The following is a 144,179-nucleotide window of genomic DNA, read 5'->3' as shown; positions in this document are numbered from 1 at the left end:
AAAACAAACATATGCAAATTTAATCATCTTTTCTTAGTAAACTTTGGATAATTTAAAAGCAACGGAAAACACTTCAGAAAGCCCAGTGTTAGAGTAACAATACCTCTCCAAGACCAAAATATATTAATATCATCAACAACAAGAAAATGTGAACAGCCTTTATAGTTTGGCATGCATTCTTTATAAAGAAAACCATAAAACATTTATTTCTTTTAAAAGTGACCCTCAGATTGTAATGTCTGTCCTGATAGTGCAATAATTCTGAAATTAACAAGCATAATTTTAAAACAGCCAAATCACAATAAAATCTCAAACATCTAATCCCTCAAACCACAACTATCAGTCGCCCAAAATTTGCACGCATTGATCATTTTTACCAAAACCTATCATTAGCAATGATGACCACTATGAACAATCAAGTAATACCTATTTCTAGGAAATCAGACTCTGACTGCAATACAAATACAGTCAAACAAACAAATCCCATCATTCCATCTGTTCTATCATAACTGCTTAGAAGTCATTAAGGCTCTGAAGGTACTTTTCCAACTAGAACACTTCATCAGATATAAAAGTCAACCTGACTGTCCATCAAAATCTGCAGTTTAAGTTACCACAATAACACATATCTCAGTATACTATCATGACATCACTTGCCTTGTAAGCGTTTACTCTTAAGATTGCCCTGGGGTTTGACAAATCAGATACAGAACCAATTAAAAGCAAAACACAAAAACATTCCAATTTAATTCTTCGAAAGTAAGGAGAGCCCCAATAAAGACCAAAATAAAGCTGGTGAAAGGGGAACTTTAAAAAAAATTGCAACCCGGGTCAACCAAAATTCTAAAAATACCATCCCGAACTCAGTACACGGACAGACCAAGTGTTAATTATAATGGGCAGGCAAAAGTTCCCTTGTCAACGACAGGAGGGCAGGGAAGGCCTGCCTTTGTACCAATGCAGAGCTGGAAAGACACATAACTGAAGAAAAATTAATTATTGAACAAATGCTTGCGAGCTAAATTGCCAAACTGCAAAACACCGAGTTATTTTCTGGGTTGGCTTTCGGCAGGGGGAAAAAATGACTTTTTTAATTTAAATTATTCCAGTAGGATCAAAAAGGGGTAAGGGCCCGGCTAGAAAAAGAAAGGGAAAGTTTGGGGGCAGCGTCTAAGGCGGGTGGTGGCGGTTCCACAGCCCGGATCCCCGAGGGGAGACAGGGGCGAGAACGGCATAGCGGCCGCGGGCTGGAAGCGAGGAGCACAGCTGCCGGCCCCGATCCCGGAGGGAGAGTAAGAAGGAAGAGGAGGTGGTGGTGGCCGGGAGGAATGGAAGCTTCGGCGCTGGTCAGTTGTGACCGAAACTCTGCCGGCTCCGGCAGGGGAGGAGACAGAGGGGGTGGGGTCTCGGTCCTCCCTCTACAGGAGGTCGGGGTGAGGGTGGGCCGCGAAGCGCTGGGGGCCGCGTGCGGCCGGCCCAACACCTACCTGCGGGTCCCGGGCAGCAGCCCCAGAGCGAGGCCTAGTGCATCGCCGCCGCCTCCAACCCTCCACGTCGCGCCGAGGCTGCTGCTCCGCGGCCGCCGCCGCCCGGAACCCGGCTGGGCCCGAGCCCGGCTTCCCGCCCCCGCCCCGCGCCGGCTGGCTAGTCGGCTGGCGGAGCACAGGGCCGCCCTCTCGAGCCCAGCTCCGCTCGGGGGTGAGAGGCGGCAGCGGCAGCTCCCTCACGTCTCTCCCGGGTGTCCTGTCAGCCAGCAGTTTCCCCCGGGTCCGCAGCGCCGCCTCCGCCGCTCCTGCCACCGCCTCTCCCACATCCCCGGCCTCCAGAGGAGCCGCCGCCGCCGCCGCCGCGCCGCGACCACTACTCTAGCGCTTCTGCTCCCTGCTCCACTGGTTCCCCTCACTCCGCCCGCCTGCCTCGGCCCGGCTAGGTCCGGGGAGACAGTGTCCGAGGCCGCAGTGAGGCCGCCGCAGCCCCCAGCCCACAATCCACCGCGCGGCTCCGCCGGGGCGGGAGGCCGCGGCCCGGACCGGGGGTAGCTCTCGCCGCCTCAGGAGAAGGCCGGGGCCGGCGCTGGCGCCGCCGGCGTTCCCCCGGAGCGGGGAATACCCCGCGCGGCTGCTCGGCGCCTCCTCTAATCTATTCTAATAGTCCTCCAGGCAAAGAGAGAAACCCACGCTGAACTCGACTTTTCCCCACGACCCTTCCCCCACCCCGATGTGCTCTCGGCGGCAGCCAGGTGCCGTCTGCCGCCTTCTGAGGGACGGTCCGCGAACCCTCAGGGTGGCCTTCGCCCACCCCCCAGACCAACTGACTCCAAGCATCTCTCAACCACCCAGCGCCTATTAAGAAGATACTTCCACAACATTCCACCTCTCCTTTCACCCCCTTCAAAGTGAAGGCTGCTCAGAATTTCCCAGTTAAGCGTCCTTTTAAAGGTTTAAGGTGACCCCTCCCCAACAATCCACTGGACTCTGGAAACTGCATTGTCTCTCTCTCGAGGCCTTCCCTCACCAAGTTCTTCTAAGTTTTCCCCTAGTTCCAGGCCTTCCTTCCAGGCACCTATCAAACTTCTCTGGCACTGAAATCAGTTATTCCTGCTATTTGACTGAGATGCTTGAAGTGTGTGTATATTATTAATACCTCCTCCCTGTGATTCTCAACGGTAATCCAATTTAGCCGGGTTTCAGAGGGCTGGTGATCTTAATCCAATAACATACAATCCACAAGAAAGGGGATGTCTTAGGATATTTTTTAAAAGAGAGGAAAGGGCCATTTGAGTGCTTACGTCTTAATTTTAGGAAGATTTCTTTCAATTTTGAAATTATTTCTTTGCCTAAAAATATCAAAGTTTCAGGCATTTATAAGACACTTAAATCAAAAGTGAAAATATAAGTCTTACCTTTGGGGATTGAAAAAAATGATTCAAATTTCACTTCTAAGAAGTCACTTTGAAAACTGCAAACATAACTCTTTGTGAAATAATAATTTACACACTAAGGAGCTAAAGTTGGGGGGAAGGGAAGGACAAAAGAGAAGGAAGCAACAAAAATAGCTGAGAGGAAATTCTTACAGTATGTTTTTCAAATTCAATCCTCTACAGTTTTGTAATAAGGAGAATGAGAATATCAGTCTCCAATATGAACTAAATTTAACTTTAAAATAAGAAATCCTCCTAAATCCCCAATCTCATATAAAACCAGATGAGTTTACATTATGAACATATCAAGGAAAGACTCACCAAATTTCATCAAAGGCCAGAAAGGAGAATAATTCACTTTAAATCTGGAATCAGTTCACAGATTATACTAAGAAATATAGCAGGTTCCTATATTTTGGAACATCAGGAAATCAACAATAGTTCAAAAGCTGCCTTAAACCTGGCAGTTTGGCCTTTTAAAAAATATTTGCATTTATATTATACCCCACCTTGTTTCAAAAAGATTCCAAGTTGCTGTAGTTGGCACTTGGGTTAGACAATAGCCACGAAGTATCTCCCAGACACTAGAAGAAGACAGACTGGTTTGCTTTCCTCATCCACCTGTAGATAACATACCATAGGAAGAAAATACACACTGAGTATTGCACTTAGTTCTTTCAGGGATCCAGCATGATTTTATTTTTACTTTTCCACAGAACAGTTCATAATCATGAATCTAAATGTAAAAGTAAATGGTAATGATCAGGTTTGCCAAAAATAAAACAAAACAAAAAACTGTTAACTGGACAAGTAATTTAGAAGTAGATAAATTTCAAATTAATTAATATGTTCACTTGTTATCCCTTGAATCATTTCAGTATTAAAAAGAAAAGCCAATGGTGGTGTGATGAATTGGGCGATTGGGATTGACATGTATACACTGATGTGTATAAAATTGATAACTAATAAGAACCTGCTGTATAAAAAATAAAGTTAAAAAAAATGATGGAATACTGAAAACTTGTATATTACTCCCAACAATTACTGAGTGTATTATTATCACGTGAAATATTATAACATTTCTAGTGTTAGAAGATGTTTGCATCTTCTAAATCAGCTGCTTGATTACTTTGGAAACAATTATTTAACTCTGTTAGATTGCCCTGTTACATTTCTCTTTGACACTGATATTCCACATTTTCATTTGATTACCATAATAGCAACTACCATTTACTAATAATTTACTGTGCTCCAAGATAGGGAAAACCAAGGTAGCATGGTGTATTAGTTTTCTATTGCTATGTACAAATTATCAAAACTTAGTAGTTTAAAATAACACATATTTATGATGTTATAATTTTGTGAGTCAGGAGTCTTGGCACAGTTTAGCTTGGTCTTCTGCTCAGGATCTCATAAGGCTGCAATCAATACATCAGTTATGCTGTGTTCTCATTTGGAGGCTTGACTGGGGAAGAATTTGCTTCCAGAGTCATTCATGTTGTTAGCAGAATTCCCTTTCTTGTGATTGTAGGACTGAGAACCCTAGCTTCTTGCTGTCTGGGGGCTGCCCTCAGCTCCTAGAGGCCTCCTGCAGTTCCTTGCCATATAGGTTTTCTCACTATGGCTGCTTATTTCATCAAACCAGCAAGGCGTGTCTCTAAACTCTCTAAAGTGAGTCATCTAGCAATACAGAATGATATTCTATCTTCACCATGTTCTATGGTTTAGAAGCAAGTCACAAATTTTACTCACACTTAAGAAGAAGGAATTACACAAAGTTTTGAATACCCGGAAGTGGGAATCATGGGGGCTACCCTAGAGAGTCTGTCTACCACCTGCAATGATTAATTCCACAGGCTTTGGAATTCAGCTAATTTTGGGTTTTTCAACCTGCTTTGACACTAACTCTGTGATTTTGATCCCAATTTCTAATCCTTTGTTTCTTCATCTGTCAAATAGGAGTAATATCCCCTTCACAGTTTATTTTTCTCCAATGTAAAGTGAGGGTAATGATAAATTTGTTGTAAGGATTAAATGAGCATTTTAGCACAGTAACTGATAACATGGGAGGCTCAATAAACACTTGTTAGTTTTCTTCCTTTTCCCTCCTCTCTTTTTTTGTTTTGTTTTGTTTTGTTTTGTTTGCAGTACGCAGGCCTCTCACTGTTGTGGCCTCTCCCGTTGTGGAGCACAGGCTCCAGACGCACAGTCTCAGCAGCCGTGGCTCACGGGCCCAGCCGCTCCGAGGCATGTGGGATCTTCCCGGACCGGGGCACGAACCCGTGTCCCCTGCATCGGCAGGCAGACTCTCAACCACTGCGCCACCAGGGAAGCCCCCTCCTCTCTTTTTTATTTTGATCTTGGTCTCCTAGAAGTCCCCACTGTCATTTCTACTTTCAATGGCTACTTTGGTAGCCTGTGTGCAGAGTACGCATATGTGTGTACCTGTGTTTAGGGCCATGCAAACCCAACTCTACTATCAATACCTTTAAAAATAGGACTGTATTGCAAATGTTATCTCTAACTTCAACTAGGAAAATTAAAAACTGATAAACCCATAACATTAGAAGGATAATTATTAAACATAGAGGCTTTGAGAGTTTAGAGAAGTTTGTTGGGATTGACATTTTTTTCCTCCCTCAGAATCATGTTTAATATGCATATGGTACAAAAGACATGTTATTGCATAGTAGTCTTCATGGACTCTGGGTTTGCATCCTAGACCTGCCACTTTCTAGCTGAGTAACCTCAGGCATGTTCAGCTCTCTAAAGCTCAGTTCCTTGTAGGAATAATGATAGCACCCACTTCACAGACCTTCTATAAGGATTACATTTAAAGTATACTTAAATAGCATCACTTACTGCCTAGCTCATAGTCAGTACTTTAAAATGTTAGATATCATACTCATTATTATAATCTTTACTATCTCATTATTATTAGGAAAGCTGTGTTAATGAAAAGTACAGAACAGGAAGCAGCAAGACATGGCTATGAATGAGGTGGGTGAAGTGAGGCATGAGAAGTCACAAAATCTCAAAAGTTCTCGTAAACCAAAGGGCTGCAAGTAAGATAAATGGTCAGAAGTATGAAAATTTGCAAGTCAGAAGTTGGACAAGTAGGAACTAGGGGCCAAGGTAAAATTGTGAATTCTCAACCAAACTGTGAGTAATGCAACCTAAGACATCAGCAAGAGAAGGTCACATAGGGCTTCCCTGGTGGCGCAGTGGTTGAGAGTCCACCTGCCGATGCAGGGGACACGGGTTTGTGCCCCGGTCCGGGGGGATCCCGCATGCTGCGGAGCGGCTGGGCCCGTGCATCCGGAGCCCGTGCTCCACAGCGGGAGAGGCCACGACAGTGAGAGGTCCACGTAACGCAAAAAAAAAAAAAAAAAAAAAAAAAAAAAAGAGAAGGTCACATAAAACAGGTAATTCCTACCTCAGACATGAAGTCTTTTATATAGTTCCTCCTGGAGCAGGAGTCAACCATATGGCATATCTAGTTGCATTTGGAACAGGAAACACAGAGTCCTGTTACTATTGGAAAATAGTGAATAAATTGTTGAATAGATTAGGAGAGTATAGCAATCAGAAATATGGGCATATCCTGACAAATGTAAAATTATTTTCAAATTGGACCATTTCCCTAGAGAAGTAGTTATACCATTTAATCGGTCCGATTATCATATTTTTTCTTATGTCGCTTTTTACAGTATTGGTTCCTTTATCTATGAAGGCTTTGTCTAACAAACTAAGTTATAAGTATTTCCAGGACAGGATTTTCTGTTGTTGCTGCTATTGTACTTTTTAAAATGTCCTACAGAATCTGGAACAATGTACTACATAGTAGACTTTCAATAAATGCTTGTTGAATTAAAAAATAAATATGAATTACTCCCACTTAGTAAATGGTATTTGGTATAATGAATAGTAATAATTCATGAAATTAATGGATGACCTTGAAATCATACTTGACTCTTTCATATTCCACATCTACCATGTCAGAAAATCCTATTAGTTCTACCTATTAGTTCTAGATATACCTTCAAAGTATATCTTGACTAAACACTTCTCACCACTCACATTGCATCCACCCTGGTCCAAGCCATCTTGCCTACAGAGCTGCTAACTACAGCTGCTGGGCTATACACTGCTCATTATGGGAAGCACCATTCTCAGACACTGCAGGGTGAATGATGCTTCTTGGAGTTGTATAGTGCAATGATCCTACTTGCCTGGATTACTGCAAAAGTCTCCTAGCCTTTGTCCCCCACCAGCTTATTCTCAACCCAATAATCAGCTTGATCTTGATGAAACTTAAGTCAGGTCATGTCATGTCATTCCTCTGCTTAGAACACTCCAGTGGCTCTATCTCATTCACAGTAGAAGATAAAGTCCTGGCAAGGCCCTAGTTGATCTCATCCCACTCTTACCTCTCTATCTTTATCTCTTCCTAGTCCCCCCATTTCTCACTGCTGTAGTCATATTGGGCTCCTCACTGTTCCTAAATCCAGGCATGCTCCTGCCTCAGAGTATTTGCACTTGCTCTTCCCTCTGCCTGGAATGCTTTTCCCCCACATATCCTAATGGCTAATTCCTTCACCTTCTTCAGGTCTTTATTCAGATCTTACCTTCTCAGTGAGACATTCCATGACACCCATATTTCTCATTGTAACACCATGTCCTATGTGTTTTTCCACTTTATTTTTCTCCTTAGACTTTATTATCACCTAAGCCCCCATATGTTTTACTTATTATCTGTCTTTCCCCCACAGGAATGTAAGCTTCATGAGGACAGAGAGTTTTGTCTGTTTTGTTTACCACTTTACCCAGCCAGTACCTGGAACAATGCCTGGTGTGAGCTGAGAGCTCCGTAAATACTTGTTGAATAATGAATGAAAGATAAAGACAAACTAGTGCTTATAAACATAAACCACTTTCTTCCACACATTAAGCAGAATGAGTAACCAATTAGTCTAATGTTTTTTCAAGACTTGCCACTGATATGTTATAGGGCTCAAGATTTTTGTTAAGTCACTATTAATTTATTAGATAATGATAGTCTTGGCTTATTTTACAATTGGAGTATTTTAAGTAATAACTATATGGAATTATTTTTTAAGTACGCTATTCTATAATGAAAAGACAATGGTTAAACATCTATTAGAAAAAAAATTTAATTTAAAACTTCTCTAGGTTAAGGAGAAATTTCATTTAAACTTTTCTAGGAAAATTATGGGCAATTTAGAAACCATATATTTTCAGAGAAACAGAAGCCGTGGGTGGCCTCTCAGGGATTTTCCTCAAGAACCACCCTCTACATCAACTGGGTACGTGACTCAACACCAACCATCACACAGAAAGAACCCCCTAAGCAGCAGGAATACAAATTCTTATACCGCTATGTAATATTTTTAAATAGAGAAAAAAATAAAACAGGAAATATTTTAGAAGCAAAACAGAGACAAAAACAACAAACAGTGGTATCATGAAAACAGGACAATTTCACAACATAATCCAGAGTAAAAGATTAGTATAACAATGGATTGCAATTATATAATGGACTTTCGTTGGATACCAAAATGCATCAGAAAGGCCATTTAATTCTCATGCCACTGTCTGGTCATTTTGATTCCGATTCTACCAGGAAGTAAAATATCTGTGTTTTCTTGCCCTATTCTCTTTACTTCTGTGAATTCCTGAGCATTAATAAAAACAAGTTCTCAGTCAGAATTTGATTTCAATCTAGAAGTCTTATTTCTGAAAATCTAGCCTTGATTTAAAACAGTATTTTCCCCTTCCATACTATTATTTATTAACTTTTAAGGATCTATATAAATAAAAATAATGAAAAACTCAAAAGAAAGAAAACATCTTTGAAATCAAAGACTTTTGGAACGGAAGAGGTTTTTCACTTGCACATGAGGAAATGGAGGTCCAAAGGGCTGAGACAGATAACATTTTAGCAGTGGCAGCCGATTTCTAATCAGAAGCCAGGTTTAAGGGCTTCCAGTCCCATGCCGTTTGTCCCACACTATATTGTGGGAATGCCACACCAAGAAATTACTGAAAAAGAGAAGAATTATGTTAAGTGGAATTACTTATTATTTGAATCCAAAAAATGTCAGATTCTCCTTCTTCTCCAAAGAAAAGTTAAGGCTTTCTCGAAAAGTATGGAATTTGAAGGTTCTCAATACTTATAAGAAAAAGACATCTTGTAGGGAAGATTTTGCTTGGAAATAAGTCTTTAATAACTTAGTAAATAATCAATTAGATTAATTTATTATTTCAGGTATTCTTTACCAGTTCACAAATCCAAGAGACAGTTCCTATACTTGGTTGCAAGAATGCAGTATTTTAGAAAATGTATAGCTTATTTTTGTGTGTTCCTCCTTTATAAATATGCAAAAGCCTATTTCCATTCTTCTAAGTTTACCCTAACTTTATTTTACAGCTCAATATGCCCAGCAAAAGAAATGATAAAGAAAGCATACAGGACACATTTACAAAATGTAAATATTTTTGTGTCTAATACACAAAAATTGAAGGTCAGACTAGTGACAGTTTTTTTTCCACAGATCCCTACAACAAGCGTATATCAAACCAGTGAGCAAACAAAAAGCCTGTATAAATGGCTTTGTCTTTATGATTAAACTGGCTCACTGATGCGTGCCAGGGAGTGCTGCTTTGATTCCAGGTGGTCAGCATATCCCTCTAGTTAATGGCATCCAGAGGGAAATGGCTCTCCTCTCTGGCTGTCTGATTCTTTACTGCCTGCCTGAGCTGCCTGCCTTTTGCCCCAGTATGTTAGAGGCTACCTCAGTTACTCACTACTTGTCCCCAGAATGAGGTTAATTTTTTGTCAAAATCATGACTCCTCTTAATGGTGGAAGAAATATTCTGATTCTAAATCTCTTATTAGAATGAAGAGGTAGGGAAAATGTTCCTACACCAACACTCCCTAACCCCCTACCGTCATCCTCATTCTCCAGTAGACATCCAAACATCCGTTCACACTCAGTGGATATTTATCAAAGATGTTTCTGGGTCCTAGATGCTAGCAGTAAGCAAGATTGATTCAGTTCATGCTCTCATAGCACTCACAATCTGGGGGTGGTTTGGAGAGGGAGTACAGAAAAGAGACATTCAACAAATATTATAGAAAATGTTCAACAGTTGGGATACATGTCATGGAAAAGTAAAAGAAGCTATGAGAGCTTGTAAAGGTGAGTGTAACTTAATGTAGGTGAACAGGGAATCCTTGCCCATGGAAGCAGCATTTAAACTGAGAAATGAATAGGAATTGGCCAGGGAAGGGGAATAGTGGTGGTGAAGAGTCCCAGGCAGTGGAAAGAGCCAGCAGAAAGAAACTCTGAGACATGAAGGAGCTAGGTAAGCAGAGGGAAGAGAGAAAAGGCTGAAGAAGGCCTAAGCCAGACCATTCAGGGAGTACAGGTCATGGTAGAGTTTGGACTTTATTATAAGTTTTTAGAGGGCTCTGGGGAAAGAGATGACACAAGCATGTTTTTAAAGGATCAGTTTGACCACTCTGTGGAGAATGAGTTAGTGGAGATAACCAAGAAAATGTATGGCACTAGCAGCTAGAAAGGTATCTCTTATGGACTGAATGTTTGTGCCCCCCATACCCAAATTCATATGTTGAAGCCTTCATCCCCAAGGTGATGGTATTTGGAGGTGGGAACTTTGGGTGGTAATTAGGTTTGAATGAGGTCATGAGGGTGACGCCCCTATGGTGGGATTAGTGTCCTTATTAGAAGAGGAAGAGTGAGAGATATCACTGTCACAGTGAGACACGGTGAGAAGGTGGCTCTCTGCAAGCCAGGAAGAGGGCTCTCACCAGGAACTGAATCTGCCAGCACCTTGATCTTGGACTTCTTGGATCTTGGATCTCATAACTGCTAGAAATATTTGTCTGTTGTTTAAGTGACACAGTCTACAGTATTTTGTTATAGCAGCCGGAGCTAACTAACACAGTGTCTGAGTGGTCCAGGTGCTGGGCTAAGGTGGTAGTGGTAAAGACAAAGAGCAGTAGACAGATTGAGAAGTATCCTTGGAGACAGAATTGACAGTACTTGGTGACTGGTTGGACAAAGGGGCTAAGAAATAGGTAGATGTAAAGGATGATTCCTAGGTTGATGATTCCTAGGTTCCTGACAAGAGCAACTAGGAGGATGGTGGGACTATTTAATGAGGTAGGAAACACTGGAGGAGGAAAAGATTTGGCACCATAAGTTCAGTAATAGACATGTCCAATTTTGGATGTCTATGTACTAGCTATCTGGAAATACTAAGGAGGCAGTCAGATATATGGGTCTGGAACTAAGAGAGACCTGAATGAAGATATAAATTCAGAAGTTGTCAACATGCATTTAATAATTGAAAGGATGGATGTGTATGAGATTCCTGAGAGAGTACAGAGAGATAAGAAGAGAAGAGGAGGGAAAGTAAGGGAAGAGAAAAGAAGGGAAGAGGGCCTACGACTGACCACAGATACATACAACAAGCATACATCAACATATATCAAATCAATGAACAAAAAAACATTTATATAAATGGCTTTGTCTTTATGATTAAACTGGCTCGCTTATGTGTGTTAGTGAGTACTGCTTTGATTCCAGGTGGTTTAGCATATCCCTCTGGTTAATGGACTAGGTCCTAAGAGGAGGAAAAGCAACCAGGGGAGACTAGAAAGAGGAACCAGAGAAATAATAGAAAAGCCAGGAGACCATGGGGTCACAGAAGACAAGGAAGCAATTTTTTTGGAAGAAGATGGGAGTGGTCAACTATGGCAAATAAGATGTGTTGTCCATTAGATTCAGCAGCCTGAAGGTCACAACTGATCCTACCAAGAAAAGTTTGGTAGTTGGTAGAATTAGAAGCAGATTATCATGAGCTGAGGACCGTTATATGAAAAGAACAAAGAATGAGTAAACTGTTTCTAAAAGCTTAGTTATAAAAAAAAAAAAAAAGTGGAGTAGGGGGAGGGACCAATGGAGTGGTAGGTGAATGTAAGGGAGGATTTTCTTAATATGGTACATATTTGAACATGTTTGAATTCCCAGAAGTTCTCTTCAAAAAAAAAAAAAAACAAAAAGTAACTCCATTGGGCATAATAATTAATTTTCTCCCAAATATTTTTCACTCATGTTATTCTGTGGGTCAGGAGATCTAATATCACTTAAAACTTTTGATTGAACTTGACAAAAAAAATCTGGCTTAAGCTAAAAATTGGGGGGGGGGGAAATTTATCACCTTATGTAATTAAAAAGTCCATGGTTGGGGATGACTTAGGACATGGTGATATTTAGATGCTCAAGCAGGAACCAATTTTCCCCATCTCTCAGCTTTACTGTCATTCATTTATTCATTTGAAAATATTCATTGAAAAGCTACTATGTCTATTTTAAACACTTGAGATACAATGATACAAAAAACAAACCCACTTTCACTACTTCTTTTCAGCATTTAACTGGAGGTTCTAGCCAGTGCAATAAGTTAAGAAAAAGAAGTTTTAACAGTATAACAAATAACAGTATTATTTATGGGAATAAATAAAATTGTTATTATATTTATGTAATATAACTGTGTATTTAGGAAATCTCAGTGAATCTACAGATATATTACTTGAATTAATTAGCCAGTAAGGTTGCTGGATACAAGGTGTGGGAGGTAGAATTCTAAGTTGTCCCTCAAGATTCTGGTCCCCTGGTGTACATACCCTATGACATTCCCTCCCCTAAAGTGTGGGTGGACCTGTGAATGAGATTTCACTCACATGATTAGTTTATTGTGTATGGCAAAGGTGAAGAAATTTTGAAGATGTAATTAAGACCAGTTGAACTTGGGGTAATCAAAAGGGAGATCATCATAGTGGCCCTACCTAATCAGGTGAGCCCTTTTAAAAGAGCTTAGAGGTCAAAGATGTCAGAAATCAGATATATTTGAAACAAGAGAAATGGTATCCTGCAGGCCTTGAAGAAACAGAATGTCATACTCCAGAGAGGACTACATGACAGGAAACTGCAGTGTCCTCTAGGAACTAAGAGTGGCTGCTAAATGACAGCCAGCATAAAAGAGGAACCTCAGTCCTACAACTGCAAGGAACTGAATTGCAGCAATAATCAGTGAGCTTGGAAGAGGACTCTCAGCCTGAGGTGAGATCATAGGCATGGCTGACACCTTGATTTCAGCCTAGTGAGACTTTGAGCAGATGACCTAGCTAACTCATATCCAGACTACTGACTCATGAAAACAGTGACAGAATAACTTTATTTTTTAAGATGCTAGGTTTGTGATCATTTGTTATGCAACTATGGAAAACCAATATAGAAGGTCAACATGCAAAATTCAATTATTTTTCTATATAACAGCAACAAACAGAAAAAAAAATTAAATTGTTACCATTTATAATTGCACAGAAGTATCAAATACCTAGGAATAAATCTAATTAAAGAATGCAAGACTTATCTACACAGAAAACTATAGAACTTATGGAGGGAAACTGAAGATAACCTAAATAAATGGAAATATGTGCATTGTTCATGGATTCGAATTTCAATGTTGTAAATATGTCAATCTCTCTAAATTAATTTATAGATTCAATGCAATCCCAATGAAAATCCTAACAGATTTATTTGTGGAAAATAGCAACCTGACTCTAAAATGTATATGGAAATGCTAAAAGCCAAGAATAGCCAAAACACTCTTAAGAAGAAGAGTAAGATAGGAGGACATACTCTACCAGTTACCAAGGTTTACTATAAAACCACAATGTAATATGGCATGGTATTAAGGTAGCAACTAAAGATAAAAAATTCTTAAACCTCTTACAAATCAAAAAATAAAAGACAAGTAACTCAGTAGAAAAATGGGCCAGGCAGTTGAACAGGCACGTCATGGAAAAGGATATCCAAATGGCCACATGAAAAGGTATTTAAACTCATTAGTCACGAGGAAAATGTAATATGATATACTATACTACACATCCACACTTAAAAGACTGAAAATACCAAATGTGGCCGAGGATGTGCAGGAACAGGTACATAACAGGGTGAATTCGTGTGATCACTTTGTTCTTTTAATTAAAAAAAATTTTTTATGGTACGATCATTTTGGAATGTAATTTGGCAACATCTTCTAAAGTTGAACATATGTACACTCATGTACACTCTATGACCCAGCAATTCTATTCTTAGGAATATATCTGATAAAAATGCGTGTATATGTTCATCAAAGGCATTTATAATAATGTTGAGTAACAGAAGCCAGACACACAAGAATGAATACTATACTTCTATTTACACAAAGTTGGAAAACTCAAAACTATGGTGTTAATAGTCAAGAGGAGAGAGCAGGTAGTGACTGGGAGGAGTATGAGGCGGGTAATGTTCTATTTCTTGATCTGGGTGGTAGTTAAATATGTGTATTCACTTTGTAATAATTTTTTACTCAAATTAGTTTTGTGTGTTTTCTTCTGTATGTGAATGATGTATCAATAAAAAGTTAAAAGAGTGCCAAGCTTCCTCCCCTCATGGACTTTATATTCTCCTGTGAGGATCCCTACGCTCCTCTGTGTTGGTGGCTTCGATGTCAGGCTTCAAGTGGTGGGAAGAAGTAGGAAGATAGCTCCCAGCAGCTCCTCATCTACAACTTCCCACATTCAAACCAGAAGCCAAGGTAGGCTTCTCTGCTGAGTCTTACAGGCTCAGCAAAAGTTCCAGGTTGCCCCTCTCTGGCCCTGATTGAGGGATGCTCTGATCCCAGTCACTGAGGCCAGTGTGAGGTTCTTAACTGGGAAGCCTGAATCACAGTCAACCTGAAACCAGAATGAAATAGGGTCAACTTCACCAGAACACATAAAATAAGAATGAGGAAAGATGTGGTTCTCCAAAAAAAGAAAAATGAAACAAAACAAAAAACAAAACTGGGGCCGCATTTCAGAAAAGGAAATAAATGTGGGCTGAAAACCCAGGAAGCGTGTACCACGGGTCTCCTGCAAGTGAAAAACCAGATTTGCCAATTCATATTAGGTCAACTTCCCTTTAATCTCTTTCATTTACCACACATGTTTCAGGGATTTGTTTTGCTTACTTCTTCCACTACTAACATGATTGCAAATAGACTCTTTTCTTCCCTTTCATTAGCTGAGAAGTAGGGTACTCCCTGTTTCTATGGCTTTGAGACAAGCTGAAAACAATCAACCAAACAAAAATTAACAACAAAAATCCGTTTAGAGTTTTAAATATCTGTGTCTGCTAGAGACTACAATGGTTAATAAAAATAATCAGACCTTGGAAAATAAGTTCTATTTCCGCTCACCTTCAGAGGCTCCTTTCAGGTGCCTCAGGGGATACCTTCTCTGGTAAGCTTTCTTTACCATCTCCTTCCCTGATCTGAGTTACTCAGCTCCTCTGACTGCTTGCTTACACTGTACTGTAATTTCCTGTTTTCTTATCTGTCTTACCCATTGCCTCATATGTTCCTTGAGGACAGGCTTTGGCCTATATCGCTGTATCACCAGTACAAAGCTCACTGTCTGGGACATACACGACGGAGGGTCAATAAATATTTTCTGAATGAATGAGTGCTTCATATCCCACTTGCATCTAATTCTGGTAACAGCCTGTGAGATAGAGATTATTAGCCTGAGGCTTGGAGGGGTAAGGTAGGTGACTTGCCCCAAATCACACACAGGTAAGTGGAGTCAGGATTTGAGCTTGGATCTATCTGATGCCAAAGTCTGGGCTCTTGGCTACTGTCTTGGTCAAAAATCTTCATTTATTTGGAATAAGGTTCAAACTCTAGCTTGCAAAAGTTGTCCATAATTGGATCCTATCTGCCTTTCTAAGCCTTTCTGTCATTCACCTTCACATATCTTTCCTCACAGCCCCTGAACAGACTTGGGTTTTCCTGCCTCTGTTTTTGCTAGGCTCTGCCAACTCTGCCTACTAATCTTATTCCTTCTTCAAGGATCAGCTCAGATGTCATCTCTTTGATGAAATGTTCCCTTATCATTTAGCCAGAAGTGACATCCTCCTCTTCTCAATTTTCATATCCTTTATTTCCTGAGCCATGGACATGGCATTTATGACACACTAGTGTCCTGTTCAAGCTATTAGCAGACCTCTTAGTTTCCATATTAGACTATTGCTCCATGGCCTGTCCCTCTATGGCCCCTCATACAGTGACTTGCACAAGGTAGACTTTAAAAATGCTGGATGAATTAATGGTGGCAATGGTGACTTTTTGGTATGCCACCCATCTCCCTCCCTGTCTAGGGATTATGACTGTGCAAATCATTGTTAAATCTGCCTCATATCTCATATCCTCCTCATATTCCATAGTCTGTGCTCTCTTGGGACTCAAAGGGATCTTCTGCATTCAGAACCACCAGCTCTTAAGTTGGAAAATTGAAGTATAGAAGGGGTTTTTTAAGCTGTCAACAACGTGGTTTCACAAATAGTTTGGTGACATGGCTTTGTGAATAATATCTTTTTTTTTTTTTTTTTTAGTTTAGAAGGCCTAGTGACTGTGAGAGGAAAAAAAATAAGGGAGTTTATTCTAGGTGTTTCTAGAGCTGAGGTAATTTGGTCTGTTAACAGTAAAACCTGAAGTTAACCAGAACCCAATTAACTAGCAGTAATTGGCACCTCCAATGACACAAACACACACACACACACACACACACACATGCGCGCGCGCAGAAGAGGGAGAGAGAAAGAGAGAGGATTTGCCCTTAGAAGAAACAAATGACAAGAACAACACAATATTATCAGGTGCACTCAAAACAACCACTAGCAGCATGTGCCCTCCTCTCTCAAAACATCGTTTACAGAAGGGAAACAACTCAAACTTCTGAATCATGCAACGTGATAGAAAGATAGAAGGGTTTACCAGAAAATTCATTTAATCAGCACATGTTATTTCCCACAAATTGTGGTTAAGCAGTGTTATATCTTAAGACTATAGTGAGCTGCCTAGGAGTTGTGGGCAAGTGTAATTCCTTAAAAAAAAAAACAACTTTGCAAACTTGTTCAAGAATTATAGCAACTCAGCTAACTAGAAATGTAAGCCATTTTCAAAATGAAACCAGAATCCTCAAGGTACAGCTGGAGCAGAAGATTCTGGAGTGCCTTGTTTTCTGCTAAATTGCAGGCTCCTTCAATGATCAGGTTTCAAGTTTTACTGCAGCAACTGACTCAAAGTGATTACTTAGCTTGCAAAAGAGAAGAGTGTAAAGGAACATGACTGAGGTACTGAAAATTGCAATTAAAGAGGGCACATGAAACTTGATCTGTTCCTCCTTTTAATCTGGTTGAACAATACATGGACAAGAACATTTAAAATAAAGTTTAATATTAATGGAAATACTAAAGAAGCAACTAAGATTTCTGGAGACATTTTTAAAGGCATAGTATTTATAATGGCAAAGGGGGACATGGAGAAAAAGGCTAAAATAAGATATATTTTTAACTGAGTAATCACACATATTAGCATTTGATGACAGTCAACAATGTCAAATTTCAGGTGATTAGAACCCAAGAACTTGGTGGGCTAACCCTGAAGACGCTGCTGGAAGAACACAACAATAGCCATTGTAAGGTTGGAGGCAAATTAGCATGGTGAGCAAAGTGGCCAGTACATCAGATCTTCAGATGATGGTGACGATGAGGAGAACTGGCGTGTTCACAGCTACTTCCCCATTATTTGAAAAAAAAATGTCCCTGAGTTTCTTTTTGTTTTTCTCCATTTCTTGGATTACCTTCCCTGCACCTCTTCCTACCTGCCCCACCCCCAACTCTGCATATCCAAATTCTACCTCTTCTTCGAACAAACTTTTAAAAATGCAGTTTATTCCAGAAAGTGATTTCTGCGCTCACTACTAGGAAAAAGCAAGTCTCTTCTCTTTATCCCTCCTCCACACCTCTTGTGAGGCACTAGTCATTTTCTGCCTTATAATATGGATACGTATAATGGGGCTTGTTTCCCATACTAGACCTTAAGCATAAGATTCATGATTTATCTCTGTATTCTCTACCTTATCACTTCTTTCTTATGTATAGAAAGCAACCAACAAATATTTGTAAATAATTATAAATTTGTGTTTAGTGAATGGAATAGTAGAGATGGAGTTGCACTGATGTAACTTTGTCTTATCCAGATTCTCTTTGACCAATGTCTCATCTTTTCAAAGGCTAAAGATGCAGTTCTTATGACTTCATGGGCTAAGGATTATCAGTATTAAGACAACATATGATACACATGTTTTAGAATCTTTGTGTGAATTAACTTTATAAATTTAATTATATTTTAATGCCAGAGGGGTTTTGCTATTTAGAGAAACCATGTATAGGATCCTTTTGAAATACTTAGCTCCTCCTAAGTATTTTGCTGTAATTTTAATGCATGGAGATAGTTTTTTATTTAAAAAAATATTTATGTACAATAAAAGTCACTTTTTTGATGCCTAGCATTATAAGTTTTGACAAACGCATAGAGTCACATAATTAAGACACAGGACAGTGCCATCACTCAAAAAGTTTCCTGATGCTGTCCCCTTGTTAGTCCATCCCCTCACCACAAACCCTTGACAACCACTGACCTGTTCTCTGTCCCTATAGTTTTGCCTTTTCCAGAATGTCATATAAATTGAATCAGATAATATATAGCCTCTTGAGTCTGGCTTCTCTCGCTTAGCATAATGCATTTGAGATTCATCCATATTGTTGGCATATCAATAATTTATTTCTTTTAATTGCTAAGTTATATTCCATGGTACAGAGGTATTACAGTTGAAGGATATTTGAGTTATTTCCAGGTTTTGGCTGCTATGAATATATCTATTATAAATACTCATATACAAGTCTTTGTGTGAACTATATTCTTTTCTCTTGGGTAAATACCTAGGAGTGGGATTATTTGGTCACATGGTAAATGTGTAACTTCATGAAAACTGCCAAATTGTTTTCCAAAGTTTCTGCAGAATTTTGCATCCCCATCAACAATATATGAGAATTGCTCTACACCCTAACCAGCACTTGGTATTTTAAGTTTTGTTTTTAGAAACCATTCTAATGAGTGTGTAGTGGTATCTCATTGTAGTTTTAATTTGTATTTCCCTAATAACCAAAGATGTTGTGCATCTTTTCATGTACTTACTTGCTATCCATCCTCTTTGGTTAAAATATCTGTTGAAATCTTTTTTTCCATTAAAAAATTGGGTTGTTTATTTCATATGGCTTGCCTTTACTTAAATAATTTTTTAAAATCACATAACTTTGTAGAAAAAGAAGAGAATTAAAATCACCCATGAATCCACAATAGGTGATAACTATTTTTAAATATTGTATATGTACTTCCCATCTATTTTCTTAATGTGGGTTTACCCTAAATTTCCTTGGTTGCACCAGCCTAAATATATAAATGAGGTCAGCAAGTAGTAATAAGTCAAGTATAACTCAAGTCCTTTCTATGCCTTGCTCACAAAATGCTTAAGATAGAAGAATGGAGGATTCTTCAATGGAGAAACTAAATAGCCTTAGAAAAAGATATTTTCACATACTGGCTTTAGGTAATTGGCCAATAAGAAGGCTGTTATACCAACTGATCACCCTAAGAGAAGCCCATCATTTGATCTGTTCCCTTCACCCCAGCAAGTGCTTTCAATTTACTTTTTTAGTTGATATCTGTCACTTAGAAAAAGAACAGAGACCCAAGAGTCACCCGAAAATTAAGAAAAGCCTTGGAACATTACTCAGCCATAAAAAAGAATGAAATAATGCCATTTGCAGCAACATGGATGGACCTAGGGATTATCATACTAAGTAAGTCAGACAGAGAAAGACAAATATTATATGATATCACTTATATGTAGAATCTAAAAAATGATACAAATGAACTTATTTACAAAACAGAAACTGACCCAGACTTAGAAAACAAACTTATGGTTACCAAAGGGAAAGGTGGGGGGAGGTTGGGATTAACATATACACACTACTATACATAAAACAGATAATCAACAAGGACCTACTGTATAGCACAGGGAACTCTACTCAATATTCTGTAATAACCTATACAGGAAAAGAATCTGAAAAAGAATAAAAATATGTATATGTATAACTAAATCACTTTGCTGTACACCTGAAGCTAACACAACATTGTAAATCAACTATACTCCAATATAAAATAAAAATTTAAAAACAAGTCCACAACATCAGAGGTAACAAAGAAAAAAGGAACTCAGAGGAAACAAAGATGATGCAGGATGCAGGAAAAAAAACGAAAAAACAAAAAAACACCTTTTTTAAAAAAAAGTACTTGAGGGAATTCCCTGGTGGTCCACTGGTTAGGACTCCGTGCTTTCACTGCCAAGGACCTGGGTTCAATCCCTGGTCGGGGAACTAAGATCCCATGAGCCATGAAGCACAACCAAAAAAAAAAAAAAAAGTATTTGAAAAGTAAAAATATGATCACTGAAATAAAAAGTCCCAAAGGAGATCAAGAGGAGAATATTGAAGACGAAGAAGACAAGGAGATAGAAAGTAGGGGAAAAATGTAAGAGACTTTAAAAATCAAACAGAAATTCCATTGTTTAGCTAGTTAGAGTTCCAGAGAGCACAGGACAAAAATGAAGGAGAAAAAATTATAAACGAAATCCTAGAAACTTTATCTGATGTAAAGAACATAATCGCCAGGTGAAATACCCAGCCCAATGATTGAAAAAAGGCCTATAACAAGGACATGATGATAAAATATTAGTATACTGAACATAAAGATCATAAGACCTTCTAAAGAGGGGAAAGATGATTGTATCAAAAGGAAGAAGAGGGCTTCCCTGGTGGTGCAGCGGTTGAGAGTCCACCTGCCGATGCAGGGGATGCGGGTTTGTGCCCCCGTCTGGGAGGATCCCACATGCCACAGAGCGGCCGGGCCCGTGAGCCATGGCCACTGAGCCTGCGCGCCGCAATGGGAGAGGCCACAACAGTGAGAGGCCCACGTACCACAGAAAAAAAAAAAAAGAAGAAACAATAACTTCAGCCTTCTCAATAACATCACTCAATTCTAGAAGACAATGGAATATTATCTTCAACATTCTGAAGTGAAATTATGTTGGGCTAAGAATTTTATATCCAACCAATACAGTGTGAGGGTAGAATAAAGACATTTTCAGAGATTCAAGATCTCAAAAATTTATGTCTTATGTATTCTTTCTAGGGAAATTACTATTTCAGAAATATAAGACAATCAACCAAGAAAGATGACAAGGAGCCCAGGAAATAGGAGAGCTAACCCAGAGGATGGTGAGAGAAGTCCTAGAATGCTAGAATGACAACCATGTCCCAAAGCCTAGGGCTCATTCAGTCCTGATTAGATCAAGAAGACAGAGATTTTTTTTTTTTTTTTTTTTTTGAGAATAAAAGTGGAGCTGATAGATTAATGGTTCTGTGTTTGGAGGCTTGGAAAAATAATATTTCTAGCCTTTTGAGCCTTGAAAATCTTTATATATAGTCGTAATTATGTAAGTTCTGACTACTGGCTTAAAACATTTTTGCCTTGTGACATTTTTGCCAAAAAGTCTTGCCATATGACATTTAAAGATTATGATAAATCTATAGTGGGAGGAAGTGGGGAAGGGAAGTGGAGGTGGAGGTGGAGTAAAAGGGCTAAATCCTCAACCACCATAACAGGATGTCAATAGACAATATCTTAAACTGAGAAATTGAGAAATAGCTGAATGAGCAAAGTACTTAAACACAAAGAGGTAAATAATAGATAAAATAGTTAGAAATTGAAAGTGGCAGCCTCTCAAGAGCAGTATGGATAAGAGATGGAGCAGAGGTCCAACTGTATCCCCACATAAGTCTTCTAGCATAATTTATTTTTTTAGAACCATGTGCACATATTACTTTGATGAAAAAAACACAAAAATTAAGTAAAAATATTTGCATACACTCTTCAGACAGAATTGGAGTTGATGTTTCAAAAGGCCTTACACTTTTTAGGTATTTGCTATATACTGTAAAATTGTCTTCTAGAAGTTATCAGTTTTATTGCCACCAGCATGTATAACTAGTATCCATTTCCCTACCTCTTTGCCAATCTATATTATTTTTTTTCAAATCTTTGCCAGTTGGATAGGGGGGAAAAAGTTTCTAACCATTATTTGAAATACATTTTCTTTAATGGGTCCTACTTACAGTTGAGGCTAAGTGGCATTCTGTCAGTTTGCTTCCTGTTAAATTCCTGGATTGCTACTTGATGAAATTGCTAATCTTCTATATGAGTATATGTCTTAACATCCAGACCTAGAGCTAGACAGACTGCAAAAATTGCCTTAACTGTGAAGTAATAGAAAACATATCTCAAACAGAATTATTGATCTGCTTTCCCAAGCAAGTACCTCTTCCTGACTTTCCTACTTCTATTTAAGACCCTAGTAATTTTGGACCCTTTCCTCCATATTTAGTCAGTCATCTAATGAATCAACTTTGACTCTACATAGACTCTTATACTTGTTTCCTTTTTATCCCCTCTTACCACTCAAATGTTGCTTTTGCTTTCAGAAGAATTTTGATAGATATTTCCAAATTTCCCTTCCAAAAGATTTTATATGAACTTATATTTCCACCAATAGTGTAGGAGAACAACTCTGTCCTTGAACTGTCAACACTTGGTACTAAACTTTTTGATCTTTATCAATCTAATAGGTGAAAAATAGATGATACCTCATTGTTATTTTGATTTGTACTTCTTATGTATGTAGCTAAAATGTATAATTTCTGCCTACATCTCAGTAACCAACATTAGGTCACATAGACAGGCTCAGAGGCAGGGGGCTCACAATGCCAGCATTTCACTATACAGCCTTTACAGTGCAAGGCAGGGAGGAAGGGGGCTGGAATGGATGTTGAAGCCATCGTCATTTTTCTCATATATGACTGTTGGGTTTTATGTCCTTCTCTACCCTAAGATTAAAATTTTACTCATTTTTTTATAACTTTTTATTATAAAACCATTGAAATACACAAAAGTAGAGAGAACAGAATAACGAACTTTCTGGTATCTATCACACAGCTTAAAAATTATTAACATTCTATATTTTGTTTCACTTATCCCATGCCTAATTATTTTTCTGAAGTCTTCTAAAATAAAATCTCGGATACTGTATTATTTCACTCATGAATAATTTAGTAAGTTTCCCTAACAGGTAAGGAGTTTTAACTGATGTATAACATATAGACATTAAAATGTATGGCTCAATTAACTTTCATAAAATGAAAACACTCATGTAACTTCATCTCATATCAAGAAAGAGAACATTACCAATACTCCAGAAGCCCCCTTTCTGTCTTCTCCAGGTTATTACTGTAGGGAAGAAAAAAGTTTTCTTTGACCCTCTTAGGGTCCCTGGATGGGTTTGACAATTAAACTGACAGAGACAGGTTAACAGGAGAAGAGCATACAATTTTAAAATAAATTTTACTTGACATGGGAGCCTTCATATGAAAGTGAAGACACAAAGAAACAGAGCTGTGTATTTTACACTAGGTTTGATGAAGAGTGGACAGTGATGGAGGAAGAGGCTAGGTTAAGGAGTATGAGATAATGTAGTATAAACTAGGGGAAATTCACAAGGCCTGTTTGTTAGGATGCTTCTTGGTGTCCCTTTGTCTTCCAAAATTAGGATGCACCTTTACTCCAGCTATAGTGAGGGCACCTCTCACATGAGAGTTTTATGACCTGTTTCAGAGGAGAAGGGTAGGAAGGGGGGTGAGTAGGGGAAGGTGGGAGAGACCTTCTTGCTCTGCTGTTTTTTCAACTCCTTCAGTTTAAAATAGTATTTCATTGTATGAAAATTTCATAGGTTTTTAACCATTCATTATATTAATGGATATTTGGGGTAATTCCAATTTTGGGCTATCGCAAAAAGTGCTGCTATGATCATTCTTGTACAAGTCTTGCTGCACATATGTCTGCATTTCTCTTGTGTATATACCTCGGAGTACCATCACTGGATGTTAGGGTATGCTTATGTTCAGTTTCAGTAGATACTTTCAGTTTTCTAAAATGTTTGTACCAAGTTACAGTCCCACAAGCAGTGTATGAGAATTACAACTGTTCCACGTGGTCATCAACACTTGGCATTGTCAGTCGTTACAAGCTGAGTTCCCTGGGAAGTAGACTCTGAGAAGGAGATGATCAAGCAAGGAGTTTATTGGGATCAACACCTGCAGAAGGGAAAGGGAGTCAGCAGGACTGGACAGAGGGAGGAGTTGGACTGTGATGCAGTTTCAACCAGTGACTCAACTGACCCCACAGAGAATCAAGTTTTGGGGCCATTACAATAGTCCCCGCCCTGCCACCATGGCTGCTCTGTTTATATGTCTATTAGATCAGCATAGGAGCTGATGATAGAGGCTGAGTCAATCAGCCAGCTGAGTCATTTTGTCTCCTGGTGTTTAGTGCCTCTTCTGTGGTAGATGCTCTCGGTGGGTGTTCACATGCAATCTTCATATCCACTTTATCCCCGCTCCTACATGGCCATCCCACCCCAGACTTCTTCCTCCCTGATCTCCCAATCTTTCTTCTTCCAGGCCCTGACCAGCTGGCCAATGCTTTGTCACTGATCATGACTCTATGCATATTCTAACCTCCGGCTGCTTCTCTTTCCACACAAAGTAGATGATGAGTACAGTGAGATAATTGTTTATAAAAGCACCTTGTCAGTGGTTCTCCATGCCCAGGCTATATACCTCAGGCCAATTAAATAAAAATCTCTGGGAGTGGGACTCAGACATCAGTGTTTCTTTAAGGTTTTCCAGGTGGTTCCATTGTTCATCTAAAGTTAAGAACCACTGCTCAGGTGTTCAGCTTTCTGCTAAAACTTGAAAGACAGTGTTGCTCCAACTTTGTTGTGCATTAGAATCAACTTGTAGATGCAGATTCTTAAGCTCCAAACCCACAGAGTCTGATTCAGAGAACTGAGTCAAGGCCCAAATCTTTGGATTTCTTAAGTCACCCGAGAGATGGGTAGATACAACTCAACCAAAGAGGTAACTCTGACAATCTCTGATATAAGTAAACCAAGTTTCTTGCTTACAAGGAACTCAAATCTCATAGAGAGCAATTTATTTTAATTGGTGGCAGGAGGAATTTTAGCAAAAAGTGTTGAAAATCATCTCTACAGGATTTTAGAAATCAGATAATTCATTATCTGCTAGTATGACAAATAAATCTGTACTTGAAAAATAAATGGGTCTGAATTACTGTGAGACACTAAATAAGCTTATATTTCAAGCTCTCCATAATACATTTGACTTTTTTAAAAGCCAGGCTATACTATTGAGAATGTTTTCAAAAGAAGCACCCAACCTAAAATTACAGCGGCTCTTTGCTGTCTTTAGGTTCATGTTCTTAATATTCATGATGGGTTCTCCTTTCTGCTAAAGCCCAGAGACAACTAGCAGCAGCAATTTTCACTGTCAAGAGTACTGCTTCTCCAAGACAGCATCTTCAATAAGTGGTGCTGGGAAAACTGGACAGCTACATGTAGAAGAATGAAATTAGAACACTCCGTAATACCATACAAAAAAATAAATTCAAAATGGATTAAAGACCTAAATGTAAGGCCAGACACTATAAAACTCTTAGAGGAAAACATAGGCAGAACACTCTATGACATAAATCACAGCAAGATCCTTTTTGACCCACCTCCTAGAGAAATGGAAATAAAAACAAAAATAAACAAATGGGACCTAATGAAACTTCAAAGCTTTTGCACAGCAAAGGAAACCATAAACAAGATGAAAAGACAACCCTCAGAATGGGAGAAAATATTTGCAAATGAAGCAACTGACAAAGAATTAATCTCCAAAATTTATGAGCAGCTCAATATCAAGAAAACAAACAACCCAATCCAAATATGGGCAGAAGACCTAAATAGACATTTCTCCAAAGAAGATATACAGATTGCCAACAAACACATGAAAAGATGCTCAACATCACTAATCATTAGAGAAATGCAAATCAAAACTACAATGAGGTATCACCTCACACCGGTCAGAAAGGCCATCATCAAAAATTCTACAAACAATAAATACTGGAGAGGGTGTGGAGAAAAGGGAACCCTCTTGCACGGTTGGTAGAAATGTAAATTGATACAGCCACTATGAAGAACAGTATGGAGGTTCCTTAAAAAACTAAAAATAGAACTACCATATGACCCAGCAATCCCACTACTGGGCATATACCCTGAGAAAACCATAATTCAAAAAGAGACATGCACCACAATGTTCATTGCAGCTCTATTTACAATAGCCGGGACATGGAAGCAACCTAAGTGTCCATCGACAGATGAATGGATAAAGAAGATGTGGCACATATATACAATGGAATATTACTCAGCCATAAAAGAAACAAAATTTAGTTATTTGTAGTGAGGTGGGTGGACCTAGAGTCTGTCATACAGAGTGAAGTAAGTCAGAAAGAGAAAAACAAATACCGTATGCTAACACATATATATGGAATCTAAAAAAAAAAAAAAGTTATGAAGAACCTAGGGGCAGGACAGGAATAAAGACACAGACATAGAGAATGGACTTGAGGACGCGGGGAATGGGAAGGGTAAGCTGGGACAAAGTGAGAGAGTGGCATGGACATATATATACTACCAAATGTAAAATAGATAGCTAGTGGGAAGCAGCCACATAGCACAGGGAGATCAGCTCAGGTGCTTTGTGACCACCTAGAGGGGTGGGATAGGCAGGATGGGAGGGAGACTCAAGAGGGAGGAGATATGAGGATATATGTATATGTATAGCTGATTCAGTTTGTTATAAAGCAGAAACTAACACACCATTGTAAAGCAATTATACCCCAATAAAAATGTTAAAAAAAAAAAAAGAGTACTGCTTCTCCACTTCATGTGCATAAGAATCACCTGGAGCTCTTGTTAAAATGCTGATTTGGTCTGGGCTTCTGCATTTCTAACAAGTGATGCATTACTAACATCTTCTGTATTTCTAACATCCCAGGTGATGCTGATGCAGCTGGTCTGAGAACCACAGTCTGAGTAGCCAAGATCCATGGCCTCTTGTCCTTCCCCTGTAGCTCATACTTCACCTTATAACAAATTCTGTTCCACTTTGCTCCTTTGGGTTAAAGTCAATAAACCCAAACTGCCTAAGATGTTAAAATCTGGGAGGTTAACTGATCCCATTACATGTTCTGCTTTGCAAGTTAGAATGAGGACTTAAAGAATTAAACTATATTAAGCATAGACTTTAAAAACAATTAAAAACGTGACTCACGCTCCATATTGATTCAGACTCTCCATATCCTTTGATTTCAGCAGTATTATTGTCATGTCTTGACCTCTTGTTAATTAACAAGATTTTAAAAGATGGATCAATGAAAATGATGTGCTGATCAACTTATCTGATGACATTGAAACTAAGTAAAAATTCTTTTGGAAATTTACTTAATCTATACCAAGAGACATTAAGTTTGTTTACACCAGCACTGTTTTGATATTTGATATCATATTCTCATTCCTGATAACATATTACAAATAATTTACTTATACAACAAAGATTTGCCGAGCATTTACTACATGCCCCTCCCTGTAATAGAGGTGAATTAACTTAAAAGAAGGAAAAAAGCACTTTCTGCAAAGATATTTATTTCAGTATTAACTAAAACGAAAAACTTGGAAACTAAATCTTCAACAACTGGGGAATAATTATGTACATTTTGATATAACAACTCAAAGTAATAGTTCAAGACATTAAAAATGCTGTGTAGATCACAAAATTGTGTGCAAAAGGAATTTAAAAGAGGATTAAAAAACTGTAGAAGCAAAAAACTGAAATAAAAGCTAGGGAGGTGTATTGTTATAATAGTACCGTAAATAAAATGTTGCCGTAAAAAGCTTATTAAAAAACTACACACACACTCACACACACACACACACACACACTTGTAGCAGCATCAAATACTATAAAGGTTCATTTCTTTGATGCAACTTTTAAAAAGCCTTCTCTTACACCAACAAAAACATTTCTGTCCTTTCCTGTCTCCATAGCCTGCTTCTTCCTGTCTGTAAATGCAGGCAGGAGATGTCGAGGAGGTAATCTAGAGCTCTCCCGATTTGCAGTGAGGAAAATAACGGTTTCCTGAAGAGGTTGGCAAATGTTATGCAGACATTTTACATCCGTATCAGTGTTATCAATGACATGGATTCTACAAAGCTAAACCCAGGCACCAAGGTATTTTTCTTTCAGCTATTTTTGCTTAAAAGTTATTCGTTTGGGGTTCTATTTTTCTCATATTGCAAACTTTATGGATATTGGGTTTTTAGTTGTAAATATCATCTTGTTTATATTTGAGTTTACTCAGTGTTGGAATCCCTATGTAATTCTTTAAGTTTGGTAAGTTCCCAGGTACAAAGGCATAATTTAGGGAGGGGAGTGGGAGGTGTGTGTGTGTGTGTGTGTGTGTGTGTGTGTGTGTGTGTGTGTGTGTGTGTGTGTGTGTGTGTGTGTGTGTTTAGGTAGACTACCACAGCTAGTGGGTGATGAATGGCGTTGGGGTGGGAGTGGGGGAAAGGGAGCTTGGGGATTTTTTTTGCAGAGAGAGTGCAAGGCTCAGGGATGCTGTCCTGCAAACTAACAATTTTTATTCTTCTCTCATCCTTTCACCTACCAAAGACTTGCCAGGGCTGTGAAGAATAGATAAATATACACAGAACTAGAAGGACTGAGTAAGTGATAAGCCTTTTAACAGCAGAGATTTTATGAAGCTTACTATGAGCTAATTTGAAAAACAGTGTTGCTGAATGGTGAAGAAAGGATGCTCTCATATTCAGAGTCAGAGTGATGCCAATTCCTTCTGGGCACCATTCATATGGATAGGTTTGCTTCTTTGCCCTATGTCAAGGAATTAAGAGGAATGCCTCCTGGTTTGCCCTCCTATTTACACTCCTGACACACAGAGGTGAAGGCAGGTGGGGTTTTGCATTATTTTGTACGTGCAAGTGGTTGTTCAGTGACCTTGGAAAATCCCAGTGCTAATGTATTACAGCAGGTGGCAGCCTTTCCCTGGGAGAGAAGGAAGAGCTAGTCTTACCTAAGGCAAAACTGTTTTTGGTTTTATAGCTTTTCTTTGATATAAGTGTAAGGTGATTCATCTAGGGCCTGAAGTTAAGACTGGCTTTATAACAGAGGGAAGAGGTGCAGGAACCCTGGAACCCAGAAAAGGGGATGTGGGCTCACTTCCAGGACCCAGCCGCTTAGTCACTGACTCTGAGTTACTCAGTGGCTGCCCTTGGGGAGCCTGGTCAAGTTCAGACTCCACACCAACAGGTGTGGGTGAAGGCATCAGCCTGAGGCTCAGAAAGGGGCTCTGAGCAAGAGGCCACAGGGAGGTAAAGAGCTGACCTAAAGGCATGGAATCAGAGCAGATCAAGAAGACTCTGCTCTATACAGTGAGGAAGGGCGTTTGATAGCAGAAGTATTCCTTTTTCATTCCAGATCTGTAAAGAAACATCTAAACTGCCAAATGTTTTTTTGAAACGGTTATTAAGTTAGTCTCCTTCAAGTTTGCAAAGTGCTTAGTGGAGAGCCAGACTTGGCTGAGAAGCTTGACGCTGGATATATATCCAGTTCGTTTCTACTTTCTTAATGGTATGATTGTATTTTATCATTTATCAGGAAGGAACTATGTCAACTATATTTCAATTTAAAAAGGTTTTATGTCAAATGATGTTATTCAAAACAGTGTGAATAAGGAGACATTTACTAAAGTACTTACAAATGGATCTGCTTTGTGACTAAAGGTAATTACTGTGATGAGATGGGGTAGGAACATTCAGATATCAAGAAACTAGCTGTGACTATTTAAATTAATTAAAATTAAAGCAAAAATTCAATTCCTCAGCTGCACTAGCCACATTTCAAGAGCTCAATAGCCATCTCTGGCTAATGGCTACCATATTGGATAGCACAGATTATTGACCAATTCCATGGTCATAGAAAGTCCAACTAGTCAGCACTGGACTAGAGGAAAAAACTGGGGAGTGCCGCCAAGTGAAAAGGCATGCGGTTAAGAACAAGCCCTCCTTGTAATACTAAGTATTGTAATCATAATACCTCAGTGCAGTAGGAGTTTCAAATAGAGTATTTCATATAATTCTGAAGGCAATCCACGACCATAACAACACTGCAGCCTACATTTATGGAAACCTTAATGCTGGCCAGGCACTAAGGGCTCTGTTGTAATAACTCATTGGTCTTTGCCAAAAAAACGGTGACTTCTAACTTATCTGTGGTTACCTGGCTTGTAAGGAACAGCTGGAACTCAAACCCATGTTTTTCTGGGTTGTAATAATTAGAGAGAAGACGTGGGAAATGCCTAGCACACTCTGTATGTGAATAAAATCTGCTTTTAAGCCACTTTCCCCTTAAACTGGGCCAACTCTTTGGATTCTCTGTCACATACTTGTCTTTCTGGCTGAAGAAGGCTTTTATGCCAATTCTGATAGAGTAACAATGATGCCCTGTTTGTCAGGATGTGAGCCATTTCCTCCTCCTCCCCGCCCCCCAAAGCAGAATCGGCTGTCTGCACAAAGTAAGTTGGTTTCTCAGAAGCTCACCTTTGTAGAAATCAAGCCTATTTGGGTGAAAATTTTGAAGTAAGATATTCTTGTTTAAGACAAAAATATTCTTATTTAAGACTGGAAGTATATATGGGAAAATGCTGTTTTCTCTAGGTTGGTACAATTATGAAAAATATTTCCTCTTTTTGCCCTTTTCTCCTTTTTCTTCAAAATGTTTGCTCTATTTTGTAACTTTTCTACATGAATGTGTAATAACATTTAACAAAATCAAATCCAGATACTACATCATGAAACTGGTTAATTGGTTAACAATATTTTAAGCTTTTGATAATATAGCAAATACTTTAATACTAGCCAATAAAAAACTTTAAATTGAATGATAAATAATACTTTAACCAATAGCCGAGGAAGCATGGAATTTAATTATAAGGTTAAAAACATCAATAAACATTGTTTGGGTACTCACTGCCTCTCTGCAGGTGGGGACTCGGGGTTGTTTTATGTCAGTGGCCCCATGGATGCCTGCTTTATGTCATCCCGTTCAAGATGAAGTAGGGACTGGTGCATAAAACAGTCTGTGATTCACGCTGTTACTTTTATCATCAATTAGCACCATATGGTCTTTGAAAACTAATAAACGTGGTGTGAGGAAGAGAAAAGGGATCTTTTCAAACTATGGCATAGATGTCTGTCCTTCCCAGGTGAGGCTCATTATGTAGGAGTGCTGAAACTGCAGGGAAGGCAAAGGGGAAAAAAGAGGTTGAGAACTGGCCCGTACTTGCTATAGTTCTTTTCTCCAATAAAATTCAGACTTTGTGATAGTTTTACTTTGAAAGCATGTCTTTACCCACTTTTAACATACCATTGTAAAGCAATTATACTCCAATAAACATGTTTAAAAAAAAGTGGTGTTCTTTTAAGTGTGTATGCATTTTAATTTTCTTTAATGAAATTTGGTATGCTGCTAAAGGATAGCTTTACACTTTTAGTTAAACCGTCGTGTGAGTCTACTGTGAAATAATAGCCAAATGAAATGGTAGCCAAAAACGTTTTCAAATATCTAAGAATTCTGATTGAATACAGTTTATAGATCATTCACTTTAATGGCCTAATAAAAAATTTTTAAGTATAAAAGATAATTTAGAGGATCAAGTGATAATGTAGCAGCAGAGAATCAAGAATTTACTCCTTATTCTCTCACTTCCCCACCTCTGAGGCTTCCATTTAAAAGCATTACTGCTAACTTTAGAGTGTAATTTAAGTTAGGTGGCTATAGGTTTAAAGCTAAGGAAAAACAAAAGACATGTGAATTCCCAGCAATCATCTGTCTAAGCAGGCAGTTGGAGATAAGAAAGAATGAACTGAAAAAGGGTAACAGATTCATTCCACAGGTGGTGTATGCAGCTGCAAGGACTCGGTGAGCCAAGCGCTTTTCAGAAACACAGAGAAATATTCAGCCTTGTCCGCTCTCATTCCCTGCAAGAGGATAGACCTGGCAGCCTTAAAAAGGAAGAGTCCTGGAATCGGACCAGGCTCTTTTGTGTTTCCTGTTTGATTGAAGGCATTTTGAAAAAAAACAGAATCCTGAGATCAATTCGCTTAAAAAAATCATGTATATAAACATATGAATACCATGCATTTTATACTGCCTGATGGATGCCAAACAATCCACCTCTGCCAACTAAATTGTCTTTGCAGATGTCTTGGAGCTACCTGTTTGTCTCCTCTATTCTGATTTTCATAGTAAGATATTATTTCAAATAATTTTTCTTTTTGCAGCAACAAGGCTAGGGTCACTGATCTGATACCACAGAACGATATGTTCATTCTTGGTTCCACACTGCACTTCTGGTTTCACAAAGAAGGCTGCATTTAGGCTTTGGTTTACAGACTTCAGTTTACAGGTGTATCCTCCACTCTATTTTATTCCCATCCTCTGGCTTTCCACTGTTGTGTGCTTTGCTCAAGTGTGGTTAAATGGATGAGCTACTCACACAGCGCTTCACATGGATTATCTCAAAAGGCAGGCATCACATCTCATTTGTGGAATGAAAAAACTTCAGGAATGACAGGGTTTACATCTTTCCTTTTTTTTTTTTCTTTTGGACTTTAAGTGCAAAGACTTGAGTTAATCACCCTCCTCAGTTCATGATGGTACATGATCATTCATCCATGCAAGGTCTTTTCTTGTTTCATTTTATCATTTTCTTCCTCTACTTTATTATTTTGCCCTTTCATCTCCAGCATCAGCAGCCACTCTGATATATTTAATATGTGCTTGGATATGCACGGACCCCCAAGTTTTTAATATAATATTGTTTTATGAATGTGTTTTAATTCTGTATTGTTCAATGGATCATTTCTGTTTATTGATATTTTTTAATGCAGTGCTGTTTTTAAGTTCTTTCCATGTTCCTTTATGCACATGTAGCTAATTTCTTTGAACTGCTACATAAGGTTCCATAGCGTGTGTCAGATACCTTTAATATGTCCATCCCCCTAGTGACAGGACACCTGGACTGCCTCTAACTCCCTTGTATCGCAGACAACCCTGTGATAAACATCTTTATACACATCTCCTTATGAACCTGTGCAGAGAGGAATTCCCCAGTCATAGGTTCCATGTGTACATGTGAATGTGTGCAAGCACACACACACAGACACACACAAATTAAATACTGCCAGAGTGCTCTCTAGAATACCTGTATCTATTTACCATCCCACCAGCAGCACACGAGGGTCCTTGTTTTCTCTTTGCTGAGAATGCCAAATCATTTTCCAGCTTTCTAATTTTTACAAATCTGTGTGTAGGTGGTATCTTAAAAAGTCTTAATATGCATTTCTGTGTTTACTGGTGACACTGAACTTCTCTTTAACCCTTCTTAGCCATTTGGGTTTCTACTTGTGAGAAATGGCTATTTTTACTCTTTGTCAATGTTTTTTTTTTTCTCAGTCCAGATCTTTTGTATTTTATTTTATTGAAGTATAGTTGATTTACAATGTTGTATTAATTTCTGCTGTATAGCAAAGTGACTCAGTTATTCATATACATATTCTTTTCCATTATGGTTTATCACAGGATATTGAACATAGTTCCCTGTGCTATACATTAGGACCTTGTTGTTTATCTAGTCTATATATAATAGTTCGCATTTACCAATCCCAAACTCCCAATCCTTCCTTCCCCCATCTCCCCTCCCCCTTGGCAACCACAAGTCTGTTCTCTATGTCTGTGAGTCTGTTTCTGTTTCATAGATAGTTCATTTGTCAATGTTTTGACAAAGATTCTTTACTTCACCAAACTTTAGTCAGGCTCCTGAACCTTCTCCTAGGCCCATCTCTTCTCTGCACTTCCTTGTGAAATCCAGCTTTAGCAAGAACCCCGCTAAGTCAGTTTAACCAGAACCCTCCACCCTCGATATCTGATCACCCTTGATATCTGATCAGGTTCCTCATCCTCTACCATCCCTCAGGTGATGTCTGATCACCCAGGTCTATCTTCAGCAAAAATCTTGTTAGTTTGATTTAGCCAGAATGCCGCTTACTGCTGATTTTCCTCTTAATAATTTTCCATTCACTGACCCCTCCACCCCTGCTCACTTACCCATACTCTATTTGGAGTTGAGCCCAGTCTATCTCCCTTACTGTATAATTCCATTGCAGTGGTCCCTATACCACAAAGTAATCTGAACAGGGGAAGTTTAATATAAAGTATATTAACTGAAAGTGGGATTAACTACTAAGGAGTAAACAGAACTCTAAAGAATACAGGAATAGTCTATATGGGGAGCAGTACTTTCTAAGGCAGTGTTACTGAACTTTTTTCATTATTGCTCCCCTAAGGAGGTTTTTTAGACATTTTCCCCCCTTAATGCTCCCCTCCATGAAATTTTAACACTGCAGATATACTGTGTATCTGTTTATGTGCTGTGGCCTTTTTCAGGGCCATAAACCTTTGTAATACTTAAGATTATTTCACACCTCCCCCCCCAAGAACCAGTTTTTACCCCCGCTGAGAACGCTTGCCCTAGGACTAAGGCCGAACACCCAAGGAAGGGACATATTTGGAAGAACCCTTTCTCCCCTCAAGGCTGAGATTCTGATCTCACTGAAGAGGGTGTAGCTGTCATCCATTGGGTGGTAGAGAAACTCACTGAGGTGCTGCAAGTCAGGATGGGGAAGAAATCACCTCGTGGAGTGCCTGTGAGACGTGCTGGGTGGTTGAGTGTGGTCGGGATTCTGGTACCCACTGGCTGCCATGCACTACAGGAGAAGGAAAACCACATCAGAACAAAGAAGAGCAGTACTTTCCTCCTGCAGTGGCCCTCCCGTGGTCTTTACTGACAAGGCATCATGCCAGCTGCAAAGGAGAAATATTTACAGGGTCCAACTCCAGCATCACAAAGCAGGGTAGTAAAGGTGGATTTGAGCTGAGAAGAAATAAACTGGTAACTGGAACATGCATCAAAAGAAATTCTTTTAAATTTAAGGTTCTAATTAAGTTCTGGCTAATCAAAGCTTTACAATGCCAACTCACCACACTGTGATATATACACATCAAAAACATCTAGGAATTTGCAAAAATGCAGAGCATACCATCAGTAAAGCAATTTATTAATGTTATGTGTTGCCATTTACATGTGATGTTTATGTCTTTGGCCCGCTGTCAGTGAGATTTATACTTTGAGTTATTTTCTTGAGAATGAATGTGAGTGTCTGATTTGTCTATATTCTTTCTCTAAACAATTCAGCCACAGACTGTTGACCAGCTGACACCAATCTTGTCTTTTTGATAGTAACATTTCTCAGGGTAATTCAATGAACATTTTGATTTACCAGTAAATCTGTTGTGAGGCTGATAAATCTATCAGTTCATCAGGACCTGATTCTTCTTGGGTGAACAGATGAAATTGAGTTTCTGAATCACAAATCAAAGGTCTAAACCTGTGATGTAGAGCAGAGCAGATGTACAAATCACTGTACCGTGGAAGCCTAGGTTGTCCAGTGAGACTTCCCCACTCACCATATACTGAGCTACCTAAAGGTAATCTGTGCAGCCAAGGGACAGAGCAAAGATAGCTAGTCAATGTCCTTGGCCTTGTTTGAAATTTGCCCCAGTGCTAATTGCTTATGTAAGCCTATAGCTGCATATCATATAGATGTCTCAATTCATACTTCTAGTTTAGATTTGGGCGTGAAATGGCCTCCTAAAACAGGGCATGTGAATCAAGCTCTCTGGAATTTAGTTTCATTACTTGTAATGTGAGAAAGTTGGTAAAGATTACATAAGTGGTATGTTGAATAAGCACAATTCTCTGACCTAATCGAAAAGCAACCTTATATATTTATTTTTGCCCCCACTGTTCCTTTACATATATATAAGGTCAGATTGTGAGGGGGAAGAGAGGTCATCTTTCTCTGCCCTAGGCTGAAAATTGTGGCAGGCCCTTAAATTTTCTGGCCACTCTGGCATCATAGACTTTCAACTTCAGTTATAAACAGTCTTGATACAGAAATTAGATAAGGGTAAGATATTAATCAAAACTCCAAAGCTGATGTTAAGAACACACCTTTTCCTCTCCGCAAGCCCAAGACATCTTCACTCTGAAAGCATGCAGTGGGAAGGCGGAGGGATATTGGATGGCTCTTCCTCAAGCCTTCTTGTCAAGCAAATGGAAATATCATTACACTGTTCCTGAGATCCACTCTCCACCGTTTTCTACCTTCCTCTCTGCCCAGGAGGCTGGCCCTGCATGAATATGTTCTCTTTCTCTTTGGCTTCCAGTTGGCTTTGGCCAATGGGGAGCCCTTGCAGAAGACCAGAGAAGGTCAAGGTATTCATCCCTTGGCTTTTTCCTAGTGAGACTGCCTTTGGTTGGCTTGGGTCAAGGTCACTGCTCCTCTTACTGTGGTCTGCTCCAAATAACACTCCCTTTCCAGATGCTGATAATCACTCCCTTAGGGTCCCAGGGTGTCAACCACTCTGTTTCTTTTAACCCCTAGTTCCCAGACTGTCCCTTGGGTTTACATTACACCCCCAACAACCTCCTTACAAACAGTCTCTTTGAAAAGAAGCTCTTCTCAACTTATCCTAATTTAAGTGTACCATCTGTTTCCTGTTGGGACCCTAACTGGAAAAAATTCATCAAAATTCGTATTGCATAGCAACACTTGAAGTTTAAAAAATCCATTTTCTTAGATTAAGTAACACATCACAATACTCACTCTTAAAATCATTTGCCCCACAATATTATTATCCAAAGTACTTCAACAACTACTGTACTGTACTGGGCCAAGTCTAGGTTCAGAAAAGCCAGAGCTGGGGATTCTAGTCTCTCCCAATTCATCTCTTTCCTTCTTGTTCAGGGCTCTCTTGCTGGTAATCTCTCCCACCGAAAGGAAAAATGGACCTAATTAGTTTCAATATCTTCATGAATTAGTCTAATATATTTCCAGGAAAATATGCATTTTAAAAGAGAACTCCAGGACAAAAAAATGAAGCTCTAATGACAGAAATGTCAGACTCTGCGACACCAGGAATGGGGAAGTATGTTTGACCTCATCTATTCTGAAGAAGATGAGGCCTAATTTTCCTACATCTTTGTTCTAAAACATGTCACACAGGGCTGAGTTTTAAAGTCCCTGCTTCAGTGTTTGTGCAACTGTTCAGGACTTTCCAGGGTATCAGTTATTCAAAAAAAATTTAGCCCAAGTCAAGGAGAGCTTAGCGTTTAGTTTTGAAAGTATAAGAAATACCTAAAGATTGTGGGTAATTGTCTTATAGTGTGCCTGAAAAATCACTAATGTTACCTCTCTTTTTACATCTTGCCTCTGATCAGCCCTGCAGCTTCAGCTATACTTAAATGAAAGAAATCAAGTAAACAACTTTTAGCAATCAGGGAACCTTAAAATTGCAGGTGATCTGTAGCAGGTTAAGCACACAGCAACACACATGCAATCATTCAAATTTTGTACCTGGCAAATGAGGCTAACAATTTATACCTTGATCTGACTTGATTATTTGAAAAAGCTGCTTTTCTGTGGCATAAATATAGATGCTAGTTCTGTCTTGCAGCCAAGTTTCTCACTGGAAAGCCACATTAATCTTATGATTCCCTTACAAAGAAACTAGTAGAAATGATTTCTTCTAAATTGTAAACTAATAAAAAGGTATCCATGAGTGCTTGTCAAGTTTAAAAATATTGTCTTTCTCCTTTTCCCCTCTGCATGAACTTAGTTGGCTTTGGTCCACACATATTTACTGCTTATTATGTGCCAGGCACTGTTTAATGCAAAAATACAGGGCTGAAGAAGGCAAACCAAGTCCCTGTCCAAGGTGGTTGCCCTCCAAGTAAGGAGGAGAGAGGTAACAAACATTTAAACAAACAAATAATACAATTTCAGGAACTAAGGGCTATGAAGAAGACAAAATAGGGTAATATGGTCGATGGTACCTGGGGTGGGATGTGGCCGCGTGGTGACATCTGAGTTGAGATCTGAAGGCTGAGAAGGAGGCAGTAGTGCGACAATCTAGGGAAGAGCTCTGCTAGCAAAGAAACAGTAAGTGCAAAGGACCTGGGGTTGAAATGAGCCTGGTGTATTTGAGAGCAGAAAGGTGGGCAGTGTGGCTCTAGTAGAGTAAGAGGGAAGGCTTGGAAGATGAGGCTGAAGAGGGAGGCGGCGTCAGGTCAGAGTGATAGGAAGCTATTGGAGGATTTAAAGCAGGGAAGCTGGGAAGTGATCGGATCTAATTTATATTTTAAAAAGAAAAGTCTGGCTGCTTTGTGGAGAATAGATTGTAGGAGGTCGGACATAGAAGCGGGAGACCACGGAGGAGACAATGGCAGAAGTCCAATGACAGATGCTGGCAGCCAGGCTGAGGGTTTCAGCAGCAAGGCCACAGCTGGCCCACACAGTGCTTTTGTGACAATTAGAAAAAGTCTCCCATTCCCTTTGGTGGTTCTGAATAGCAGATGGGTGATATATGGAGTGTGAAGAAAAGAGAGGAATCCAGAATGACTCAGGCTTGCACTGCCTAATTGGGTGGGTAACGGTAGAATCAGGTTTCTGTTCACTTTGAGGACCATGAAGTTTTTGCATCAAGTGGGTTTACGCAAGTCACAGCTGAAAACTTAGTAACATTTACCACACTGACACTGGCTTCCCCGCAGCACTGGAAGCCTTATGCTGATGTCATGGAGTTAACATTGTGAGATATTCAACCAGCGTGTTTCCCGGTAAACCCAGTCCCCATGGATCCTCCACCCAATGAGTCAATGACATGCTTTGAGTCACGGGGAGGAAAAAGCCCAGCCAAGAATGGGTAAGTCATCATTTACTTTGAGTTTCAAAATAGGATTGAAAAAAAAATTCATAGCAAGACAATAGTTTGAAATTAACTGCCTTTGATTCGTAAAAGCCAGACTTTGTTGAAAGAAAAAAGAATGTATTTGCATACACAGATGAGGCAGAGCTTGGAGGGCTGCCCCTGAGGAGGTCACAGACAGTGCCAGGAAGAACACAGGATGTGATGTCAGAGCCGTTTTCCCATGACTGGAAAGGAAGATAAACGTTAAAGCAGCAGGCAGGAAGTTGTGAGAGTCAGAGGGTGTGCGCACAGGGCTGCCCCAGATGAGGGGTGGAGGGGCCCTACGGCAGGAGGGATGTGTACCCTGCTTTTCTCTTTGGAACTAGGCCAACTACAGAGAAGCGGAAATGCTAGGGTTGGGCAACGAGGGGCCTTGAGAAGTGCTCCCAGTTCCCGGGCCTGTGCATGGTCTGCAGCAGAGCCCGTGGGAGAATGACGAAGGCTGACAGGATGAACGGGCTGGAGGAGGCCTGGCCTTGGGCCAAGAAGGTACAAGGTGTGCGGCCATTACCACTGAGGGCCGTGGTGGGGACCGTGGCTGTCAGTAGCTGGAATCACTGTAGCCCAAAGGCCAGAGAAAACAATTTCCTCACCATGGCCTCGTGGTCAGGAAGGCCTGGCGGTTGGCAGACTTCCCCTGCACCTCCCCTGTAGCGTGCCTTTCACCTGGGCAATATTTTTGGAGAGGGAACAGGGAGAGAAGAACCCTGCGATGAGGGAGAAACCCCGAAAGACTGAGTGATTTCCCAAGGGAGACTGGTTTAAACCTAAAGGAGATATATTTTATTTGCAAGATCAAGTGTTTTCCACCTACATCAGCAATGGGGGCTTTTTAGCAAGAAGTCGTTATAGACAATAAAGTTACCATATATATTTTTGTAAATCTGATTTATTTAGTGTGTCCATTTCAAGGCTCCTACATTAGGAAGGTCTGTATCTTTACTGAATGAACAGAACTCAGCTTATGTACCTCATCCTATGACGGAGGAGGGGAGGGGTGAGGGAGAGGGCAGGGCTTGATTCTGTCAACACTGGTTGCCTCCAGGGACAGTAGCTCCAGGACAGAGGAGAAAGACTTATTTTTCACTGTATACCTTTTGTAACTTTTGTATTTGTACCATGTGTAAGCATTAACTAGTCAAACAATAAAGTAAAATGGGAAAAAAATAAGTTTCTGAAATGAAAAAAATGCAGATGCACAGAATCTAATATTCGATGCTCGACAGTTAACATTCAATACTTTTCATCTCACCAGGAACCTCTGAGCCATTTCTCCTTCTTGGTGCACCCTGGGTTTATTCCTTTCATTTGTGCTGGTGTTGGTTTTGTAAGCTCTCTTGCCACTCCAGCTTGCCCATGACCCATCTGTGCTTTGTACCCCAAACACAGTACATCCTGTGGGTAGACCGTCCATTATCCAGGGGAAAACAGTCCTACTGACCCAGTCAGTCTTACCTGCCATCCTGGATTGAGGTGTGGAAAGGATTAATGAGGGGTAGATCTGGTTGTTTCCACCTCTTTGGCATCAAGTAGCAGTGGGGAATTAGCGGAAAGGACTTGAGTACTGGAGTCAATCTCACTAGGACTTCCCTCTTTCAGCTACTAGCTTTAGGTCCTTGGGTGAGTCTTGAGTTTCTTCTTCTACACATTAGAGTTAATATAAGCCTCATTGGGTCAACCTAGCACAATGCTAGAACTGTTCTGATTACCCTCAATCCCCAGTCCAAGAGAAGAGAGATTAATTTTGATAAAATCTTACATCCAGCCAAACTCAGCGTGCCTCTTCTCCCTGTTTTCCTTGGTTTCTACCCAAGGCCTAAGCCCCTCCATTCATCTATCACATCCTTTACTCTCATTTACATCCTCCCCTATACTTTTACTCCCGTGACCCAATCTTCCTCTACTTCCTTCTTTTATTAAATGTGTTTTCATTTGCAAGTAACAGGCAGCTCAAGTCTAACTGGTTTGAACATTAAGGGCATTTATTGACTCAAGGGGCTGAAAATTCATCAGTGGCAAGGGCCTTGGGTTGGCGGCAGTTCAGAATTACTATGGTCTCTGTTTCTTTCCATCTCTGCACTCAACCAACCCTCAGCGTTGCTTTATTCTGAGACTGACTCCCCTAGTGTTTTTAGGCTGGATGTCAGCAGCAGTTGGGCCCACATACTTCCTCATTATGTCCAGAGGGACTGAGAGGGAGTGAGTCTATAAGCATCAAACAAAAATCTTAACCTTCCATTAATTGGAATAGCATGAACCAATCATGGTGACTAGGAGATAGCCATGTGCTACTTCACTAAGGTTTAAATTGTCCACCCTTGAGCCAATCAAGGGAGAGGGGATTACCATGATTAATTTAGACCAATGGTCCTCAACTGTGAGCAGTAATACCTCCTTAAGATTATTGAAACATGTTGTTATGACTGGGGTATCACTGGCATTTAGTGGGTGGGAGCTAGGAGCTTCGAATGTCTTGCAATGTACAGGACAGTCCTGTACAATGAAGAATTGGCCTGCCTCAAATGCCAATAGTGCCCCGCCAAGACATACTGGCTGAGACAATCAGGGCACATCACCCTGAAGTTGGGGGTTTACTTTCCTCTGAAATGTGAAAATACATAAACCACACTAGGGTGAAGAGATACCTGAACAAAAATGACCAGATCACTCAGCTCCTTCCTCACCTTTATTGGCTCCCTTCTGTCTACTTAAATCCCTCTTGACAATATCAGTTACTTCCTAGCCCCATTCTGTTGTACCTACCCAGGTAAACCCTATTGTGGCAGTGATTCTTAGTATCTCCCAAGGTCTGGGCTCTAATTTTTAAATTTAAAATGTAACTGGTCACATGACCATCCATAATAAAGACTAAAATTTTCGGCCTCCTTGCAGCTAGATTTGTCAAAGGACCAAGCTATGGTCAATGGATTTAGGTAGAAGTGGCATATGCCCTTCTGCTGGTCCTGCCTTCTTCCTGCTGACCAAAATGCAAACAAAATGGATGGAGCTGGAGTAACCATGTTAGAACATGACATGGAAGCCAAACCCTGATGGCAAAGTAAGGCACTCGAAGGAATTTTGATTCCTGACACACTGGTGCTCTATTCTAGCCTTATTAGTCTACCTGGATTTTTATGTAAGAGGGCAATTGACTTCTTTCATGTTTTTTTTTTCTGTCACTTGCAACCAAACATAACTATGTAACAATATTGGACCAATAACTGCCTCCCCACATCAATACTGGGGGTTCAAATGCTGATGGTCAGTCAAATCACATGACTAAGCGGATCGCTGCCAATATCTGGTATATTCTCCACCCTCACCTGGGTCCTCAGTGCTGCCCAGCAGTGTCTCCAATTCTCTCCAGTAGCCACTTCAAACCTCCTTCATGCTCCTCAAATTTTCATTCTTTCTTCTCCTATTTCCCTCTCTGCTTATTTCAGAGGGAAGATACAAGAAACCATTAGATAAGAACTTCCCCCCTCAGTTGCCCACCTCCAGCATTGCTTATATCCACACCGTTGGTTTTTTCCCCTTTTCTCCAGTTACAATGAAATTAGCCTGTCTCAGGCTAATTCTTCCCATGTGCTACGGATCCAATCTCCTCCATCCTATGCTCTATCCATTATCCTCCTCCCCTCCTCCAAAGGCTCCTTCCTTTCAGCCTTCAAACATCCTTAAGTAGCTCTAATCTGCAAAGCAAACACACAAAAATCTTTCCTTCAACCTTGCATCTCTGTCCAGTTTTCTCCCTTCTCCTCCTCTCCCCTTCTTGCCTCTCCTCTATTCCCTATTTACTCCCTTCCCTCCCTTCTCCCCTTGGCTTCTCCCTCTCCATCTCCTCCCCTCCATAACCAAACTATTTGACTTTTCCAGGTCTCCACTTCTTCATCCTCAAACCTCTGAAGCTTGGCTTCTACTTCTCTCACTCCTTGAAAATGCAGTTGTCAAGGTCACAGACACCTTCCTTGTAGCTAAATCCAATGAATATTGCTCAACCCTTGACTTACTTTGCTCCTCAGTAATTTGACACTGAGACCAGCCCTCTTAATGGGTTCTCTTCTCTTGACTTCCACATCAGCGATCTCTTCTGGTTTTCTTTTTTTTTTCCTCTGACATCTCTCAGTCTTTCCTATGGGTTTCTCTTCTTCCACCCTACCCCTTCATGTTAATGTTCCATCTGGTTGGGTCACAGCTTCCTGGGAGGTCTTACTCATAGGACCTCAGGCTGATACTCTCCAAATCCATATCTCCAAGGTGGATCTTATTTTCGGTTTCAGAATCATACATTCAACTGCCAACAGAACAGCATCATGGATAGTTTATAGTGATCTCAAACTACATTCATCCTCCTCCCCTTCCCTATAAACCTGCTCTTCTGTTATACTATACAGGGAATGAACTACCATCTATCTAGTTGCCCAAGCCAGAGTCATGGCTCCTCTTTCATCTGGTCAGTCATAAAGTCCTGCCAAGTCTTTTAAATACATTAAATGTTTAAGATGCATCTGCCTCTCTCCATTCCCACCGCTACTTCCTGTATGCAGTTCCCCATCATCTCTCACTTGGGCTATTCTGCAACTTTTTGTCTCTCTGCATCCAGTCTTGCATACCTGTTCTTCACAGCAGTCAGAGTGACCTTTCAAAAGTGCAGATCTGATCTCATCATTCCCCGTCTCCCTATGGCTATCAGGATTGAGCTCAAGGACACCTTGGCTTTTCTTACAAAAGCCCTGTCTGATGTGTCTCCCGCCTGTATCTTTTCCTCCCCTTTTTTATACTTTCCACTTAGCTACATTCAGTTTCAGTTCCTCAAATATGCACTGCTCTCTACTGGTGCTGAGCCTCTGCACAAGCTTGTCCCTCGCTAGGAATCCTCTTCCCACTGCCTCCACTGCCACCTTCCCCTGTCCTCTTCCTTCAAGTCAGGCTTCTCTGACCTCCCAAGTCTGGTTCAGTGCCCCTCCTATGTGCTCTTAAACGATCTTTATTTCTGTCATGGCACTTACACATATTGTAATTGCTTACTTACTCGTTCCCTTTGACTAGATTTTCAGCATTGTGAGGGTAGGGACCATGTCTGTTTTATTCTTTGTAGTTTCAGTGCCTCTCACTTACTAGATGCTCAATATATTTTTGTTGACTAAATGAACCCAAAGTAGGTATTCAATACATGCTTCCCTTCCCAGTGGATAAACACGTCTGACTAGTCAGGTAATTAGAAGGTATTCAATGAAACAACCACTCTCAGGGTGAGGGAAACAGAAGAATCCCTCTCCAGATATCTTATTTAATGTTGAAAAAAAAAAACCCACTGAGTTTAATAGAGCACTGTAAATTGTGATGTTCATGTGGAGAAAAAGACCAAATTAATATCAGCCCTTGGAGCTTCCCTGGTGGTGCAGCGGTTGAGAGTCTGCCTGCCGATGCAGGGGACATGGGTTCGTGCCCCAGTCTGGGAAGATCCCACATGCCGCGGAGCGGCTGGGCCCGTGAGGCATGGCCACTGAGCCTGCGCGTCCAGAGCCTGTGCTCCGCAACGGGAGAGGCCACAACAGTGAGAGGCCCGCGAACCGCTAAAAAAAAAAAAAAAAAAAAAAAAAAAATCAGCTCTTGCTTTCCAGTTTAAGTTGTCAACAGGCTTTCTTCTTTGAGGTTTCCCCATGACTCCCACAGAACAAGGAGAGAAAGGTATATCACAACTGTCAGCAAAGATTCTCATTACTTCCCTCTCCACTCAAGAATGAAGTTCCTCTCTCCTATCTTGTGATCTCAAGGTTGCTAGAAAATTAAAAATAACTCTTCATCTTTCATGAAGGATGAAGGGTCCAGTTCTGCTCAAATATTCAATGAATATTTAACTGAAGGCTGACTCTATACAAGACACCCTCTTATTTGTCACACTCTCTTCAAGTTTTATGAAGGATTAAACTTTGTCTCCTGCAAGTATTTTATTCTCTTGCACAGACTTCCCTTCAAGAGGGCAGCCTGTACTCTATTGCCAAAGGCCCTCTAGCTTTTAAGAAGCAGAATGAAATCAGATAAATAGTTTCTGTCCCAGCCATACAGGTCCAAATCACATCACTCATTTAAGACACCAAAAAGAATTTTGCTCTGAGCTACTTTTCTAATCACATTGATCATGATGCATTGCACTACTTACTCTTTCTTATCCATTAATTCCAGTATATATTAGCCTCTGGTACCTGTTTGCTGGTCATAGAATAGTTTTTCTCCATGAGAAAATAATTGGTCCAGAAAGGAGATCAAATTTTGGATCACACAGCAAACCAACTCCACTATCTCCAATTTCATTTAAAGAACTGATCTCTGGAATTTCAGAAAAGCATGGCATTACCTTGTTGGCACCCATCTAAGTTTAGTTTGCTTAGATACAATGCCAGAAAACACAAAGCAAATGCTGGCATTTCAGAAATGCTGTGTTGGCTGGAAATGAACCATGAAAACGGAAGCAAACGGAAGCAAATGAAAGAGGGTCTTAAAGTCAGTGTGTTCTTGCCAATCAGGAAGATGAAGTTGTCACTGCATAAGATTCCATTTTGTTTACTTATACCAAGTTCTCCGAATAAATGAAGACTTCTATCACCTTTCCACATAAAAGAGAAACTTAAAAAAAAAAGCCACAAAACAGATTTTCTGGAAATGTTCTCACTCAACGAGATGTGAGCTTCCCGTTGTGTGTAAATCTTCTCTAGTGAATGCTGGGTCTTATGGTTACAAGTGTACTTACAAATCAGACCAGGGGTATTTGGGAACCCAGAAGGTTAGTTGGTAGCTCAAAGTGTCAGCCATAATGAGCAATGAACATGACAAAAGTTAAATTAATGTAATATTCTCAGGCTAAAAATTTAAACTACTACATGTTATATCAATTCTTTCACTCACGTCTCTCCCATTTTGTAGAATATTTCACTGGTAAGCAGATGTAATTCATAATGAAGGAATGCATCAAAAGGTTAAGATCGACTTTCTATTTGAATTCCCATTACAACCAAGCACATTTGCAGATCAAAAAGATGTTCAAACTGGTGTCACAGGTCAACATATAATTAAATTCCAACAAAGGCTCATAGAGACAAGTTCCTTGGAATTTGATGTTAGGGAATTTGACATGTTGGGTCACTGCTCTGAACTGTCCCCCAAACTATACCCTTTCAGGGATGTTTTGGCTATGAATAGTTTGGAATATCCTTTCCTTTAGCCATTGAATGATTAAAAAGGTCACTGAAGATAGCTTTTTTTTTTTTTTTTTTTTTTTCCGGTACGCGGGCCTCTCACTGTTGTGGCCTCTCCCATTGCGGACAATGGCTCAGGATGCGCAGGCTCAGTGGCCATGGCTCATGGGCACAGCCGCTCCGCGGCATGTGGGATCTTCCCGGACTGGGGCACGAACCCGTGTCCCCTGCATCGGCAGGCAGACTCTCAACCACTGCGCCACCAGGGAAGCCCTGAAGATAGCTTTATAATTCATTTAAAATTCTTTGACTTTGTTGTATATCAAAGAAGCTGCTGAGCTCCCCAACTGAAGAGACCCATAAATTTCTTAGCCTGGGACCATCTGCTCTTACAAGTCTAGTTCCACACATAGGACCAGCACCAAAGTCCTTAGGAACTAAGATGAGGTAGAACGAGTATTAATTAACTGATGTCAAAGGGTTGGATTTTCTTTTCCCATAGGATATCAGGTAACAAGATTCATGACCACAGATAGATATCAGGTAATAAGATTCATGACTACAGATAGAGCCAAGGAGTTAAACATAAAAGTATGTTACAAAATTACAGGAAATACTGGCTTTAGTATAATTAGATCCTCTCCAAAGCGACTGTATAGCTTGATATTTTCTCACTCCCCTCACTCACTTAGGCTCTAGTTTATTTACAGTGAATAACTGCCCATTGTTACTGACTCTGATAAAGGAACATCTGAGGACTGGTATCCGAGGCCAGACTGGATTAAGGCTTGGACTCGTGCCTTGTCTGAAGAATTCCTTGTTTTTGTGAAATTCCACCCAGACATTTTCAATGGCTCTTTTGTATTTAAAAAGGAATTAAAACACTTTGGTAAATAAATATGGCCATATTTGAAGTCAGTAGCAATAATGAAACCATAAAAGCATCTTCAAACAAACTCTTGATTGTTAACTTTCAAACTTTAAAAATCCTATAACACGTACCAAAGCAGTAAACGTTCTTTTAGGGCTTCTCTGCGAAAGGCCACATCCCAATAGTAGTATCTTTGACTTTCATTTCATCACCTCACAAGTATCACGTCATAGTTATATTACGTTACCTCTACAACTAAATACCAACTGTGCATAGTACACCTGACTCAGGGCTTCTTGCCACGGTTGAGTGCTCTGAATAAAATCAATCAAAAATACAACTAACATTTGCATTCATTCAATGTGACTAATATAGAAATTACACTAACAAACTTGTCAGAATTTACACACTCAAGTGAACACTGTTTCTTTCAAAAAGTCATCATGAGGAGCTATACTTATTCCAAAATTGGGAGCAGGTGTTGGGGTGTGGGGAGGGGGGTAAGGAGAGAGGGAGAGAGAGAAACTGATTGAGAGAGAGGCAGTGGTGGTGAAGGGGGAATCCAAGAAATTGCCTGTCTCTGGATGTAATGATTCCTGCCCATAATTTCCACACCTGGACATCAGGATAATTACTATGCTTTCTCTGTTGGGGGCCACAAGTCCTCTAACTTCCCACTCCCAATCCCTGTGCAAACTCAACTTTGGAAGTAACTGCCTTAGGATCCTAACATGTTACCAAGACCCACAGTGGGGAATTCCTCCCATTACCCCTCTCAGCTGTCACCAGAGCCCATCCCTTCTTTGGGAGCTCCTACCACCTACAGGCCTCTGACAGCCTTTCTTGTGGAAGTTCCTTTTCTTGTGTCTGTACACCTAGCCCAATTTAACTCCTCTCTCTCCACCTAAAGATTTGCCCCTCATGATTCAAGATTAAGATAACTTTATGAGCACTTAGGGTTTCGGTTGCTATTATTATTCAATTACATTGTGGACCAAGAAAAATTCTGAGTTGCTTGACAATACAGTAATTTTAACATTTTAATGAGACATTACAATCACCACTTCAAATAACTTATTTTTCCAAAGGTCAACTGAAAAAGAAGCCTACTGAAAGTGAAGGGTATCAGAATGTGTTGCATTCCTGCACAGGTGCGGTATGCAAAACAACTGTGCTAACTTCACAATAAATAGAAAAGTAAAATAAGTGCCCTGTCACTGAGTGAGCGCTCTTGTTGGCTGAATGTTTCACGTACAGGCCAAATGGCTATAAGCGACACTACTGAACAACTCTTGATTTTCTTTCCCTACTCTTATCTTTCATTTCCAAACTAGATAACCTTTTAAGGAAAAGAATTCTGAAACAGACCATCCCCTACATTTGGGAGCCATTGTTTACATGACAATGAGAGTTGATGTTTTAACTCTGCTGACACTTTGAATTTAAAAAGAAAAATGATTAAAGTGCATGTACTTAATCTCTGCTTCAACAAACAAAACATGGGAATTTAACTGAATCTTGGTGACTCAAGTTCATGATAATTTAGACTGTTAGGGGACACAGGGGACCGAGCTTCTAGTGCCGGATTTATCAGTTGGTAGCTACTACCTAACAAGGCCTTGGTTTCTCACCTGTAACTTAATTGCCAAGATCCCTTCTAGTTTATATTCTATATTTTTATTAATAGTTATACAGGAATATGATATAGTAAAACTTTAGGAAATTCTAAGGTGGGTAGATCTTAACTTTCCCTTTCAATCTTGGCTGTTTTCTGTGTCTTCCCCAACCAATAAAAGGCTCAAAACCTTGAATTTCTGGATGACATACTTTTGGGCTATAATTGATATTTCTTCTCTCTTCTCCAGGATAATATTTTTTGTTGTCTTCTGACACCACCCATGGGTTTTCTCCTTGTTGCCCTGTCAACCTTCTAGTAATTGTTACTTTTTGCCATACCTCCACCTTTTCCATTTTTGTCTTTTTGACCAATGAAAACACATTTTCTGATTAAATAAACAGCTTCTGTAACCTTCATTCTTTTGACTGTTTTTGTTAATGCTTCTACTCAGACTGTTTGGATAGCTTAACAGTTCAGAGTTCTAACAGTTTTCTATAATTATATAAGAAATAGTTTTTGAGCATCTACATGTGCCAGGTACCATGACAGCCCTTTATCAACCTGGGAAAGAATTCTTTCAATGTGTTCCATCATTAAAGTGCGGAAGCAGCAGATATGACACCAAAAGCACAGGCAACAAAAACAAAAATACACAAGTGGGACATACTAAGAAGCTTCTACACAGCAAAGGAAACAACAGAATGAAAAATTTTCTCCTATGGAATAGGAGAAAATATTTGCAAACCATGTATATAAGAAACTCTTATAACTCAATAGTAAAATAAACTAATAACCTGATTAAAAAATGGACTAAGCACTTGAATAGCCATTTCTCTAAAGACGACATACAGATGGCCAACAAGTATAGGAAAAAATGCTCAATGCCACTAATCATCAGGGAAATGCAAATCAAAACCACAAAAAGATATCACTTCACACCTGTCAGGTTGCTATTATCAAAAAACAAAAGATGACAAAGTATTGGCGAGGAGTTGGAGAAACTGGAACCTCTGCCCACTGTTGGTGGGAATGTAAAATGGTGCAGCCTCTACGGAAAGCAAAACTACCATATGATCCAGCAATCCCATTTCTGGGTATTTAACCAGAAGAACTGAAATCAGAATCTTGAAGAGATATTAGCACTCCCTGTTCACTGCAGCACTATTCACAAGAGTCAGGAAGTGGAACAAACTGTATGTCTGACAGATAAATGGATAAAGTAAATAAATACACACACACACACACACACACACATAGTCTGGAATACTATTCAGCCTTAAAAAAGAAGTAAATTCTGCAATATGCAACAACATGGATGAACCTTCAGGACATTATGCTAAATGAAATAAGTGAGTCACAGGAAGAAAAATACTGCATGAATCTACTTATATGAAGGAATGGCACTGCTTCCTGAATGTGAATTTCTCTGCTTGCAGGACCAGAAATGATTACAAGTTTCTGTAGCAGTGGATGTGTTGCTACCTTCCAGGCAGCTGCCTGGATCTTGTAACTGATCATGTTCCCCTATTGAATAACCTACTAAACACCTTGGCACTAAATCGATTTGTGACTCACCTTTAGCAAGTTTACAGGCCTTCATTAAATCTACTTGTGTACTCATGCCAATGCTGATTCTATCTTACTTTGTTATAATACCAAATTCTTTTACTTTTGTTCTTCCCAAAATTTTTACTATTGATGTTTAACGTTCTTAATTATAATTTTTATAAGCCACCTTAAATCATTTTTGAAAAATTGTTTAAAATTGATTTTAAAAAAGACTTCAAATTCCATTAAGGGTGGGGGGCGGACAGTAAAATGTAGCGCCTGTGTACACAGGTATGGAGCAAGACTTCCGAGGTTCAAATTTTGACTCCTCTAGTGACGAGCCATGTGGACCTTGGGTAAGTTACTAGACACTGCTGTGTCTGGTTTCTATTGTAAATGGAGACATACAGATATAGAAAACAAACTTATGGTTACCAGAGGGTAAGGTGGGGGAGGGACAAACTGGGATATTGGGATTGACATATACATACTACTACATACAAAACAGATAACTAATAAGTACCTACTGTAGAGCACAGGGAACTCTACTCAATACTTTGTAATGACCTATATGGGGAAAGAAACTAAAAAGAGTGGAGATACATACATACATACATATATATATATATATATACACACACACACACACATATACACACACACATATATACACACACACATATATACACACACACATATATACACACACACATATATATATACATTTAACTGATTCACTTTGCTGTACAGCAGAAACTAACACAGCATTGTAAATCAACTATAGTCCAATAAAAATTAAAAAATAAATAAAATGGAGATAATAGTTCCTCTCTCAAAGGGTTGTTTTGAGTTTTAAATAAAATCAGTAATATACTTAGAATGATACATTTAAAACAGTGCTTGGCACATAGCAAACGCTCAAATGTTAGCTGTGAGGAATTTTTATGCTGTAGTTTAGCATACATAGCTGGGTTTACAATCTAATGTCAGTCTAAACAAACCAGCATTCCCATCATATCATGTAACAGAATGTTTGGACCTGATATTTTACAATGATTACTAGAAGAACTCTTTTGATCTTCTTTACTGCATTTTCTGCTGACAATATTATCAAAGACAGGCATATTTCCTTAAGGGAAGCTGGATATTAAAATCTGGACTTACAAAATAGGTTTAAGAGTTTTGTTTTCCGTTAACATTTAAATATTAAAATTAAAACAAACACAACTGTGCTCTGCCACTGCCAGAAAGGATTTGAAGCAACAAAATATTAAGCTTCAATAAAACTGAGAATTTTTTTTAAAAGCAAGAGCTAAGGAAAAAGGTGTATATGAGCGAGATGGGAGAAAAACTGTATCAGAACAAGTTGGCTAAAGGAAGTTACTGTAGTTGAAAACAGAACTTCATTTCCTCAGAGGGCAGCCAAAGCAAAGGGAGAAACATGAGAAGTATCCTGACTCTCTATTTCAATGAAAGGAAGCTGGCCCTTAATCAGGAGGAATACTTTTTTGTTTCTAAGCTAGCATAGGATACATGGGGAACACTGATGATAATAATTAAGAACTTTGACAGTAGTCAAAGAAAAGAAAAAAGCAGAGACAGTTTTCGGTAAATACCTCATCTAAGAGGAGTCTCAATCTAAGTTCCAGAGTCAGTACACCCTCTTCCACAAACTGTTCTCTACTTCACTAAATGACAATTCGATCCTTCTAGTTAGTTATTCAGGCTAATAACCAAGTCATCCTTGACTCCTCTTCGTTCTTTCACACCCCATATCTGATCTGCTGCAAATATCATCAACTCTGCCTTCAAAGCATACCCAGATTCTGGTTACTTTTCAAACCAGCTCCACTGCCCCCACGCTTTGACCTAAGTCGCCATCATTTTCCTCCAGGATTACTGCAACAGTCTCCTAACTGGTCTCCCTGCTCCACTTCAGCCTATTTGGATCCTATTAAAATCGAAGTCTGAGCACATCATTCCCCTGTTCAAAATCCTCCTAAGGCCCCCCACTCATTCAGAATAAAAGCCAAAAGTCTCAGGAGGCTCTCTGAGATCTAGTTCCACCCCCATGCCCCACTTCTTCTGTCTCTTTACCTCTTTGACCTAACCTGCTCCTCCTCTCGCTTCACATCACATGGCCACACTGGCCTCTTGGCTGTTACAGAAATGTTCCAAGTGTCAGGACCCTTGCAATTGGTGTTCCCTCTGCCTAAATGCTCTTCTCCTAAGTAGCCACTCCCTTCAGATCTTTACTCAAATACCACCTTTCCAGCGGGGCTTTCTGTTGCTCTATTTAATACTGCAAACACTCCGCACACCCACACCCATCACACGTGACGTTCTGTATCTCCTTTTTCTGCTTTATCGGTCCCTCAGAACTGCTCACTATCTTACTATATGTCTTTCCATTTTCATGTTCATTTCCATCTTCCCCACTAGAATGTAACCCCATGAAGGCAGGGTTTTGTTTTGTTTTGTTTCCTGCTACATCACCCAGTGTTAGAACAGGGCTTGTCTGCACAGTGGATATTCAAATATCCGTTGTAAGAATGTGTGGGTAAAATTCTGAGGGCATGGCCTTAGAGTATACTTATATAGGAGTAATTCTGAAAGTGGGAGTGGGAGATAGAGTAATACAGTTCAGTTATGTAGTATTTTGGTGATCTGATTTGCTACATGGTTAATGCTTAGAACACAAAAACCAAAGAATGGATCACAGATCTTTCAGCCAGTGGTCTATAAAGTGGGGTAGCATAAGATGATCGCTTAGGATGAGGGGTCAACATGTTGGAATTATATTTTTTTTTATAAAGTTAAAGAAATAATGGATGGACTTTCACTGGTGCCCTCACTCAGTCTATGTGTCAGAAGGTCACGCATCACACATGGTTCTTGGGGCACTCTTCTGAAGGAAGACTGGAGTGGGAGTACTCATGTTAGATATAATTATATATTTACATGATTATTTATTCCTATCCTGTTTCACACGTACTAGAAGATTTTTATATCATGAAAGTAAGCAAACACAGCTTCGAGAAGGTAACGTGATGAAAGACTCCTCTTTCTAGATATCTACCCTGTCTTGCTTCATGACCCTAACATTTTAGTTGAAGGGAAATTTAATTCACTGTACAAAGTAAGGAACATTTAGATATTAAGATCACTTTGATAAAAGAATTGAGTCATAAAGATTGTCTTTCTTGAGAGTGTATTTAGGAGACCTAAATACAACTTCTTCTCTTTGGCCAGAATACTGACATTCCCTTAATACAACTGAATAAGTAAAAGTATTCTGTTAGGCATTGGCAAAATGACAGAACTAATAATTAAAATGCTTGAACAGAAAAAGTATGACTAAAGATTTAAATTACCTGAGTTTTCAAAACTTAAATTTGATAGAAAGTGAACCAGATTTTTCTTACTTGGTAGGAGGAAATTCAGGCACCTTGGGAAGAACATGAACCTTTTATGATCACTGAGGCACTATTAAATGGTCTAGTACGCAACTTGCTACAGGCCATCTCTCCAGCAGGGCTTGACTTAGAGAAAGGCCTCAATTATTCAACCACTAAAGAAGTTCCTCTATTGATAAGTAAGAGACGCTTTCCCAAGAGAACCAGAGATTTAAAGTGTTACATTAAATGCAAACTCCTCATCTATTTCAAGTGAATATCTTTGGAGTGTGGACTAGATTTGTCCACAAGTTTTCACTTCTGTTTTCCCATTCTCAGTTATGCAAAAATGAACTCACAAAGGCAAATTCAAATATCTATTTTGAAAAGTATTTACTCAGTTTGAATAAATTAATTGCAAATAAAAATCAGCTACAATATATAGCCTGAATAGAAATGACTAGAACAAATACAACACAGGACTTGATTTCCTTGCATTAGTCACAAAGCATGTGACAATCTAGAAAACTTCAAAATCAATTATATTTCTTTGAAAAAGGAGTAACAGCAGTTACTGATACATCACAACTAGTCAACTTATAATACAAAGTTTCCTGACATGCATTTCCTGAGTGAACCCAAATGATTTTTTAAAACAAGGAAATTTTGACAAGTTGAAGTAAAGTAAAATAGTTCATGGCTTCTAAGCAACAGGTTTTGTTTTTTAAAAACCAAAAGAAAATTCAGAACAGCACTGTAATAGGATAAATTAAAGCTGTGCTACCACATACAAAATTTTGCTAGAGTCAATTAAGTATAATACAACTTTTCGAACTAAAGGAAAACAAAAGATTAAAAAAATGATTCTGTCTAATCTAAAAGTGTACTGATTTCTACAAGTGTCACAAAGAGTTTGATGTAGTGCAACTGTCTATACTTTCCTTGTGGTGTGTTAAAAAAAAAGGGGGGGTGTAGGGGAGGGGAGAAGAAATGTTTTCTTGCTTCTGAAAGCAAAGAACTTACTGGAATTAGAGAATAAACTGACCATGCAAGTATGTCCCTCCATTTGGCTGTCACTGGTGCTCATTTGCCAACCAAGCATTTCCTTGAGTCACACTGTGGCAACTGTCCTTTTAGGATTCAAGCCCACAGTTAAGGCTGGTCTGTTAGATTAAAAAAAAAGAGCACTGTTGTCATTCAACCCTTTATATCTCTAAATTTCTTACCTAAATAAGTCCAAATACAGGATAGTTAATTAAGCATTTCTTTTTCTAAAAGCAAATCAAGTCACTCTCCTTTCTTGTTATTTATGCTTTTTCTCATGGGAATGATTTTTTTTCTAGAAACAGTGAACAGATGAACCACAGTTTATATCTAAAAAATAAACTTGCCAAATGTTGCTGATACTAAAAACAGATTAGTTATCATGGGAGAAAAATAGATAATCTAGATTAAATTGCATATTCAAAGGAGCATGTGAAATGTTTCTTAGCATTAAGTTTTTGTTATAGTACTACACTTGGGAGAAACATTAAGGAAAAAAATCTTTCCCGATTATCTTCAATGTGGTTAAAAACAAACACCTCTTACATAATGGTAATTAATATGAATTTTGTTTTACAAAGTATTCTAATTTACCAAATTTCATATTTAGATGGGGGTGGGGAGAGAGGCTCTCTTGTCCTTCTTCTTAACTTTGCAAATCCTTGAGCTATGCTTGCTAAACTACCATTCACACCAAGAGTGTGAGACCATCGTTACCATGCTACCCTACCAAGAACATTCTAAGATATTTTCTATAATAAAGATAAATAGAAAAAAAGTTAATATACATGTTGCTGTATTTTACAATGTTTGCAACAAACTGTAAACTAACATAGTTTGAACCAACAGTACCCTCAGTTATACAAAACAATTTTTCAGCACTGAGGATGGGTGATTCAAAACACTAAAATGAAGGCATCAAATTAGACTATGTCTTTTTCTCCTCAAAATATATTTTCAAAACTCAGAATTCAGAAGTCTGGTACTTTTGGAAATTCCTTTGCTTGAGTTTCCCAGATTTTTGCTCAGAAATTGCTACTATTTATTATAAATGTTTAAAAAAATTCTTCATCTTAATGCAAATGACCAGAGCAGAAAAACTGTGATGTGGACAACAGGTTGGAAAACCCAAATCACTTAGCTTATAAATGTATAATGTAGTCCTGGAGGACAATGGTCTGTTAGTCTAGAGGTCCTTGGAAAATAAGTCTGATGTAGCCTTGTTCACCAGCCAACTGATGTGCACAAAAGGGACAGGCTGCATGAAAAGTATGAGTACCATGAGGAAGCGGGATCTGGGACCAGTAGGCAGTTGTCTTTTCTGAACACACATGCCCACACGGGCTAAACGCATGGGTTGGAGGGCCGGCGTCCACATAAAATCCAGCTTCACATCCAAGCCACAGAGGGACATAGGGACCAACAGACCTACACATAGGACATTCACGATCTTTTCCATCACGTTCTTCTTTGTTTCCCCAGTTATGATAGCCATGCACATGGCCGCAGTTCAGATACACCCATGGTTGCTTTTCATCAACAACATCTTTCCTCTTCATACTAGGAAATGCTAGTGTGTTGAACCCTACAGGGCACTGAGGTCGTGCTGCATTGATTTCCTGTCTTAAAGCTTCTAAATGCTTCACGGTAGGAGTGTGGGAAAGGCCTTCTGCAGTACGCCACAGCAATGTTGCACCACAGAGGTCAATTAATGAGCCATCTTGTAACTGATTGGTTTCAATTTCCACCTAGAGGAAAAAAGAATCAAAAAAACACATTGACCACTGAGTTTTGGATTTTTACCTAAGAGTTTTGGTCTTACGTGCTCCTTACTCAAGAATCAAGATTTCCTCTGGTTGTTTATTTAAGAAACTCAAATGGTCGTCATGAAAAATATGGGTTTGAAAATCAAGGATAAAATATTGAGCAGTAACTTATCTCTTTTCAGCTTTATAGTAAAGACAATTTATGATTAAAACATCTGGCTAATCAGTAAGTTTAATATTTCCAATTTGGTAAATATGTTGGTCAAAGATATATAGATACAAGTAGAAAATACACAGAGTGCTGTTTAAATTGGGAAAGCTTAGGTTTTAAAATATATTAACATAATATAAAAGAAGAATAAATTTTTAGAGTGCTCTAATTGAAACATTAAGATATTATCCTCCTGGTATAGTATTTGGTTGTCAGCACTTGATAGCCATACTTGGTACTCTGTGTCAGCAAAAGATTAAATAGTTTTTGGGAATATGTAATGCACTCAGTCCAACTCACCCTATGAGTTTATTGTTGTTAAAAAAGAAGCTACTTACCATTTTCCCTCTCTGCTGAGCTGATCTGGTTTCACGCAGGCTGAATACATTTCCACACACTGATATTTCTCTCCATATTCCAGGCTTGGAGTCTTCTGTGAACCCATTGCGTGGATGCATAACAAGAACGCCATTGGTGGTCAAGCCATCCATCTGTCCATCTGATGTCTTCCATTTGGCAGCCTTCTCCTAGTAGGAAAAATAGTGATCTTCTGTTTATTTATAACTGAGAAATAGAAGTGGTCATACAATGCAACATTTAGGAAAAAAGCTTTTTACCCCAAGAAAGATGTTTTTTGATGAGTCAAATCCTGCAGCATAAATCCGTGCTGTAAATGGGGGATTCCGTTCACATATAATTCTACAGGCAAATCTTGATATGGTGCTTTGCACTGACTGTGTATCAGAATTACTTTGACTTCCAGGAACTGTGTCAGTTACTACAAAGTCAATGGGACTTTCAGTCGACCGACCAATCTAAGGGAAAAACAAATATCTATAAACCTATTCAAAGGAACACAATGGAAAATCCACTCAAGAAAGGCACAAACAGTAAGGTGAAATCATTAAGCCTCTGAAATTTCTAATGCTCAAACTTATCATACTTAACTCTGGGGCATCTATACCCTTGAAAACCAATCTGTCACATTCCCTCTGATGTAGTAATCACTTAGAGCATAAAATTAAGTAGGAACTTACAACCCAGAATATATGAAACCTCAGGGAATGAAAAGTTTAGGATGGCTGAGATTTCTGGGTGGCTGCAGATTTTAATTTTAACCTCTTTGGACAGAAATATGTCTACCATGTATTACTCTAGTTTCCTTAACAGAATACAATGAACATAAAAGTAAATCTTTTATGATGACTCCAGGACATTATACTATGAATACCTTTATATTGAGCTGAGCTGCCCTGATGTCTTCAGGTGCTCTAAAGGTGTAGAGGAACGCTGATCCTTATGTTAAAGGCTTACAAAGCCGTGCTTTGAGGTCTTATGTATACTTTACAGGATTCTTGTGTCTTTTCTGTCAGGTTGTCAGCTATCATTTCTTGCTGTTGGGCATATTTGTCTCTAGCAGCATACCCCTCCTCTAACCAGTTACTCTAATTCTGCCATGGGTTGAGAAATCAAATAACCAAACTTCAAAGAATAGTATTTCAAAAGGTTCTTAGTGATGGCCTAAGGGATTCTCCAGGGAGCAGGGAAAAGTGCATGGACTTTGTGGCATTTATCTTATATGCCTAGATGTCCTTTTTGTTTTATTCCTCGTTCTTGGTCATGTTTCAGAGAGACAAGGTTCTGTCTCTCTGAAAAGTTCTGCTGGGTGAGGTGTCAGTGAACTAAACATCTTCAAAGGTCTAGCAAGTATAAATTAATTTCATTTTGGAAGATGAATGTTGAAAAGAAAAAAGGAAATCAGTGGAAGAAATGACAGAAGTGACAAATGTCACAGAGTTTTAAAGTAAACATTTAGAAATCAGTTCATTAATGTATTTGTTATAAAGTAGTATCATAAAAATTAAAGAATACCGTTACTAAGAAAAAATATTGACCCTTTACAAAGATGATGACTCTTAAGTCATTCTTTGCATAGTTGAGCTTTAAGAATTCCTTATATCAGCACACTTTTAGATAAAATTCTTCAGTGTTTTTATCCTGCCACGAAGTACAAAGTCTTTATTTAGTTTGGATAGTGTTAGGGGGAAATTTTTTGTTTAAAAAATGTAACATTGGATGTCCCTTTATTTTTAAGAATATGATATCCAAAGAAAATGGTCTCAGACCTTTGGAACTAAAAATATTTCTACTGTTCTAAAAAATTCAGCATTCCATTGAAAGGATGTGGGGGATAGTGACTTTAAAGAAATACTTTGTTACTGACTACAGCAAAGACATCTCCAGGCCTTTTCATATTCATTTAATTCTTTAAAATAAAGAAAAACTGAAATGTCATTGGGACTACAATTATAAGAACAACATTATTAGGTGCTTTATGTCCCATTTGTTTCAAAAAAGCCCAAGGCCTTACAAAACCCAATATTAAGGGAAAAGATATCATGAATTTTGCTTATGTCTTTGGGTTTAGCTTTTCTATCATCTATCAATTTATAAAACCATCAGCACTGGATTGGTACAAAGAATGAGAGAAATAAAAACTGTTATTGCCGATAGCTTTGACCAAATATGTGCTGAGAAGCAAGTTTGACTCCACATATATGATGTGAACAGTTAGAAACTGCCTGTAGTTTCAGTTGCCTAGAGAGGAAGGAGACAAGTAATAGCAAAAAAGAAATCATAAATGTGTACAAAATATCTCTTGGCTCCTTTTTTTAGATAATAATAGCTAATAATTATTATAGCTACTAATATTACCAGTTAAGTTTACCAGGTACCCGGCACAGTTCTGAGGACTTTATAGGTATTAACACATTTAAGCCTCCTAATAGTCACCTGAGGGAAGTTCTATTATCTGCACTTTATAGGAGGAAACTGTGGCAGAGAGTAACTAAGTAATGTTTACCAGGAATTCTGATTTCAGAGCCCATCTTTTAACCATGCTACATGGACTTCTACATATGAGGTTTAGAAATCAATATATGTTTTAATGAAATGCATTCAAATATGACAATCCTTAATCAGACCACAGCACAAGTCACTTACAACAGGTTTTTAACTTAAAAAAAAAAATGTAGATGTTACAATACCTGAAACATATCAGTGTTGCTGTCATGAGTATATTCAACCACCACTGTCTGGGCCCGAGACAAGGTGTATGATATGCTATGCTGGTCCTTGTTGCTTATTGCCTAAGGAAGGAAAGATCAATAGCAAAAATTAGCAGGTAGGTCAATCAAAATAGATAATCTTTTCATAAAAAAAGAAAGGTCATCTATTTATCATGTGTGTACCATATTTTCCCCCTGAAATTTAGGGTAGAGATTAATAATTCTTGCGTAACCTCGGCTGTGACAGTGGTTTCTTAGGTTAAGTGGGATGCGGAAGAATTCAGGCAGACCTCATTTTATTATGCTTCACAGATTTTGTGTATTTTTTTTAACAAACTGAAGGTTTGTGGCAACTCTGCATTGTCAGATGATGGTTAGCATTTTTTAGCAATAAAGTAGTTTTAAATTAAAGTATATACATTATTTTTTTAGACACAATACTATTATTGCACACTTGGTAGAATACAGCATAGTGTAAACATAACTTTTATATGCACTGGGAAACCAAAAAAATTTGTTGTGATTTGCTTTATTGTGGTGGTCTAGAACTGAACCCCAAATATATCTGAGGTATGCCTGTACACTGAAGCAATTATAGAGTAAGAACATAAGTTCACTGTATAAAAACATTATACAATCTGAGTCTCCATTATAAGTATTTTAAATTATAAGGTAATCGAAACCAAATCCCAGGTAGAAACTGAAAGCAGTACTCAGTAGTGCTCTGATAAGGAGAAAATACAAAATCTTGCAAGATAAGAGGAATCTTATTTTTAAAGTAACTCAAAGAGGTTTAAAGTTAACAAATAAGCAGAGATAATTGGTTTTCCTAGCCATTCTGTGACTTTATAGATGACAAATATTTGCCATATGCTGGGCTAGATACAGAAAAATTCACAGAATGATTAAATATACCAAAGGAAATGGATACAATGCTTATGACTGTACTTCTGACTTATGCCAAACTAAAAACATTGCTAAAAAGAACTTTTCAGTTTTGTTTTCAGGCGTTTTCTATGTATATGAGTTGACGATAATAGCAGAGGGGGAAAAACCTGCACAAAGGAAGTGGAAACAGGTTGCATAAAAGAAAAAACAGAAAGACACAGAAGAATGACTATAGGCAGTAAAGAGGCTAAATGAAAAAACTTTCTTAATTAGAACTTTGACATTATAAAATTTTACTTGGTTTTAATCTGTAGCTAATCTGTAATAGATAAAGCCTTAAACCCATAGTTTTAAGATAATTAAGATCATGAAATTTTCAAATATACAAAGAGAATAAACAAACACCTGGGTACTAACTACCCAGCTTTATCATTCTTACTAATGCCATTTCTGCTTCTGACTTTTTAAAAGAAATTAAGCTGCAGATATAATGAAGGCTGCTTACATGTCCTTCCCTACTCCCCTCTCTGTGTGGAGGTACTGAACCTCAAGAGTGCAGTGTAGGTCACTCCCATGCATGTGCTTAACATGTTTTACTACACATTTATGTGTTCATAAACATTACAAAATGGTTTTAAAGGTTTGAAAACCTATAATTATTTTAACTCAGCATTAAGCAGCTGATTTTTCAATGAAAGAATTGCTCAGTATTTTGGAAGTTAATTCTTTTCTTTTCTTTTTTTTTTGCGGTACGCGGGCCTCTCACTGTTGTGGCCTCTCCCGTTGCGGAGCACAGGCTCAGGACGCGCAGGCTCAGCGGCCATGGCTCACGGGGCCAGCCGCTCCGCGGCATGTGGGATCTTCCCGGACTGGGGTACGAACCCACGTCCCCTGCATCGGCAGGCCGACTCTCAACCACTGCGCCACCAGGGAAGCCCTGGAAGTTAATTCTTAATGGCTAAAGGGATTTAAAAACAAAGGTTTTGTGTACTTTGAGATTGTAAGCCCTGGTTTTTTTCTGTTGCTGTTTGCTTGTTTTTTAAACTATCAGATCTACTCTTAGATTAAGAATAAGAACTACATCAAATTCTCACTGGACTGGAAGGCAGGGTTTAACCACTCATCCCAGATGACTGCCAGACTAAACAATTAGTTTTCTTCATGACCTCATTACCACATCCCTCCAAAATTGAAAGAGGAAAATGTCAATTTTTGACCCCTAAGATTCTTGTTGCCTAGTAAAGATGAAAAGGAGCCAACAATGAAACATTAGGAGCATGACAGTAAAAATATGAAGAAAAGTACAGAATAGGAAATTACAGAAGTAAGGATCAGAAAGATTTCTGATAGTGGGTCTCAACCAGAGGTAATATTAGCTGTGTAAGGGGAATTTGGAAATACGTAGGTGCATTTTTTGGCTGTCACAATGATTTGAGGGCTTAAATGGCATTTAGTGGCTGGGGACCAAGAATATTAAATATCCTACAACATGTAGGACAGTCCTGCATAAAGAAGAATTGGCACACCCAAAATGTCAAGAGCACTTCTGTGGGGAAATACTGGAAAGAAGCTCCTCAGATTGGATCAATAAGCCTTTCACTCCACCACCTGCTTATTATTTATCAGCACATCCCTTCTCTGCAAAGGAGCAGAAAGAAACACCTAAAAGAAATTGTCCCTTTTCTACATTCACTGGTTCTTGAACAGTAAAAGAGGAGACTACTCAAGGCATAACATCTCTTGTTTAGACACCACACTGGATATAAAACAAAGCCAAAAATCCAACTGACTTCAGGGACCAGAGCTGTGACCTAGAGCAAGGCACTGTATGCCAATTTCTCTCTCGTTTATTAAACCTACAAAAATGTACCTCAGATGGTGTAATATTAACATACATTCTAGGGCTGCTTAGCTAAAGATATAGATACTTCCAGAAGTCTAAGAACTCTTTGTAATTTTTATTCACTCACCACAGTATCAAATTCAGTCTGTTATAAAATTGGAAGTAGAGGAATTCACAGGAAATGTAAAGATCTGAAAATTCCCCCTTGTTGTCTAGGAAAAGCCCAAGGGTCCCGAAATGGTGGCCCAGCTTCTTGAGATCTTGGTTGGGAAATAAAAAGGGGGTGAGAAGCATTAAATAGGCCAGGAGATTGAGAAGTTATATTATAGACACAATTGGGTATTTGCTTTCATAGCTTTGATTCAATTTAATAATTATTCAGGTCTACTGTGTTCAAGGCAGTATGCTAAAAGCCATGAGGATCATAAAACAAAAAATAAATAAAAACAAGAGCATCCATAGGATCTTTAGTTAAAAAAAATCACCCCATCCAAACATGCTTCTAGTACCTGAATACAAATATTATGAACCACATTCCCTGCCCAGCCCAGGCAGGGTCTCTCTGGTAACAGCAGGACACCCTACTTCTCAGGGGAGTTTCACAATTCCAAATACTACATAAAGCCCTGGCCCCACCCCACCCACACCTTTTTAATAAGAAAAAGGAATTATTTCCTTCTAATTTCCACCCACTGATCCCAGTTTGTTATAAAAAAAAAAAAAAAAAGTCCTATGCTCTTCCAGATGGCAATTCTTCAGATATTGTATCTCCAAAGTGTCTCCCACCCAAACAAAAGGAAGCTTCTGGTACAGAATGTGAAGGGAATGCTGAAGAATATGAACAGCAAGTACAAGTCTTTCAATTTCTCCAAGTTAATTCATTTAGTTTTTATTTTTTGGGTGTTTTTTTTTTTTTTTTTTTTACCTTTGCAGCCTGAGGAGTACAAGCAATATGCACAGTGCTGGGCTTCACCCCATTTGCCTTAGGTCTTTTAAACAAAGCAAACCTACTTTTCCTCCTTCCTCTATCGCCGTTTGGGAGAGACCCATTATACCTGATGGAGGAGAAAAAAGTTTAGGGGATCTCATGTAAGAACCACACCAATTCTAAAACAAATGTTTTACACTGTCTTAGAGGATATCAGTCCCCAATTAATTATGTATTAGCAGATTGTATGTGTCTGGAATTAACTTCTAGCAATTGCTGATCCTCAGACCAGCTGCCTGAGTGTGAAACAAAATGAGATTCCTTCTGGTGACATTCGAAGTCACAGAGAAGTACCTTTTGGATTACACACAGCTTTGAATTATCTATATTTTCCTTCCCTCTTTTATTCAAGATAATCAAGAGCTGATTAATGGCATATCTGACTTCTTATGACTCATTCTATTTTTTTAAAAAGGTGAATGTTTGCATGTGCTAATACAACCTTTAAAAGTACAATATAATCTCCTTTAACTATGAACCAAACACTTTATAAATAGCTGAACTTCTGAAATAAGGAATTTTTAGGTTTGTTTAAGTCTCAGCTACTTGCCACGTACACACTCACATTCACATTATGTCAGCAAAACCTGCCTGAGTGTAACTAGGTGGCAGTTAAACATACTTTTGTTGTTCAGACCTTATGACCATTTCTCCATGATAGCATATATACGCCCTAAAGCTAAGCAAGTAAGCAAGGACTGAACTAATAGGAAAAAAGTTCAAAACATTTTGGTGTTACTATGTATTAGGCACTAGTGGGTTCTATTCCACACATCACCTCCCTTAATCCATTCTCATAAAAACTGCGAGACTGGCACCACTAGCCACTGTTACAGGTTAGGAATTAAGTTATCCCTCAGAGGAATTAAGTTCCTCAGAGGCTCAGAGGAATTACGTTATTTCCTGAAGGTCACACAAGTGACACTGGCAAAGCTAGGATTGGAATCCAGGTGTCTGTCACTCTTTTTTCATTCTTTACTGCACCGTTGCGCCATGAACGGTAGCTTAATCATAATCTCTCCTCATGTACTATCCCCTCACCTCCCGACAAAAATCTTTGGTTTGATGGTTTCTTATTTACAGTTGGTTAATCTGGGGGAAAATGAGGCAAGGAATGGGGACACTTTTGAGGGTGGAGGAGAATGTACTTGTAAAATGGCCTATATTAGTGTCTGACAAGGAAGGGAAGGGAGTTTACTCAAAGACTGTCAGATACAGCAATTACACTGAAGCTTTATAAAAATGTCACACACTCTGACTCTACTGGAGAAAACCCCTGCTGGAAGTTCAGAGTGGCGCCGGCAGCTAATGCATGAAGTCTGCTATTCTAGGCCGTGCTGGCCCCAGCCCACCTACTGTGGGCTCTTCACTGCCCCTCACTACTGTCCACCCAGAGCCTGCCTTGTTCCTCTCCTGGACATATGCTCTCTATTCCCACACTGTGTTCCAGCAGCTCAGAGCTCATTTTTTAAAGAGCAACAGCATGAAACTGACAACCTTATGCAGCTTGACTTCTCCTTCTAGAGGGTTGAGACGAAGCATTATTTGCATTTTAAGATACCAAGTGCCAGGTACAGAGACAACTACTACTGATAAGATTAACTGAGAAACTGCTAGGCTAAAAGCCAGTTTAAACCATATACTAAATTTTAAATTCTAAGTCTTCAAATGACTCAAATTTCCTGAAGAATTTAACTTTGAAAAGTTTTTGGTGGTTAAAAGCTGTTTGTCATTAATACATCAAAACCTATGTGATTTGAAATTGTAATATTGTAGTTACTATATTGTTTATAATCTTTTAAATTGTTTTTGGGAAAAAAACTGCTTTTTTTTTTTTTTTAATCTCAAAGGGCCTTAGATGATCTTGTCTAACTGTCATTTTACAGAAGAGTAAACTAAGGCCCAGAATGGTTAACTGACTTGCCTAAGGCCATACAGCTAGCAGTGTTGGAATAAGCACTGGAATCCAGGATTCCTGGCTTCTAGTCAAGCTCAGTAATGCCATATTATCTCCCCAGTTTTTCTTACTTTCTTATCTGAAACAATGGACACATTCTCATTTAAAGAAGATTTGCACCAACCTGATTCTAAAACATGTTATAATGTCTAGAGCCGCTTTTTAGGCAGGAGAGAAACAGTAGGGGGAAAGTAAATTTCACAATTTCTAGTTTCTGAGATCTCTAGTAAACAGAGTAACACTGTGTCTCCATTTTGACAGCAGTGGCAAGTTTAGATTGAATAAAAATGGAATCATCTATTCCTCAATCACAGATTATATCTGTGTGAGTTGAATGGATGAGATTACTTTTGAAGTAAACAAGTAGCAAGGTCCTGGCTGCAGAATCATCATATCGTCATGTCTATACAACTCTTTTCTTCAAGTACAGGACTATAAGCACAAAGCAGCAACTACCTCAGAGGGGAAAGGAATAAATAAATACTAACCTACATGAAATCACCTAAGCAAAGAGGGGATTTCTGGTAAAGTCAGCTGAGGCAAGTTTTCTAAAAGGGACAGGAAAGACAAATGGACTGGCTATGTGACTTCAGACAAATACCTCTTTTACTTCATCTTTAAGGTCTGTCCTTTCTAGGGGTGAGGGTGAGGCAGAGTTTATGTAGCATTTGAGTACTTATAAAAGATGATATTAAAATGAGAATTAAACGAGTTTCTTGATTTGGTAATATTATTCTGTAGCTTTAAATACTCTTTGGAAATAGGTAGGATATAAATTCTAAAAAAGGTACTTTCAACCTAGATGTTCAAGTTACCATATATCATTCAATTATATGCTCATCAGATGGAGAAACCTTACCCTAAGACAATGAGTTCACCGTATTTTACTGGTGCTTTGGATGGATGATTTTCTTGATCAGGAGAAAACATGAGCTTGGCTGTTTTTCTCAAATCTCTGTTCACTGGTCAGGAGCCTTGGGACACCTTTTGCATTATTTCCTAGAGGGGAAAAGTTTTCATTAATAATTTGAACAATGAATTTCAGTTTAAATAAAGATGTTCTTTTCTAGCAGTCTTTGTGAGCACAATATTATGTACGTAATATATAAAGTAGGTGACATTTTCCTCAATAATGGTTATATATTTGATATAACCGTTTAAATACATTAAAAATGTAAATTTAGCAACTTCTGGCTCCAGGAAGATGAAGTAGACATTATTTTCCCTACTATTTCTGTTAATTATAACTAAAAACCCTGGACATTATATATAATACATGAGAAGACTCCGAGAAGTAGAGAGAAGGCAGAATAGTTAGGGCCTCTGGGCCTCAAGGAACGACTCAGTGGCGAGTTCTCTGGGTTTTCTTTTTGCCTAATATAATCCCAGACTTGGAGCTGAAGAATCTAGCAACCTGGAAATACCAACTGGCAGACAGAAAAAACAAACAAACAAACACCTGACAAATGCCTGGCCTCCCTAATCGAAGGAACAAGAAAACGGCAGCCTTAGCAAGACGGAAAACTTTTGACAATGACTGCTCTACTGCAGCCAACACCACAGAAAACACTGTGACCCCACCACCACCTTCACCGGCAAGGTCTGAGTGGGGAGCCCAGACTTCTACCTCATGAGGCCATAATGAGGCAGCCTGACCTCCCCTGGCCCTGGCCCTGCTCCTGCCACAGGTAGTGTCAGAGCAGGCCAAGTAGAAAGCCAGCACTTCTAGCCTGTTGGCTAGTAACATGCCCCCTCCTATGCCCTAGTGGTGTCAGTGGAGACCACAGGGAGCCTGGACTTCCATCCTGGACTCAGTAGGACCTCCTTCCCTCAGGTGTCAATGGAGGCTGAGGAGGGAACCTGGACTTCCATGTCCACCTGGCAGTAAAACAAAGAGGCTCCCCCTCTTCCCCTGACAGAGCAATGTGAGGAAAAGCCAGTGAAAATAGAAGGTCTGGATAATATCCAGTGTCAGAACTTAATACAAAAATGTCCAGGTTTCAGAGAAAACCCACTTATTATATCAAGGACTAGATAGAATTAAAACAATGCAAAAAGATAATCAACAGATGCCAAAACTTAGATGACACAGATGTGAGAATTATCTAACAAAGATTTTAAATCAGTCATGATAAAAATGCTTCAGTAATCAATTACAAACAAGCTTGGGATAGACAAACAAACAAACAAAAAAAATAGAAAGTCTCTGCAAAGAAACAGAAGATATATAAAGCTCACTGGATGGGCTCAGCCCAGAATGGAAGGAATGTAGTAAAGGATCAGTGAACTGGAAGACAGAAAGTACCCAGTGTGAACAACAGAGAGAAAAATAGACTGGAAAACAAAAAACAAGAAAAAAACAGAGCCTCATGGACCTGTGGGGCTACAGCAAAAGATCTAATATTTTTATCACCAGAGTCCAGAATGAAAGGAGAAAGAGTGGAGCTGAAAAAGTACTAAAAAATAATGACTGAAACTCATCAAATCTGAAGAGAAACAAAACCACAGATTCAGGAAGCTGAACAAACCCCACACAGGATAGAACTAAAGAAATCTATGCCAAGACACATCATAATTAAACTTTTGAAAACTAAAGGCAAAGAAATTTTCTTAAAAGCAGTCAGAGAAAAACTACACCCTACCTATGGGGGAAAAACAATTAGAATGACAATTAATTTTTCACCAGAAACTATACAGGCCAGAAGAAGTGGCCCTTTTCAAGTGCTGAAGGGAAATACCTATCAACCAGATTCCTACACCCAACAAAAATGGAGGGGAAATCACGACATTCTCAGATGAGGGGAAATTAAGAGAATTTGTCACCAGCAGATCTACTCTAATAGAATGGCTAGAGGGAATTCTCTAGACAGAAGATAAATAAGAAAAAAAACTTGGAACATCAGAAAAGAGAAAGAACATGGTAGTAAAAATATGGGTAAATAAGCTTTCCTTTTCTTGAATTTTCTGTATTAGGTCTGACGGTCAAAGCAAAAATTTTAACTGTCCTATGTAGTTCCAAATGTATGTAAAGGAAATATTTAAGCCAATTATTTAAGGTAATACATATATTGTACTCCTGGGCGTTTCTTGCAAAGAAATCAAGGCTTATGTTCACACAAAACTTGTACATAAATGTTTATAGCAGCTTTGTTTGTAACAGCCAAAAACTGGAATCAACCCAGATGTTCTTTACTGAGTGGATGATTAAACTGTGGTACACCCATACTATGGAATAGTACTCAGCAAGAAAAAGGAACAAACTATTGGTATATGAAACAACATGGACAACTCTCTAGAGAATTATGCTGAGTATAAAAATCTAAGCTCAAAAGGTTACATATGATTCCATTTATATAATATTCTTGAAATGACAAAATTATGGAAACAGAAAACAGGTAAGTGGTTGCCACAGGTTAAGGACGGGGGGAGTAGGAGGGAAGTGGGCGTGGCTACAAAAAGGCAACAGGAAAGAACCACAGTGGTGATGGAAATGTATCTGTATCCTTATCAATGTCAATATTCTGGCTGTGATATTGTACTATATAGTTTTGCAACTATTACCATTGGTGGGAACTGTGTAAAGGGTACAAAGGATCTCTCTCTCTTTCTTACAACTGCATGTGAATCTACAATTACCTCAAAATAAAAAGTTTAATTAAAAATATAAATTTGACACATGTATGAAAAACAAAAGACTAGCACTTCTGATAAGCCAGAAAAGTCACTACAATAAATAATCCCCACAATACTATGATGTCTATTTTATCAGAAGTTTAATGGGACCAGGTACTTCCTGTATCCATTCTCTCCCTGGTCATCCTGATAGCCCTGTTATGAAGGTTTCACAAGAAAACTTTTCTAGCTAACCCATGAAAGTCTCTTGGTTTTATCCTTCCACTAATTGGTTTCATAAGCAACTCATGAATGAAAAATGCCTACTTGCCTTTTTCTACATTACAGTAAAATATGCTTGTACAGCAACACTTCTGGAGAGAAGGCAACACAGAATATTTGCAGCCCTTGGGCTTCCCCAGTGGCGCAGTGGTTGAGAGTCCGCCTGCCAATGCAGGGGATACAGGTTCGTGCCCCGGTCCGGGAAGATCCCACATGCCGCGGAGCGGCTGGGCCCGTGAGCCATGGCCGCTGAGCCTGCGCGTCCAGAGCCTGTGCTCCGCAACGGGAAAGGCCACAACAGTAAGAGGCCCAGGTACCGCGAAAAAAAAAAAGAAAGAAAGAATATTTGTAGCCCAATGAGTAAGAACAAGTAAAAAACAGGCTTAGCTTTTTTGATGCCCTTTTATTCCCTTGTAACTGACATACACATTTAGACCAGCAATCCAGACAAACACACTAACTTTTTTGTTGGTAAATTTTGAAATTGCTTACTAAATTAAAGAAATGACACATTTGTAAAGAATTACTTTAAGAAAAACATTTCCTTCAAATATGCTATAAAATCTTCTCATCTCCCCAGATGAATTTGCTTTTGATGACCAGATTTTAATATATTAAATTGTTCGAAGTTTACAGAAATCAATATATAGGTATAGTACCATAATTATGAGACATTAGGTTTGTGCAGAAATGTTCACTTATGTAAAATAAACTATACTGATCAAATACCCCATTTAGAAAAAGAAACTGATGTGAAGCTAACTAAATCCTTCAATGTAAAAATGTAAAAGTTTTAAGAAAAATTAACTAAAGAACAATTTAGTTCCATATCACAAGACCATCTAATCTACACTGCATCATATTTTAATATATGAACATGTATCCATATCTTTTCTCCCCTAAAGAAGGATTCCATTTTAAAAAGCTAAGCAGAAGCTTAACTAGAGGTTTTAAATGTGGTCTTCTTAGACAATTAAGGTACTGCTGTCAAACATGAAAACATTGCTTTGACACACTTCTGACCAAGAACAGCAAGAATTAAAATTTTAATAACAAGAATTAATTAAATTGAAAATTTAAATTAAGTTTTAATAACACTGCTTTGTCTTGATTCAGATTCTTTTTTAGAGTTACTTTCTATTTTTAGGAAGTGGGGGGTTTTCATTTATAGTAGCAAAACATTTCCTTAAAAAGAACTTATTTAAAGAAGTCAATTTCAATAGTATTAATAGGATTAGTAAGTACACATATATGGCAAAAATCTGAAAATGATACATGAATGTCCATATTTGGCTGATATTAGTTTAAAGCATGGCTAGCAAGTATTAGCCTATGTTCCAGTTCTAGCTCTCTCTTTGAACAAAGTAATCTGTTTCCTCAACTCTAAAGATGAAGGGACTAAAGTATAATGAAGATAATTTTGGAGGTGGAAATATATAAGAGACCATCTGGTCCTAACATAAGAATTTACAAGTAATGTGCACATGGCACTATAGATTTAGTCCTATTGCCTCTATAGAAAAAGGAACAAATTTTAGCTTTGACAAGGAATTAGTAGAGTAGGGCTGGCGTATACTCACCATTCTATACTTTCTAGAACTGCTGGCCAAATGAGCCAAGAAAAATAACATATTCCCAATTATTCTTACTCTGGTTAGGTCCCTTAGAAGGTCTGATTTGGTATATTTTATCAGTGATATCAAAATTTCAATCACAGGAACACAAACTTGGCTTCTATTTCTGTATCTAATAATCTAAAATCTGTAATAAAATACTTTAGTAGTACTGGTTATGTATAATCCTAAAGCCCAGCAGCTAGATAGTGCTCTTGCATCACTCTTTATATAATCTCTGTGTTTTGAAATCTGAATAATATACAGAATTCTTCAAAATCAATTCCTTAAGTCATGCTCCTGAGAACATGAAATGGGTATGCACATAAAGTATTTATATTCTAATGCCTCAATCACAGGCCCCACCTGTTGGTATTAAGTTAGTTGGTCTGACCCCATATATTCAGTCCTACCCCAAGGTGATCTAGCCAAAAGAATATGAAATAGCACCATTAATTCTACATGAGACTTGAAAAAAATGATAAAGAAAACCTTGCTAAGATATTAATAAGGCTGTTTTCTATAATATCTATTACTTTGAAGCTCTGCTTGATGCTTGAAAACTAAGCATGCTGTTCTCATCAGCAGGGACCTTCCCAAGTTAAACAAATTTTTTAAAGAAATATATTCTGGAATAGTGTTGTTTTTTGTGTGGGCAAGGAAAATACGAATAATTAGCCATAAAAAATATATTTCTTAGAAATAGTCTCATTAATTTGACTGATACAACATTCTAATCATTTGTTCTTTAAAGGCCAGTGAAATACAATTGTTTTCTTATCAAGTCTTTGCAAAGCAAAGACTCTCCATAATACATAATCGTCAGTTTTACCTTAAGAAGGAAATCTGGGAAACCAATCTTTGTCCAAATTGCTCCCTCAACATAACACTTTTCTTTTTTTTTTTTTTTACATTGCACACAGCCTTTTTGCTTGCTTACTAAATACTAAACACAAGTACAAGATTCCTGTCCTGAAAAATAAAAAGAAGCAAAACAAACACTAAGCAAGGGACAAAACAGATCTTAGGAAGATGTTTACATAATTTTTTGAACACTCCTATTTTGGCGGGCAAGTGAGTAGGCATAAGGGGTGCTGGGGAAAAAAAGAAAATGTTTTAAAACATGAAAATGTTATAAAGCTTCTTTATGGTGAAAAATACAACGTGGATTGCATATATTATCTCTGATGAAACAGATTTCCATCTACACTAGAGTTCTCCTGTGGTTGATTTCAAAAGGATGACTCAAACAGAAGGAACTGTTTTCTTATATTTGTGGTAGAGCCGTTTTATGAAACCAATTTAGCTGATGATTGGAGGGAGGTAAACTTATAGCAGCTGCTTGATAAGAGTGAAAAATTAATCACCTTCTTCCTTCTTTCACAACCAGCAGGATTAATAAGCAGCATTTTTCCATAAAAGGAGAGGAGGGATAGGAGAAATAATGGTGTCAGCTGTAGGAGTATGAGGTTACTACTTTACTTTCTGTCGGTGTCTTCTGGCTTCTGAGTATAGCACTGAAGGAAGTGAAGGCCATGTTCCCCTTCTCAGGATACAGGGCATCCCCTGGACAAACTCCCAGCCTCCCCTTTTAAGGTGGCCAAATGACATGCTGATATTCTATCAGCTACAGGGATAACGTATTTTCATCCTGATGGGAAAGCAATGAACATCTTTCCCACAGATAGTATTTGTTCCTCTAAGCTAGGGTTTCTCAGCCTTGGCACTACTGACATTTTGACATGGGGGCAGGGGGCCGGCCTGTGCATTTTAAGAAGTTCAGCAGCACCCCTAAGTTGTAATGATCAAAAATGTCTCACCTTCCCACACTCCATCCTCTAACTTCCTCTCCATTCTTCTTCACCCTCAGAGCCACTGAGAACAAACAGGATAACAATTTTTTTTTCAGAGGGGAATTTCCCATACTTTTGGTATAATGCTTGGTACATATCAAGGTATTTAATAAACATTTGCTTACTACCAAAATCATACTGATGTCTTAAAAGGTTATTACTAAGCCTTGTGATAGTGAAGGCAATGGCTGTGAAGCTGCAGTTTCAGTATTTTATTAGACTTGAAAAGAGTGGCTGGGAGTGAGAATGGGAGAACTATCATCTTACCTTGATGGTGATTAATTATTAATATTTCTGTGCATTTAAAATATTTTAGTATTGTAGCAACCTCTCTCAAGTGGTTGAAGGGACTGGAGTTGGGGTGGCCAAAGAAGTAGCTATAATGCCAGTGCTGGGTAGCCTGACATTTAGAGAAAGGCTAATCTGTGGAGGCCAGATAAGGAAATACCTTCTTGACCTAGGAGACCCATACCTAGAGAAACTAGAAGTAGGCTTTGGAAAGCACAGGGGAATGCTTTTAAATCAAAAGGCGTATCAATTTGAATCAAACTTAGATTAAGGTCTATTTTGTACTTGCACAGAATGTTAATTAGCAAAGTGCTTTCTCATAAGATTATTTTATCTGACCTTCACAATAGCCATGTGAATTAGGTAGGAAAGTCTTACTAACTCCATTTTCCAGACAGGGAACAGAAGTTGTCAGTCAGAAGGGCCAATGACTGGTTCAAGGCCACACAGGTAATATTTGGCAGAGCTAGCTGAAACCCATATATTAATTAAACATACATTATTTAACTCATTTAATTTCTATCACAACTATATCAAGTATAATCATTTATCCCCATTTGATAAATGGGAAGACTGACACTCCTAGAAGTTAAGTAGTCCAGGTTTTTTGATACCACTAATCACACCCCAAACAAGGTTGGGTGGGGCTGACTCCTAAATAAGAGCAAGAGACCCTATTATGGGGCCATTTAGGAGAGAGACTAAAAAGTATAATAAACTCTAGACAAGCTGCACTCCAGCATACACTAGTCACAACTATGCAATTATGACTAGGGCTTTTTGAGATTTGAAACTTTGTCACTTCCTCAATGCTCATTGTATTTGTCAACCCTGTTTCCTGGTAGTGACCAACAATAAAAACATCAGTAAATAGTGGACTTTGCACGCTTATTTTAAAAATGAGGAGGGGAGAAAGGAACCCAAGGGGAAAAGCAGGGTATTACACTAAGACAAATTCCTGGCACCACCAGGAAGAAAAAAACATGTATTAGAAGAGAGTCCAGATAGCCTATGGACAGAAGCCTTCATGCACTCCCAGAAAAGTGACAGCCAAGAGAAAACCGCAGGGCAGTATTCCTGACTGGGGAAGGGGGTTTAAATACAACCTTGCCACCCCACTCCAAAATGATCACTTAATTCCCCACGTCTAGAAAATGTGTTTTAAAAGACACAACTAAGGACTCAAACATTTTTACTGTCTCTGCCCATGCTTGGCCTGTATTTAACTCTTTTAGACTACCGAAGTTCCTAAAATGATAATATACTTCTCAGAAAGCAAGACTAGAAATTCCCCTAGATTTAACCACTAAAGTCTCAAAGAAAATTCTGCAGAATGCAGCCAATTCAGTGGGATTAGATAGCTACTTGGAACATAAAACATCTGATAAAATATACTCATTGGAAATTCTATAGTTTTCTAAAGTCAGCATCCAACACTGGCAGGCAACTCATGCTTGTGCTACCCTTTTCTCATAGTGTCCAACACTTCCTGGGTTTTGTCTCTGTGCCAAGCACTGTTCTAAATACTTTACATGTATCAACTGATTTAATCCCAGAACAACCTTATGAGGTAGGAACTATTATATTCCTTGTTTAATAGATAAGAAAACCAAGGTTACAACTCAAACTCTAGCTAGTACTCTGGAACTGCTGAAACAACTGAGTTTCAAATGAAAAGTTAAAAAAAAAAAAAAAGGGCAGTGGTTAAGACTCCACGCTCCAAATGCAGGGGGCCTGGGTTCGATCCCTGGTCAGGGAACTAGACCCTACAGGCATGCCACAACTAAGAGTTCGCATGCCACAACTAAGGAGCCCGCTTGTTGCAGCTAAGACCCAGTGCAACCAAATAAATAAAATTAAATAAAATTAAATGAAAAGTTCATGGGGGGTGGGGAGGAAAGAACTACATTGGGAAACTAAACAACAAACAAGAAAATCCCCCAACTCTTTTCCTACTATAATGTATTAAAGAGTGAGAGTTTACATAAATACTACAGTCCTAATATGGGATAAACTTCTATAATATTGACTATTTAAATTTTCTTAGTAATTCAATTTTAAAGCTGAGTTTAAAAGTCCCTTGGATAAAATTTAAATTTGAAAAAAATGAATAAAATGGATTTTTCTCAACCACTTTAAATCTATACCAACCTATGAAATTAAAAATGGAATATGGAGTCCATGTTCCACAAAAAGTACTGTGCAATGATTATTTTTGGACAGTTAGGTTACTCTAGAATAATCTGGGTTTTCTCTAGTCCTTATTTTTATTAAAACACTGACCAAATTACACGCATTTTAAAAAGGCAACAACAATAGCCTCAAAGTACCTACCCCAAGGTACCTATTAATTATAAAGGAGAAAATAGTAACTTCACAGTGGGAGCAACCTGGGAGACACCATCTTAACTAACTGATCAAGGTTAACATTATCTGTAATAAAACATTTTGATAGCATGTATTCCCCGATTATGATGCACTAAAGCCACATCACTTCGGTGGTTATGCTGCCAAAAATTGTATAACCTGGATCTAATCAGGAGAACACATGAGACGAATCCAAATTAACAGACATTCTACAAAATAACTATCAGTACTCAAAGTGCCAAGGTCATGAAAAACAAGGGAAGACTAAGAAAGTCCCAGATTGGAGATTAAGGAGATGCAACAACATGGGATATGGAATCAGGAATTGGATCCTGGAACAGAAAAAGGACATTAGTGGAAAACTGGCATTTGAATATGTCCTATCGTTTAGTGAACAATATTGTACCAATATTAATTTCCTGGTTTTGATAAATATACTCTGGTTATATAGATTGTCAACATTAGAGGAAGCTGAGTAAAGGGTATATGTAAACTCACTGCATTATTTTTCCAATTTTTCTGTAAGGCTAAAATTATTTCAAAATAAAAATTAAAAACAAAAAGATAATAAAAATAGAAAACAAAATAGCCCTCCAAATTTAATAAAAATTTAAAAACAAAAAATTTAATTAAAAAAATGCATTCATGATTCAAAGTTTGCTTCCTTTCAGCCCTCTCACAACCTAAAGGTTCAAGATTTCCATTTATGCTGTCCCTGTCAAGTCAGTGTCTGGTCTCATGTTCTTTCTCTGATATGAAACTGCCCCATCCACAGCCTCTTTGGTGAAGAAAGTTGTTACTACACAAGTGTGGCCACTCATTGGACTGAGTGATACCTGAACAAAAGTGATGCATACTGATCTGAATTTGGCAGAATCATGCTTCACAGGTTTTTCTTTTCTAAAAAGGTAAGATATAAGGGCAATTTACTATTGAATGCTCTAGGTGGCATCATTAGAAAACACTTTGTATATGGAATTATATCATAGCTTCTGAATTAATGCTCTACACTGAAACCTCTAACAGTATTTGAATTTGAGTTCTAGCCACCTACACACATTAATCCTGGTCTTAAAGAGTATATAAAAGGGAACAGAAGGGGGAGCTGGAAGAAAGAAGAGTTGGGAAGCATCAGCCCTGGGTAATTTTGACAGATTTCATTTAAAATAAAATTTTGAAAATTTTATTTTCAAGAAATAAAAAGTCAAATACTTTCCTGAATTATTCACTAATTATTTCATTATGATACTGCGTTCTTCAAACTAAAGAGAGACTTGTGAAGGACTAAGCTATGATTGCCTAGGGCCAACCCTGAGAACTCTGGCCCTTGACAGTCATAAGGGCTCTATCAATGGTCCTTCACGAATTCTCAAACCTACAAACCAGTCCTGTAACACATAATCTTCCATCTAAAAACTGGGGGCAATATTTTCCACACCTCATATGATTTGTCACTAGAACTGAATGCGAACAACAAAGCTGCACGGAGATTTGTATGTTGGGTCATCTGCTTGATTCACTCACAAAATATCCAAGTCACAGAATTTTGAGTCTCTTAAAATTATTAAAACTGTGAGAGTTGAACCAGTGATTTTCAAGGTTCTAATGCCATGTTAAAATAAAAAAAATCAGGGGCTTCCCTGGTGGCGCAGTGGTTGAGAGTCCACCTGCCGATGCAAGGGACACGGGTTCGTGCCCCGGTCTGGGAGGATCCCGCATGCCGCGGAGCGGCTAGGCCCGTGAGCCATGGCCGCTGGGCCTGCGTGTCCAGAGCCTGTGCTCCGCAGAGGGAGGGGCCACAACAGTGAGAGGCCCGTGTATCGCAAAAAAAAAAAAAAAAAAAAAAAAAATCAAGTATTTGTTAAATGTATTTAAGTTAGGCATACAAAGTTGGTCTTGATAATAACTGTTAACTTATGGTGATGCTGCCTCATCACTTAATATTTAACTATCTCCTCAGAGATGCACCTTCATTTCTGAATATCTAAACAAATGTTTATAATCTGTTCTTTGTAGGTAACTTTGATACCATGTAGAAAGTTCTAATTTTCTACTGCTCATAATATATAACAGACCTTGAAATATAATCAAAAGCCTCAAAGATCATTGCAATTAGTTTCAAGGTTGAATGCTATACAAGTGACTGATTCTCAATAGTGGAAAAAACTACATCTAAATCAAATAAGATTTAGTATATGTATTTCTTGCTCTTACAGGGAAGTTAACTTCAACTCTTTTATAGCTTCACAATTCCATTATAAGCTCTATTAAAAAGGAGTAGGAAAAGAAAAATGTAGTTGAAAATTCAAATTACAAATGAATCTCCAGTATTTTTTCTAACAGTAAAATCAGCCACCCATAGAGAGAAGTCATTGTTAAAAAATGACAACTATTATAATCTCACTAATGAACAAAAGTTTCATGTTATGAGCTTTAATTTTTCTTTGATTCATGAAAAGTTCTCAAAAGTAACAGCAGCTGATCTTTCTTTGACCAAATCATAATGTTTTCCCCATAAATTTTTATAGCAGTAATTTAGAGACATTGTGTGTGGGAGGCTAAGAACATCTATTTTTTAGCGGAGTGAATATTTTAAATCACTCAGTATGGTATTCCTATTTAACTCTTTATCAGGAAAATAATACATACATATAGCTTGGATATTTCTATAAATTTCCTCTTTCCACTCTGATTATTGTTACAGTATCACATTACAAATACCCGGATTAGGTAATTTACGATCAAATTTTCCTCCTAATTTGCAACTTTTCTATTGTTGCTGACTTGTATACATACACAAAAGAATGAATACTTCCCCCTCACGAATAGATTAGAATATTTGATAAAAAAAAATGAACACATATTACTGGGCAGCATGTCAGTATTCTAGCAAACGTTCAGTTTTTTCATGAATTTTCGATTTTAAAAATCTTAGTTATACCTTTTCTTTTAATGAAAATAAAATGCTTCAGAAAAGAACACTGCTGGGAACTTATAACTGTTCATCTTCTAGCAGAAAGAGCCTTACTCGCCGCGCCCCCCCCAATCAATCATCAGATCTAAAATTATTAAATCTCTTCCTACCACATCAGAGAAGAACAACAAAACATTCAGGTAGAGACATTACCTAAAATTCTTATAAAGCAAGACTCTCAATATTTCCATAAATTCTTTATAAATTTTCCCTACATTATAAAAATGTTTAAATAGTAAACTGTAGTTATCTCAAAGGCCTAGATCTCTTTGAGAGGACCTCAGGAGATTTATGGTCAAAAAACTAGATTCTGAATAAACTGTCAACAGCTAACCAAAGTACAATGACAGCACCATCATTCTGGCTACCAAACGATTTCCTTCAGAGGGCGACGTAATTCTCAAATGTAATAATTCAAAAGAAAACAATGGACAACACTGAGTTCCAAAGCATGTTAAAAACTAAATACTGTAGCTTGGATTGGAAAAATACTGCAAATGAAGAGTTTTCAGTTTTCTGCTGACCAACAGTCAAAAGGCAATAAACCCCTGTAGTTATTTGCCTTATGCTTTCTTAAAGACTAATAAGAGGTTAAGATTAATAGTCTAAACCTCCCAAAAAACACAAAATCCTTGGAGCCTGAGATTTATTCAACCCTTTTGCTAAGAGGGAAGGAAATATAATTTATACATAACATACTTCTAAAACTGAATGTGAAAAAAATGTGAAAAAATTAAATATAAACCATCTGATAATTCAAATCATTCCTTTTACAACCCTACCCCTAACCCAAGCACTGACAATGTGACACTTAAAATTAAGCCACAGAACACCTACCTCTTTATTCCATTGCTATTATCACAAGTTAGATAAACAACCTTCTCACCAGAGGATAAAATCCAGATAGTACTAAAGCACCTTCCAATTACACTTGGAATCACACACAGAATAGCAGTCTGCTCAGTGTTTTCACTTAAGCACCTTCATAATATATGTGGGTGGGCCTGTGTTATGCAAAATAGGTAAACACTATATAATTTTAGATTCTATTGGCTGAATTGAGAATTCACTTCTCCTCCCTCCTCCCTAAGGAAGTCTGCGTCCCAAAAGGGAAGAAACGGAAGTAAGAGGAAAGCAGGGAACAATTTTTAACACTGGCTGAATTTCAAGTTATGGAATAAGGTACCTCAAAAGGGAGTATTCTATTTCTTAAAAGGCTGACTGAATTAACTACATAAATGCTCTCTAAAAATGTTGGAAATATAACTAAGATACTGAACTATGTTTTCATGATAAGAGTAATAGTCTATTTTAACAGATTTAGTATAATACTCCATCTGTTAAGAAAGAAACACTCCATTTAAAAAAAACTGAAGAATCAATACCACTCATATGTAAAGAAAGAGTACCCTTTTAGAACTATCAAATGAAGCAGATTTTTTTGGTCTTGTTATAAAAAACTACATTATCCCAGGCATAAGAACAGGTGAACATTCAATTATATTTTTAATTGATCATGCTTGTCTATTTCCAGCTTTATACTTTAAAATAGATTCACTGGGTGTTCATAAACATGGAGAAATGATAGCAGTATCCAGAGGGAGTTGGGATAGTACAAGTTTCACCAAATAGCTACTGAAGGCACCTGACTTACTGACTTAAGCTGCTTTTAGATCATCCTACTCATAAGCTTCATTTGAGGAGTTACTGCCTGCTTCTCCTAATTCCCCTGTACCTTTTCTTAAGAAATGTGTTTCCTTATGGTGAAGGGTTCTACACAAAGACGAACCTGTTTTGTGCTTAATTACATTTAAGTTTTTTTAAGCATGCTAAATTAAGTCACAAGAGCAAATTCTGCTCCATACCTGTTCAATAAGCTGCATATGCAAACCATCTATACTCCTCACCCACTAAACTGTTGTTCAGCTTGAGTCTAGGGGGCGTATGCTCTTACACAAAAATACTTTTGGTAGCCCTAGGTCTAATAATATCTTGTCACAAAATGAACCCTCTTCTAGCTTATAGCTACAAGTCTACTTCTGTTGCTACCCAGCATTCCATAACTGTGTCACATCCCCTGAAGCTATTCTTGTGTAAATCTGCATACTGTTTCTTTTGCTCATTCTGCTGGCAGCAGGCCCACTTAGGTTACTGTAAAGTAAATCTGCTCAGGTAGTCTGCTTTTGTCCAATGTAGATACATGTTCAGTTCAGGAAACCTATTTGTAAAAATGATCTGGGCATATTCTAACATTTTGCTATTTGATGATCCTGCCATGTCATGTGCTTCTAGGCTGATGAGACTGCTCAAGTAGCCGGACATGACAGGTCCAATACTTATACTAAACAGAATGTAGTTGTTATTGACTATGCCTTAAACTTGATTCCACAACAAAACCTGAGGACCTGCCATTCTTTAGACCAATATATTGACCTCAATTTTGGGACTGTATTTCTTGCTCAACTCCTAAGGCAGTCAATATATCAATAGCTCATATACTGTCATAATGACTTACCTTAATGATTAAAAGTAGAGCATTAAGAGTATAAAAATTCCTTACATATTTCAAGCTCTGTGTTTATACCAAATAATCTCCTGAAGGAATATATTTTTCTTAAAGCGCTCTAAGAAGACATTAAGGACAAAACCTCCCTATTTACTAAGTGAGTATGATGAGCAATTTTTAAATGGGACAAAGACCCATATTCATAAGGGAAAAGGGCTAGAATTAAATTTTTAAGTTTTTCTTTCCCAATTTGAATTGACTAGTTACCTGTTTTTTTTTTCTTTTCACATGCGATTTATTTACAATGATGTCTGATTAAATAACATCATGGAAGCCAGTCAAATACAAAAATAAAACATTAAGTAGCTTTGTTGGCTGGTAGGAATCAAAGTTACCAAACTCTGGCAGATGGACCTTAATCTCAATGACCTTTCCCCCACTCTTCTTCCATATCTGCCTTGGCTTACAGGTGTCAAACTTCCTTGTCCTCACCTACAATATCTGAACTTCTGGCACTTATCTCAGTTGGGCTCAGAGACCAACAAAGAACTTTCATTACCCTGAAAACTTTAAAAAATCAATCCAGAAGAAAACTAAACAAAACAAAGTATACTTACCTCACAATTTCTATGCCTTTTTCAGATTCTTTTCTCATGTCCTATTTTTCTTATGTGTTGTAGTTTAGGTTTTGATTTTACCTTTGGACACAACTGACCTCTGAGAGCTTGCTTCTCCCCTAATGATCTCTGAATACTTCTGAGGATGCAATCAAGGACTCATTCCTCCTATAGTCCCTTTACCTCTAGCCACACCCACAGCAGGCTTATAAATTATTTCATCCTTTAGTTCCACCTCACCGGTGACAGCTATGTCATGTTCCTCTAACCCATAAGGCAAATTCACATAGATGGCCTTGGCTATTCCCCAATAAGCGTTTACTGAATATCTACAGTTTTTTACTTGCCAAATGCATCTAACTCTCATCGTTTTGAGGAAAAGGTATTTGGGGCCTAAGATTTTTCAACAAGGCATGTCTTCCTTGTTTAGGGGAAGGAAGAAGAAGAAAAACGTCACTGGTATTACTGTATCATATAACCACTTATTAAAGCTGGAAAGAACCCTAACGAATATCCTCTCAGCTTACTCAATTTTCAATTCCCTCATTTTATAGATGAGGAAAATCTACAGCCAGAGAGGGTAAGGTATTTGATTAAGTCATAGGACTAAGTAGTGGGACCAGCTAATAGATCTTTTGACTTCTGTTAGGTTGTTTCATTAGTTTTGGAGGCAATACTACAAACACTAAAGAACAGAGCAGGCAGCTAACAAGTAACTCACACCTTGTACCATAGTATTATCACATGAGATGGCCAAGTATTTACCTTTAGCTCTATTCTTTGCTGTGTGTTGTTACTTTATACCATAAAGAAAAAGCGAAAATTAGACAAATAAAAGTTTGATGATGTGCATACCATGGAGATTTCTTTCTTTTTGCTCACCAGATGGGTCATGCCTCCCCGAACTGGTCACACTCCCGCTTTGTCGGCTTTGCTAACCTGGAAGTCTCCCTAAACAAACCAAAGAAATCTAGATATCAAAAGCACTGCATTAGATAACCCACAGAATGGTATATATCTATATCCAGGTACAGATATATAAAGAACTCTCGTAATTAAATAATAAAAATATAAATAATCTAACTAAAATTCGGTAAGGGAATCTGAAAAAAGACTTCTCCAAAGACATACAAATGACCAATGACTACAGGAAAAAAAAAATGCTCAACATCAATAGCCATTAGGGAAAGGTAAATCAAAACCATAATGAGATACCATTTCACACCCACTAGGATGGCTATCATCCATAAAAGAAATATTGTCAAGGATGTGGAAAATTCAAAATCAAAATCACTGCTGGTAGGAAAGTAAAAAGTGCAGTCACTTTGGAAAACAGTCTGGCAATTCCTCAAGAGATTAAACACAAGGTTATCATATGACCCAGGAATTCCATTCCTAGGTATATATTCAAGAGAAATGAAAACATATGTCCAAAGACTTCTGCATGAATGTTCATAGTAGGATTATTCTTAATAGCCAAGAAATAGAAACAACCCAAATGTCCAACAACTGATGAATGGATAAATAAAACGTGGTACATCCATACAACTGAATGTTATTTGGCAATAAAAAGGAATAATATACTAATACATGCTACAACATGGATGAACTTTTAAAACATTATGCTAAGAGAAAGAAGGCAACCACAAAGGATTACATATTACAATTTCATTTATTTGAAATGTCCAGAGTAGTCAAATCCAGAGACAAAAAGTATGATTAGTGGTTGCCTAGGGCTGGGATGGGGGTGTGGCTGGGAAGGGGTGATGGCTAAATGCTATGGGGTTTCTTTTTCAGGTGATGAAAATGTTCCAAAATTGACTGTGATGATGGTTGCACAACTCCATGACTATACTAAAAACCACTGAAGTATATATTTTACGTTGGTTAAACCATATGGTATATAAATTACATCTTAATGAAGCTATTATAATGACAAAGAGAGAAAGAAAGCATTACCACATTAAAAAAAACAAAAAAACCTGCCATAAACTCAAGATCACTGGAAGCTGGCATGTACCTGGAATTCAAATACTGCTCTTGAACTTGCTATTTCCTGAACCACAGAAACTGAGGGAAACAATCATTTGAACGTTCTACAAGATATACAAGTTTTCACAAACAGAGCTGAAGACTTTCCCAAACCACCTGCTTTTTGTACCAGAAATCTCAAAATTCACAATTAGGCTTGGAATTTCTAATTTCACATTCTGTTTCAATCTACCTTTAATTGTAGACACAGGTTTTTTGGCTTTTTTTTTTTGGTTTGGTTTTGCTGACATCTTACATCACCTTCAGCGAGTTCGAGTGACGGGTGTTTCCTCTAACACCAACCAACTCATCAATTCTCTGACACCAACTGGGTGTCCAAGAATTCAATTTAATTCTGACACTACCTGGAATAAGCTCAGATCCCACAAGTTAAAGGACTCAGTCCTACAGAAGGGCCCCATTTCAGACGCCAGCTGCAAATCCCAGGCAACCCTTAATTCTGCTATAAATTGTGAGTTCCCATGACTACCTCTTCATGCTCCATAATTTACTAGAATGGCTCACACAACTCAGGAAAACACTTAACGTTTACCAATTTACTATACAGGGAAGTATTATTTAAATATTTAAAGTATTAAACAGCTTATAGTCTTATTTGGCTAAATAGCTGAAAACAGTTAGAAAATTAATATCTAGGTTACCAGATGATGGTATATCTCTACAACAGGATTATGAAGAGTCACCCTTCTCTCAATATTCTAGATTCCATTAAATGCTTATTGATGATTTCTTCTACTAACAACAGCAATTATGGGCTTCCTTGCACTTTAATCAACTTAGATGTTTGAGTAATTTTCAAACTGAGGCCTGTGGTCTCCTTACTTTCACATCTAGAGTCACATCTAGAGTCTAATAATGCAATTACTAATCCAACATATTATTGAGCATTCACTACAATGCCAGAAGCAATAGTATTCAAACTAATGCAAAAGGTATGATTCCCTACACTACCTCTCATTTACTTATAGTTATGAAAACAAAGGTGTAAATCAGTCAGACTAACCCAAATCAGTAAAGGACAGGTACCCAATTAAAACAAAAGACAATAGATAAGGTAAGACTTCAAAGAAAAGTGTTACCACTTTGGTGTAAGAGGACCCAGGGAAAGCTTCATAGAAAGAGGGGTATTTGAGCTGGGCCTTGGGAGACAGTCTAGATTCTGGTAAGTGGGGAAATGGCAGTTCAGGTGGGAGAAACAACTTGCATCAAGATTAAAAAAGGCAAGCGGAAAAAATGTATTGTGTGCTCAGGAAAGGGTAGGTTCCCAGGAGTGAAGGGTTTGGTTAGGAGACCAATAAACAGTAAGCCTGGAAATCAGGGACCATGTAACCTTCTGTAAGCTTAGTGACTGTATTTAGCAAGCATTGATAAATGTACTGAATGAGATGGAGCTGAAAGGTAAAGAAGTGCCTGATATAGTGGGCCTTAAGAGTCTGGGTAGAGATTGAACTTACTCTGGAGTTAGTCCAAAGTCTTTAAATAAAGCTTTCAGAAAAGGAAGAAAACAAACTTGTATTACCTACTATGTAGCTAGTAAGAACTTTACATTTGTTAAACTCAATCTTTACAACTGTCTTATGACAGATGAGGAAATCAGGCAAAATAATTTGCTCAAGGTCATTTCGAAACTAAGTGGCAAAAGCTGACATCTGAGTTTAAACACACATCCTGTCTACCATTCTACACAGCAAAAGTCAACCAATCAATCAAGACAGGGCCAAAAGATGTCTGGCCACAATGTCTAGGATAAAAATAATTATATATTTCAAATTAAATTTTTTAGTCTGCTTATTACTACATTATGGTAAAATGGGTTTTTGCCAAATTTGGGTAGAATGTTGGGATAGTCTGACCCAAAATATAGGCTGTAGTAGACACATAAAATTCATTTTGGGCATTCTCGGGAAGTCATCTCAAAGAAAGAGTTATCTTTCCAAACAGATTAAACTGATATAAGAGAAGTTAATCTGAAGAGGGAAATATATGCCAATTCATTAAGATGAAATGGATGATGTAAGCCATAGAAAGCCCACAAGGACACAAGCAGCATGGCTCCTTTTCTAATTACTGCCTCTCCTCACAATTTTTTACTATTTATGAAAATCTATATTGATGAATACAGAAGGTTGGTGTGCACTCCCTCAGCATTTGTGTATGTTAATATTCAATTTCTCCCAGAGGTAAAGCTCCTTCCCCAAGAAAGGCAGGAGACCCTTGGGGTCACCACACAGGGATGGATTTGTACCTTTCCTTTTTCACAGGTTGATGGATCAAGAACAGATTAGTAATGTGGCTCTCTCCCTAAGTGAGATTAGTTGCATACATGTTTCTGGAAGGCAAGTATGTAAATAAAGTACGAAGCTGTATATAAAGCTGAAAGATGCTTATTAAACTTTTTAAAACTAGCCAGGCCAAACTGATCAAAAGGAATCTGTTTGATGTTGGATATGGTTTTCATATTTTTAGGTACTGAGAACCAGTACTGACAAACTGACAAACCAGAAAAACTGACAAACCAGAACTGACAAACCTGACCAAGGATCAGTTTACCTGTAAGAATGAGAAGCTGGGTGGGGTAGATTGGAAGGAAACTAAAGAAATCACTCATCCGTTATGATTTTTAATATTTGTACAATAAAACCTCAGTTTAAAAAAATTCAGTTCAGCATAAAGAAAAAGTATGACAACAATTATTGATTCCTCTTTATATCTTGACAATAGATAAAATCTCTTTACACTGTATTTTTTCAATAGTGGACAGACTACCAAGACCAGAAAAAACATTCTCTTAAAGCATATTAACTTGCAAAAGCCCAGGTTGTTACATAACCCTTTTGCTGATATTTATTAAACAATAACAATAAAACATGGGAGAACAAAAGCACAAAACTCATCCAATTTCAAGCCATTAAAAGTTGGTTTGAAAACTTTTCAGAGTATGATTCTGTATAAGTTTGTTTGGAGACTATGCTTTAGTAGATTATGAGCATCACAGCAATGTTTCTTTCAGGTTTTTAACACTGATGAATTGGAAGTGGATGCCTTTTGGAACTTCATCGTGTTAAAAGTATATTCATTTAATGCTGCTTTAACTGTTTTTCTCGAACTGTATTTCCAACCAGAACTTGATTGCAACAACTGCAATTTTGCTAACCATAGTTCTTTTCCTTGTTGTCAAAGTAATTTTGTACCTGAAATTGGAACTAACCTGGAAAATCTAGGTTGTTGCCTCAGTTAACATTTGAAAGTCAGAATTTAGCTTCCCTCTAATTACATTTGCTAGGAATGACCACTAAACAGGAAGAGATCCTTTTTTCCAACTGGTTCTCCATCTTAGTTTATTGACTTTTTTCCCATCAGTCAGCTCAGTTAAAACCAGATTCTTCCCATCCCTATGGTTTAGAATCTATATTTCGTACACCAGATACCTGAAAAGAAGGAATGCTGATAAATCGAGTTCCCTTCTTTTTTTTTTTTTTTTACGGTACGCGGGCCTCCCACTGCTGTGGCCTCTCCCGCTGCGGATCACAGGGTCCGGACGCGCAGGCTCAGCGGCCGTGGCTCACGGGCGCAGCCCCTCCGCAGCACGTGGGATCCCCCTGGACCGGGGCACGAACCCGCGTCCCCCGCATCGGCAGGCGGACTCCCAACCACCGTGCCACCAGAGAAACCCTCGAGGTCCCTTTTAAGTAATTTCAGTTCAAGCTAAGATTGGGTAGATGAAAAACATGTTTTCTTCACATTCAAAACTGAAAACCTATTTGTATCAAAACTGACATACAAAGGTGTGTGTGTGTGTGGTGGGGGGCTGGGGGAGAGTACAGTTTTAAAGGCCAGAAAAATAACACTGTCTATCCTGAAATTTCTAAAGTTAAGGTTAGTTCTGTAAACATTTATGAAGTACCTACTATGGGTCAGGTACTGTGCCAGGAGTTATAGATACGAAGATTAAATGAAAAACATTCTTATCTTAAAGGAGTCATTAAAATTAGGGAAAACACCTTTTCCCCCTAGAATTCTTCTGAGATTTCCTATTTTAACCATATAATGGTCTTATAAGGAAATAAAGTTATACACTATACACGTCTACGCTTTTAAAACTAAGCAATCAGATTTGTAAATGTACTTTTTAAAAGTACCGTATACATTTTAATTGCCACCACCATTTCTTTCTTTTTTCCTCTCCCACTACAGAATTTTTTTTTTTTACAGGACCTAAAATTTTTCATTTTTAACCAGAGTTACAGACTGAGTTGAACTAATATGACACCTATAATGAGTTTTATAAAATTCTTAATTTGCTTCTATTGTTATCTTTAATTGTTTGTCCTAATTATGCTTCCTGCCTTTACTGGAGTTTTATTGCAGAGTATATGATAGTATGTTTAAATTTCCACACATATCTTTGAATTTCATACAGCTTACAATTCTTAAAGAGGATCTCCTCTATCAATATTTTCACATATTAACATCTGTCAAAGCACTGAGTTTTATGTGCATTAACATGATTATTTTTCATAATAGAAATAAGATTTAATTAACATATTGCTCTTTCTCTTTGAAGGCCCTGACATAGACAAGAAATTGCTATTTGGATATGTAAGTTTGGAGGGCCTTTGGAGTTTTTTGGTTTTGTTTTTACCTTTGACTATATAGCATTTGGTCTATCACTGTGTTTACTGAGCCAAGTATCTACAAAGACAAATAGCAAAGCTTTCTATTCATTCCACTAAATCAATTAGGTTATTCACACATTTACTGAACACTTGCCAAAAAGCCCTTTTTTTGGTAGCAATAAAAAGCAATCTTATAATAAAGGTGTATTTCGTTTCGGAAAAAAGAAAGCCAGGGTTCTCAAATTCATATTGCAACTCTTGCTTCACTTGCCTTCAATATTGTGTAGGTGGAGGAAAGAAACCAAGACATTCAGAACAAAATGTGAAGTCAAGGGAAATTTTTAGACAGCAATAAATGGTGAAAATGACTTCAACTTATTGTCAGAACAATCCTTTGTAGAGAAACATAAATGTAGGCACTTTAATATACCCCTGACATTCAATGAAAAAAATACTAGGCACACAATACCACAGATTCAGATCTTATTTGTTTAAACTAATTTGGGCTCTTTTTCATATAATTCAATAAACTGCAATTATAATCATTCGAATAGGTTTTGTCTAATTGCTCTTTTTAAGACTTAAATTCTTAATAATTCATGAAATATATTATTCCCTTTTTTATTATAAAAATGTTCTTCAGTAAATATTCAGACCATTTATAAATTTTCTAAGACCACTCATTTAATGTCACACTGTATTGTGGAAAATCCACTTTAAATGAACCATCCTAGATTTGTAAAATGCACTAACACCTATATAAAAACCACGTAAATAAATATATTGCTGATTCTAGAAGATGTAGAATACAGTCTACAATTGGTAATACTGCTATCCATATACCGTTACAGGGATTTCTTTAATAATGACTCTAATGTTAGAACATTAATTTAGCACCCCCTAAGGCAATGTATGTACTATTAAGATTTTATTCAAATCATTGATTACCTATAGAGAAACAATGTAATTTTTGTTAGAAATGATTCTCAACTAGTATTTATACTAGGAAGAGTTACTGTGGTGGCTGAAATAGAAAGCTCCCCAGTTGATGTGCCCCAATAAGCTCCATTACTTCAATTTTTAATTTTTAAACCATGTGTCTTTTAAATCCACTGTAATTCAAATTCTTTCCAACTTCTTCCCAAGTATAAAGTGCTGCGGCTGTCCTTCTCTATGTCATATATAACACACGTTTTTGACAAAAATGAAACTGAATATATAATAAATGCTCAGTAAACAGTAACTTTTAATGTTATCCCTATTTACCTGTAAAAAAATTCTGTTAATGTTTCAAGACCCATTTGATATTCCTTCTCCAATCAGGAAATTTTTCCTCATTCCCTCATTCCCTAAACTCTTATCCTTATATCCAGCTTTGCATTACAGTTATGTATGACCTTGTGCTACCTCTCCTATTAAAGCTGAAAACTCCCCCAAGAGAAAGAGTGTTGTGCTCATTTTGCAGCACTTAATAATAAAGGAAAAGATGATGTTAAATATACATTTACATTAGATTCCTTTGGAGTCTTCATTTTAATTTTGGTGGATAAAGCATAAATATTTCTGGGGTGTCAAGAAATTTAAAAGAAAAAATCTAAAATTTCCTAGAGACTATAGAATATTAAAGCCTTATGGGGATGGATGTACTCATTCATATACATATTAATGTAACATAAGAACTAGAAGGAGATAGCTAAATGCTTATATTAGAGACTGAAATGTAAATATCACTTGCCACTTCATTTCATATTTTTGATGTTAAAAAGCAAGAAAAACCCTACAATGGGTATCTTATTTTTTCAGTAAGAACCAAGTTTTCATTTTCAGACTAAAATCAATCATAGAAATCAATATGTAATGTCTTTACTAGTGTCCCTTATAGCCCCTTACTCCACCTCCTCTCACCAAGGCCCTGAGTGTCCAGGACAGAATATTCGATTTTATGGTTCTTTATGAAGTTCTTGGTCCAAGAGCCCAGTCTGCTTAAGGCATTAAAGAAGTGTTAACCTAGAAAAAGATGTTAATCCATAAAGACACTGCCCTATATCACAAGAACTAGCTATCAACAAACTGGATTACCATAGATAATAGGAAAATTAGTAGTATGGTATTTGTGAACATAGCACCAAATTTTATTAAATTTTGACACATTCTCAAAGCTCTTCAGAGGTGAAAAGTCTAGCAATTCCCATTTACATACTGCTTTAAACAGTAATTTGGAAGTGAAATTATACAAATTCCAAATTAGCGCTAAATACTAAATTAAAAAAAATCAAACTGGTCTTTGAATGCTAACTCTTAAAATGGAAAAGATACTATAAAATACATCTATTTTCCACTGCCCAAAAAACATTCACTCTTCTGGTGGTATAATGATATCTTCATTCCCTTATTGTAAATACATATAGTTTATGTGTGTCTAGTTCACTACACCCTCAAACTCGATAGCTGGGTACATGGCTCTGTCCCAGACAATCCAAACTTCACATTCCCTTGGCTACAAGGGAAGTGGGCTACTATGAGCCCATGAGATGCAGTGAGACTTTTGCTGGGACTTCTAGGAAAAAGATGGTTAATCTTTCCAGATATACATAACTAAGGATTTAGGGGCTGAAGGGACTGAAGTTATCTTTTGCTTATGTAGGGCTGGAGAACAAAGCTAACACTGAGGAAGCAGTGCCAAGAAACATACAGAAATTGCGTCTTGATGACATTATTTGAGCCTTGGGTGGAGCCATTCTTGACGCCACACCTATCCTGGACCAGTTTACACAAACCGTTATAAATCTCCTTCCCCCGCCCCCTGGGCTCACCCCTACTTAAGCCAGTTTGAATGGAGTTTTCTGTAAAAAATAGAGTCTTAGCTGATATAACTATTTTAAGTGTTTTCCAATAATAAATACACTAGGTCATAAAATGCAGTTCCAAAAACAAGGTAAGAACAGACTCTTCCCCATAGATGATTCTGGCTTTTCAAAATCCACTCTCCTTCTCAAGAACCCCCCACCCCCTGCTAAGTTCAAAAACTATCAAAGACTTTATATCTTCTGCCTTTATACTGTCTTAATAAAAAAAAAAATTTTTTTTGCCGCAAAGGAATAAGAATAAAAAATCAACAATGGAAAGAAGAAATAAGTAATTGGGGGGAGGGGGGTAGTAAATCCTCTATAGAAACTGTAAATAATATCCAGATGTGCTTTTTACTAAACAGTTAAATGAGAGTCACAGACTAAAGCTTATAAAATTAAGCAGATTCAACTACATCTAGAATCTAATACAAAGGTATAATGCTAAAATCAAAGTTCTTATTTGAAAATCAGCCAATAAAATTAAAATTCAAAGACAAATTTCTTGGGAAATTGAAATGTCTTAGACTTTTGAAAACAGACAAATCACTACATAATTTCAAAAGAGGTAACAGTTAATCAAAATCATAAAAATTGGGGCTTCCCTGGTGGCGCAGTGGTTGAGAGTCCGCCTGCCGATGCAGGGGACGCGGGTTCGTGCCCCGGTCCGGGAGGATCCCACATGCCGCGGAGCGGCTGGGCCCGTGAGCCATGGCCGCTGGGCCTGCGCGTCCGGAGCCTGTGCTCTGCAACGGGAGAGGCCACAGCAGTGAGAGGCCCGCGTACCGAAAAAAAAAAAAAAATCATAAAAATTATTGATTTTAAGCATATTATGTGGATACAACATGCTATTGAGCCCCCAAGTCATTCTGAAAATTTTAGCTAAAGAGGATTTAACAGAGTAAGTAAATGACAACAACTGAAGTCACTTAAGAGTAATACAGAATTAGTACTTCCATTTTCTAGGGATTTTCGTGACTTAACTGCTAACAAGAAAGGGAAAAAAACAAAAAATACACATGGAATAAAATGGAATTAAGATGTATATCCTTGTGCTTCTCATATCTTACTGAAGTGAAATGTTACCTGCATATTTTAGATCTTCTACATTTTAAACACCAGGTGTGTTTGCTGGAATGAATTACAATACTCTTAGAATCACGACGAGACCATTAATTTGGAGTCCGTGTGCAAAAGGATGAGATAAATTCTTATTAGTTGAGATGAAGTAAAATAGAGTGGTTAAGGGAGTTCTGGAGTCAGACTGTCTATGTTGACTCTTGGCACTGTCATTTAATAGGTGTGAGACTTGGACCAACTGTACAGTTTGGTCAGTTTCGTCTCCTGTAAACCTGAGATAATAAGAAGTAATAATCTTAACATGTATGCAGTGCTTATCATAAGTGCCAGGCATTTTTCAAAGACTTTTACATATTAATTCTTTAACTCCTTCTTAGGAGATATTAATGTTCTTAGGAGATAAATAATAATAACTCTTGGGATTCCCATTAGTTTGATTTTGAACTTGAGAATCTGAGTTACCTTTGAGACATCCATGGGAAACAATTATACGTACAAGTCTGGAGCTTGGGATGGAAATATAAACCTGGAAATCTTCTACAAAAGAAATTACCTAGGAAGAGTACAGACTAAGAGAAGAGAACCTAAGACTAAAACCCTTGGATTTCCCTGGTGGCGCAGTGGTTAAGAATCCACCTGCCAATGCAGGGGACACGGGTTCAAGCCCTGGTCTGGAAAGATCCCACATGCCGTGAAGCAACTAAACCCGTGCGTCACAACTTCTGAGCTTGCACTCTAGAGCCCACGAGCCACAACTACTGAGCCCGCGTGCTGCAACTACTGAAGCCCGCACGCCTAGAGCCCGTGCTCCGCAACAAGAGAAGTCACCACAATGAAAAGTCCGCACACCACAATGAATAGTCCCCGCTCACCACAACTAGAGAAAGCCCGCACGCAGCAACGAAGACCCAACGCAGCCAAAAAATAAATTAAAAAAAAAAAAAAGACCAAGCCTTGTGGAATTCAAAAATTTAGGGTGCTGCAAGAACAGCAGCAGCTTCTGAAAGAGATTAAAAAAGCAACAGCATTACGGGGTTGGTGTAAGGTATATGGTGTCCTGGAAGCAAAGAAAAATGTTTCAAAAAGTAGGAAGTAGCAACAATGTCAAATGTTGCTGAGAGGTCAGGTAAGATAAATACTGGAAAAGTGTCATTGGATTTAGCAATATGGAGATAATAAGTGATCTCCTGAATCAAGAGACTTTCTTATCCTGAATCATACTGCTTCTCCTTTCTGATATACTTATTAAAAAATAGCAATAATAAATCATTTTGGGGGCTTCCCTGGTGGGGCAGCGGTTGAGAGTCCGCCTACCGCTGCAGGGGACACGGGTTCATGCCCCGGTCTGGGAAGATCCCACATGCCGCAAAGCGGCTGGGCCCGTGAGCCATGGCCGCTGAGCCTGCGCGTCTGGAGCCTGTGCTCCGTAATGGGAGAGGCCACAACAGTGAGAGGCCTGCGTACCGCAAAAAAAAAAAAAAAAAAAGGCAGCTCAACATGAGTCTAGACACAGTTTTTCCCCAAGGCCATTTATGATTAACTATTATTACAGTGATGATGAAGTCCCTGATTGTTTGACATTTTCAGAAAAGACAACAACATACACCAAGAGCTGAAAACAGCTTTTGAAATTCCACTAGGCTAGTTTAAGTATAGATTCTGGATAGATGCAGGATTAACTTATGAGGCTTTCAAATCAGTGAGTTTATTACTATTTCCTACATTACTGAGTTCAAAAAGTATGCCATCCTATAGGTCAGTTAGTGCCAGCTAATACAATATACCATCCCTCCACCAGAATACACACCAAAAATAGCACAAGATAAAAAGAAGCTAAGTACATAAGACACAAATAGGAAAAGTGTTATACTTGCCATCTACATGTCACTTCTTTTATTAGGCCCTTAATTCATTCCAAGCCCTCTTTATAAATATAAAAAATGGCAGACAAATGTAGAAAACACTGTATAAGAGCAATGGGCACTACTAAAGCTGGCGAAGGAAGATAAACAGAGCCAGTGAGAGTGATGGAGAGATGAGCATGAGAGAGAGAGGCAAGGATGTGGAATATGAGTATTTGCAATGCACAACGTGAAAGAAATAACCTAGAACCTGATGCTGCAACCATCTACAGAGCTTAAGTAATAGACTGAATTTCCATATAATTCTTAACTACTGTTAATCATCGTAATCATCAATTCCAAGATGAAGTATAGGCTTTATCATGGTCATAATGTTTAAGTCAACATGAAATATAACATGTCCCTTTTGCAAAGCAACTTTTTTTCTTAAAATGCAAGGTGTATTATCATTACTATTCTCTACTTCATTTATAAGTTTGAGTCTTAGCTCATTAGGTCATGGACACTTAAACAGATTCAAGTTACAAGAATTATCTATCCATGGTCATGTTTACTATTTTGTGAGAACCAATTTTTTTCTTTCCTTCCTCCCCTCTCTCTCTTTCTCTTCCTCCTCCCTCAGAAGTTATTTATTCCACAAAAATGGAAATGAAAAACAGATTCATAATCCTACTACCAAATCAAAAGACTGAAAGCTATTTCTAAAACGAGCCACACATAAGTACAGTCACCACCTTAGAATTTCAAAGTCCTTTCTGAAAAACTACCACCACTTTTATTTTACAGATGAACCAAAGATAGCTTTTTAAAGACTTTCAGAGTTAGTGGAAAGCCCAGAAATTAAACATGGGCTCTGTGTTCCATGCTCATAGGTTAGTGTTTAAAACACATTAAATAATCCAGCCTAGCAGCTCAATCTTAATGGTATGTGCAGTATATGAAGAAAGGGTCTGGCTATATACCTATCTACCTATCCACCAAAGGGACAAAAACTCTTGAGTGAATTAAACAACTAGATTCCTAACAATTTTCTGAAAAATAGGAAGCTTTGTTAAAGTATTCCTTATACAGTTATATACTTATATGCTTAGTGGTCACTTTTTGCAATCTATTATATAATAACATTTCACAAATTCTATTTAATCCCATTATATTCTACACATTATTGGTTAAAGAAAATATTGTGCCTTCCCGTTATGCATAATTAACTAGAAAAAGGATGTTTTCTTTATTCAGTGTTATCAGTAGAGTAAAAACCACTGAAATACGTTTAGTTTCTTAGGTTGGAAAACTTATTCTTTTTTTTTTTGCGGTACGCGGGCCTCTCACTGTTGTGCCCTCTCCCGTTGCGGAGCACAGGCTCCGGACGCGCAGGCTCAACGGCCATGGCTCATGGGCCTAGCCGCTCCACGGCACGTGGGATCTTCCTGGACCGGGGCACGAACCCGTGTCCCCTGAATCGGCAGGCGGACTCTCAACCACTGCGCCACCAGGGAAGCCCGAAAACTTATTCTTATAAAAAAAAAAAAAATGAACTAGTATCAAACTATTCAAAACTAGTAATCTCTACATGTATACTGCCCTTTAAGTAGAAGATTTAAAAAACCCATATTTATGGAAGGGTTTTTCTGGGGGTGAGGCTTTCAAATATTTGGAGGATGAGGACTGATTTTTCTATAATTTTAATAAAGATTTAAAAAGAGGGACTTCCCTGGTGGCGCAGTGGTTAAGAACCCGCCTGCCAATGCAGGGGACACCGGTTCGAGCCCTGGTCCGGGAAGATCCCACATGCCGCGGAGCAACTAAGCCCGTGCGCCACAACTAGTGAGCCTGCGGGCCACAACTACTGAGACTGCGTGCTGCAACTACTGAAGCCCGCGAGCCTAGAGCCCGTGCTCTGCAACGAGAAGCCACTGCAGTGAGAAGCCCACGCACCGCAACGAAGAGTAGCCCCCACTCACCGCAACCAGAGAAAGCCCGCACGCAGCAACAGAGACCTAACGCAGCCAAAAATAAAATAAGTTTATTAAAAACAAAAAGATTTAAAAAGAGTTCTTTATGAGAAATCAGCATGTTCTTGAAAAAAGCACTAATCTGAGATTTGAAGCATGAATACAAGAAGACTTGAAAGCCAGATTCCTAACACTAAACGTGTGCTAGTCTTTCAATTCCCAAGTGTATGCCATTGCAACAAGAAAGTTATACAATTTCATTACAACGATAAATGCCATCTCTTCAGTCTTGGATGCGTGACACAAATGAAACTTATCAGCAATGACTGTTTTGAATACTTAAGAAATATGCATGGTCTTGTATGTATATGTTATGTGTTTTAATGTATGAGACAGAACTTAAATATCCAAATGAATATAGTCTTTCCATATTAGTCACTCTCGTTATAGCCTTACTTTAAATGATGCTACAACTGTCCAGAACATTATTAAAATTCCTCTTTAGTCTATGGGTGGATCTGATTTTCAGAAACAGCAATGGCCTTCTCAGAGTAGATCTGACATTTACAAACAGCCTGAAGTTATTTCCTATTTTCTTTCTGTCAAAATCCTTTCTGAGTCATATCTGATAAATAAGGTATCATGTGGCTAATAACTCCCTCTTCCTTAAAAACAAGGCGGAAATAGAAAGTAATGAGCTCTGTTCATGAGTGGCTCTTAAACTGGCTTAGAAGGCAATTTAAAAAAAAAAAAAAGAACCAAAAAAATTTGAGTAATGCTAGTATTGTTGAAATAAGTGTAGAGCTTCCAGGGGGACTAAACTAGACTTATTTTAGATAAGTGTATAAAATAAATATCTTTACTTTAAAGGAAGGATGGACAACCAAGTCCTATACCATCTGGTCTCTACCCTTCCTTTATATTTCTGACTATCCCCTGCTATTCTCTCTCACTCTAACCCAGACACACTGGTTTTCTTGTAATTTCTTGCATTCCAATCAAGCTCCATTCTCAGGGTCACTGTACTCACTGTTCCCTCCACCTGGAACGTCCTGCCTAAGATTACCTGCAAGGCTTACTCCCTCACCTCCTTCAGGTCTTTACTCAAATAACTATCACCTTCTCACTCCCATCCCATACTCACATCCCACATATTCCCTCTTCCCCCTTTCTGCTTTATTTGTGTGTGTAAAACTGTTAATTATGGAATTTTTCAAACATACACAAAAGTAGAGAGAATATAAGAAATCTCATGTATCCATTATCTAGTTTCAAAATTTTTTCGATATAGGGCCAATATTGTTTCATCTATGCTCCTCTCCCCTGCAAATTATTTTAAAGTAAAAAAATCCAGATATCAGATTTTATTTATTTATTTATTTTGCAGTACGCGGGCCCCTCACCGCTGTGGCCTCTCCCGCTGCGGAGCACAGGCTCCAGATGCACAGGCCCAGAGGCCATGGCTCACAGGCCCAGCCGCTCCGCGGCATGTGGGATCTTCCCGGACCGGGGCACGAACCTGTGTCCCCTGCATCGGCAGGCGGACTCTCAACCACTGCACCACCAGGGAAGCCCCAGATATCATATTTAATTCATAAATATACCCCCAAAAGGTAAGGACTCTTGTTTTAAAACCATAAAACATTACTATACCCTAAAAAAAATTGACAATTCCTTTTTATTAAATACCCATCAATGTCCAATTTTTCATCAATGTCCTTTTACAGTTAGTTTGCTCAAAGCAGGATCTAAGGTCCACACAATACATTTGGTGGATATGCCCCCTTTAGTTGCTTTTAGTCTTATATCCCCCCCCCCATTTCTTGTTATTTATTTTTTAAAGAAACCAGGTCATTTGTCATTAAAACACAAAATATTTTACCTTTTTATTGTCTGTGTCTTGTTATTAGAATGTAAACACCATAAGGCAGAGATTTTAGTCTGTGTGATATCAGCATCTAGACCAGTGTCTGACACATAAAAGGCATCCAAAAAGTACAAAATGAATATCTGGCATTCATACCAAAAGCCCACCACCCACCCAACTGCAGAAATTGCTAATCACAGCACTCGCTCCTGCTGAGTCTGAACCAGGACTCCCAATTTTCTAAACATAACACTCCAGGCAGTCACTACCAGGCAATCAGATTTGATACCCAAGATGAAATCTATTGGCTATTTCCCTGCTTTAGCCCCCTTCAAAGTAAGTATACTTCTATCTCTAAAACAGATTCACATACCTAGTATCTGGAAATTTAGATGAAGCTTAGCATAATAAATTACTGACTGTATTTCTTGTCAAGTATATTTAAACATTTCTGAGCTCATTTTAGACAATTTAGGGGAAAAAGCAAATTGCAGCCAAAAAATTAATAGAAAAAGAAACTGCAGAACATGGTGGGAAACTGGGAGGTACTACATATTTTTAGAACTAGCAACATCCCAAGAGGTTCATTATAAAATAAAAATCAGCAATAAATTCTTTGAAAAGTAAATTACATGTGTACTCAATTAAAAACTTTTAACTACATGAATGGTCACGATTAACTGAGGGATGACAAACATCAGGATTTTCCCATAGGCACCAGCAACATATTCTATTTTTCTGTAAATGGTATTTTGAGGTGTATAAAAGCATTATAGGCGTGATACAAGGAGTAACATGTAGAACTCTGCTTCTCTGAAATGGAGTTTATTGTGGCAAAAAATCTAAAACATCATATACAACATTCTGAAAAAATAATCAGGTGTTCTTAGACTCATTTGCAATTCAGTTCTCTTAAATCACCTGATGAAGCTCTCTTCCTCTTAAGTTTGCTTCTGAAGGAAGCTATGCTAATTGAAGGGCTCCAATCACATGTTCATCAGTTACTTCTATTTAAAAAGAAAAAAATCAGAAATTCTCTGACTCAGGAAATCTTGTGCTTTCTCTTTATTACTTGTAAATTCATTCAGCAAAAACAAAAACTATGTAGGACCTACTAAGTGCAATTATTTTCAGCCTTTGGAAGGCACAACTATTAGAAGGGATCTTTCAAGAGAACATAAAACAAGCTAGTGGTACAACTTGAAATTATATCTAGTTCTTTCAGTGTCCAATATTTCTTGTTTTGAGGTTCCCACACATTAGTCTGGGGAAAATTCTCTGGCAGAGGTCAAACTTAATGAAAAACAATAAACCTCCACTACCACATGTGTAAAAAAATACTCCAACAACCCAAATGCCTTGAAAGAATGCTTTCTATTTACTTTTCCTGTGTGATATATTTAGAGAGAATCATGAAAAGATGGCTAGAGATCTACAAACAGAAAATGCTAAGTGGAATTCACTGTTTACAGACTTTAGCTACAATTTTGTCCCTTATACAATGTTGTCAGGAATCTGTAATATTGTTCTCTATAAAAACATCTTCACCAGGTTTCCTTCATTCTACTGATTTTCTTCCTTCTTTCTACTGGCTTTTAAATTTGTTTTATTCTCCTCAATTAAAAGACACAAATGTAACTTTATGAAATAAGATGATTTTTCCAAAGAAACTCCTAGAACCATCTCTCAGTGCCATCATGTGTTTGTCATTATGTTTTCATATACACAGTTAAAACAGATGAAATAAAACAATCAATATAAGCCTTTCTGATTTAATAAATATGAGAATAGGTCTATATTGACATGCCATGGTAAGATGTATGTATGCAAGAATGTTAGATAGTTTTCAATTCTACCTCCTCCAGCTTAAAATCCCTATCAGTTACAGAAGCTTCTGTCTGAAAACAATTGTTCGCAGAGCAGGACTACTATAGTCCTTATCATCTGACCTACTGGACAACCAAAATAAGGCATATTCTGAATTGACAGAACTCTTCATATATAAGTGACATTTTGACAACCAGAAAGGAAGCTGAAACAAAGACAAAGGCAAACACACTCACGCTTTCCCTTGAAACTTGGCTCTGTAGCTCAGCAGTACTAGACTCAGTTTCCTGCCCTGTACTTTTCACTCATTTCCTTTAAGGGGTCCCAAAGAAACTAGGAAACCTGCAATGCCAGCCTTTGACAGTCAACACTAACTTCTGCCTTTGGACTCCAGTGACTGAGCAGACATTGTGTTAGTAGCTACCTTAAAGTACAAATGCCTCTGGCAAATTTGGTTTGTAAACACTACAGAAAAAGTTCAACATAACCAACTGTAAGGTCACCTAAATGAAAATTTTAAGGAGAGCACAGATTTCCGCCCCCTCCCCCCAATCCGCCACTAAGGCACAATTCCCAGATCACTTTTTTTTCAAGTCAATAAATACTACTATTATTACATTACAGCACTTCTATAATATTAATAAAAACCTAGGTGACAGTTTTCTCTTTAAAAGTCTTAAATTTATTAGATGAAGTACTATAACCACTTCACTACATACAATTTTCCATACACTTAACTGTATGTTCCAAACAACTTATTTTTCAATTTTTTAAACTCAAGATCTCTTTCAACATACTACAGAAAGGGGACAGGTTAGAGGATTAGGGGAAAAATATTAAAATAACAAATGCCTTTTCCTTTTCTGATGGGACCACCAGAATCTAAAGTCTGGGGGCAACTATAAAATACAAAATTAAATTCAAGAGAATTTAGGATAAGAGAAAGTACTGTTACTACAGTTCTGATCATTATTCATCTCAGGAAATAACTAGTAGAAATGATGCTTGATTTAAATTTTTAGTACCTTCCAGTTTGGTTCAACTACCAAAATAAACAAACTTGTCCTCAGAATTATGTATTTTCCTCCAGAAGAGGTTTTTGATGTGAATAAAAAACATAAGGAATTCATATGCTGTATTTGTACAAGAAGGACAATGTTTTGAAAGATATAAATCTGATCACACCGAGAAAACATTTTCTCTGTTAGCTATAAAGAAAACGTCATAAACTGAAACCGAAGAACTGGAGAAACCAAACCTTCTCCACAATTCAAAAATTTAAATTCACGCTACTATGCAAACTAAACAACAACAACAACACTGTTACGATTCTGCTCAGCTACAAAAGTAACACATACTCAATGTAGAAAAAGACAAAGCCAGTTCTAAAACAAAAGATCAGCTGCTAAGAAAACAAAATAACATTTTGCAGAGTAAGAGAAATACACAGTCTTTGAACCAAAACAAATAGATGACCGTTTCGTACACTTAAAGCGTCAGTTCTTAGCACAACCGGCGTCTTATGGATAAAGTGCTCACTCAATTATCTGATGACTAAACGATGGGAAGGTTGTTGGTGCTATTAAAACCAAGACACATTTCCTTGTGTGTAGTGATTAAAATCTGTTAAGCCTCCATTAAAAAAATCTCTGCCCTCCCTCCCCCAACCCCCATCCCCCATCACTGCTCTCCCGCCTTGTAAGAGACCTGCATGTACAAAAATAAAAGTAGATGGGTGAGGTGAGTTTGTGATGTACAGTATTTTCCCCACTCGGAGTATTTTTCAAGACTCTTTTGAGGTTTTAAGATTCAAACACTATGTAAGAAGAGTTATTGTTTGAACTACCTAACAATCACCCCTACTTCTTTTAGACTTTAGTTAGCCTGTAAGTAAAATGAGCACCTTTAACTTTTCCACGGGGCACTGAAGAACGAGTTCTTACTCATAGATGCTTTCAGGTCCTCAGACACCAGGTGCGGTGGAAGAGCAAGCGTATCCATCAATTAGAGAGCTCTTCTGGACCTCAGTTTACCCACTTACAGAAACGGGCTTATTAACGTGTTTCGTAGGGGCCCCGGAGGTGTAATTAGTTAGTGTTTTTAAGTGCTCTGAGATCCAGAGATGAAAGAAAACGCGAAGGACACGCAAAGATGATGGCAATAATCGTAACAAAAAAAAGAATGACTAACTCGGGAGTCTGTGTTATGTAAGGAAGGAAGAAGTTATCAGATTCGCACAAACAAAAGCCCACCACCCTCTTTGTTTCTCTTTTTTCTGTCTTGCTCCCCGCCCCCGCGGAGCTCCCCTCCAGCAGCTGGCGGCCCGGCGCGGGTGTAGGGCGCGGGGCTCGGACTTGGCTGCCGCGCGCCCGCACTCAGGCGGAGGGGGAGGGGGCGCCCGCCGGCTCCTGACAAAGGCGCTTCCTACTGCGAGAGCGCGGGATGCAGGCGCCGCAAACTCCTCTCTCGGCTGCCTCCGGCGCGGGGGCGCGCAGGCGGGCGGGGAGAGCCGGCCGGCCGCCGGGGGAAGCCGCCGAGGAAGTTGCGCGCCCGCCTGGCCCGCATCCCTCGGTGGCCCCGCCGCGACCCCTCCCACGGCACGCCGCGGCCACACTCACCGGACAATTGCTGGTGGCCGGAATCCCAGCACGGCCCCGAGACCCGGAGCGAGGGGGGTGAAGGGTGCGTGCGCGAGGAGCACGAGCAGACAGCCCAGCGTTCCACCGCAGCCTTCCTCGCCTGCCGGCCGAGCCTGGCGAGAGGAAGTTGGCCGCAGAGCCAAGAGCTGGAGAAGCCGCGGGCGGAGGGAAAGCCGTGGGGTCCGCTTTGTGATGCGCTCCCGGAGGGCTCGAGGCAAATCCGAACGCGCGGCGCGGCTTGTGCAGCTGCTGGAGGCGGCGGCGGCGCCCCCCGACGGTTCCTCCGCCTCACACCGCCTCTGGGTCACTGACACACGCTCGGAGGGAGGGGAGGGGACTAGCTGGAGGGCGGGGCCGGAGGGAGGGGACGGGGCAGGGCCACAGCGGGAGGCGGCGCTGCAGCGCCGAGTGGTCTCTTGGGAGTTGTAGTTCTCTGACTGAAGAAAAAAGGTGTACCTTGCTGAGATCGTTTCCGGGCTCGCTCTGCACCACGCATGCTCGAGGGGAGAGGCTCGGCCCCACTGTTACTATGCTCACCGACACACTAAGGAAGGGTACGTGTTCAGTGCTGCTCCTGGCTGAACAAGGCCCTCCTTGTATTATGGTGCTGTTAGGGATCCCGCTCTTCCCTAGTCCTTCTTACTTTGCTCCACCTCCAACTCCTACCCTCACCACTCATAAGTGCCCAGTGAAATCTGACTTCCTCACCATATCTCGGTCTTCCCTGCTGCTTAATTTTATCCCATAAATTCGGAATCACGAATACCCAGTTCCCACCCTTCCCTCAGGCGAATCCTCTCTGCCTTAAATTCAAGGTTTTCTTTGCTTGTTTTTGTTTTTTTCAACCTAAGACTTGTAGAAAGGTAGTTGCTTCCAATAACATAACAGTTAATTAGGTTACAAAACGTCTAGGAACACTGCCACTGTCAGATTCCGGTAGTTCATTTCTTCGCTCAATTAGTCACATCTAACTTTAAGGCCAGTAAAGGTAAAGCTTGGGATTAAGATCGCTGTATCTTACTTGATCAGTGCAAAATAATCCAGATTTCTAAAATTTTAAGGCCTACAATTTTTAAGAAATACAAATTTCATAAAGTAGAAGTTCAAAAGATAAGTGGAAATTTGAACATTGTTTACAGTATATACATTGGCCAGCTTTCATTTGGCAATAAGAGAAATCTGAAGCAAGGTCTGAGTATGCTGTTGGGCTCATCAGCTAAGTCGACACCCACAAAGGGCACCCAGGTGTGAATAGGTGGTGGAGGAGAGTGGTGAAAGGCAGGACATGTTAGTGGATCTCCAGAGGACTATAGGCGGCCTGTCCCAAGCTCTTTTGTTTTCCTTCTCTGCCTACCTAGAACCCCATATTCTGGAAGAAAAAGATTAATGCTTAGAAATCAGGAATACAGGAAAAGTTAAGGTTTTCGGATAGAGAGTTTCGAGATCAAGTATCCTTATGTTTGCAGACCACATAATTATTCATTCAAAAAACATTTATTGAGTATACTATGTCTCAGGCACTTTATTAGTTCCCAGAAATAGAGATACAGGAATGTAAAAGAAGGATTTATTATTTTCAAAGTGCTTACTGTGCAGAGGAGGAGCCAGGTAAATAAACAGACTCAGTGTGATAAATACTTTAGTAGGAAAGTACACTAGGTGCCTTAACACACAGTTACCCCAGACTCAGGCAGGGTCAGGAAATGCTTCAAAGAACATTTAAACTTGAGGATGACTAGGCGTTAGTGTGTTTGTGTGCTCTGGTGGAGGAAGGAGAAGGGAGAAGTGAGTGAGAGTATTGGGAGCATAGGTTAGGGTTACGGTTAGGGCAGCGAGAGTAAAGTGCTAGAGGCGTGAGAGCAAAGAGTATTTTGGTTCAGCAAAGAGTTCAGCATTGCCTGTGGTAGGATGGGATTGAAGGGAGTGGCAAAAGGAGACACAAGAAGGTAAAGGAGACAGATCATGAAGAACCTTGTACAATACACAAAGAATGTAGAGTCTTTTCTAGAAGCAAGGGAAAGCCATGCCAGGATTGGAAGCAGATGAAATTTTGGTAAGGTATACACTTTAGAAATGCATTTTATGCATTTAAAAAAAGAGAGCCTGAACTGGCACTGGCACTAGCAAGAGACAGAACTGAGGGAAATCACACACTATTTAAGGAATAGAATTACTAGAACCTAGTGAGTAAATTTCCTGTGTTTGGGGGTGAAGGGTGAAGGAAAGTTATCAATTATGATGCTTTGGGTTGCAAGCAGCAAAAAACTCAACTCTAACTGGCTTAACCAATAAACCAATATTGACCTGTCTAGATAGAAAGTCCAGTGAAAAGATGGGCTACAGGGCTGAATGATTCAACAGCTCAGTGTTGTCATTAAGGACACGTTTCTTTCTTGTTTCACTGCTTTTCTTTCCTTAGTATTGGCTTTATGTTGCCAACAATTCTTATGGCTGTGAGTTTCACCATCTAGGTCCAAGAAGAGAAGAAGAGCGAGTATTTATGAAAACTCTTTTAGAAAGGAGAGAAAACTTTCCCAGAAGCCTCAAGAATTGATTCATGGTGGCCAGGGGATGGCATGAGGTTAGTTATCTTAGGATAAAGACATATGCCCTGCCTCTAGGTCCAAAGCTGTGATGACAAGGTGTGGCTATCCCAATGAAAATTGAGGTAATTACCTAGAAAAAGAAGAATGGAGGCTGAGAAGGGGAGAACCACAATATCTACTACAAGGAAGGAGAAAGATGATGACTCACAGATGTTTGGCTTGTATGATTATGAGCCAGTGATGCCATTCACTGAGTTAGGGAATACAAGACATTGAGCAGATTTTGAGGGGGAATTTGACGAGTTCATTTTGGATATGCTGAGTTTGAGATGGCTCTGAATCTAGGTGGAGAAGTGGAGTGGGCAGTTATACATATGAATCTAGTGCTCTGAAGAGAAATCTGGACAGCAGAAGATATAATCGGAGCATACCATCATATAGATGGTAACTGAAATTCTGGGAGCAGATGAGATCAGCCAGGGAGAGAATGCATAGCAGAAAAGGAGGAGCCAATAATAGCATCAAGGTATCTTCATGCTCTTCCTGCCTACGTCTTAAGTGCTGGGAACATCAGCACTTAAAGAGTAGGCAGGAAGAGCATGAAGATGCGTTGGAACTAGCAAGAGAACTAGGACATATTACAAAGTAGGAAAATGTAATCTATTACATTTTCAGGAAAAAAAATCAATAAACAAAGCCAAAAATGACAGAGATGGTAGCATTAGCAGTCAAAATATTAAAACAATTATTATAAATATGTTCTATATACTGAAAGAGAAATTAAAGACATAAAAATAGAATTTCTAGAGATTAAAATTGCAACTTCTGAAATAAAATTTTCACTGGATCAGATTAACCCTCAGAAGTAGATTAGGCACTCATAAGAAAAGATGAGTAAACTTGAAGACATAACAGTGGAATCTAGCCAAAATAAAGCACACAAAGAACAAAAACCAAAAAGAAAAAAAGAAAAAACCAGAGAGCCTTGGTGATCTGTGGGATAATACCAAATATTCTAATATAGGTGTAACTGGAGTTCCAGACGAGAGGAGGGTGAGAGGGGTGATAGAAAAATTATTAGTAATATGGCTGAAAGTATTTTCAAATTTGATGAAAATTATAAACCCAGAGACTCAAGAAGCTCAGTAAACCCTCAGCAGGATAAACACACACATTCCCACATGCTCACAAAAACCACTGCAAAAGACATCATTAAATTGTTGAAAACTAGTGATAAGAAAAGATTAAAAGCAGCTGGTGGAAGAAAAGGTAGGTTATGTGTAAGGAAACAAAGACAAAAATTCAGTAAACTTCTAATTAGAAACTATGCAAGTCAGAAGACAATGAAAGAGCATTTTTAAAGTGCTGAAAGAAAAAACAGTCTGTCACATAGAATCCTATATTTAGAGAAGATATCTTTCAAAAATGAAGGCTAAAGAAAACAAAAGCTGAGAGAATGTTGCCAGCAGAACTGCATTACAAGAAATGTTAAAGCAACTTCTTTGGCATAAAAAACCAAAACCACATGGAAACTTGGATTTATGCTAAAGAATGAAAAGTGCCAGAAATGATAACTACATGAGTTAATATGTAAAAGACTTTCCTCTCATTTAAAAAATTTTTAAAAGATAATTGACTATTTAAAGCAAAAATTATAACATATAAGTAGAAGTAAAATGCTTGACCACAATAACTATTTGAACTCAAAGGATGGAAGCAGGAAATGGAATTATATCATTAGAATTTACATTATACTATTATTTGAAGGTAAATTTTGATAAATTAAAAATGCATATTCTAAACCTTAGAACAGCCCTCAAAAATAAAACAATCAGGTATAGCTAATAATAAACAGGTATAGATAATAATAGGTATAGCTAATAAAAACAGAAATATAGATGAAATCTGTGTCCCTAATGACCATGGAACTGACATACAGCTCTGGACTTTTCACATCCTGACTTCTTTTAAGTGAAAGAGAAATAAACTTCTGTCTTGTTTAAAGGCATATTTATTTTGTAGTCTGTGCTATGTACAGCTGAACCTAATCAGAATAGCCACAGGCCTAAAAGTAGTTTCATCAAGTGTATTTCCCAGAATCAGGCAGACCCGCACATTGCCCAGAATTTGGCCACATGGCCAATAACTTCAACACATGTTCTGGAGTTCATAATTGTCACTATAATTCCAAGGATAGTTCATCTTTTGTATGAACATCACTTACTATTAATTCTTCAGTTTTTCTTGAAGGAGAAGATACATGTAAATTGCTTAGCGTAGTCCTTGGAATATAGTAAATGCTCAGTCAATATATGTTACTTTAAAACAGATCCACAAAAATAAGATAGATATACCACCTTTTAGACATATGGTGGGTTTGTGCTCCAAAGTTAGGTGTAGAAAATCAAGGTGGCATTCACTTATATACTAAAATCTGTGAATCTCTTTTTGAAATTGTATCCACCACACAGTTCTGTATAGTTCTTCAAAATCTGCAGTCCTTTGAACAGAGGACAGTTCAGTCGTGGAAAGTGAGTGTACCTCTGATTACCATCTACTCAGTCCACATATCTAGTTTAATACCTTCATTTCCTTGACTGAAGTAGCTAATCTATTGTTATCTGCAATTTCAAATTTGGTATATTCAGATATCTAGCCATTTCAGTAAGAAAGTGAATCCTAAGGGACTAACAAGTTGGATTATTTTTATCCCTTAAATTCTAAAAAGTTTTTCATCTTGGGAAGCTGCTCAGTAAATTTCAGCATTTCCTCTACTGTATGACTATGTAAAAATCAACTAAAACTATGTTTCTACTCTCCCCCAAGCAAATAAAAATGGTATTTAGGATATGAACATAAGGAAAAATCACAATATTGGTACCTTTCTCTAAAACATCATGTGATAAATCTAATTTACTAGATTTATCTAAATGCATTATCTAAATGATGCAGAGGAAATTGGACACACCAAACTTTTCTTATGAGTTGAAAAAACTGTTGCAAACTTGTTTTTCTCCTTTTATTGGAAAATTTTAATTTCCTGCAAGTGAACATATCTTTTTATGTTTAGTCCAAATTTCTCTTACTTTATATGGACAAATGATTATATACTGTTAATTCATGTATGCTAAAAGTTATTTTTTGTTGCTAAAAATTCAGGCAGCCTTCCCTTTGGGATCAGAAAAACCCCAGACTGCATTTTGGACTGCATATCGGACTCTTGCTGAGATTCTTGGATTTGAGAGTAATAAAGTATGTGTGTGTGTGCTCGTGCATGTGTGTGTGTTCATTTCAATATTCAGATAATAAATAGGTTCTCTCTCAAAACTCCTACCTTCCAACATTCCTCCCCCAAATAAAATTATTCTCTCCTAATGTCCTCAAAGTCTCCAAATAGCTCATAGCCAACATGGAACATATTCCTATTTTAAACCTGTGAATGGCACACAATTTGAAGGCCTGGGCTTTCACTCAAAAGATTTGTAGGCCCCAAATGCTGGCTCTGACATTTTAGATATATTTGGAAAATGTCAAAGACAAGCTAGTTAAGATTTTAATGTTTTAAAGGAGTATGCTTGTACACCAAAGAATGCAGCCTATATATTCTCAGTATTAGTCCAACCAACATGAGTGCCAGCAGTTATTTTGGAACTTTAAAAAATACTGAATAATGAGAGAAGTGGAAAACTCATGAAGAGAAAATTTAGATTGTGTTTCCATCCCTATCGATTTATTTACTCATGGAATAATTACTTGTATTTTTGTACCTCAAATTTCATGCATTCATTCTTTCACCACATACTTATTGGGCATCTACTATGGTGCCAGGCTACGGACACAAAGATTAATTAGCCATGTTCCCAACCCAGAAAAAGCTTACAATCAAGTGAATAGATAAGTGCAATAAAATTTTATAGGCACTTTTCTAGAATGATGTTCAGGGAATAGTGAGAGTGTAGACGGGGGAATAATCAATTTTTCATGAGAATGCAGTCAGAAAACACTTCTAAGAGGAGTTGGTGGTTGAGCTGAGTCCTGAAAAATGAGAAGGTGTTCATCAGGTAAGTAAGGACATTTCAGTATAAGTAGTACTTTAAGAATAGACATGGAAAAATGAAATAGCAGGGCCTATTTAGAGAACTACAAGCAGTTCAGTATGGCCAGATCATAGGGTGTAACATGGGCACCCTGAATGTTGAGGTTGGGGGAATTTTCTGGCATCAGATCACAAAAGTCATTGTATGCCATGCCGTGCCATGCCAAGAAGTTTGGCAATGAGGAACTGTTGAAAGATTTTAAACAGAGGAGTGACATAAATCATATTTATCTTTGAGCATGGTGATCAGTTAAGAGAATATGCAATAATTCAGGTGAGAAATGATGGACAAACTAAATAGCTGTGGAGCATGAAAAGAAGAGAAAGATACCACAGACATTTAAGAGGCAGACTGAACAGGACTTGATGGCTGATTGGATGTGGGAGGTAAAAGGAAAAGGAGGGAAGAATAATGTGGAGGTTTCTGATTGTGTAACTGGGCATTACATATTGGAGTTATTCATTAGTATAGTGAACACTAGAGGAGAAGCAACTTTGTAGAGAAGGATAATGATGAATTTTATTTTGGACATGTAAGCTTGAAATGAATTCTATGATAATCAGTAAACATAAGATAAATATTTAGGACTCATCCCATCACCGAATCCAAGAATGTGGATAAGATCACCCAGGAAGAGTGTGTAGAGTAATGATGATGACAGTATTTAATATTTACTGCATTATTAAGATCTTATTTGTGCCAAGCAACTGCTGTATAATATTTCATTTAATCTTTGCTACCACCCTATGAGATAAGTACTTGCAATGGTTAATTTTATGTATCAACTTCACTGGGCTAATGGAATGTCCAGATATTTGGTTAAACATTATTCTCGCCGATCTTTCAGCAGAAACTCTGCAAGCCAGAAGGGAGTGGCAGGACATATTTAAAGTTATGACGGAGAAAAATCTACAACCAAGATTACTCTACCCAGCAAGGATCTCATTCAGATTTGATGGAGAAATTAAAACCTTTACAGACAAGCAAAAGCTGAGAGAGTTCAGCACCACCAAACCAGCTTTATAACAAATGCTAAAGGAACTTCTCTAGGCAAGAAACACAAGAGAAGGAAAAGACCTACAATAACAAACCCAAAACAATTAAGTAAATGGGAATAGGAACATACATATCGATAATTACCTTAAATGTAAATGGATTAAATGCTCCCACCAAAAGACACAGACTGGCTGAAGGGATACAAAAACAAGACCCGTATATATGCTGTCTACAAGAGACCCACTTCAGACTTAGGGACACACACAGACTGAAAGTGAGGGGATGGAAAAAGATATTCTATGCAAATGGAAATCAAAAGAAAGCTGGAGTGGCAATTCTCATATCAGACAAAATAGACTTTAAAATAAACAATATTACAAGAGACAAAGAAGGACGCTATATAATGATCAAGGGATTGATTCAAGAAGAAGATATAACAATTGTAAATATTTATGCACCCAACATAGGAGCACCTCAATACATAAGGCAAATGCTAACAGCCATAAAAGGGGAAATCGACAGTAACACAATCATAGTAGGAGACTTTAACACCCCACTTTCACCAATGGACAGATCATCCAAAATGAAAATAAATAAGGAAACACAAGCTTTAAATGATACATTAAACAAGATGGACTTAATTGATATTTAGAGGACATTCCATACAAAAACAACAGAATACACATTTTTCTCAAGTGCTCATGGAACATTCTCCAGGATAGATCATATCTTGGGTCACAAATCAAGCCTTGGTAAATTTAAGAAAATTGAAATCATATCAAGGATCTTGTCCAACCACAACACTATGAGACTAGATATCAATTACAGGAAAAGATCTGTAAAAAATACAAACACACGGAGGCTAAACAATACACTACTTAATAACCAAGAGATCATTGAAGAAATCAAAGAGGAAATAAAAACATACCTAGAAACAAATGACAATGGAGACATGATGACGCAAAACCTATGGGATGCAGCAAAAGCAGTTCTAAGAGGGAAGTTTATAGCAATACAATCCTACCTTAAAACAGGAAACATCTCAAATAAACAACCTAACCTTGCACCTAAAGCAATTAGAGAAAGAAGAACAAAAAGCCCCCAAATTTAGCAGAAGGAAAGAAATCATAAAGATCAGGTCAGAAATAAATGAAAAAGAAATGAAGGAAACGATAGCAAAGATCAATAAAACTAAAAGCTGGTTTTTTGAGAAGATAAACAAAATTGATAAACCATTAGCCAGACTCAACAAGAAAAAAAGGGAGAAGACTCAAATCAATAAAATTAGAAATGAAAAAGGAGAAGTAACAACTGATGCTGCAGAAATACAAAAGATCATGAGAGATTATTACAAGCAACTCTATGCCAATAAAATGGACAACCTGGAAGAAATGGACAAATTCTTAGAAATGCACAACCTGCCAAGACTGAACCAGGAAGAAATAGAAAATATAAACAGATCAATCACAAGCACTGAAATTGAAACTGTGATTAAAAATCTTCCAACAAACAAAAGCCCAGGACCAGATGGCTTCACAGGCGTATTCTATCAAACATTTAGAGAAGAGCTAACACCTATCTTTCTCAAACTCTTCCAAAATATAGCAGAGGGAGGAAGACTCCCAAACTCATTCTGTGAGGCCAACATCACCCTGATACCAAAACCAGACAAAGATGTCACAAAGAAAGAATACTACAGGCCAATATCACTGAGGAACATAGATGCAAAAATCCTCAACAAAATACTAGCAAACAGAATCCAACAGCACATTAAAAGGATCATACACCATGATCAAGTGGGATATATTCCAGGAATGCAAGGATTCTTCAATATACACAAATCAATCAACGTGATACACCATATTAACAAATTGAAGGATAAAAACCATATGATCATCTCAATAGATGCAGAAAAAGCTTTTGACAAAATTCAACACCCATTTATGATAAAAACCCTCCAGAAAGTAGGCATAGAGGGAACTTTCCTCAACATAATAAAGGCCATTTATGACAAAGCCACAGCCAACATCATCCTCAATGGTGAAAAACTGAAACAATTTCCACTAAGATCAGGAACAAGCCAAGGTTGCCCACTCTCACCACTCTTATTCAACATAGTTTTGGAAGTTCTAGCCATAGCAATCAGAGAAGAAAAAGAAATAAAAGGAATCCAAATTGGAAAAGAAGTAAAGCTGTCACTGTTTGCAGATGACATGATACTATACATAGAGAATCCTAAAGATGCTACCAGAAAACTACTAGAGCTGATCAATGAATTTGGTGAAGTAGCAGGATACAAAATTAATGCACAGAAATCTCTGGTATTCTTATACACTAATGATGAAAAATCTGAAAGTAAAATTAAGAAAACAGTCTTATTTACCATTGCAACAAAAAGAATAAAATATCTAGGAATAAACCTACCTAAGGAGACAAAAGACCTGTATGCAGAAAATTATAAGACACTGATGAAAGAAATTAAAGATGATACAAATAGCTGGAGAGATATACCATGTTCTTGGATTGGAAGAATCAACATTGTGAAAATGACTCTACTACCCAAAGCAATCTACAGATTCAATGCAATCCTTATCAAACTACCACTGGCATTTTTCACAGAACTAGAACAAAAAATTTCACAATTTGTATGGAAACACAAAAGACCCCGAATAGCCAAAGCAATCTTTGAGAACGAAAAATGGAGCTGGAGGAATCAGGCTCCCTGACTTCAGACTATACTACAAAACTACAGTAATCAAGACAGTATGGTACTGGCACAAAAACAGAAATATAGATCAATGGAACAGGAGAGAAAGCCCAGAGATAAACCCACTCACATATGGTCACCTTATCTTTGATAAAGGAGGCAAGAATATACAGTGGAGAAAAGATAGCCTCTTCAATAAGTGGTGCTGGGAAAACTGGACAGCTACATGTAAAAGAATGAAATTAGGACACTCCCTAACACCATACACAAAAATAAACTCAAAATGGATTAAAGACCTAAATGTAAGGCCAGACACTATCAAACTCTTAGAGGAAAACATAGGCAGAACACTCTGTGACATAAATCACAGGAAGATCCTTTTTGACCCACCTCCTAGAGAAATGGAAATAAAAACAAAAATAAACAAATGGGACCTAATGAAACTTCAAAGCTTTTGCACAGCAAAGGAAACCATAAACAAGACCAAAAGACAACCCTCAGAATGGGAGAAAATATTTGCAAATGAAGCAACTGACAAAGGATTAATCTCCAAAACTAACAAGCAGCTCATGCAACTCAATAACAAAAAAACAAACAACCCAATCCAAAAATGGGCAGAAGACCTAAATAGACATTTCTCCAAAGAAGATATACAGATCTCCAACAAACACATGAAAGAATGCTCAACATCAGTAATCATTAGAGAAATGCAAATCAAAACTACAATGAGATATCATCTCACACCGGTCAGAATGGCCATCATCAAAAAATCTAGAAACAATAAATGCTGGAGAGGGTGTGCAGAAAATGGAACACTCTTGCACTGTTGGTGGGAATGTAAATTGATACAGCCACTATGGAGGACAGTATGGAGGTTCCTTAAAAAACTACACATAGAACTACCATACGACCCAGCAATCCCACTACTGGGCATATACTCTGAGAAAACCATAATTCAAAAAGAGTCATGTACCAAAATGTTCATTGCAGCTCTATTTACAATAGCCAGGACATGGAAGCAACCTAAGTGTCCATCAACAGATGAATGGATAAAGAAGATGTGGCACATATATACAATGGAATATTACTCAGTCATAAAAGAAACGAAATTGAGTTTTTTGTAGTGAGATGGACAGACCTAGAGTCTGTCATACAGAGTGAAGTAAGTCAGAAGGAGAAAAACAAATACCGTATGCTAACACATATATATGGAATCTAAGAAAAAAAAAGTGTCATGAAGAACCTAGGGGTAAGACGGGAATAAAGACACAGACCTACTAGAGCATGGACTTGAGGATATGGGGAGCGGGAAGGGTAAGCTGGGACAAAGTGAGAGAGTGTCATGGACATATATACACTACCAAACATAAAGTAGATAGCTAGTGGGAAGCAGCCGCATAGCACAGGGAGATCAGCTTGGTGGTTTGTGACCACCTAGAGGGGTGGGATAGGGAGGGTGGGAGGGAGGGAGACGCAAGAGGGAAGAGATATGGGAACGTATGTATATGTATAACTGATTCACTTTGTTATAAAGCAGAAACTAACACACCATTGTAAAGCAATTATACTCCAATAAAGATGTTAAAATATATATATATATTTTTTGTAGTGTTTTTTTAATACTGTTTAGCTACATATGCATTTAGGTTGTTCTATCGTTATTTCTTATTTTCCCATTATAATTAAAATTAGTTTTTTAAAACACCAAAAAAAACACACATTATTCTGGGTGTGTCTTTGAGGGTGTTTTTGCATCAGATTAACATTTTAATTGGTAGACTGAGTAAAGGCCCTAATCTTCTTTACATTAGGGTCCTCCCTAATGTGTGGGCCCCATCTAATAAGTTGAAGGCCAATTTGTATAGAACAAAAAGGCTGACCCTTCTGCAAATAAGGAGGCTTTTCCTCCTGCCTGTCTGCCTTGAGCAGGGACATTGAACTTTCCCTGACTTCGAACTCAAACTGAAACATTGGCTCTTCCTGGGTCTTGAACCTGTCAGCTTTCAGACTGGAACTACATCATAAGCTCTCCTGGGTCTCCACCTTGCTGACAGCACATCTTAGGACTTGTCAACTTCCATAACTGTGCAAGCCAAATATCTTTGTGTGTGTGTGTGTGTGTGTGTATTATTGGTTCTGTTTCTCTGGAGAACCCTAACTAATACAATACTTTAACTTTGAATAAACCAGGGCTTATAGGCCTGAGGTTACTGAACTATACAAAATTGTGAATCAAGAATTCATATCCAGGTTGTCTGAGCTCAGAGCTTGATCCTTGAGAACCAGGGAAAAAATCTTGAGGAATACCAACATTAAGGGCTGGCAAGAGGAAGAAAGAGATTCATGAATGAAACAGAAGGAATAGCAGAGAAGTAGGAAGAAACCCATTATGCATTATCATGGACTCCAAAGGAGGAAAGTGTTTTAGAATGGGGGAGGTTGGGTAAAATGAAGTTTGAAAAAACCCATTGCATTTGGCAGCTAAGACGTCCCTAGTGTCTTTTTCCAAAGCAGTATCTTTTGGAGTATTTCAATATTTACAGTGAAAGGATATAAGAAATTTAAAAATATTTTATCAAAAATTTTAATTTTCTTATTCAAGATTAAAAACCTGATAAAAGAAAATAATAATAAAAGATTAGATCTGAGTCTAACCAACAAATTACTTATAGTTGAAAAACCAATGCTTTATATATTCAGACCAGTTAAGGATTATCATTAATATATGATTCTAAATCTTTGAGATATTCCATTATTAATTTATTGACTTTAATAGATACATTACTGTGGAAAATTTGTCTATAAGGTTGTAGATATCTTTTGCAGATAAGGTTTCATAGAAAAGGACAGTACCTCTGACTGTGATAGAGGAAATGGGAATCTTTTTGCAAAACAAAATACCCTTGCAAAAATACAGATGGTAAATGAGTGTTCTTTAAAACAAATTAAGATATTTTCTAAATCTAAGAGTTTACAAAACAAAACCAATGGATGTGACAATGTCCTTAATTGATTCTTCCCTGTTTTTCCTCCACCACCCCTTTCCTAGCTTCCATTGATCTGCTCACGTTTTCCTTATTTCCCCCCATTTTATCCTTCTCATAACATGGTTCCCAGTTAGTGGTGTCACCGATCTCTTAGGGGGCATTTAGAAATGTGTGTGGTCATTTTTTGTTTTTCACAATGACTGAGCACTGCTATTGGCATTTCACAGGCAGGGCCAGGATTACTGCACAAAGGAGAAATGTCTTACTCAAAATGCCAACCGCATTGACTGGTTAGGTGGTTATACATTCCATATCCATCATTCCAATGGTTACCCTTAGATTTTTAATAGGGTATACTTATTTAATCAACATTTTAAAGCAGCTCCCAAACAATACAAGGAATTCAGAAAGATTCTGATCATACCCTGCCTGCCCCACCTTCCATATTATTGTTTTTAGTACTACCTTGTTCTTAACTCCCTAAAAGTCAGCTGTCATTGTTATTTTTTTTACAATAAATGCTTATTTATATTTATGTATCTACATTCTCACCAACCTCTATTTTCTGTCACTTTCATTTTAGCTATTCTAGTGAGTATGTAGAATCCCACTGTCTTTTTTATTTCCATTTCCCTGATGGTTAGAGCAACTTTTTGTAAGAATATTGGCCATTTGGGAATCCTTTCTTTGAAAAGTTTAAGTTAAAATCTTGCCCATTTTCCGATTACAATTTCTTTTTATTATTAATAGAAATTCTTTATATATTCTAGTTACAAGTCCTTTATCATATATATATGTATATATGTGTATATTGTATATATATATATGTATATAATATTTTTACTACCTGGACTAGTTTTTATGAAAGTTTCTCAACTTGAGAGTCTCTTATCACAAAGGTAGTATAAATCCAGACCCTACAGTCACCAATTATGGAGCTTTGGGTTTAGATTTCTCCAAGGAGAATTTTATTCTCCACTCAGAGATCAGAATAGAAAACAAACTGCTTGCTACTTGTCTAGTCTGGTAGACAAAACTTTTCTAGCTCCTTTTCACTGATTGTGCAGCTATTTAGAAGTCCTGGCATTAGCAGGAGACCCAGTTCTAACCTTTGCTCTGCAGGTGGGAGGGCACATCTCCTGTCCCCATGTGGGCATTGAAACCCTGGCCCCCAGCCCCTCAGGCCTAGATTCAGGTCTCTGACTTTGAGTCCCTTTCCCCTGACACAACATTTTTTTTTCTGGCAGCAGGGATTTCTCTTTCTCTCAAGCTTCATTTTTGTTTCTGTTGTTATATTTACCCAGCATGTCTATATATTTGTATCAGAAAAGGTGGCTCCAATTAGCTCAGTCTGCCATGATAGAGGAACCTATTTTTCATTATTTTTGAAAACTATTTCAAATACTTAGCCATATACCATTACTTTTTTTTTTTCCCCCTGCGGTACGCAGGCCTCTCACTGTTGTGGCCTCTCCCGTTGCGGAGCACAGGCTCCGGACGTGCAGGCTCAGCGGCCATGGCTCACGGGCCCAGCCACTCCGTGGCATGTGGGATCCTCCTGGACCGGGGCACGAACACGTGCCCCCTGCATCGGCAGGCGGACTCTCAACCACTGTGCCACCAGGGAAGCCCTATACCATTACTTTTAAGAACACATCCAACTTTCTAAAATACTACTTCGTTAGTATTCAAGTAAAAAAAAACCACGTTGACTGTTAAGCATTACAGTCTCAGGTGGTACTATAGAAACTCTTGTTACATGGTTAGGGAATACTGGGAAGCCAGGGTAGGGTTGGGAGAGGGTTTTGGGTAAAGAATCATATTTAAATTTGGTAAGTTATAAGACTATAATCTCACGATACTCACTTTAATTCTCCCTATTTCATCCTCCCAGCTAGGTAGGTGCCCCATAACCCAATCTTCCATGTTTGTTTCCTCTAGTCCTCTAAGTTACTTTAATAAGTAAAGTAGCAAGTTACTCCTTAAACTCCTCAGTTTTTTTGGTTTCTGTTTGTGTGTTTGTTTGTTTTAATCTCTTTGTAAACTTAAGTACAGGAATCCTGGACTTTGCCAATAGAAATTTCCTATTTGAGTTCTGCCTCTCTGAGGATTGATTCTTCACAACTACCTCTCTTGAACTGGTACTGCTTTAATATTTTCTCACATAATTCCCCCATGCAGTTTCACATCCTGCCTTAATCATCTGTGTCTCCTGCTTGTCCTGCCTCCACAGTTACCTCTCAGAGCTCAGTTTCTTCACAACCCCACCCCACTGTGTCACCATGCAAAGCTCCCAGCCTCCCAACCTGAGTCACCATACGCCCCCTTCTAGTGTTACCAGCCCAGGCTCCTGTCCCCAATCTACCCCGTCTCTTCTCAGAATCAGCATTGCACATTAGTAGAGATACAGTTCCATCCATTTGACTAGACTTAGCCAGCCTGGAGTTTTTCAATTTATGGGAGTACTTTTTTTAAAATGTAGTACTCGGAAATCTTTTTATTACAGAAAATTTCAAATATACAGAATGACAGAGAGTAGTCTAACGAACCCCATGTACCCATCATCCAGCTTCAACAATTTTCAACTCCTGGTCAATCTCGTTTCATCTCTACCTCTACCACACCCACTGGTTTATTTCAAAACAAATCCCAGATGCCATATAATTTCATCTGTATTTCCATATGTGTCTCTTAAAAAGTGGGACTCTTTATTTTAAGAACATAACTATAATGCAATTATCACACCTAAAAATACCCTCTCTTGAATATTTCCTTAATATCCTCAAATATCCAGACAGGTTTTATGAACTGAGATCCAAAAAAGAATGTAAATGCCATTGGTTGTTATATTTCTTAAGTTTCTCTCTATTAAAAAAAAACAAACATAAAACCTTTGTGTTATGGAAATTTGCAAACATATACAAAGTAAGCAGTATAATATATGTACTCAACACCCAGCTTCAACAATGATCAACAGTCTGTCATTCTTGTATCATCTATACCTCCAACTACTCTCCAATTTCCATTCAATTATTTTTTACAGTCTTTTGAGGTAAAATGTGCATGTATTTAAATATACAAATCCTAGTTGTACAGTTTTGACAAATGGATATATGTATGTAAACCTCGGTCATCACACAGGACATTTCCCTCTCCCTAGATGGTTCCCCTGCGCCTCTTACCTCCTCCCTGGCAATCACAACTTTGATTGTTTTAAGCCTTAGATTAGTGCCTGTTCTAGAACTTTATACTATTTTATGTTCAGCTTCTTCTCAGTATAATGCCTGTGAAATTCATCCTTGTTGTTGGATCAATCTGTTTCTTATAATTGCTATCACTATTACATATGTTTATCTTTTCTCCTGTTGATGACATTTGCTTAATGCAAAGTTTTGGCTAATGAGAATAAAGCTGCTAAGAACATTATTGTATAAAACTACCAGTGATTATTAAGTCTCTTTTAAGCTCCAAGCTGTGTGTGTGTGTGTGTGTGTGTGTGTGTGCATGCACGCGTGTGTGTATGGCAGTTGTTAGTTGTTAAAGAATCCAGGTAATTTGTCCAGTAGAATCTCTCGTCTGGATTCTGCTGATTGCATCCACATATATTTCACATATTCCTCTGTCCTTTGCATTTTCTGCAAATTAGTAGTTAGATCTAGAGGCATAATCAGATTCAGGTTCAATTTTGTCAAGACTATCAAAGGGGGTGCTGTGCACTTCCATTAGAAGATTCGTAGTGATTGATGTTCTTTTATTTGCCACTGTAACTCTGGGATAGATTTCTAGAAATACAATTGTTGGATCAAAAGATAAATATATATATAAAACGTCGCTAGATTTAACTTACAGGACTTTTCAGGGGCTTATACACTATAATATGCTGTTTAGTGAGGTATTAGCCAGTTGCAGTAATTTTACTACATGGAAAAATACACACACACACACACACACATGCACCATTGAATCTCATTACTGGTAATAGTTATGTTTGATAAAGTCACTGTGAACACTGAACTAGCAAATACTGAATGATTGCTCTTAGAGGAAATACAAGGTTAAGTTCCTGCGAGTGTCCGGTCCCAACATTTTAGTCAACTGATCAGTACATAACCATGTTTTATGTGTACTTCTGTTTAAAAACACATTATTTAATATGTATTGTTGATTCATTAACATTGAACTCACAGTCAACAGCACTACAACTCATGCCGAATGAAGCTTGTACTAACACATATCTTCTCCAAAGGCAACATCACAGTTTTCTTGCACTTAGGAACACTAGACAGCACCTCAGGACTACATTTGTGGGCTGTTTTAGACATTGAAATCACCAACGAAAAGCATAAAAATGTGAAAAGTTTTTCACTAAATGGACCACAAAAAGGACACCTGTTGACAGTGTGAGAGTTGAAACAAGAAGGCAGAGCATTGCCTTTCTCAGTCTTAGGTACTAATGTGAGCACCAGGTGACTCAAATTTTGTCTGTTCTTCATACGTTCATGAATGATCTGCAAATCACTATGAGTATTGAATTGGGGGTTACAAGTAAATTTTAGTGAGTAAGCAAATTCACAAATATGTACTCCACGAATAATAGGGATCAACTGTATATATAAAACAGGATTGTCATCTATTCCGAATCCCCAGAATTTGGGCAGATAAAAAGAAGAATAAATTTCCTATTTTCAGCAAACTTGATGGGACTATATTCCCATGAGTCTTGGGCTCGATTTGGTGTCCCACCCTCAAATATGTGTAGATTTAAGGGTTATCATGACTCACTGTGATAGAAGATGTAAATATATTGGGTTTTAGATATGCTGACATTTTTACTAAAAAAGAATCCTATCTAGGTGACAAAAAAATATCATATGTAGAGGTAGAAATGGCATGAGGTCTAGAAAGATAAATATAAAAGTGTCTAAAAAACTAGCCAAATATATGACTTGAAAGAAAGAGAAGACTGAGAATTGAGTACTTAATTAAGGCAAAAAATCCAGTTCTAAGATATTTCAACGAAGCGGAAATGAGAGACATACTACCTAATGAGGATGTCTGCTGACTAGAAGAATCACTACTAGATCTACTACTAGAAGTAGAGGTGGGGCACAAACAGAAAAGACTTTTCCTTGTCGATGAAAAGGAAAACAATTCTGACTTGGACTTGAGGGTATATGTATGGGAAACTTTAGTAAGAATAGACCAAGTGATTGCAGAATGCATATGGGTAAAGGAAATTGTCTCAACATGGGCATGAACGATTTGTTATAAATCTGATTGATTAACTTAGTGGCATTAGATTAGTACAATAAATGAAACTGTATGCCTGTGATTTACATGTTGAGATAGATTTTATTCCTCCCAAGACCTCTATAAATTGTAGTCATATGTTTTTTTTTTCTACTTCACATACTAAGCCAATGCTGGAGTGAAGAACATTACCCAGGATACTACAGGGGATACAGCATATTCTCCAAACATTACCATAACAATTACCCTTTCCCACCTCTACGCACTAGTACCATTTTGGGGGGAGGTGACAACACTTCCAAGAAAATACACCACTAGACTTTTGCTTTGGTCTCATCCTTAAAATTTCCCTCCAGGTCAGATATCCAGACTAAGGCATTTCTTTGAGTCAAGTCCCAGAGACACTTCTAGTGCTATCTTACTACCCTTGACCACAACACTTGTATCCCTACATCAGAGACTCCAGTTTCCTTCCCAACCTCAACCAGGATTCCCGTAAAACTCTCCTATAATTCCCTCTCTTACACACTCTCACGATAGCCTGTCCTAAGTCATGGTGTGTTAGCCTGGGTCTCCCTTTGTTTATTGGACATCTTGCTTGCACTCACTGGTTTCTCCCTGGATTTAAGAATTTCAGAGACTATATCTGGAAAATGAAAAAAATAATCTCTTGATATAGAGGGGAAAATGGTGCTGAAAAAGTCCACCAGTAGTATATACTTTTAAAGAAAGCAACTTGGCTAATGAGATTATCATTACTATGATAGACATCTACATTTTAGTTTCTGACTGGCCAGATTTCACAATATTTAGGAGAATTGTGAAAAGTAATTCTTACCTCCCAGAAGACTAGAATTCAAGAAAGCTCTGTCACTCAGAAGTAGTTTTACTGATTGAGAAGAATAAATTCAGTAAAAAAAAATCAGTGAAAACCTTGTCTGTACACATGAAGTAGTAGGACTGATATAAAATAAGAAAATAAGCCCTTTTGTAATTGCAGGTTCAGTTTGAACTTTTGTTTACTCCATTTCTAAATTTCATTGTTCAGTTAGAACCCTATGATAACATTTATGAGATTATTTTGCTATCCAAAGCAATTTGCTATCCATTCCTCAACCATAGCTATGACCCTCATCAATTCCAAATTCCAACAGATAATACACTGGAGGGTTAGACTGGGCTAGGGGTTGCTGACAACTAGGTGATATGTAATAAGAAAATCAGAATAGGTCAAATCACTCTGAAGACAGATCCTCATGTAAAGCTGCGAGAGTCACAAAGGGCCTGATTAGTGACCCTGTCACTAATTTGGAGTCAGATCTGAGATTTGGGAATGGTCTTCACTGGCAGTCACTGTTGCCTCTCACCTTCCCCCTTGGAAAAATATCTGCTATGTTGCAATCACTGAGCAAATGCCAAATGCCTTCTGGAATGTTCTGATCCTGCCAGGAATACCCTGTCCCTCAAGCTCTCATCTGTTCCGTGGGAAAGTTTTGGAATTTCCAGTCTCTAGCCTGCTGCATCTAGATCCTGGGCAACCAAACCTAACAAGTGTGTGGTTCAAGCGGTCTCTTCGATCTCATGGGTAACCAAACATGTCCAGGAAACAGAAGAGAATTATCACATTGATGATAACTTGTGCCTGTTTAGAGCTTATGTGTAACTCTTAACACAGAGGGAAGAAATTGCCATTAGAATTCTGCTGATATTGATACTGATATTATGATCAAGAGTCGAATTATGTCTTGATTGATAAGCATAAGAAGGAACACAGTAAAAACCTTGTTTTATAGGTATAGTGAGATTGATACAAAATAAGAAATAATCCCTTTCATAACTTGAGGTTCACTTGAAACTTTTGTTTATTCAATTTCTAGATTTAATTGAACCACGAGTGTATACCACTTAAGCGATTATTTTGCTCTCCTAAACAATGTTACTATTCACTCCTCAACAATAGCCATCTACCCTCATTTTTTACTCTCCATTTCCAAATTCCAACGGATTATTCAACTAGAGGATTCGATGGAGCTAAGAACTGAAGACACATAGGTGATACTTAAACACAAAGAAATGGAATACATAATGTAAATATCTGACAGTTCTATTCAATTATGAGATGTGTTTGGTGTTAAGATTTAGAAATACAACTGCTGTGAATTTTTACTGATGACATGCTGAATTGTGGCCTTGGCTATTGACACGGTTGGCCATGTGAATAAAAGGCAAACATTTATATGTGACAACACAGGCAAACTGGTTAGCTTATAAGAAACTTCAAATCTATCTCTATAAATAAAACAGGGAAAATGGATTAAAATAACATAGTAAGAAAAAAACATCGGTTATCTCACAGTCCTGTATGGTAAAAATGCTAATTATCTTGAGATCATTTATTCAGCAATCAAAATAGGGCCCACTAACCCAGAGGTAAGAATAAAACTTCTGAGCTGCTAGAAAAAGAAAGAAAGGAAAAGAAAAGAAAAAAAAAAGGTATAAAAGCTATACTAGGGCTTCCCTGGTAGCACAGTGGTTGAGAATCCACCTGCCAATGCAGGGGACATGGGTTCAAGACCTGGTCTGGGAAGATCCCACATGCCATGGAGAAACTAAGCCTGTGCGTCACAACTACTGAAGCCCGCGTGCCTAGAGCCTGTGCTCTGCAACAAGAGAAGCCACCGCAATGAGAAGCCCACCCACCTCAATGAAGAGTAGCCTCCGCTTGCCGCAACTAGAGATAGCCTGCGTGCAGCAACGAAGACCCAATGCAACCAAAAATAAATGAATTTATTAAAAAAAAAAAGCTATACTAAAGCTCACAAACTTTATTAGTAGAAATTGGTCTAATACTTAAACTCATTTAAATAAACTTGATTATTTCATTTCTGGAGCCACAGAAGATTAGAAACAATAAATTGTTTTTTTTCTCCAGTCATTACAGACCCTTATATTTATTGTATGTTTACTATGTGGGAGGGATATTTACAGAAATAGCTAATTCGATCCTATGAGGTATGTACTATGAGTCCCCTCATTTCACAGACAAGGAAACTGAGGTGGAGAGAGGTTGATAAATTCGCCCAAGAGCACACAGTAGACATGGATAGGGTCAGGATTCAAACACAGGTATTTTACCAGAGACCACACCGTCAGGTATTCGTGGCAGAGATACAGTGATGAACAGATCTGAGGAGCTTCCTGCTGTCACAGTCTACAAGCGACAAGGAAATGTAAGAGAAGAGAGATGGCAGGAGCAAGAACTGACACACAGCAGAACAAGGAAGGAGGTTGAGGGTTGGCGAGTACCAGACCCTTTACAGTTATTATTTAACTCTCTCTTTGCAACCATTCTGCAAGTTAGCACAAGCACTTTGCTGATAAAGAAACTGAAGCTGTAAAGAGTTAAATAAATTTCTCCAAATTGCATAACTAGTCAACAGTGGACCTGTGGTTGGAAGCTTAATTTCTTTCTCCTACACGTCACTACTCAAACACAGGCTCATAGACAGCGTTTCAGCCTAGACCACTCTACATGAAAGGAAACAGCCCTGAACACACTACATCAGCCTGTGAGGGCCTTGGGTAATGCATAAAATGGTTAAATGTAAAAATGGTACAATAATGAATGTGTAAAATCGAGACCTGAATAATCAACAACCAGTTACATTATGTTGATTACTCTCTGTCTAAGAAAACGTATGGCATATTTTTAAAAGTCTAAAAATAGACATGGTGAAAATAAAACATTTGTGGATTTAAAGAAATGAGCTTCGAGTATCTGGAAATTTTTTGGAATATTTCTTTTCTAATGAAACCAGATAAAGTTTTCTATATTGGGAAATAGTACAAATAGGCATATTAAATAAACGCTAACACAATTTTGTGTCACAGGGCCCAACAAAAATAGTCCCAACACTTTAATACCAGGTTCGATTATGTGTTAATACTGAATCAGGCAGCATCTGAAAAGTGTTTCTACAAGTTAAGAGAGATTATAATTTATCAGGAATTCAAGGTATTAGGAAGGTAAAATAATTGAATTTCCCCCATACCATACTTTCGTGAGCAAAAAAGGACACCAGGTATTTTTCAAAGACTTCTGAACTTAAAATTCAGGTATTCAGTGCCAAGTAAACAAAGGGTTTACATTAAAGAACAATATACATGGCATACCTTAAATTCAATGTTTATGTTTCCTACACTTTCCCATGTAGAGTGCTGTATCTCAATGATAATCATGACCCACAATGTACCCTCTGAGCTATAAAAAGGCAAAAAAACTAAAAACTACAGTCAACGTAATTTGGGAGTAATATATTTGTCTCTGTCTTTTAAAAAAATTAGCCAACTATTGCTTAACTCATCGGTCCCCAACCTTTTTGGTACCGGGGACCGGTTTCATGGAAGACAATTTGTCCATGGATGAGGGGGGTTTCAGGTGGTAATGCGAGCGATGGGGAGCGATGGGGAGCAGTAGATGAAGCTTCGCTCGCTCGCCCATCACTCTCCTCCTGCTGTGCTGCCCGGTTTGTAACAGGCCGCGGAGTGGTACCGGTCCGCGGCCCCAGGATTGGGGACCCCTGGCTTAACTAACAGATTTCAGATAACTCAAATCATTAGTTAGAAGACGTTATTCTCCAACCTATTCAAGGGAGCATTTGAAAAAAAAAATTATGGAAAGTAGTCCTAGAAATTCAAGAAAATCATGTTTTCATCTATTGCACATTAGTTGTATCGACCTGAATGCTCTTTTAAAGTCCCATGTCCTGCTTAGGTGTTTGGTGTATTTTTAATGAAAAAGTTTAATAATGTAAAAATAGCTCCTAAGAATTTTTCAGTTGGTTAATGATCATAGACAATTCAAACAAACAAAAATACTATTTGTTACTGAATAGCTTTAACATTTTACTGTGTTGCAAGAAAACTATGTGTGGGAGATAATTACTTAATTTAGACCTATACATTTGTGCACTCAAAAGTGGCGCTTTATGTCAATGACAAAAACATAATCATAAATAAAGGTTAAGTTCTGTTCAAGCCCTTTTGCTAATTGTGGGGGGTTTTCAAAAGAAAGAAATGGATGTAGTTTAAAGTATAAGAGAAAGCAAAACATTTTCTTCCTGAGCTTTCACACAGTGGAAGATGTGTAGCTACAATTACTTTTTCTAAAATTTCCAAGACAGTTCCAATGTTAATATTATGTTTTGAAACCATGTTAAGCCATTCGCATTGATTTTTGTTTCAAAATGTTTGGACACCAGATAGGGTAATAGTCTAATATTGATATTTTTAGGAAAATCTTACTTTTACTTTGATTCCTAATGATATTTAGGAACATCAGAGAGTTTGTAAAGGTAGGTCCCACACTCATTTAGAAACTTAGAACATTTAATTAATAAAAAGTAACTGATTTTGAGTAGGTCTTTCTTCTGATGGACTTCAGAAATTTTATGAAATATGATCCAAGTTTATAACAACACAGAGAGATTTACTTACGAAATTTCTTATGCCAAAGATACTCTGATAGTTCTTTCTTCCAGCCTTGGTCTTCATATAGTGCATATACACTGATTAATCTGTAAGTTAAAAAGAGTCCATCATCTATTATTAGGACAGCATTTCAAACATGTAAGAGAATATATTTCTCCTTTTAAAAACATTTACTATCATTATATTTTCTAAGGAATCATTTAAATATTGAATTAGTATGACAGACCTTATCAAAGCAACAATTGAGTAATTGGCCTAGAATGGTACTTTGCATACCTAGAAGAGGCTCAGATAGTAGACTCATTAAAAGAACATTATGTCCTGTTTTCTTCCCGTTTAAAGGAAAGGAAGCATTTTAGCAGAAGTATAAAGATAGGACATACCTATTTCTTGCTTATTAAGGAAAATGTTGAAAGGGAACCTTATCTCCACCTGCTTGACATCTTCTCAGAAAAGACTAATCTTTTAATTTCCTTTCCTTTTTCTCCATACAACTTTTAATTGGTTCACATGTTCTAGACTTCAGGGGTCAATGTCATCTTTCATTTTTAATGAGGCATGTCCTCAATTTCCTAATGCCCATGCACACACAGGTGGTGTGATATTGATGGCTCATAAGACATACTTGTCTTTGTGTCATACTTGTATTATGTATCTTGTGTGACAGTTATGACATACTTCTTACATCTCAAATAAAGATTTAAATTTAATTCTTTTTTGAGATAATGCATATAGATGTCCCCTAAAAATTATACATATATATAATAGACACAGAAATTTATATACTAGTGTCATCATTACTGACTCATAGTATGACCCTGAAGGTATTTTTTAAAGACAAGACCATACACACGTACAAATGAAGGAAGCTCTTAAACCATCTACATATTCATATAGATTGCATCTAAAAACTGCCACAGAAAGCTCAAGACTCAATTCAAGTCAGGGGACTGGAAATGAGAACATTTCTGTTTATATTTGATTTCCTGGTGCTGTGTCTTTACATAACTAAGAAATGATGTGAATTCACATAATTATGGCCAACAGCCAAATCTTCCACAAGCACTTGTGAGCATATGTATATAATCATGAATAGATATATTAAAGATTCCTATTTTTGTAATTCATAAACTTCTTATGTCTAGACAGAAACAAATACAGTGCAATGTCTGAGCATTATTTCTGATGTGTGTGATAATAATTTGCAGAGATCACTTAGACCAACTAAAAGTATGTGAATTAAATGTGGTGCTTCTAAACAGAAGCCCTCCCTTTTTCACTCTGGAGAAAATAATTTGCTCTTTTACTTAACTATTTTTCCCCCTATGACTCAAGGGAACCCATGACTTCAATATATTTTTCTTGTAGGTATTTTAAATAATATACTATAAAAATAACATATAGTAAATTCAAATTTAATTAAATAGGGAAATGTTTAAGAGTGCAACTTTTAGACTACACTCGTGAAATTTAGACAATACTCTTTCCTGAAATTTTAGTGAGCTTCAAAATTTATAAATGTTTTGCCCTTTCTTGAATAAAACATTACATCCAACATGTAATTGAAAAATAAAAACTTAACGTATCACAATATTACCATCGTGTCTATTCATCATATATGACTTACTACTTTATGCGATTGACCAATTTAATATGGAAGTGACATGTGGCCTCTATTAGCTGCTTAAGAGAGTCACGATGAGCAACAAGATGGATGCAAGTAGAGATTATCATTCTAAGTGAAGTAAGTCAGAAAGAGAAAGACAAATACCATATGATATCACTTATATGCAGAATCTAAAATATGACACAAATGAACCTATCTATGAAACAGAAACAGAATCAGGGACATGGAAAATAGACTGGTGGTTGCCAAGGGGGAGGGGAGTGGGAGAGGGTTGGGTTGAGAGTTTGGGATTAGCAGATGCAAACTGGTGTACATAGAATGGATACACAACAAGGTCCTACTGTATAGCACAGGGAACTATATTCACTATCCTGTGATAAACCATAATGGAAAAGAATATAAAAAAGAATATATATATATATATATATACATATATATAACTGAGTAACTTTGTTGTACAGCAGTAATTAATTCAGCACTGTAATTCAACTATACTTCAATAAAAAATAAATTACAAAAAATAGACAGTCACAATAGACTAGATGTTGATTTTTTAAACTTAAAGAGAGCATCAGTGGTTTACTAAATTTTCTGGGCAGAGCAAGACCTTCCGCCATCCTGTAGGGTCAAAATTCATTCTCTAGTTATGTCGTTCAACCTTCCTTAGTGTTCACCAGAATGAGAGTCAGCAGCAGCTCGCAAGGCCCCTATTTCACCATCATTCTGTCTCGCTCAGCTCACAGCACTGGTCCTTTTAGCTCTCACTGTCTCTCTCTCTTTCTCTTCCCATTCAAGCTTCCTGAGAGAGGGCTATATTCAGTCCCTCCATTTTCTCATCTCTCATTCGCTCCTTTATTATCTCTCTTTTTCCCTTTTAGTAAAATATGCATAACATAAAACTTGCCATTTTAACCATTTCCAAGTGTACAGCTCCGTGGCATTAAGTACATTCACATTATTATGCCACCACCACTGCTACCTGTTTCCAGAACTTTTCCATCTTCTCAAACTAAAACTCTATACCCACTAAACAGTAACTTTCTATTCCTCCTCCCTCGCACCCCAAGAGCCCCTGGCAACCACCATTGCACTTGCTGTCTCTGAGGCTGAGAGCTCTGGGTACCTCATTTAAGGGGAATTATACAGTATTTGTCCTTTGGTGGCTGATATTCACTTGGCATAATGTCTTCAAGGTTCAGCCCTGTTTCCTTTATTCTCTATTTTCCCACCCTGTCTTCTCCACGTCACTGAAATGTTCCTTGCCAAGGTCACCAGTGATCCCCTATCTACTCCTCTGGAAAATCATCTTTATTTTTCAGTGGCATCAACTGCACTTGGCACTTCTTAATACTCTCCTCTCTTTTCACTTCCAAGACATCCCTCTCTCCTGATACATTTCTAGCATTTCTTTGTGGGTTCCCCTCCACTTTAAATACTGTTTTTCTTTTGTGTCTATGTACATTCTAGAGCATTCTCCTTGGGTGATCTTGCCCATTCCCATGGCTTCTACTACCATCCACCTGTGAATTCCGACTCTGTCTCCAACCTAGATTTCTCTCCTGAGCTCCCAAGGAGGGCAAACACCTGTAGCTGGAGACCTCCACATGAACGCACTATGGACAACATGTTCAAAACTGAACTTAGCATATTTCCCTCCAGATTTATATAAACAAATGGATGGAACCATCCTCTGAGTCATTTTTTTTTAATTAATTAATTAATTAGGCTGCGTTGGGTCTTCGTTGCTGCGTGCAGGCTTTCTCTAGTTGCGGCAAGCTGGGGCTACTCTTTGTTGCGGTGCATAGGCTTCTCATTGCGGTGGCTGCTCTTGTTGAGGAGCATGGGTTGTAGGCGCGTGGGCTTCAGTAGTTGTGGCTTGTGGGCTCTAGAGCACAGGCTCAGTAGTTGTGGCGCAGGGGCTTAGTTGCTCTGCGGCATGTGGGATCTTCCCGGACCAGGGCTCGAACCCGTGTCCCCTGCATTGGCAGGTGGATTCTTAACCACTGTGCCACCAGGGAAGTCCCCTCTGAGTCATTCTTGACTTTTTAATTTTCCCTACCCATAACATTTAATTGATGTCAAAGTTTCTCAGTTTTGTCCACTGAAAATCCCTGGAATATCCATTCTCACTGCTACTGCTACTTGTCAATTCAAGTATTCTTCTTCTCTCTGGATCACTGCCACAGCGTCCTAATGAGTCTGCTTCCCTTCCTCAGTTTCATCCTCTTCTAATATATTCTCCACCTGTTGCCAGAATGATCTTTCTACAAAGCAAATCTGATTATATCACTCTCTGAATAAAAATTTTGAATGTCTTCCCATTGCCTTTAGGAAGAAGTCCAAACTCCTTAGCATAGAGTGTCATGCTCTGCATCTAAACCTCAGCGCTTACTGCTCTCCCTTAGGCATTACTCCTTCCTACAGGCGTGACAAACCACCCTGAATGCACTCTCCTCAGGCTGTCATGTCTTTGTACGTGCCCTTCCCCTGGATAACTCCTGCTTGTCCTTTAGGACTCAGCTCCAGGGTCACCTTGTCCAGGAAACCCTCCCTGAAGGTGGGTGAAGTGGATGCGATGGCATGATGCTTGGATTCCTCTACCTCCTCAGGACTAAAACACTTATCCTTCTAACTGCTCAGAGTGTTGGTAGCAGTTTAGATCTCTGCTAAATTTCATTTTGGAGATTACCCTGGGTTGAAGAGCCACTTACTTAAGGTCATGCCTTCCTTCCTAAGGGCAGCGCATACTCAATGATTAGTCACAGAGGTATACAGAAGTATAAAGGCTGGTCCCGTGGCCCCAACTGGGACAATGCTGCAGGCCATCCTAGCCCTATAGTTCTCTCTTGCAAAGGCAGAGGACTTTGTTGCAACTGCATCACAGCCCAACTTATTCTTCTGGCCGGTTCACCTTCTTTCACTTCTTCCTACAGGTGTTGATCATGAGAACAAGCCTTCTGCACATAAATCTCCATCTCAGAGTCTGTTTCACAGGGAACTGAATGGTAACATTAGGTTAGGACTCTCAACACCACTTGCTATTCCTATCATAGCTCTTATGCCACGATATCATCATTGTCTGTTTACTCGTGGGGCTATGCCTAAATATAGTGAGCAGCTTGAGAACAGGGATTTTCAATCTTGTCTTTTCATCTTCACTTCCTTTTTATCCTCACTCATTAAATCTTTTTGAATAAGTGAATGCATAAATGAATGCATGAGATCACCATCTTTAAAACCCTTGGGGGCTTTCCTAAAATCAGTTCAATCCTGCCTGAATCTTATTTCTTCTAGGAATAGCCCCAGAAAATCTGGAATGTCTCTCCCAGAATGTATTTTAGGCTTGCTGCTGCTTCTGCTTCGTGAAATTGTTAAAGCATGAATTTGGAGATCTGGATTTATTAACCTGGAATGAATACTCAGTCATCATAACTGTGTGACTTTGGGAAAATCATATAACCTCTTCATGTCTTGGTTTTATCAGCTGGAAAATAGTAAATCTAGCCCATAGATATTGCTTGGTGATAAATGAGATAATGTCTGTGTGAGGCAATGGTACATAGTAGATACTCAGTAAATTTTAACTCTCTTTTTTTCTTTTCAGATTTAACTTACTCTTTTTATAATAATTTGCAAAGAAATAAATTACAGTAGTTTGGTCCTACTGAGATGATCTCATTAGCTCTCATTACCTTCTCTCTCCCCCTTACCACATGGCAAAAATCCATCATCCTCTGATACTATTTTTATTTTAGAAGGAAAAAAAAAGGGCTGCTGAAAGCATCTACTCAACAGTGCAAGTCCCTGCTTGCTATAAGTCTTGCTATTTATCATGAGGTATCAAATTTGCTAGTGGCATGAGGTGTGGCTGGGTGTGTCTGAGAGTGAATCAAAGTGAATAAATGACATGAATGTAACACTACCTGATGGGTTTCAGTGAAGTGTATGAAGGGCTAAAATGATTAAAATAAGGCACGAAGAAAAGGTTAAACATACGGTAGCAAGGTATCCCATATGTTAAGTACCTGATTCACCCATATTTCCAGTTTTCTTCTCAGTACTTGGAAAATCCCATTTCTCAGCTTCCTTGCAGTTGAGTGGACAATGTGATAAGCTCTGGCCAATGGCTGTTAGTAGAAGTAATAGATCACATGTAGGAGAAGAATTTAAAAGCCAGTGATGAGTTTTCAGCTAGAAGTCTGGAATGTTGAAGGACATAGGCCCTAGACATTCTCCTAGATCTGGAGCAGATTCTGTGAAGAGTGAATTAATCTGTTGTGTTAAACTACTGAGATGTTCGTGTTCCTGTTACCACCACAAAACTTAGCCAGTTCTGACCAATGCACTGGAGCTCAAGAAAACTCAGGATAAATCTGAATAAACAAAACATCTCAGGAAAAATAGGAACCGTGGCCAGCTGTCTCAGAAAATAGAACTGGAAGGGTATTCAGGGTCCTTGTCAATCTTTACTGTTCCACCACTAAAGCAACTTAGCTTCTCTCTTTGAATCTGCTCCTTTCTGTGTCTGTCTCCTTCTTCCACTTCCAATTGCCAGTTGTCTTTCTTTGCATCATTGTGTCTTTGCATCTCTGTATCATTCGTCTTTCAAAGAGATAGAACTCGGTCCAATTTGGACAACCATCAGAAAGAGCTCTTGTACCAGATTACTTTGTAGGCTGCTGGGTAGTCTACAAATTGGCTTTCCTTGAGTCAGATGCCCTTCCCTAGTCCAGTTAGCAAAAGCCATGGGATTAGTTCATGAGATACAAAACATGGCCACCCATGTTTAAGGAAAGGCTTGGGATCTCCCCTGACCTTCACACTCCCTACCATCCCCTCAACAGGAACTGTAGGTTAGAGGACTGTTAGATGGTGCTGCCGATATGGTAGGCATCATGTTGGCTTGCCCAGTAAACTGGGATACAGACCTTTCAGGTCAGTGAGAGAGAGACTATTACTCCACTGCTGTGCCCACTGGGCATAGAACTAGTTGCACAAGTGCCTTGGCCTTGACCTGGAAATTGACCTGTGACTTCTGGGTCAGGACAGAATTTTTGTTAAGCTGATGAGACTTCCTAGATGAGAGAGGAAAAGTGGATCCAATGACCCTGGGTCAAATGCACAAGATTTCTGGCCTCCTAGATACTCATTGATCAAGAACTAGATATTTAATTTTGAGAATTCTTTTTGGTTGATAAAAGACACAAAAGGTGACAGTTGTTTTAGGGTAGTGTAATAATCAGTGATTTTTAAATGGTTTTAGTGTCAGAATATAAGTTAAGGACCATTTCACTTCACCATGAGCATTTGGTTAACTTATTCGTAAATGTGAAATAAGAGCTTCCCTCTGCTCTTAACATCACCCTCCTGCCACAGTCTCTTACAAATATTCTTTTTAATGTATAGTCGTCTTTGTTTGGACTGTATTTTATCTTCTTAAAATGTTTATTCCATTTTAAACTCCACTCCTTAAGCCAGCCCCTATTGTTTAACTTTCCCCTGAGGCACCTTCTTATCTTTCCCAAAATACTCTACTACCCCCTCAAATGGCTTCAACTCCCTAACTGCCCTCAGTCCATTCCCAATTAAAATCCTCATTGCCTCTGAGGTGATCTCAGTTGGAATTAAAAGGAAATAAGCCAATTAAACTACTATAAATTAAGAATGTCTGGTAGTCAAGTGACAAAATAAAAACAATGCAGAAAAGTTTTTTGATCAGAGATGCCTTCCTACTGTTCTTTAAATTATTGCAGTTAGGTTCTTTTAGCTTCCTTTTGACACTACAAACAGAATAGAGGCTCCAACACCAGCTCTTGGTCAGAGGTAATGATACAGGAGGGGGATGGTGGATTTATTTTTTGAGAAACCATGACCACATCTCAAGTAATTGAAGAGGCTATCTCATTTATAAAATGCATCCCTATTTCAGGAATGTTAAGTGGTAAAAAAGGTGTGCCATAAATTCTACAGAAATACGGTAAATGGTAGACATCATGTTGGTACACTGTGGGGAAGCTGCAGTGAGGGAGTGGAGTGTGTGCTGATCTTTCATTGAGACCAGGCTCAGCTTCCAACCCTTCCCCTTATTAGCTGTGTGACCCCGGGCAAAGCGTTTCACTTCTTTGAGCCTAAGAATCCTCATCTGAACAATGGGGATAAAAATAGCTACAGAGTTATTAGATGCATTACGGAATATTATTGTACATGAAAGATCCTGACACATAGCAGGTTCTCAGTGGGTGTGAGCTGAATTTGAATCTGCCTTTTAAGCACCCTGTAAACTGAAGTCAAGAGGATTGAAGTCAAGAGAATTGATAGGGACTGGAATGAACTCTTTGGTTGGGAGAGAAAAGACTTCAGCCGTGGATACCCCATCTCCTTTGTACCATTGTTGATTAGATAATAATTTACTTGTTGTTCCTTCCTTCATGTGTTCCTTCACTCAATCATTACTTTTGGGGTACCTACTTTTTGGCAAGCACTGGGATAAAGTGATAAATAAGACATGGTGATCTCCATGGATCACTGAACCCAACAGGGAAATAAAGGCATGTGAGCAAATAAGCGAGGAACATTAAACAAACTATTCTTTAAAAATCTGCAACCATTTCCGTTTAAGAAACAATTAAAAAAAAAAAAAACCCAAACCAAGGTAGAATTCCAATATCTTCTATGACTTGCAAAATGTTGTAGAAGCATGGGTGATCTAAACTAAACTCTATCACAAAGAATATTGCCTTCTTCAACTTTTCTCTCTTATTACAGTTAATTTTGACTTTGGCATCAGGACACATTTTGTTTTCCTTCTGCTCTCACACTCTGCATCTGTTACCTTCTCTGTCAGGCAAGTAGAGAAAGTAAGTCATCAGGCAAGAAACAATAAGCACAGCACACATCTAGAAACTGAAACAAATTGGTAGGCATAATTTTAGCTCTACCTGCTTTCATAGTGCTTTGCACATGGAATACTGTATCTATAGGACTTTTAGATTTTTGGTGAGGCAGTACGGCACAGTGGGAAAAATATAGGTGTAGAAATCAGAGTAAGTTTAAATTTTGGCTTTATCGTTTGCTAGTTGTGTGGGCAAGTCATTTAACCTCACTGACTCAGTTTCCTCATCTGTAAAAATGAGTGATAATAATACGAGATTACAGTAATGAACATATATGCTTACTCATAGGCCTTTAATAAATATAAGTTATTATTGAAATCATATGACACAAAAGAAAATATTTTCTCAGCCCTTGGATAACTGTATAAAATACTCAAACAATTTAATATAAATTGTGTATATTAAGGGCAGGATTTGACCTGGTTATATTAAACAAGCAAATAGTTATTAAAATTGTCTTAACTTGGGTCACCTACTGGGAAAAGATCATTACAAGCTGTAAATGTCTAGCTAGAGTGATCAACCCTGAAAACAGGGCTGGGTACAGGTTGGAGCCAGTCCTCAGGGTGGGAATGTGGAGCAGGGAATTAAGCTCTACCTCTTGGAGGGCGGTACATGTAATATTTGGAGTTCTTGGGTAAGAAAGAGTTGTTTCTTATTCATTTATTCATTCATATGGACTTGTGTATATTTTATATTTTAGGTAATATCTAATGCCATGTTATTTATCTTGCTATTCAAATTGTTCTAGCTTTGGCCATGGGGAGCTTTTTCAGGTTGGTTCCTATGGCCCTCTGACACACCTACATCCTTTTGTTTTTCTGAGCACTACTTTCTTTCTGGGACTACAACATGCTTTGGGCTCGTATTCTATTTTCTCTGCTCCAGCTCTAGAATCAGCCATCCCTCCAAAGAGCCTTGGCTCCTTTGATTGGGGAATGGCATTTAGAAATCAAGATCTCAGTGATAGGTGTGCTCAACCAATATTTTCTAGCATTTTCTATGCATCTGGCACTGTTCTGGGCACTGGAGATAACAACAGCCAAGGTCTCTGACCTCAAGGAATTTACATTCTAATGGATCATGAAAATTAAAGGTGATACTATGAACAAAACGTCCAGAAAAACACTTGGCTTATAAAAAGTGCTCAGAAATGTTAGTAAATCCTTCCCCGTCTCCCTCACTATACTCACTCGACAATTGTTCTAATCCCTTTCTTGGGGATTGGAGCAAACTGGGCTATGCTGAGGGCTGGAGTCCCATATAGGAGTGGGTGTAGGGATTGTAGGGATTATTGCTGGTTCTGGGCTGCATGGTACCTGTGCTCCACAAAGCATGTTTGAAGTGTTCCTGAGAAGGCAAATCAAGCCTGTAATAGAGGATCAGTATCTAACCCTAACCCAAGGGATACAACTCAGACCATTGAGGAGATGAGTCAAAAGCTCAGAATTTCAGTTGATCAAGACCAAGTGTGGAAGCAGAGTACAAGTTGAATCAAGTATAAAAGGCCCCAAGTGAAGGCCATGAATGAAGTAGTGGATCTGGGTCTTTATTGGGTGCTGCCTCCATGGTATAGGAGCGCCTTACCTGCTGATAGACCCAGGCAAGGCAAATACACTTGATCTTTGAATGTCTGCTCTCTGTTTTGCATCTTCTGTCACATCTCCTGTCCATTGTTTCCAGCTGTCCTGCCATGCATTTCAGAGTCCAGATAAAAGCCCGCAGTCATCTGGAGGAACTCTTAGTGCAAGCATAATGTTGACACCACGATGGCCATATTGTCACCCAGAATCATAACGCAGGGACTGGAGAGTAAGCTGTTAATAGCTGCCCCCAGAATTGAGGCTTACTTAGGGAACACCATGTCTCTCGGCTCTCTGCCTTTATGCTCAGGTCCTCTTTTGTGTTGGATGAACTGGGAAGTTGCTACCTGGGAGGGTCTGTGCTGAGGAGTGGCAGCCCAGGGTCTCACCAGGAATTGTGAACAGAGGGAGAGGCAGAGGTCAGCACCAGGGAGGTGGTAAGCAGAGTCCTGCCTGGGGCTACAGATAAGAAAATAACCCAGGAGGCCAGACTCTGGGAGGGCTGAGAACTGGTAGGGAAAAGAAGTACAAGAGGGGGCATACAGAGAGGTATAAGACAAAGGCTGAAGGTTAGGGCTCCATGTGGCCAGTTACCTGTGCTGCTGGCTGCTGAGGGGTTGGGTTTAAGGGGTTGGGCTTCATGGGCTAAAGGAGCTTTTCCAGGCCTCGCTCCAGAAACTCCCAGGGACTGATATTTCCCCTTCTTTCCACAGTGATAGTAAATAATGAACAATTATTTATTATAATATAATGATAATTAATTATAAGAGAATTAGCAACCATATTATTTATAATCATATATATACATAAATAATAATAAATCAAAAATTTGCCTTCTGATGTCATTCTGAGGCCTATGGTAACCTCTTAAGAGGCAGAACTCATCAAAATCTAGTGAAAGAAATCCAGAAGAGAGGTTGTCTTTTAAAATAACTGCATTTTAAACCATACATTGAGTTGAGCCTGCCCTTCTCAACCTCATCTTGGGACAGGAAGAGAGCAATGGGTTGTCACAGCAAGTCTGGTGTCCCCTTATCCCTTTGCAGCCTGGCTCCTTGACTAGGGACTGAGGCATCATGGAGCTTAGAGGGAGGACCAGGCCTAAAGGAGAGAAGGGATGGTTTGGGGCCAGAGGACTTCTGCTGTCCCTGTCCTCTCATAAAACCCGTAATCCTGGCACAGTCTTGCCAAAAACATTCTGACCAATGCTTAAAATGCAAGTCAAGAGCAGTGCACGGGCAGTCATGTGGGATGATGGTGGAGATGGGATGATTTCTCCTTAGAGTCAGGCACCATGTCCTCTCGCCTGCATGAACATCAGGACATTTGAAGAGCATTTTCTGTACTCAGAGTCTCAGCTGCTTCAAAGTGGAAAAGAAAATCCAATAAGATTTTTAACTAATTTCTATGCCTCCCTGGCAACTGTAATATTATTCATAGTAAATATCTAGGGTAAATCAAGTAGTCACATGGGAAAATGATATTTCACACCTCTATTTTGGAATTATGTGCAAAGTTTGCCACATCCCTCATGTTGAATATCACAGTTGAATTGTTAATTACCCCAGTTGAAAATGATGATCTGAAATTAAATGATTAGTCATCGTTCTGTTGCATAAAAATATTTGATTTCTCAACTCATGAACAAAATCTGTAATAAATGTTGCTGGCTTACAAGTCGATATTTACCACTGATTTATTCAAGGTTCTAAAAAATTGATTAACAAAGGCTAAAACAAGAGAGTGAAGAATTTAAGAAATTATTAAGTTCTCTGTTGAAAAAAAACCACAAACCTCTTATGAAACTTTAGATTCAGTTTCTAATAGAAGGGTAAAACCGAAAGGGCATTTGCTTCCTCAACAATTGAACACTGGAACTCAGCAGTCCTCTGGCATATATTAGCAATGCTTAAAATTCCCCCTTTAAGCTAAAAAGGAAGTATTGGGAATTCCCTGGCGGTCCAGTGGTTAGGACTCCACACTTTCACTGCGGGGGGCCTGGGTTTGATCCCTGGTTGTGGAGCTAAGATTCACAAACAGCCTGGTGCAGCATGGCCAAAACAAACAAACACAAACCAAAAAACCCGCTATCCCGTCCCCTTTTTCTTTGATTACTCACTTTTCTCCCCTTCTCTCCATCTAGTTCTCACCGTTTCCTCTCTCCTTATTTATAACCTTCAAGCCTTGCGTCTTTTCTTTTTTCCCAATCTCCTTCCTTGTCTTCCTCTTCAAGGCAATGCTGCCCAGTGGTTCTTAAGACCATGGGCTCTGGAAGCAGATCAAGGCTTCCAATTCCGGCTCCGCCGTGCACTGAGTGACCCTGGGTAAGCTGCTTCATCTTGCCATGTCGCCACTACCTTGTATCAGTCAAGGTTCAATTAGGGAAGCAGAACCACTAGTGTGGGAGGCACTGGGGAAGCAGAGGTCTGAAGGGGTAGTTGAAAGATCAGAGGGGTCACCCATCAGTTCATCTGAGAAGGCAGGTGTGTCCAACTGTCTGAATGGGTCTCTGAGTAGAGAGCTGGTGGAGAAATCTATGGGAGCTGTTGCCTCGAAAGGTGTGCATTCAAGCATCTGGTGGTGTTGAGTCTGATCAGGAGGGCCAGAGGTCCCCCCAATCAGCAGGATGTGAACTGGAGGAGAGTAGACAGCAAGAACCTACTGGTACCTTCATGTCTGTCCATTGCTGCATCTAACCATGATGACCTTCAGAGAGTAATGGCTGCTGCTTTATTCTGCCTTCCAAATCTCATGCAAATTCCACTTTTGGCCAAATCAAACTCAGAACCATACAGGGAAGAGGATTCTGGGGAACTTAGGTCTAGTTTAACCAGGGTTTTTAGTACAAACCACCACGTGAGTAATTTTCAAAATGCAGTTACTAGGAGTTCATAACTCATGGAGGTGTGAAAAGTAAATGAGACTTAAAACATGTAAAGAAAGCACTTATCACAGTGTCTGACACATTGTAAGCTCCCACTAAATGTTAACTGTCATTTCTTCTTTGTTTTCAATCCACTTCCTCTTACGTTGCACACTTACACCTAAGCATTATGACCAAATTTCTCAATGTCATTGACATTGCATCATCAATGTTCAGGATAATTAGTAAATGATGTGGGAAGTGTAACAACAAAACAGATATTTATTGAGTACTTACTAGGTGACCTTTGTATGCATCAACACATATGATGCTAATAACAACCCTATGAGCTAGCTATCATCATCATTCACAGTAAATGATCAGGCCACTTAAGTAGAGAGATTATTTACTTGCCCCAAATTACACACAATTTAGACACAGTACCGGTTGAGAGTGGAGTAAGCCCATTTTAAACACTGTTTTCATTAAGGGTGGGAGTACCACCTCCCGGAAGATCATCTTTAGAAATACAGCACCTTCAAAACTAACAAAGGATCTTAGAACTTCTTTTCTGTTGTTATTGTTTCACACAAAATTTGGACGAATTATAAATCTGCTCTCCATGGTTTGGACTACAAAGCCAGTGGTCACAAAGAACTCAGTACGTGGCAGTGTTGCGCAAAGCAGCCTTGAACAAGCCAACATGTGTTGAGGCATTTGGGGAGGGAGCTGGAGAAAAGTTGAAGAAAGGTTAAAGTTAGTTCATAATTAGATATAATTTTGCAATATAAAACTTGAAAAACTTGCTCCAAATGGACTCCCTGGCCCTTTTTAAAGCATGGCCTTGTGACTTTTACTGGAATGCAAAGTTTGTTGTTACTCCAGCCAGTAACTCTCTCCCGGACCTGCCCCAAGCTCAAGCTGTCCCCTAAAGCAGAAACTCAATTTGCAACTCCACTGATTGTACTCATTTTTTTCAAAAATTTAAAAGTTTTCAGTTGGGGCTTATCACAGTTCCCACTCATCTCTCTCTATTTTCTGTCATCCAGCCTTACTTCACTCATCGATGTTACATGCCTTGACCTACAAGGCATTTGAGCTTCCAAAACGTGCAAGATAATGGTCTCTAGGAGCACAAATTTCAAAGGGATTGTCTGGTCTTGGATTTCCACACAGAAGTCAGCAGAGATAAGGCGCATGGACCTTCCCAATTCTATTTTCTACTCATTTGGTCCCTCACCACCCAACAAACTCCTTAAAGTTCTTTATGGATAAACTTGCTGTGTGACATTCTGACACCCCCTAGGTTTACCTTTTAAGAAGTAAGATCTGAATTGCTCAAAAGCCAAGTGGAGAAATCATACAATTTCACCTTTGCCAAATGTGACATGCATTTTGTAAAAGAAAAACCCTGAGATATAAGGGCTAAGTACTGAAAGAGTAAAGCAGAAAATCTAAGAATGTTCATAAGTAGACCCAGGTGCAATCCCTGCAAATGCACTTAAAAAGGGTTAATAGTGTACTTTTTAGTTGGTAGGGCTTGAAGTTTTAAAGTGCGCTATTAGGGAAATATTTGATTTCTTATGGTTTGGAACACCTGTGGTATGAAAACTTGAAGATACTAAAATATGGTAAATGATAATGTTTCAGCTATGCTGACAAGCATGTTTGGCATTGAGGTGGTTACCTGTCAGAAACAGTGCTGGTATTCATTACTTTTATTAATGGTCACTGAAACGTGGGACATGAAAGTGATGGTTCTGTAAAATGTATTTAGTTCAAAAGCTGGTTTTGGTATTTTATGATACAGATTGACAAAAGTATGTGATATGTAACTTAAAACATGTGGGTGCAGTTAAAGTAACCATAGTATTTATTGGATAGAATCTTTTGTTTTTTTTAGAGATATGGAAAAAATCGGATTAGATAGAGTCTAGCTTGCTAAAAAGAGACACAGAACCTTGCTTTTTATTACAAGAGACAAAGCCTCCTAGGGGTTTGCATTTGCAAATTTCTCCTGGCGTCCTTCAGGTTTGTGTACCTGAATCTGAGCACCATATCATCTTTACCATTCTCTTATCCTCTCTGTAACACTTACATAACTAAAGATGCTTTTGCTTAAATGGGTATTTGAGTCAAATTATTACTTTTAATTAAGTATAAATGTTATAGTTTTGCTCTCCTAACCCCTGGCAACTTTCTAATCTCTGCTCTCAAAAGCAAAATATTTGCTTATACCACATAGAATAAGATGGTGGTAACTAGAGTCTTAGGTTTTTAAAAAATGCTTGATTGTCAAAATGAAAGGATCTCAGTAAACATATTGAGTATTATTTATTTGGAACACTATACCAGTTTAAGACATAATTTCAGAATGTGTGCCATTATGCATTTAACATAATTAAGTAAATTAATACAAATCCAAATTCCTCATACACTAATGATGACTCCTAGAACACATTATATCTTTCCCATTTTTATTCTCAGCATAGTGCATAGAAGCCTGGCCTGTGCAATAAGTGCACTTTTAGAACAGTGGATTTTCTCAATTTCAAGGACTCTTTTTGGTGCTTAGCAAAGTATACAGAACAATAGGTCCTTGGACCCTTACTGATCAAAGCAGCCAAATGACTTGTTGATATTTTGGAAGAAAAAGAGGTGAAATATTCAGTTTACGTTTAATGCTTGAGTAGAGAATAGTTTTATAGGAAAGGGGTTTAAGTCACACAGTTAATATTAACAATAGCAGCAATAATAATGAGTTGATTGAGCCTGGAGAAATAATATTCTCCTTGGCTAGAATTTTAGGATTACTTGAACTGTGCTGTCCAATAGAACTTTCTACAAGGATGGAAATGCTCTACAATCGGCACTGTCAAATACGGTAGCCATTAGCCATATGTAACTATTAAGCACTGGAAATGTGGCTAAGGCAACTAAGGAACTGGATTTTAAATTTAATTAATTTTAATTAATTAATTAACATTAGCCATATGTGTCTAGTGGCTATTGTGTTGGATAGTGCAGTTCCAAAGTGTTTTCTTTTTAATTTATTTATTTTTATTATTTATTTATTTTTGGCTGCTTTGGGTCTTTGTTGTCATGCTCAGGCTTTTCTCTAGTTGCGGCGAGCAGGGGCTACTCTTCTTTGGGGTGCGCGGGCTTCTCATTGTGGTGGCTTCTCTTGTTGCGGAGCACGGGCTCTAGGCTCACAGGCTTCAGTAGTTGTGGTGTCTGGGCTTCAGTAGTTGTGGCTCGCGGGCTCTAGAGCACAGGCTCACTAGTTGTGGCACATGGGTTTAGTTGCTCTGCGGCATGTGGGATCTTCCCGGACCAGGGCTCGAACCCGTGTCCCCTGCATTGGCAGGTGGATTCTTAACCACTGCACCACCAGGGAAGCGCCCAAAGTGTTACTAATAAAGCCTCTTTGAGTAATTTCTTTAGTTCACTCATCTATTCATGCATTTTATATATTTTTACATTCATTAATTCAACAAGTATTTTTTGAGCACCTTCTTTGTTTCAGGCACTGAGAATGTGATGAGCAAAACTGACCGGGGCCCTACCCTCACAGAGCTTATATTGTCTCATGGAATAGATGAAAACCAATCAAATAATCACACAGCTGGTGGGAATTAGGAGAATGTGATGGTTGTAAGATTATTCCATGTGGCTGATTTCTGTGAGGAAATCCAGGCTTTTCAACCTCTTTAAAGTCTTCTGATTTCCCACAAGGGAGTGACCTCTGACCTGGGATCTGAAAGATGTTTGGCCCTTTGAAAGGGACAGATTTTATCAGTTGACACTACAGAGATCAAGCAGGGTTGGTAGAAACAAATTTAGATAATTATCAGACTGACTACACATGTAAACAAAATCACTGTTTCTCTTTAGAAAGAAGAAGGATATCAGGAGCTTGGTGGCTTAGAAGCATTAAAGCTGTCAAAACTGAAAGTAGAGCAGTTGATCATAGGATATCCAGGGAGTTTCCAAGTCATTCTGTCTCACAGTATGTAAAGGTACAGACCCTACTGAGTGCTTCTTTCTCTTTTATTGAAATAAGGTGTAGAAAACACACACACACACACACACACACACACACACACACACACACACACACACACACACACACACACACACACACACACACACACACACACACACACACCTGGGTATAATTAAGAAGTAAGACGTTAGGTAAATTACGTTTCCTTAAAGAAATATTTTGATGTTCTTGGAAACCTATACTCTTACTGAATACTAGCTAAGTTTCTGATATTGACAAACTGCGTCTCCTGTAAACATGCCATATGAAACAGCACTGATCTCTTCCATCTAAATATTTCCCAGTACCCTAGGATGGTCATCTGTGAAATAGATGATCTGAAGGTTCAGGAAACAAAACTATCCAAAGGAGTAAAATAGTCATCAGAATGTAGTTTGCATGTAGAATTCCAATCTCCCTGGAACTTCTAGCCGGTAATCTAATTTAAGCATGAAATGATATATGATAATTTGAAAATAATTATGTACTCTTAAATGAGAAGTCACTAAAGCACAGCAGCACAGAATTAAAGTAGCATGTGACAGTCTCTAATTTTACCTGCTGTAATTTTAATTTGGGGTTCAGAGTCAGGGTGGCAATGCCTCTTCAAAACATTCTGATCTTGATAAAAAAATATCCAGATAGAATATCTAAGAGAAATACACTCTGTCATCCTCAAAAGAGTGTAAAAAGTGCATCTCGCACTTCCCACGGTGCAGTATTTCATGAATCTGTCTCGTTTTGTGGAATGCTGCCAGATGGCTGAGCTCTATTTCCACACATCCCCACCCCTTTTCTTGGTATGCCTGAGAGCATATGACTTAGGCTACAGCCATGCCTACAGCAAAATTACCCCGTGCTTAATTAACAGAAATCACTACATAACACACCTATGGACCATTCCTGGGGGTGTGTTGGCTAGAGCCACTA

General features: G+C 38.4%; 2 protein-coding genes across 10 annotated transcripts in view; both read right to left on the bottom strand.

Moving 5' to 3' along the window:
- The window catches only part of VPS54 (VPS54 subunit of GARP complex), a 124,160-nt gene extending 92,970 nt beyond the window's left edge, over positions 1-31,190 (bottom strand). For 6 of the 7 annotated variants that reach the window (XR_013830950.1, XM_079940236.1, XM_079940239.1 and 3 more), the window contains exons 1-2: positions 31,018-31,190; positions 3,430-3,541 (exon numbers count right to left, since the gene is read on the bottom strand). The gene's annotated coding sequence lies outside the window, so the exon portion shown is untranslated. Of the gene's footprint in view, positions 1-1,487; positions 1,610-3,429; positions 3,542-31,017 lie in introns of those variants that run through there. The other variant, XM_079940237.1, reaches the window with a different exon arrangement.
- Positions 31,191-53,880: 22,690 nt separating this feature from the next.
- PELI1 (pellino E3 ubiquitin protein ligase 1) lies at positions 53,881-126,270 on the bottom strand. Of its 3 annotated transcripts, none has more exons than XM_079941385.1 (7): positions 126,245-126,270; positions 66,172-66,311; positions 63,293-63,422; positions 59,616-59,717; positions 57,186-57,383; positions 56,907-57,095; positions 53,881-56,339 (listed from the first exon to the last, which is right to left on the bottom strand). In XM_079941385.1, exons 2-7 carry the CDS (start codon positions 66,240-66,242, stop codon positions 55,773-55,775), a joined length of 1,257 nt encoding a protein of 418 aa, XP_079797511.1. In that variant the 5' UTR covers positions 66,243-66,311; positions 126,245-126,270; the 3' UTR covers positions 53,881-55,772. The 3 variants fall into 3 exon arrangements, with proteins under 3 accessions (XP_079797511.1, XP_079797510.1, XP_079797512.1); XM_079941384.1 differs by lacking the exon at positions 126,245-126,270 and adding an exon at positions 102,145-102,279; XM_079941386.1 differs by lacking the exon at positions 126,245-126,270 and adding an exon at positions 82,307-83,369.
- Between the last annotated feature and the right edge of the window lie 17,909 nt (positions 126,271-144,179).

Source organism: Stenella coeruleoalba (assembly GCF_951394435.1).
Source record: "Stenella coeruleoalba genome assembly, chromosome: 13".
Classification (NCBI taxonomy): domain Eukaryota; kingdom Metazoa; phylum Chordata; class Mammalia; order Artiodactyla; family Delphinidae; genus Stenella; species Stenella coeruleoalba.
The sequence above is the reverse complement of the archived record's forward strand: the minus strand, read 5'-3'. Positions and strand labels throughout refer to the sequence as shown.

Coding starts and splice junctions, on each gene's coding strand:
- PELI1 (XM_079941385.1), bottom strand. CDS start 66,242: ATGTTTTCTCCTGATCAAGAAAATCATCCATCCAAAGCACCAGTAAAA. Junction 59,718..63,292: donor GTACTCCTCAGGCTGCAAAG/GTAAAAAAAAAA, acceptor TTCCTTCCTTAG/GCAATAAGCAACAAGGACCA. Junction 57,384..59,615: donor GCAACACTGATATGTTTCAG/GTATTGTAACAT, acceptor TTTTTCCCTTAG/ATTGGTCGGTCGACTGAAAG.